The following is a 123,744-nucleotide window of genomic DNA, read 5'->3' as shown; positions in this document are numbered from 1 at the left end:
CTGTGGTTATCTTAAAGGGCTTTATGAAATAATGTCAAGTAAAGGACCACCTTTAAGCATAGCAGCCGTTCTGTGCACAAATGTACCTTTGACCATAGAAATTTTTGGCATTAGAGTTATGTATAATCATTTAGTAGGGCTATTATGTATGTTTAATGATCACCTGCAATGCCATGAGAAATGTCCAATAATGGTCACCGCTTAAAACCATTAAGGAAAGATAAAGTATGTGTATAAAATTCCTCCTTGGGCTGACTCTAGGTAAGAAAACGAAGCCCACTAGATTTAAGGTTAAAGTGAATGTGTGAATCTTTCCTACATATTCCAGTAAAGCTGTGACACCAAGTACATAATTTGTTGGTTATTAAGTTATGTATTTGTGCTAAAGTACTCTAACAACAAATTATACCTGAACTTGAGTCTAAGCAATAAATCTGTCTAATGCTGCCACACAGTTAATTGCTACTGTAATCACTCTAGCTTCAGCAATGCTCTAGCAACAGGACATTGCCATGTAGGAAACACAGATTCATTTCCAAGCTTTAAGCAGAAGGCAATACGTGGACCATATAGGATTTTCCAATCTGCATCTGTCCAGAATAGATATGATTAAGTACATTTTTGTTTAGCTATTGATTTATTCACCTGGTTTCCTCAAATGTCAGATATATGTATGTTTTTTGTCCAAGAAAAATAGGGCTGTTTGGAGTATTGATCGTAGCAGTGGAGTCTGCAATACAGCTCAGTAAAAGGTTCAGTGCACATTTTAAGACATTGCACTGTTCTTTTATAAACCTGCACGTTGTTTGGATGTAGAGGTAAAAATCTGCTGCCAGGATTATATTATAATCTTTATTATTTTATTTTTAATCTAGAAAAAAAGTCTTTTCAGGTTGAACTATCAGCGTGCAGTAATGTCTCCTTAAACCTGCTCAGAATTTACAAATTTTATATGTAGTACTGTAAAAGGACGGGAAATGCCATTACTGAATTCAGTATTTTTTCCTTTTGTTGTATCCTACTTACAGAATCATAGAATGGTTTGGGTTGGAAGGGACCTTAAAGATCATCTAGGTCCAACCCCCCTGCCATGGGCAGGGACACCTTCCACTAGACCAGGTTGCTCAAAGCCCCATCCAACCTGGCCTTGAACACTTGCAGAGATGGGGCATCCACACCTTCTCTGGCAACTGTTCCAGTGTCTCACCACCCTCACAGTGAACACTAGCAGCTTAGTCTTTTAATAAATACATATGTTTTTACATATGTGTCTGTATGGAGAGAAAAAATCACACATAAGCAGTAACTGAAGTGCAATAACTGTGGTAGTAGTTACAAGTTCAAATACAAAATGTAATTGTATGGGTGCATATATGTATACTCTACAAGGGCTTTTCCCTGGAGAATTTTTGCCTTCCCTGAGAACTTACAGTGGCAAAACCTTCCAGATGATATCTTTCCCAACTGGCAAAATATTTCCTGATAATAAGAAACAAATATTGCTTGTCGAGTCTCTTTGGATTTGTGATTTTCACAGACTCTAGCAGTTCTGGACTTCTTTTTCTCCAAATCAGCAAATCCTTCCCACCTCTGTGCAGTTCCACCTCTGGGTTTTGCTGATGTCTTTACCTTTCAAGAACTCCTTTGCCCTTCTTTGATTTCTTTTTGGTTCCACACTTTCTTCAGATTTAATCTGGGCTCTTGTTTTCCTTATTCTCTGTTCATACCATACTCCACTGGGACCTCCCCTGAATCGGATCATTACAGTCTTCTTTCTCTCATGTTAAGTAGAGAGATTTAACATGGAAATCTCCTGTACAGTTAATTGAAACATTCAAGCTAGGTGATATTCATCTGTCAAGTTTTGAATGGGAGGGATGTACCATGGAAATGCCTATTTATCTTTTACTGACTATAAAAAGTACATAAGTAGAAGATCAGATTTAGACATTTAAAGCGGGATTGAGATGAATTCCATTTTATGAGACTTCTCTGTTGCCAGTGAAGTCAAAGACAAACTCTGATTAATTTCAGTACTGAAAGATAAGGCCCAGAAATTTTTTGTCCTGGTAACAATGGTACCTGAGGTGATGGATAAGGAATGCCATCTTTTCTAGCTCAGCAGCTACCTCAGAACACAAGTGACCATTACTTATTACTGTCTGAAAGTAGTTTGGTAGTTTCTGAAAAATAAGAAATCCACATGGCTCTTAATCTGTATTCTCAGAGATGACTTCATGATATGTGTCACACTCTGAACTGTCCCAGAGACTATATTACTCTCTCTCTTCTGGAGAGGAGACTCTTGGAGCTCAATCTACGGTAGAAGAAGTGTATCAAAGAGATGCTTTAAGGAGCAGATCAGCTGTGAACTGGAGGTACCTATGTGGGGAACAAGACTTCAGGAACAGACTCCTCAGGATCCCAGATGAAAGTTAGAGCTTAACGTATTCACACTAAGAATGAGATTAAAAACATGCAAGCAAATAAATAGGGAGAGTAATAAAGATCCAGTATCCAGACTTGAAAAGTGGCAATACTGGTAATGTCTAAATTGAGACAGCATGCTTTCCTAAAAAACTGCTGTAGTTCACAGAAGAATTGAGCCCAGAAATTGTGATGAGCTCTATATACAGAAAGTCAGAGTAAATTATCACAGTGCTTTCTTCTGACTTTACAAACTATGGGATAAGTTCTTCAAACAGAAAGCTGGTCTATATTGACAAGGTAAAAGAAGTGGTTTGCACTGTCACCATCCTGCAGAAGTCTTTTCTTCTGAACTCTGGATAACAGTTTCACAGTCACAACAGTTTGCTCAGAATAGAGCCTGAAATAATGTTTAGAAGAAAATGTGAATTGTGACAGAAAACAAAAGACTGGCTTCATCAGCTGCTATTAACTTGGCATAGGTCCACTGAAGTCAGTGAAATTATATTGATTTACACAAGGAGAAATTCTGATCTATGAACATTTGCAGCTAAGACTGAAACACACTAAGACACTATCCTTTTCCCCTAGAACTCCAGATTAAACCAGGACTCTAGGACATCAGAATTTCTTTTTCAGCAGGACAGGATGTGTAATATTCTGAAAGATACTATAGAAATGTGATATCACCAGAACTTCGGCTGATCTTACCTGAAAAGCATAAAAATACTATTCAGAAACTTCTGACAGATAATTTGTATTTTGTATGTTGGATACACTACAATAACTATTATATTTTGCAGGCTAATTCTGTAGTGCACGTTTAGTCTTTTTACATTTCATTCGCTGTCACAAGTGATCAAATGACAGATAAAAAATTTACTTGATAATAATTGAGTATGTCATCTGCTTTCAAAGGCTCACAGTTCCAAAGCTGAGAAAGACTGAAAGAGCAGAAATGTATAGTGTTACTTTATACTTTATCTTTCAGGTAGCTAAATATTGTGACTAAAAGTCAGATTAGACAGTTACATCTGTACCATGTTTTACAGAAGTGGAAAGATAAGTCACGGGCATTGACAAAGCTTTCTTCAGTACAGACTATTGATATAAATGCTTTAGTAGATCTGCTTATAATTTTTCATGCTGTCTCCTCTTTTGGCACTGAACTATATGAAATTTACAAAAGCAACACCTGCAGCTCTCTAAATCACAACCGTTTTGAAAGTTGATGTCTACATATAACATTTTCACATTCAATCATCATAAATACATCAACAGTTATGTGACTTATGGTGAATCCCTGAGGACGTATGCTTGAGAAAAGATTTTCTTTGCTTCAAGATGTCTTTCTTTCTGAAGAACCTGTCATACCAGCCAGGCTTTCAAAATCTGCACTATAAACACTATGGTGTAGTGCTGAGCAACTTCCTGCAAGTTAGGAAATGCTTTCAACTCCTATTGATCTTTTAGGAATCAAAGGAAGTTGACTATTTACAGGAAGAACTGAGACTTTTAAAGAATCAAGTGCAAGTTAATTCTATTAGTTTACAGATTTGTAGTTACTTTTAGGTACAGTTTGACATTTTCTATTTTTTCTTCTTGACATAAAAATATACTTAACTGGCAAACACCTACTGTCACTTCCTTTAAGATTCCCACACCAGCTATCAACTTCTTCTGTTGCTGTTGATGTCATCTCCAGTGTTAGAGGACAAAATGTTTTGGAGAAACTTAAGTGTAGAAAGCTTTTAGTTTTAAGCATTAAATGTGCAGTTCCATGACTTTCAGCAGATAATTTGCCTCCCTTATGTATATAAACATATTAATGCTGTGAGCTCTTTATATTTTTCCTAAATCATAGCAGCCAAATATCTGAACGGCTGATTCAGTTGAGGACTTTTTCTCTAAACAATCAGCCTAATTCCAGGCTGTTGACTGCTCAATGATCTGTTGAAAGATCCAGTAGCATTTGGCACATAGATATTGTTTACAGCATATCCTTTATTCTTTCTGGCACATAACAGAGCCTTCTGCTTCCTCCTGCTTCCCTGATCATCACCTTACAGTGACTAGGGAAGTAAAAGAATATAATTAAAGGGCGTGTAGGTATCCCCAGGTAACATTAGAAAATCACATGGCAGTACTGTCCAGCTTTGTGCTTAGCATATTTAGCAGAGAGATGAGTCCTGTGCTTTTTTGACATAGATATCACTACAATTCTTTGTGATGGGCCTTCACGTTTGATGACATTGCAAAATCCAAAAGCTTTCAGTCAGAGTGGGATGATTCAACCTTGAAATAAAATGCAATCTGTGAGAATAATTAAACAGTAGGGTGCCTTAACAAGGAAGTGGTAGATCATTATAATTTAGTTTTTTTTAAAAGTAGGAGTTAGTATCTTTTTTACAAAATAGGCATTAATCATCTGGAAGAAATTTACAGCCTGTGTGCTGAGGTTATGGGCTGGAGACATTGCAGTTCCTTTTGGTCTCAGGAACTATGGATCTGTGAAGCGTTTCCCTTCTTCGTGGGTCATGGCATAGTGAGCAGAATTGTGTCCGTAGTCCTTGCTTTGCTCATGGTACTTGCAGTTCTGTATTAGGCCAACGTCTGTCATTAAATCTCATCTCTCAGGACTTCAGATGATTTCCTGAATTGATTAGGAAGTTTTCTCTTCCTTGCCCCCTCACTTGCCTGGGCAGAACTGAACAGATGTACTTTTTTTTATCTTTTCCTCCACCAAAACCATCAAAAGTGAGATGCTGGATTGCACGGACTGCTGGTTAGAGAGGGTGAAGGTTTCAGACTGGCTGGCTGGGATGTCTTGTTCACGACCCAGCTTTGGGCCTAGGAAGAGAGATCAGTCAGGCTCGGACTGTAAGGTGACGTATGTGTTTATGTCAGAAGGGAGGGGTCGGGGGCTTATGCTTACAGTTGGGTGGGGGAGTGGAGTAGATTCTGGCTGTAGATCGGCTGGTTCCAGTGATATCACTAGTGATGTCACTATAAAACATTTTGATACATAACATGATAAAAAGAGAATGTTTGTTTCCTATTTACCTCCTACTGAAAAGAAGCTTGTGACTTGACCGTAAAGACCTTCCCAACTACCACATTTCTCGAAAGCTTGCGCTGAATATGAGGGTTATATTGTCATGCAAATTGAACTAGACAGTAAAGATCTCATAAAACTATGCAAGTTTAATTCCAGCCTAAAAAACTTTTTATTTATTAATATCAGATTTTGAGATTTTAGGAGAAGCATAAGGAACTCTGTCTTGTGTCAGCAGTTCTTTCTGTGTTCAATTCCAAAGTCTTTCTCCACCTTGTATCCTGGATATAATATCTAATATTACATCTATGGACGTTCTTATCAATTCAGTCCTGTGTATTCCAGAGGCCAAGTTCATAACCTTTCTTTTTTTTCCCCCAAGGTTTTATATTTATAATGCAAAGATATATATTGCACTTTTTTGCAGTGTTGCAAGAAGTGAAGGAGGGAAGATACTCTTACCCCCTTCTCCTTCAGTCTAATAACTTGCATGAGCAGGTGCTACTCAGCATGAGCAGGGACTACAGGAGCAATCTCACAAAGGTGAGATGGGCATGAAATTCTGTTTTGAAACTGGACCTACATGGAAGCTCACAGTCAGAGGTGGGGGTATTTAAAATAGTATGTTCCTGATGGCTTCAGATTTGGAGTTCTGGTTTTGGATCTTTTTCCAGTGGAGATAAGCATGATTATGCACCCCAGCAGTTCGAATAATCTCTAGTTACATTTGGATTCACTGCTATGTATGTTTCATACTTCCTCTCATATAAAATATTAGGGATTAGCTCTCTTCACCTCCATCTATGTAGTTGGTTTTTTTTCCTATAAAATTCAGTACCAAGAAAAAATTCAATGCTTTTATACTCACAGAAAACCAGTCATGCAAAGCATTCGTTTATGAAAAGAGAGATGGTTACACTCAGTCAATACTAATACAATTACCTACTTGAACAAGCTCAGCTACTTTATGCGTTACCTAATTCTGCCTCTTTAGATTCTTGCTGTTTTTTCTGTAAGGTTCTTTTTCTGTATTTTCTTGTTCTTGTGTTTTCAAGAACCACCACTAGCTAGAAATGTAGAAGTACACACTGTTGTCATGGAAAACCTGACTTACCTATACAGATATCTTACCATCATTGTAAACAAAAAACAGATGCAAGATCTGCAAACTGTATTTACAGCTCTGAGACACAGTAGTCTATTTGGTAGAGTTGGCTGGGAAATATTTTTTTCAGTCTGTGAAAATCTTGAAATAAACTCTTCTTATTCCCAACAGGACAGAAGTTTTCCTTATTCCAAGTGGGACAAAAGCTTTTTTTGAGGGGCAGGGAGATGAATGGGATCAGAATTGTCTCTGTCAAATTGTTAAATAAAAATAAATTCATTTTAGATGAGTTCCTGTGTTTTACCTTAATCTGTTCCAAATATTTTGTTTCAATTTAAACTTCTTTTATATGAGCTTTGTCACTAAATGGCAAACAGTATTGAATTTAAAAATCAACATTTCTCATTTGGAGAATACTGAAAGAGGAAGATTTTCACTATTTCCTAATAGAAACTGCTTCGAAATTGATAATTTCACATAAACCCCCCCACTTCTGTAGAAACGGCACTTGCCAAAAAAAATTGTTTAGATTAAAAAGTGTGACTGGTTTAGTTTATCACTGATTCTCAAAGGTGAAGACTGATGGTTTGGAGTGAGTAATTTCTGTCACCCTCTGAAATCAATGGGAATCTTCTACTAATTTCTGAAGATTGAATGAATCATTTTTGCTAAGTGTTATGTGTCAAGATCATTAAAAAAAAATCCCAACAACTGGAAATAGGTTTCTGTTCATCTTAGAGACCTACTGAAGCTTGCCATATCCTGACTTTGTTGCCCAGCAATGTAATGGGAGCTGATTTAAATGATTGAACAACCCTCTGTGTATCCAAGGAGCATGTAGCTGCCTGATTCTTCTCCTTTAGTTGTAGTTAGAGGAAGTTACTCCACTGCACTACACTTGTGCGGTTGCATCTGATACTACAAAAATGTGGATTACTCTGGAGTGTTGCACTGATCACAGTTTGAAGTCACTTCAGAAGGCACCAGAATCCCATTGTGATCCACATTGGAGAAACAAGTGGTAAAGATGCTCCTTTACCGCAGCAGTTCGTCTCTGAGTAGTGTTACGACCAAATTTAAGGCTGTATCATTGTGCATTGCCTGCCTAGCATTCATCTTAAATTTTCAATCACATACTTAGTAAATTAAACCTGTTATACTCCTTGGAGAACGGACAAGAAACCCTATCCCCTCTCCAGATGCCTACCTTAATCACCAAGTTACAAGCCCTACTCTCTCAGGTCCCTGTGAATATTAATTATTCTACGCAGAATGGAACAGCTTCAGCAAAGGTGGCCAAGCGAGACATTCAGAGTGCTCTATAGCTTGAACATTATGGCACTTTCATGGGAAAACAAGCTCAAACCTTTAAGGTGAAAGAAGTAACTGGGGCACTTGTGTCCTGGGCTGCATTCAAACTCAGATCCTTATCAGCGAGCTGTTAGGTAAAACACTTATCAGGAGCATCCAGCAGGCACAGCAGAGCTTAGCCTTGAACCTAATCTAAGCAGCCTCCTAGCAGTACACTAGTCACAAGACCACTGTTGATACTAATATGCTTTCCTCTGGTGTTAATCCTTATTTAGAAATAAACACTGCAGTATTTTTTTTTCACGCAGAAGGAATGAGGGTAGAGCATCCCTAACGCTTGCTGTGTCACGAGGGGAGGAATGCGAAGCGGTAGCTCTTTAGGAAAGCATACTGCTGGAAATCTACATCGGCTCAATCACTCTGCAGCTCACAACTGTGAAATGGCCTGTTTTGTCGAGCTTGTCATCAATGTGCATCATTCAGTTGACAACACAGAAAGCTGGGGTTGGCTCACGCACAGCAATTTCCAGTTGACGAGTTCGTTCAATTGATACATTCACTTTGGGAAATAAAGTAAGAATATTCTCAGTTTGAGCGAGGCTACACTGCATTAATATCTCCCTCATCAAAAAGAGAGATGATGCCTGCGTACAAGACAAGGCATGATTAGCAGGAGGGAGAAGAAAGAGAGGCAATATATCTTTTGGAGGGAATTGTTTCATTCATTTTTCCTCGATCTTTTTAAGGAGAGTTTGTTTCCTTTATTGGACATATATCCCATTCGAAGCCAATGGCAATCTGTGCTTCCACCCTTTCCCCTTTTCCCACATACACTGCATACACTGCACAGCTATGAGTGTAACTTAACAGTTGTGCACAGACTGTATTTCTTCTCCAAAGAGGAGGCATTACTTTGTAAATATAGCATTAAAGACTCAGGAATTAATGACTGTCTCTGATAGTCAAAGTGGTGCAGGAGGGGACCGATCCTTGTAAGGTCACAGGGTACCGAGGGCAAATGTAATCTTAAAAGAGCTGCAAAAGAATAGGAGTTTTGGATCAGATAGCTAGCAGTCAGCTTCACTCCACTGCTTGGATTCTGGTGCCTTCTGGAGCAAAGCAGGTTGTTTTCTGAAGTTGCATGATATAGCATTAATAAGAGCAATCTGTGGTTCAGCACTGCTCTTCTAGGCAGTACTTCATCATTTTTTGGTGCAGAGAAAGAAGGAGCTCTTGGCTTTTTTTAAAAAACATGGCATGCACAGGAGGAATTCCTCATGTATTATGTAGTCAGTTGCTGCTAGTTTTTTCTGCCACTGGCATTCAGTCTCCTTCGTTATTGCTACATTTGCCACAGGTCTAAGTGTATAATAACAATACAGTACATGTTAGCAAAAAGATCAGAGTGGCCTCTTGCTGTATAACTTGCTGCTATAGCTGCTGCAAGAACCATTTTCTATTTCTGTTTCTGCTTGGAGGAGAATCTTTCCTGAAAACCTTTAAATAAATTAAATATTCCCAGTGTGCACCATTTAGTGTCAAACTTTCCTATTTTAAGATGATTTTTCTCCTTCTACTTTTGTACAGAGTATGTGTCATCGGTAGCCTTATAATCCTGCAGTGTTAATCAAACCATCCAAACCGTGGGCTTATTTTGTTTCTAGTGTAGATACCAATTCTTAATTACCCCAGTATTGTTTTAACTACCTCAGCACATCCTTATCTGTTTTGCTGCACTTCATTTCATATTACACATTTCCAGTTGGAGACTTGACAGGAGGCAGAAGCAATCAAACTATATTGTCTGGCATAACAGCGGGGGAACTGCCATGTCTCTCATGCAAAAGATTAATAATAGACTGTGTGCCGTCTTTGTAAAACAAAAACATGTCTCGCTTAAACGGCTTAAAAGTTACACCCTGTGTGATGCTGTCAGTGTGGGCCCAATGTCAGGCATCTAAAGGAGTTTTAATCTTTGAAGAATAGGCTTTTTTTCCTTGTAAATCACACTATAAGTTCCTGCTGCTGATCTCAGGGCAAGATGCTTACATTAGACTGTTGCTGCAGATAGGAAGGGACAAACTGTTGCTGGGCAGAAAATGAGTGTGGAAAGCCACAAATACCTTAGATGGAGAGGGAATAGCCTGCTATTGCCAGGCGAGGGAGCTGTTTAGGTGCAAGCTTGAGTTTTAGATCCAGACATTATCTCTGGAATATAAGGAGCCTGATTGCATTACTGCTGCCCTAAAATACCTGTGAGAGCCAGGCACTTAATTGCTAGGTCCGACAACAGCTTGGAAAAACCTACATAGGTGCTCTCTCCCTCTTTGCTGTGTTTGATCTGAGGAGGTAGGGATATGTCCAGAACTATTAACTGGTAAAAATAGGAGGAATAGCAAGATTTAAGAAAAGGCAGCAAAAGTTTATCTGGGAGTCTTACAGAGCTGTTAAGAAAGACTTCAGATATACATGAAGTCACTCTAGGGACTGATTTTCAATCCAGGAGTATAACTACTCCATATCGCATTTTCTGTGATCTATCTTGTCCTAAATATCTGAATTAAAGGTAATGCAGCACAGAAACACTGGATTTTACTAATCTCAACAGAGTACAGAGAAATGGCTAAACATAAAAAAATTTGCAGGTGGTGGGGAGGAGGCGAATAGAAAGTCCTGGCGATATGCTTGCAGGGAATGTATAATCTTCATAGAAAATTCAAAGCCTGTCTGCTTGGCATGGATCCTAGCTGTGTAGTGGTTTGTTTAGTGATGATGGAAAGCTCACTCTACATTAATTCCTAATGGATTATTGCAAAATGTTCTGTAATGATGACGTGCCTGAGCTGTTAATTGATTATCAAATGCCTTAAGAGCTTTATGAAAAGCATGTGATACAATTATTATTGGATCATGCCGCTCATTAACTTTAAAGAAGATAAATGTGCTGTAATTCCAACTGGCCCGTAAATCTCTTTTGTTTGGAAGTAGATTCATGTCACCCTCCTTTTCTCTGTAATATTAATGTCTGCTGCTTGTTTGAATGGAAATATGTACAGGGAGATTAAGGGCCTGAACCAATCTGACTGAAGTCAACTGGAGTTGTTCCCGTTGACTACAGAAGGAGTTGGAGCAGTCCTTGTTTGGTTTGTTCAAGTCCCCAAAAAAAGGTCCGTGGCAGAGACACAAAGGTTTGTGGCACAGCAGCCACAAAACTCTCTGAAGAGAGGGGACGTGAAAATTCTTGTTTCTGAACTGGGAGCATTACTTTATCCTAGAAGTGTTTCAGACTCCTAGCAATCTTTTGTTATCAAAATAAATCTTGCATAAATGGTGAGGTATACGAGATTGGGACCACATTTTCAGTGATAAAGCTGTGCACGTTCATTTGGCCACTACTGCAGTACTTGTGCAAACTAGCGTCTTACAGCACTTTACATTGTGTTTTGTAAGGAACTCATAAGGTAAACCCTGTGAGTAAGCTCACCTTGGCAGTATGCATTTTCCACTGTTCCTGGTCTGTGCTTTTGAAAGCTGCAAGGACAACTAAGGGAGTGCAGTTCTGAAGGAATCAAAAGCCTATCTTGGTTAAGCACTGGCCTGATCCTGTCATATCCCAGATTGACTTGCTGTTTTATATTATGACAAGCCTCTGCTAGAAAGCAAGCTTAACAGGAGGCTGAATGCTTTAAATGTGGGTGAATGTAACCCTGGGGTGAGTTACTCACGTTGCAGATCTGGTGATACACCAACCCTGACAAAGAATAGTCTCTCACCCTGTGGCTCTGTGACCAGTGTGAGGGAGAAGGCAGAGAAGGGACAGAGTGGGATGGGGACGCATCCCCCCCCACATAAGACTAATCCAGAGATCCATATGTCAATCATAGATTTTCCCGAGAGAGAATGTATCTCATTATCTGTAGCTCAGCTTTTACCATCTAAACCCCATTGTGTTTTACTAGTGTAATTAATTAAAAATGAAAGTGAATATGCTTTACCTTAAATAAGCAAACATCAGCCAATGAAACAGAATTCACCTTCATGACTACTTGGTAATACAGTTCAAGAACCAGGAAATCCATAGGCTTTCTAATTTATTGTATGAGAAGGTTGTTACTACTGTTTACAAAGGAAAAGTTTTCCACACAAAATCTGTTAGACTTGCCAGCATCTCGCATGCATTCAAGTGCTGCCATGTGAGACAGATAAAAATCCCACCTGATGATAAGCTGTATTGGGAAAGAGGCATCTCTGACAGAGAAAGAAAAGCAGCACTCGTGGATAATGGAAATAATGAAACAGTGATAAGTATTTTTCAAATTCCCTTTGCAAATTGAGGTTTTGAATATTAATTATTAGTGAATATTTTGGCAACATAACAGTGATGGTTACTTAAACACTACTATAAATAATCAATCCATATTTTTTAAAATGCTGCCTTTGATATTTGAGATTAGTAGGGTTTTCTCAACCTCTGATTCTCATCTCTGCAAATTTTTGGAAAGGGACTACAATCTCTAGAGTTCTGTTAAAATCTGAATGGATTTAATTTTCTGGCTCAAAGTTGGTCTTGCAAAGACTTTTACATAATTGGTCTTCTTGTACACTTACCTTTGGAAGGAGTTTAATGTGCAAAATAATTTTGGGAGAAATAAATGTTTTATTTCCTGTTTAGATTTTCAGATTTTAAATATTTAAATATTTTAAATTTTCAGAAGAATATCAAACCCCATTGGAATATTAGTTTTAATTTCAGCAGACCAGATTCCATCTGAATTTGCATCTGTGGAGTGTCAGTGATATCACTGAACTGGTTCATGACATTTGGCCTCCATGTTGGTTTCTGACCCAGAAAGCGGTTTTTCAGTCTGCAGAACTGATATTATTTCATCTGGAATACTCAAGATTTAGTTACAGTTACCTTCTAACTTGATTTCAAGAAGGAATTTGAATTCTTAGGGTACCGCTCAGCCATGGTAAGGGGACACTGGCCAGTGCAGTCAGTGCCCATTCAACGTGTAAGGGCCACTCAGAGCGAGGAGATTAATGAGTGGGACTTAACCTTGTTTTGGGTGGGTCTTAGGCATGAAGCTCAATCCTGGTCCTCTGTGAAAGGCTGAATTTCAGCTCTAGTTCCCAGATTTGCAGTGACTATATTATAACTGACAGCTAAGAGTTTTTATAATGGATACATGAGAAATAATTTAACTAGGAGACGTGACAATTGTACTTGCAGGTGTTTTCAAGTCATGCTGCTTCAGAAATAATGCTGTTGCTACCACTTACTTGTGAATGAACACATATCTTGCCAAAGATTTTCTGGTTTTTTTTCAGAAATAGTGTAGACCCCTAATTTCTGCAGAGCACTCTGTCTAGAGAAGTCAGCAGACTCCCACTTTACTCCAGACCTCAAATGCTGACAGGTACCACAAGGGCTCTGGAATAACTGTAAGTGGAAAGTGAATTCTGGGTATTCGTATGTAAATTGAAATAACTGATGTCCCATTGTGCTTTTGCTTTCAAAAAAGAAGAGGAAAAAAAAAAGAAGAAAAACCCCAAACATAATGAAGTATTTGCATATAAAAAGGCTTTTAACTTACATTCTTTGCTCATTGGCAATCTTTGGAAGGCCATTATTCTTTGCTGCTATTAAATTTACCCAGAAAAACTTTCACATTTCTGGGCAAGTAGTTGTTCATAAAAAATAATTTATCATTGTTCATTTATTTCCATAGGATGCAGACCTTTCTAGACACAGGGCAATTATTTCTAGACACAAGTGGGAGAACAATATCAGGTTCTGTGGTGGTGTGGGTTTTTTTAAATTATCCTAGCTAAAGGTTTCAAGATGCTATTTCAGTAGAAAGTCTTCTTATAACAGCAAAGGAAATGTGAATGTCTTCAGTTTCTAATCCTGAGTGTGCAGCTTTGTGACTAGATAACCATGAGCAAATGGCTTATTCTTTTGAGGACTAACGTTAGTCTTATTTCCACTGGCCTAAATCTGGAATAACTCCACAGAAGTCAGTGGAGTTACAATGCTAATCTGATGTTGTTTCCTCATCTGTAAAAGAGGTTAATGACATTCTCGTCTCTCGGGGGATATGGCAAGGATATTTCGTTAATGTTGACTCTTCACTGTGTAAAATGCTAATACATTGTCATTGTTAGTGCAAAATTTGTACTGTACAGGTGAAAGAAACAGTTAACACACAAGGTACTCGTGCATAACCCAGTCTGCTAAAGACAAATGATAATATATTGGCTTTCATTATAGCACCTCAAGCAATTTTCCCATGACTACTTTCATTAGGGAAGGAAGACTGGTCTATTCTATTAGGAAAGCAACCAGATGCATGTAAATAAATTAACACCAAAAGATTAGTAAGTGTAAAATGTGCATATGTCCTCCATAATGCTGCTTGTTTGTGTACAGGTCAAAAGAGAGCACTATAAGTTTAAAATAAGCAGCTTTGATTCTGCTAAGTAATTTGTTGTTATATATACACTGAGAGAGAATAAAATATACACAGACAAAATGGTGGACACATACATAATTATTGCCAGAAGTGAACTGGTTGCTTTCAGGCAATCCTTTTAACATTTTTCTGTCTCCCTATTTCTGTATATAAATGAGAAACATCTTAGAATCATAGAATCATAGAATCATTAAGGTTGGAAAAGACCTCTAAGATCATCGAGTCCAACCGTCAACCCAACACTACCATGCCCACTAAACCATGTCCCTAAGCGCCTCATCTACACGTCTTTTAAATACCTCCAGGGTTGGTGACTCAACCACTTCCCTGGGCAGCCTGTTCCAAGGCCTAACCGCTCTTTCAGTAAAGAAATTTCTCCTAATTTCTAAACCTCCAATTGCGCAACTCGAGGCCATTTCCTCTCGTCCTATCGCTTGTTACTTGGCAGCAGAGACCAACACCCACCTCACTACAACCTCCTTTCAGGTAGTTGTAGAGCGTGATGAGGTCGCCCCTCAGCCTCTTCTTCTCCAAACTAAACAGTCCCTGTTCCCTTAGCCGCTCCTCAGAAGACTTGTGCTCCAGGCCCTTCACCAGCTTCGTTGCCCTCCTCTGGACACGCTCCAGCACCTCAATGTCCTTCTTGTAGTGAGGGGCCCAAAACTGAACACAGTATTCGAGGTGTGGCCTCACCAGTGCCGAGTACAGGGGCACGATCACCTCCTTACTCCTGCTGGCCACACTATTTCTGATACAGGCCAGGATGCCCTTGGCCTTCTTGGCCACCTGGACACACTGCCGGCTCATGTTCAGCCAGCTGTCAGCCAGCACCCCCAGGTCCTTTTCCTCCGGGCAGCTTTCCAGCCACTCTTCCCCAAGCCTGTAGCGTTGCCTGGGGTTGTTGTGGCCGAAGTGCAGGACCCGGCACTTGGCCTTGTTGAACCTCATACAGTTGGCCTCGGCCCATCGATCCAGCCTGTCCAGGTCCCTCTGCAGAGCCTTCCTACCCTCGAGCAGATCAACACTCCCGACCAGCTTGGTGTCGTCTGCAAACTTACTGAGAGAGCACTCGATCCCCTCGTCCAGATCGTTGATAAAGATATTGAACAGGACCGGCCCCAGTACTGAGCCCTGGGGAACACCATGCGTGACCGGCCGCCAACTGGATTTAACTCCGTTGACCACAACTCTCTGGGCTCGGCCGTCCAGCCAGTTTTTTACTCAGCGAAGAGTGCACCTGTCTAAGCCGTGAGCTGCCAGCTTCTCTAGGAGAATGCTGTGGGAGACAGTGTCAAAGGCCTTACTGAAGTCCAGGTAGACCACATCCACAGCCTTTCCCTCATCCACGAGGCGGGTCACCTGGTCATAGAAGGAGATCAGGTTGGTCAAGTAGGACCTGCCTTCCATGAACCCATGCTGGCTGGGCCTGATCCCCTGCTTGTCCCGCACATGGCTCGTGAGCGCCCTCAAAACGAACCGCTCCATGATCTTCCCCGGCACCGAGGTCAGGCTGACCGGCCTGTAGTTCCCTGGATCCTCCTTCCAGACCTTCTTGTAGATGGGCGTCACATTGGCAAGCCTCCAGTCGTCCGGGACTTCCCCAGTTAACCAGGACTGCTGGTAAATGATGGAGAGTGGCTCGGCAAGCTCCTCCGCCAGCTCCCTCCATACCCTCGGGTGGATCCCCTCTGGCCCCATGGACTTGTGAGCGTCCAGGTGGCATAGCAGGTCGTTAACTGCTTCCTCTTGGATTATGGGGGGTTTATCCTGCTCGCCGTCCCTGTCTTCCAGCTCAGGGGGCTGAGTGGCCTGAGGATAACTGCTCTGACTATTAAAGACTGAGGCAAAGAAGGCGTTGAGTACCTCAGCCTTATCCTCGTCCTTGGTGGCAACGTTCCCCCCCCCCCGCATCCAATAAAGGATGGAGATTCTCCTTGGCTCTCTTTTTGTCATTAATATATTTGTAAAAACATTTTTTGTTGTCTCTCACGACAGTGGCCAGGTTGAGTTCTAGCTGGGCTTTTGCCTTTCTAACTTCCTCTCTGCACGACCTAAGGAGATCCCTGTACTCTTCCTGAGTTGCCTGCCCCTTCTTCCAAAGGTGATAAACTCTCCTTTTTTTCCTGAGTCCCAGCCAGAGCTCCCCATTCAGCCAGGCCGGTCGTCTTCCCCACCCGTTCTTCTTACGGCACATGGGGACAGCCCGCTCCTGCGCCTTTAAGACTTCCTTCTTGAAGAACATCCAGCCTTCCTGGACCCCTTTGCCCTTCAGGACTGTCTCCCAAGGGACCCTCTCGACCAGTGTCCTGAGCAGGCCAAAGTCCACCCTCCGGAAGTCCATGGTAGCGGTTTTGCTGGCCCCCCTCCTTACTTCACCAAGTATCGAGAATTCTGTCATTTCATGGTTGCTAAGCCCAAGCCGGCCTCCAACCACCACATCTCCCACCAGTCTTTCTCTGTTTGGAACAGCAGGTTAAGCGAGGCACCTCCCCTGGTGGGCTCGCTTACCAGCTGTGCCAGGAAGTTCTCTTCCACACACTCCAGGAACCTCCTCAGCTGTTTCCTCTCTGCCGTGTGGTATTTCCAGCAGACATCTGGAAGGTTCAAGTCCCCCACGAGAACAAGGGCTAGCGACTGGGAGACTTCTGCCAGCCTCTGGTAGAATATTTCGTCTGCCTCCTCGTCCTGGCTAGGTGGTCTATAACAGACTCCCAGCAGGACATCTGCCTTGTTGGCCTTCCCCCTCATCCTTACCCACAAGCACTCGACCTCATCATCACTACCATTGAGCTCTAGACAGTCGAAGCACTCCCTAACATACAGGGCTACCGCACCGCTTCTCCTTCCTCGCCTGTCCCTTCTGAAGACCTTATAGCCACCCATTGCAGCACTCCAATCGTGAGACTCATCCCACCATGTTTCCGTGATGGCGACTAAGTCATAGCTACCTCGCTGCACAGTGGCTTCCAGCTCCTGCTGTTTGCCTCCTATGCTGCGTGCATTGGTGTAGATGCACTTGAGCTAGGCCACCGATTTCTCCCCCAAGAAGTCTTTGTAAGAAGTAGCAAGGATACCAGGCATGAAAGCCTTGGTATATGTTTATCCAATGCAAACAGGAATGTAACTGTTTAATTCTTAATAATTCAGAACTAGCAATTTATGAAGTGATCATGGCCTGGGACACTGTCACAAAGCAAGTATGGGCAAGTAAAACTGTAATAACAATAATTTCCACTCCTGTTCTGAAGTTCATGCTGGTTGTTCTCAGTGCATTTTTCAAAAATGGGTGTATTATTCCCATTTTGCAGCTGTGGAAAGTGATCCCATAGGATACTATGGCCTAAACGAATCAGCCAGTGAATGAGGTGGGAGGAAGCCATGCAGCCGAGTGCAGGGAAGAGAAGGGTGGGAGTGGGGCTGCCATTTCCAGCAGCAGCCATCCCACTAAGCTGCTCCCATCCCTGCTCTTGCAGTTGGAAAGAGAACCTTAGCCTGCCAGCTCCCATCATCTATCCACTGACATTAGATGAAAGGTAGAAGACAGAAAGGTACCACATAAAATAGCATCAGCTTGTTAGAGAACCGTTCCTTGTGAATGATTGTCTCAAGTGTTTGGATCTCCTTTTTTTTTTTCCCAAATACCACTCTTCTCAACCAACTGACATTCTGCATTGCATCTTCAACTAACAACTTACCAGTCTGCTTTGCTATCCCCTCTGCAAGTGCTGCAGTGACCAGGAGGCCAAATGACATCCTTCCTCTGTGTTGTTTTCCATGCTGTGATCTTTCCAGGGGTTCAGCTATGATCTCTTGAATCAGGTCCATAGTACACAGCTTTCCAGCGTGGCTCAGCTCAGGTTTGTGTAGCTTGCAAGGTCTAGTGAATTCAGACAGTAATGGCTGAAGCTTCCTTCTGTCCTAGCCAGCATGACTGTGTCCAGTGAGATATTTTTTCCAGAGAAAAACATTGTTGAACCAGTTCTGTATTAACCAAGGATGTTTTTACACTGAACTCTTGAGCTGGCAGTGTAGCTAGAGTAGCTTGGGCGCCCGCTGCCAAGTATTTACGCAGGACTTCAAGCTGTCTTGTCCAATTCATGCTATGATAGCTACATTGCTACTGGTCCTCAGTCATCATGCTACTTAGCTTGGTTTTATTAACATGATACAAGAATATGCTAGACTTATTTTTGTTGCCAAAACATTTGCAAGAAAAAACAAAGATACTACAACAATCATTGGAAATTACACACTGGGCAAACATTTTATTTCCAAAATTAGGCTTTTGTATATTCATGTGCTAAAAGGAAAAGCAGCAACAGTATTTCCTAGAGAGTTTTAATTTAGGAAAGAAATTAATCAAGTAACTTTTTCTGTAGCCTCTATAAATTAGCAATAGCACTGGTTTGGCCAACTTGTCCTGAAAATGAGCTCATTAAATCTAATTGGACACACTGCATAGCAAAGAATCATATGATAAAACTATTAATTTTATGTCCAATTAGAAAAATACTCTGTGGTGTTCAGCACTGATTCCAGTGGTGGATGTCTGCCAAGATACATTTAAGTAAAGTGTACACGTGGATTAGATTAACACGTTTTGAGATAGAATCAGCCCTGACAACAGGGAAGTCATCTATTAGAAGCAATAACTCAAAGATCACAGCAAAATTGCTTGTTAAAATAAATCATAAACTCGGGAAAATATCAATGTTTGTTAAAATTTATTATCTCTGATTTAAATAGATGGCTGAGTAGAAGAAATGAGGATTTTCTTAAGATCTTGTAACCTGACCATAGTGAATCAAAATGAATGAACACATGCCTTGCAAATAGAAAATAGGGCTCATATCCTCCTCTACAGTCAAAAGCAAAGGGAAAACGCACACTTAAATGATGCGAGAATAAGATCCAGAGTGCCTATTTATGCACTTCTTACAAGCATCACAAAGTCTGGTCACAGCAGGCTGAATCAAAGAACTGAAATTACGCATGTAAGGTCCATATTCTCAAAGCAAAAAATTAGACTCTTCCCAGGGTAGCCCAGAATGCCACACAAGGGCTTGGTGGCCGGCCAGTATAAAATCCTGAGGATAACATGTGTCTGAGCACTTCTCTTTTCCTGGACTTTGGAGCTTCTGCCCACTCAGGATACACAGCACAGAGCCTTCCCCTCACTGTAGTGGCCTAACCGAGCATGGCTCATTCTTCCTAGAGGAATGTAATGGATGAAGGACAAGCCTAAACTGGGGTCTCAACTCCCTCATTAGCTTTGAATGTTCATCTCATGATTACCTAATGTAAAATGCATTGATAGTTCAGAGCACAGCAGAGAAGAATTCAATGTTTGCTTGGAGGTCCCCTCACCTTTCTCTCCATGCCTACAGAGCCTGGCACCGCCCTGTCTGTTTTCTTTCCAGTTTCATTCCTGGATGCAGAGCCCAGATGGCACAAGGCGTGCCCCAAAGAGACCTTCCTAGCCTGAGACAGGGCATTTGCAGGCTAAGGATCAACCCCAAATCTCCAATGCGCTGAGTAACTGGTTTGACCACTAAGCAACAGCACTGAAAAAGCAGCAGTAGTATCACTTTTAAATAGGGTAACTTGGCTGTCATGCTTTACACTGAAAAAACCACAGTCCTTGTGTGATATATAGATAAGTTTATAGCTCACCTAGTCATTCCTGGTTGCGTCACGGTAGACTTCTGTTTTCACAGAGTAGGCACCTACTTTCACAGTAGAGCAAAGAACAGAAGTCTCATTTGAAGCATTGAGAGAGCTTCTAAGTCAAGTAGGAGCATGCCATCTCCAAGAGTAGGTTTTCTGAGGAACACAGGATTTTGAAAATTAATTTCTTAACTTCTTCCCAACTTCTTGTCTCTAGGCACTGAAGGAATGTCTCTAGAACTCCTCTTGACTGCAAGGCATAGGATGTCCTAACAGCCCAGGATTTATTTTGCACAGACACTCAGAGTGTTGGCTAAAAAGAAATAACTTCTTGAGATCTTGCCACTGGGAAATGCTCGCACGGTAAATTAGACCTATCAAACAGGACCGTTGTCAAGATGGCAATGGGAATTGCCATTGCAAGAGGTCCTTGCAACGGCATCTTAACTGGATCATGTGATCCAGCTTCTTAAACCACTGTTCTGCTTAATTCTTATATAATCTAACTGGCCTGTGATGCTATATGACCACTACAGCACGTATATAATTCATTCCCACAGATTATCTTAATCGCCATACAAAACATCTCCTAACTGTCGTAAGTATGTACAAAGGTCCTATGTGACTGTTTTTGCATATGTAGGAACAGTTTCTACTGCCTGTCTATGTAAGTTTGGTCAATTCTGCAGCAAGAACCATGTAAGGGAATCTCTTGACCAGATTTTCCACCCAGAACGTTAATAAACACACTCAAGCTTATAAATTGATATAGGGACAGCAGGAGCTGTCTGAGGAAATCTCTAGAACTGTCCTAAATTCCTTTCCCGGAGAGCTTTTGTGAAAGTCAAATTTTTAATTGTAAAGGTGGCTGGAAGTCCAATCAATCGCTTTGTCTCAATTGTTTCAAATCAATCTAAATCATCAATGCAGATGACTAGCTGGGGAGCTCCTAGACCACCCAGGGAATTAATGACTTAAGGGCTCGGGGTGTGCATACAGGTATAGCCCTGATACCCAGCTATAGCACAGTTGCAATTAAAGGACAAACTTAAGTTTCATACTTACAACTTCAGCTCCGTAAGTCTTGCGACATTTCGTTGGCTCAGTGCCCACTCTGTATGGTCAGATACTCTTCAATATGCTTCAATATGCTTCTCAAATGCCTTCCTTCTCTGGATCAGGATTTTTCAGAACAAAACCTCTTATTAAATCTTTAGTAAGGAAACAGAGTATTTTAGAATAGAGATTAAAATACCATATCCAGTATGGAAGCTAGCAAACAAACAAGAAACTTATGTTTTCAATAAATCTAGATATTTGTGCATCTCCCATCACTACAGTATCTGAATGAGTCATTGCCTTTATGTATCATTAGTATTAACCTCATTTTATACTTGGGTAGCTGAGGCTGAGGTTTTTTGAGTCCCAGCCAGTGCCTTCCACTAGCTCAGGCATCTGTTCTTACTTGGTTATTGTTTTTTCTACTAATGTTGGTTTTACAGATAAGAAAAGAGAAGTGAAAAAGAAAATCGAGAACATAAATGTCTAATTCTGTCTCCTTCATTCTTAAACCACTTTTCATTTACATGGAATGAAATTTAACTTTTAGCAGAGGGCTGAGCAATAGACCTAAGCACACTGACAAGCACTGATTGGCCTTGTGTGCATAGAATTTAACCTTGGTCAATCTTTTTCATCCAAACAATATCACTGTCTGGCACTGATTCGTGCCTAGCTATTCGTTGCTACCTGCAGTGGAATGAGGTGCCTGACCAGCCAACCCAGCCTGCGTCAGAGGAAGCTAACAGATAATGTGCAATAGTGTTCGTGTTTACTCTGCATCACAGAAAATCCATTTGTCAAATATTAATTGAATTCTCCAACATTTGGCATATTTGCATAACTATTATGAAATGGAGCATTATCTCCCTTGGTATTATACCCATTTGCCTTAGATGGTGTCTCTTTGATCCATTAATCATGTTTCCTGTATCCTCCCACAGAAGCTTAATTGCTCACATCCTGCAGAACCCACTCACAAAGAAAGAAATTAGCTGTATGTAAATCTAAGGTTATTACCTTAGCTCTATAAATGTAAAACAATTAAATTATCCTCTAAAAAGGACAGTGATAAAATTCCAGATGAGCATTGATCACCCAAGGAAGCAGACTGAGGCAATTTTATTGGGCCAGTGGGAAAAAAATGTTTTTGCTTTACCAAGGATGTTACTGGGGCAAATGATAACTGCTGTCCATGTCTTTCTCTACTACCGCTGCTGTCCCCTTTACTGACTTTAGTATTGCTTTAATCTCTGAAACAAAGGGCCAGATTGAATAGATGCTTCCGATTTTAGGGCTGATGTAGGCTCATACTGCTGGGTACATCACCTAGGCATTACTGGAACCTCAAGGTATGATCTAAGGATGTGAGCACACCAGTAGGGAACCACTTAAAGTCAAAGGTGCAGCTATCTAGCACTACCTTATAGGAAATACTGAGAAAAGGAATATGTCTTGAATTTCACCTCTCAGACCTGTAGGGATATACTTTTCAGAACATACATCTTTAGCCTTAAACCTCTACTAAATATAGGAACCCACATTTTCAAAAAAAAGCTGCGCAAAGCTCTTTTTTTTTTCCTCAACAGGAGCAGGCAGTAGGAACTGCATCGACTTAACAGCAGTTTGGTGGTCACAGTACTTGTGGAGGAAGTGGGAAAGATTCAATGTTTTTTCATACAAGTCAGAGTCAGCTCCCACAAGGATGTTCTAACCACCAGGCATAGCTTTTTCTAGGAAGATGGGATCATCTGCCTCTTCCTGTGAAGCCATGCTGCTGTGCAAAACGTAATTCACTATTAATTTGGCCATAGAGAGAGTGAGCAGATGACTCTAAACAGGCTGTTCAGACAAAAACATGGAAAACAGGAGGTCTGGGCTCCAATTGCCTCTTCTCTCCAATCACAAAAGAAAATAGTAGCGTGTTTTGTGCAGAACCCTGTGCAGTTGTGTTGTGTTAAGTACACTAGATGTTGACCTGTATTAAAAAAAATGTAATTCCTGAGTCTTGTTCAGGTTTAGATTTTGAGCCATTCAGTCCTGTCAACGTTAGAACAGTTTGAGCATGTAAAGGTCAGCAAATCTAGAAGCTCAGGGATCTTTAGGATTAAAAAATGCTAACTTCTTGTAGACTTTAGTAGCTTAGCAAGGCTTTTCAGGATCAGTATTCTGGGATTTAGTTCCATTTATCAGCTCAATCCCAAAGAGACTAAGCCAAGATCACGTGCACAAAAACCTGTAGTCTCGCAGAAAACTGAAGCTCAGGCTCCAGTTTACCAGACTAGAATCTAAGTCATTAATCAACTTCCCTTCCACATTTTCTTCTCTCAGACTTGATTCTAAATTTACCACTTTGCAATCACTAAAGACCCTTTGTTCTTTCATCCCTGCTTGGTTTCTATAATATTTAGCAAAATTATGACAGAAAATGTCTCCATGTCTGTAGAGAAATTGGTTTCTGTTAAAAAGAGTAAAATGGGAGCAATAAGAACCAGTATATCACTGCTTTCTTCTCAACACAAGTTTGTTCACTCTGCAGCTTTTTCCAAGTTCCTCCTCTTGGTGCAAATTCATTCTCACTCTTTGTAAATTTTTCTTCACCATCCGTTCCTTTTGTAAGGTTCTCTTTGAAACGCATTTCCTCCATAAAGCCTTTTAATGACTCCACCTATGTAATCAGTTTCTTTCTACTAAAGAAAACGTCAAAGCTAATTTGTGGTAGAAGTGTAATCTGGTATATCACAGGTCTGTCTGATCATATAGTTTGTTTGATTTAGACTGTGAAGGTCTTGATCAAACCAGGATCCACTCTTTTACACTGTGGACATTTTGCTGGTATTTCATAAACAATATTAAGGTATTATAATAGATATCCAAGGATAATGACATGTACTTTCCTGAGAGGAGCCCTGCATTCTGTATCTTAATGCAAACTGTTTAACAAGAGTACTTTGCAGTTTTGAGACTGTATGAACTGGAGGATTAGAAACCTTTGTAAAACCACATCCTGTTAGTTCCTGGCAGTCATGATAATTAGGTGTCAGGTGCTAAAAGAGATAAAACAGCATGGGAGAAGTAATCACAGATCAAAACAAAATGAACCATAGGGAAACATTTAAGACCATATGATAATGTGGTATGTGACATTGAGGAATACTGAATGCAGAGAAAGGCCAATTGAAACTGAGAGTAGTTCTCATTTCATGCAGATACTTCAGTAATCAGCAAGGAGACAAGAAACAGAAAACTGCATTACTGTCTAACGAGGTGTTAGAAGACTCGCACGGGGGGTTTAGTGTCTGAAAATGACATTTTCTTTAAAGCTCTTCCTTCAGAGGTTTTCAAGGAGAATACTTAATTCTTGCAGGGTGCCAAGTCCTGCACAAGGGTGAGCTGTCAGGTGGTTGTACTGTTCCATTACTGGATCTCAGAAAACCTATAAAACCAGTGCTTCCCTGCTGAAGATGCAGAAAAGCCTGTAAGGTCATTCTTCCCCTGTGAGAGTGAGAGACATGAGTGGCCAGTTAAGAATTTTTAATGAAGAAAGGAGCAAGTGCTCCTGCGTGGCAGTAAGAGGTAGAGGTTGCATATGCTGGTCTACTCGACCTGCCTACGAGACAGGGAATCTGTTCTCTCAGGGCACATGAAGGCAACTCCAGTCTCGCTAATCTTATATCCAGACTTAACAGTCCCACAGAGCACACCAAGGCAACGTGCCTGTGCCAACATCTCTTGCAGTCGTTCATCTGCTGATGGAATAAACATTCTCTGTGACAGGGAATTATGGACAGCCCCACTCTCCAAAGCCATTTTCTGGGACAGCAGAAGGCCTGTACTGTGATTTGAGCTTCTGACCGCGCGCTGCAGGCCACCACCTCAGCAGCGGACTTCACAGTCACACAACCTCTCTTCAAACACATGAAATGAAAATGATTTCTTTTAAATCTATGTTTTCATGTAGATTCACACTGCAAGACATTTTTTACGTATGGAAAGCATTCTGTTCCTGAAAATAAAATCAGATTTTCCTCCAGCTGTCTTGGGAATTTGTAGATAACTCCTCCAAGTATCATTCTTTTCCCTCAGGAGAAATGTGACCAGAAACTGAAGCACAGGGGAGCCATTATCTCCAGTTTTATATATGCCTGGCTAGATGCACCCATATTGCTGCATCACTATTCACCTTCTATAAAAGGAACACCATTTACTTCACAAGGGGAAAGAATTAATGCAGACCTGTAATACTGTGATTCTAACAGGTGTAGTAAAAGCAGAACACATTACAGTATTAAAATGACTGTTTGCTAAATCCCTGTTTTTCAGTATATGTATGTAAATTAAGTGGTAGCAGAAATAATTCTGCCATACATATTGACTAGAAAACACCCTTTAAACAAAATTCTTACTCAGCACGTGTAGGTTTCATAATATCCCTTTTTTCTAATAGTATAATTGAGGAGCATATATTTGACCTCTTTCACATTTTGTAACCAGAGGATTCTAAAATCTATAATCTCAATTACTTTCTTAATAGACTGTCTTCAATTTTTTTTTTACCTGTTGACCTGCAGGATAAAGCTATTTAGAAGAGATGTTATTGTGGTGAGCACTGCCATAATGAAAATGTTGAAGGACAAAAAAATCCAATAAGGAGACTGGAAAACATATTTGGAAGCACACTGCTCACATTTAATTTATTCAGTATGCATACTGTGAAACGTCTGGGTGTCTTTAATGTACAATCAGGAGTTAACTTGGTACCAGCTATTACAGTCAGCGGTTTGCAGCAAGTTGCAAGCACTTCACAGAAAGCAAATTATCTCCCTAACTGATCCCATAGCACAGGAGTCTGTGAATAAGTTGTTTAGCAATAAAATGCAAAAGGCAGGGAAGAAAGCATATTCAGCTGCTCTGTTACCTCTTCTTTCTATGCTCATGTCTTTTGTTTTGCAATCCTGTATTTTTTTAGTGTATTTCCTGTGCGGCCATGCATCCACATGCATCAAACCGCGAAGTTTTACCAAGTAATCTCAGCTCCTGGTTTCAGTCCTGTAGGGCACAATATGAGGGGTTACTATGACAGTTAGCTCCTAGTACAAAATTGTTTTTTCTTTTTTCTAGAAGAAACTGCTGTAGAAAGTAGCTGTATTTTGCAGTCACGTTTCAGCGCAAGACAACCGATTATGTCTTTTGTGCCTGATTGGTTGTAAGTCACAAGCATTTCTTCCATCCTTGCAGCAGCAGCTTAGAGCCTGGGAACATACCCAATGCAAAGAAACAGTCTAGCACAGCCTCTCTTGCTTCATCCGTATGTGCAGCAGAATTGTTTCTCTCAACATGAATAACAAGTTTTTGCTCAGTTTTATGTTCCTCATAAATCAAGGATATTAGATGACTCCACTTTCAAATCCAAACTGCTGCAAGTCTCACACATATGATAAATCGTCCCTTTTAGAAAGAAAACAAAAACATAAGGATGAAAGCAAAGAAGCAAATAAGTATTGCATCAGACTTACAAGGAGCAGACATTAGTTAAAAAAGCAGTTTATAAAAGAAAGATCAGCGCTAGTTTTGAGGTTGAGGTAGCAGCACAGATCCATTGTAGAAGCAACTCAGCCAGCCGCACGCAAGCCTAGAAGACAGGCAGAGCAGCACTGCAAGTCCAGGGGTACTGTCATAGTCCGAATTTACTCCTTCTGCTCATACAGTGCATCCAAACACAGCGTTGAACAAGGAAGTTACATAGAGGTAAAACTAGTGAGGTAAAACTAGCAGCGCTGAGCTTTCTTCTGCTCCCTCACCATGCCTAGTTCAGCCGATACCCCTCCCACACGAGCTCTAGCACTTGGAAACCCTGGCTGAGGCCTGCTGATGTAGTGCCGTGAGAAAGCCGTAGTGATAAACCCCTTCAAAAGCATTCTGAGATTGCCTGATCAAGCGGGCAAAGCATTAACCCCATCTAAACCAGTCCTTGGGAAGGGACTGACTGGGAACAGAGAACCCAACAGGGAAGGGAGGGGAAGGAGTAAACACCTCCCTTTGCCCCGGCGCCCATTTTATATTCGCCGCGTTCGGCCTCACCGGCCAGTCACAGCTTTCCTCAGTTCCCATTGGTCACCAGAAGGCAGGGGCGGAGTGAATCATACTGGGAGGCGGGGAAGGGTGGCCCGGTGGCGCGTGCGCGCTGCGTTGGGCGAGGTGTCGGCAAGCGGCGCGGAGGAGCACTCCGCATGCGCAGAAGACGAGTCCCGCCGTGGAGCTTGGTTTCCCGCTGCGCCCGCAGTCATTGGCCGCTGGGGTGAGCGTCAGAGGTGACGCAGCAGGAGGAGGCAGCAGTTGGCGGTCGGCGGCGGCCGGGAGGGCCGAGTCGGCGGCGGGAGAAGCGGCGGGTAGGTGTAGGCAGCCCCGCCGTGGGGTCGCTCCCTTCGCCTTCCCCCTCGCCTTCCTGCGCGGGGCCGCGGCCGCTCGGAGGCGGCGGCGTTCTCGCCTGGGGCTGGGCAGGGCCTGCTTTCCTTTCTCCTCCCTCCGTATTGTCCCTCCTCAGCTCGGGCTGGTCGAGCTGCGGCGGCCGCGGCCCCGGTGGCGGCTCCCGGTGACTGACGGGGCGCGGCCCGAGCGGGCCCGGGGCCTCCTGGGCAGAGCTGGCTGGCGGTGGGGCTCTCCTTGGGGGCCTGCGTGTGCTCCTGCGTGCTCCGTCCTCCTCACTGCCCCCGAGCAGCCGAGCCCCCCGCCTCGGGTCTGAGCCCCCGGCCGGTGCGCTTTTACCTCTGCTGCTTCTCCTTCCGGCTCTGGAGGAGTGCTGTTTGCTAGCTGTCCTGGGCAGGATAGTGACAGGCGTTAACGTTGCTTACAGGAACCTCTGTGGTGCAGGGTTCCCGGGGATGGCTGGCTTAGTTTTCACTGTCGTGTATTTACTGATTTGCTTTGTACTGCAAGTGAACCTGTGCAAATGTTGACCACTTTGCTGTGGCGTTTGCGTCATCTGCTTTTGCTCTTATCCTTTAAGTGTTAGATCTATCTAGACTTTATATTGTTCATCCTCTAAATTTTCCTTTCTCTGGGGGTGGGAGGGAATGTACTCATTTGCTTCTTAATTATCTGTATTGATAAACTTCTGTTTTGTGCCTCATCAGCTGAACAAGGGAAGGATAGCAGGAACCACAATATTCTGTCCCTATTTATCCTGTAATGAATTTGGGATTCATTGGCTTAATAATCCTGTCTCAAAAGTATCTTATGCATAATTTTTTCGTTTTTATACCTCTCCTGATTTCTTTACAGTGTTTTTTTTTCCTTTTTTATTTATGATACTGAAAATAAATCTTTCCAGGTGTAACATGTTGGTTAAATTGTTAGTGCTATGAGGATTGTTCACTAGTAAGAAGCTTTTGATTTTTAGAACTAAGCAGTAACTTTTGAAAGTCTTCGTTGGTTTGTTTTGGGAGAATATTTTCAGGGATACAAATACTTAAAGATCAAATAAAGATTGGCAGGGGCAGTTTTGGTCTAGGCTGCATATCAGGCTGAAGAAGTCTTTTTTGCTGTGCAGATGAGAATGATAATTGCGAGGAAAATGGGAAACAATCTGTAGAACCAGCAGATCCTAGTTCCACAGTAAAATCAACAGGTTAACATCATTTGAAATGGCTGCTTAAGAAAACTCGAATAAAAAATTGTCAGTGAGCAATTTTAGTGTTCTAGTGAAACGCTTGGCATGCAGACCGTTGTCGGAGTTTTACAGTCTTCGAGGCAGAAAACCTTGGACTGCAGTCAAAAATGTTAACAAACTCTGTATCTTATCTCTTATAATTGTTATGAGAATATTTCAGTACAGATGACCTAAGTGACCAGTCTGCTTTACTGTGTGATGTGGTTTTCAGTAGTTTTTTTTAATTTTTCTTCCCAGGAGTGGAATGGTGTTCACTACTGACTTTGCAGATGTGCCTGTCTGGTCCACAGTGTAGAATGTGAATGTAATGGTGTTGCAGAGTTTGCTACATAACATAATAGTTCAAAAGCAGTACATTTTGTGACAAAGACAGTGCCAATGTTGTGGAGTAAAATTGGAACAGCTGTGAACAGTTGTAGTTCACACTCCTAGATACCATGATAGATTTGTAAGATTATGGCAATATTTGCTTTTTATAGCTGGTTTACCTATATCATTCATGCACAATTTCTGTTTCTCGTGTTGTTCTCACAGAAGTTGATTAATCAGCATTTCCAAAGATGAAGAGGAAAGTTGCAAAAGTTGGGAAATTGAGGCTTAGTCCTAATGAAGAAACCATGCTTTTGAAAGAAGAATATGAAAGAAGAAGAAAACTGAGGCTACAGCAAGTATGCCTGTATTTTTGCATATTGTGTATTTCATTTAACGATGTAACAAATAATTTAGGAAAAATAGCTGAAAAAATTATTTCATGTAAACTAAATTTCAGGGTCATAATATTGTGTATTAGGTTTGTATTTAGCTTGTGAATTATTTTCTTTTTCTCATGTTTACTTACTACTAAGTGCATATTTTGCTTGTTATACCTTCTCTGTTTGTTAGATTCACTTTGGCCTCTATTCCAGAATCTCTTCTTCCCTACTGGCTTCCTGGTATCTACCGTTTTTATTTGGCCAGGAACATGCAGTTGTCTCTGTCCTGCTGATGTGTCACTTGTGTAAGGATTCAAACCTCTTTCAGTGTTCCAGGTGTTTTCACAGTGATCTTGCAGAAGAAATAAGACAACTACTGCTAATATAGAACTTCACAGCTTTCCACTAGTCGAACTGAATTGCTACAGTCAGAGAATCATAGAATGTTTTGGGTGGGATCTTAAAGGTCATCTAGGTCCAACGCCCCTGCCCTGAGCAGGGACACCTTCCACATTACCAGGTTGCTCAAAGCCCCATCCAACCTGGCCTTGAACACTTCCAGGGGTGGGGCATCCACAACTTCTCTGGGCAACCTGTTCCAGTGCCTCACCACCCTCATGGCTCTAAATGCTTTAAGTACTGCTCCTTTTAGAATGTCTATTATGTTCTTCAGAACATGTCCATTGATCATCTCATCTTTCTTCCATTTCTGTTCTGCTTTCCTGCTGTTAGAACACAGGGCTATTTCTCCATTTCTCTTCTTACTCTTTTCTTAGCCTTCCTCTGCTTTTTCCTACACAAAGCAGGACACGTCTTTCACATCTTCAAAAAATGCACATCTTCAAGACATTTACTCTGTACTAATCTTTCACCCCTCTTGGGCTTTTTTCTTGATATGTTTTTCTCTTTAACGAAGAGAGTTTTACTGGTAATGTGGAAAACAAAAACTTAATAAACAGACTTTAATTTATCAGTATAGTTGCTGACTTTCTTCAAACCATGTTGCATTGTAATAGGAGTCTTTAATAAATTATTGTGTTGTATTTTCGGGGGGAAGGATATTCCAAACAGTTTTTGCGTTTTGTTTGTCAGTGGTATGTTGCTGTTTGGACTTTAACTGAAACATTTAACTAAGATTAAATTTATTATTTTAAATAATAATTTTGGAAAAAGGTGACAGCAATTTTAAAGTATTTTCTGGACAGATTGTTAATGGCATAGTAGATGAGATGGAAAGCTGAAAGGAGGGTAGAGCATATTGTGGAAAGGCTGCAAAAATATTGTGCTTTTTTAAGTTGCTGACAAAACATAAATGCTGTTTCTACAGGTTAGAGAGCAACAGAAGTATATCGCCTTGCAGATAAGAGAGAAAGTAAAGCAGAGGAGAGAAGAACAACTACATCAATTAGAGGAGGCACTGAGAGCTGAATGGCAGAAAGCACAGGATCAAAAGATGAAAGCCTTAGAAAAATTGTATTTATCAAGCTTAAGAGCGATTGGTGAGGGTCACCGACAAGCCAAGGAGAACGTAAGTAAAACAGCTTAATATTGTTGTCAGAGAAATTCTTGATGTTATAGAAATACTAAGATTGCTGTTTGATTTTTAGTATTCTTGGTCATGCAGTTCTAATACCTAAAACGACAGTTTTTAAGAATGGAAACTTCTTAGAAATGTTTATGTACTTATTGGCAAATATCTTTCCACAAGACCAGGATTAAATGGTCTGGCAGGCCCATCTGCTCAGGCTTTTGCTGTGCAAACTCTTCAAGTTATTTTGTTTATGTTAGATTGTATGCATATATGATGGCGTATGTTGCACTTGACTAAATTGCACATGGTGAATCTTGTCTCAAGAATGCCAGTAATATAGTATCTTTTTTTCTCTACCATGTAATAGTATCTTTTCTATGGTTAAGAAAATACACTTAACTTTTTTTCTGCAGTGCTCAAGTGACATGGAAAGTCTTGGTAAGGGCTACAGAGGCCTTTGTTTAGACTGCAAACTGGTGTCACTTCTTAATTCTGCACCTATAAACTAGTTTCTCTTTCTTTAAAATCCTGTAACTTGCGTAGGCTCTCTTTGAAATATCATTGATGTGGTTGGATAGAAAATTCCCACAGATGTGACTCTGAACCAGGTTTATAGAAATCAGCGGTGCCGCAGATTTCTTGCACGAATTTTGCAGACGACCTTACTGCCTGAATTAGTCAGGCTTTTTAACCCAAGTAAAATAGCATTATACTTTTCCATATCTCAGTGTCTCTAAATCAACTTCTTTGTAGTCCTTTCCGATGCTAGGATGGATGAGTTTGTGGAAAACTGTGGTACCAATGCCATAGGAACAGAGAATTAATCATAAAGAAATGTTTCTGTTGATACACGATTGTTGTAATTAATGACTGAAGGGTAGTAACATGCTTTCTCTGTACAGTTTAGTCAGCATTTGCTAAAATGTGTAAGTATATTTATATTACCCTCTTTATCAAAGAGACGTAGAGAGAAGCTGGTTTCCACATCAATATTTGATTACATTGGCTGACGAATGTGGTAGAGAAGAAGAGAATAAAGAAGATGGCAGAGAAGAAAAGTTAACTTGAAATACCACACTGATAGTATGAGAAGTGAGTAAAATCCTGTATTAAGCGCTTGCAATATTTTTTTGTTAAGGAACCTGACTTAGAAGCTCTCGCAAAGCAAGCAGAGGAAAGGAAACAAAGAGCAGAGAAGAGACACAGGAAAGCCCTGAAAGAGCAGAAGTACCAAAAAGAAAAATTACTTCGTGAGCAAGCCCGGTATGCAATAGTTATCTAGTTTTATTAAGCATGGAATGCATTTTACAATGTCACAAGGCGAAAGGCAAAAATCTTGACGCTTCTTGCTTGGAGCTTTTTTAATCTTGAAATTTTATGGGTTAGAGAATTAATGCTCATGGACAAAGCTTGTAGATTTTGATAAGAACAGTAGTTTTAAAACCAAGACAAAAATGTCAAGTATGCAAGCTGGCCTTATAGACTCTCAATGAGTGGGGGCCTTTCATCTCTGTATCGCTATTCTCAGTCTAGATAGTTGGCTGACAGCTATTCAGTGACAAATGAAATGAAATGTTCTCAGGCCAGTTCCTGATGGAGAGTTATACACTTGAAAAAAGGACCTATTGCATTTGTCACGGTCTTCCTTCTTAGCGTGGGGGTTTTTGTTTGTTTGGTTGGTTGGTTTTTTTTGTTTGGTTTGGGTTTTTTGTGTGGTTTTTTTGTTTTTTTTTGTTTTTTTTTTTTTTTTAAGCAGATGGGACGAAACTTAGGCTGGCATGAAAAATGAGCTGTGTACTCTTGGGAATAGTTGTGCTTGAGTAGAGCTGAGACCTATTGATTAAATACTTAGTTTTGTCCACACTTGAGCAATTAAGATATGTTGAAGTGATGCAGTGCTTTCTGGAAACTTGAAGTGAAAAGCAGGGATTTTGCTTTGTTCTTTAGAAGCTTGTGTGTGTTAACATTTTTGCATTGCTTCAAGAAATTAATTTTCCAGTGCTGCCTTCCAGCATAAGTTCTGTTGACTTTTCAGTGTGCTTGCCCATCCCTATCTCCCAAGCATTCAATTCAGGTTCATCTGAATCTGTTTGTTTTTAGGTTTGCCTTTTATTTTGCACAGTGCTGTCATTGTTGCTTGAATAATTTTCCTTCTCTTCTCTTTTGTGGTGTTTTTTGTGTGTGGGGGGGTGGGTTGGTTTGTTTGTTTTTGTTTTTTCCCCAAGACGAACAAATGCACGTAAACATGCTCTGGAAGTGGAAAGGCAAAGAGCAGCCAAAGTTGCAAGCCTGCCACCTCCTCCACCACATCCTCTTGAGGTATGTATCTATGATGCAATAGTGATCACAACTTCAGGGTACCATGTAATATAATGATTTATTTATTGGTCTGACTCCACACAATAGGATATCCCTGATTGCTATTTGCATACTGTAAGGAGAGTGGTTCAGCAAAAATCAAGAAAATTAATGCATTATGTATTAGCAAACTTCTTACTACTAAGCTTTGGTAGTTGTTTATTTCTGATCTCTTGTTATGTGTGGATTTTACTTCTTGTCATCTGAGATCTTATTTTTGTGGTTAATGTTACTTTTAAACTTTATCATGATCTCATTTCCATGTAATAGCCACAGTGGTATGAAACTCTACAACGATCTTTCTCAGCATGTACATTCCCACCTCAGCCTTCTGTCGTAATGATGCAGTAGTAGCATTTTGTCTAGTTCTGTAATAAAGATAGCTCTACCTTTTTAGCTGTGGAGTGGTGGTTGTTTTTTTTCTCCAATTTCTTTGTTTCTTATAGAGAATACTAAATGTAGGGTAAGCTGTTTAATTTCGATAGGAAACCAGTACCTAAAGCTATTGGGGAGGGTAGTAGATAAGAACCGTATTTTCAGTTCTATGGTGTCCCCTTTTTAGGGGGCAACTTTGTACCTCCTTCATGCTGCTTTGATTTCAGAGAGACTGCATAGGTATAGAAGTTACTGTAAGATTGCAGATCTGAACTGCAGGAAGAACATTATGTGCATTTTTACTTTGGAGTTAACCTTTAGTAAATTTAATTTAATGTAACTTCATTAACATGGAGTTTAAGTTGCCTTATGTGGTGTTGTGCCCTTTCAGACCATCAGGTTTGGGGATATTCAGACCACTGACAAGAAGAGAAAGGATTAAGGTATACTAGTCCCTCTCAGAGCCAGTGAAGTTATCAAAGCTTTTCCCAACTACATCCAGCACGTTATGTGTAGGTTAGTGTGTTGGATGATAGGGGTTTGGTACTGACGTATGTGGAAAAACTGAGTAAGGTTTGACCCTCAGTTTTCAAAATGATTAGAAGGAGGAGTGCCTATATCCTTTCATTTGTATCTGTTAGTACATGCTTCTCTGTAGGTTTCCTTGCTGGCTGCCCAAGGGTTTTCTTATTGTGGAAGTTGGATATGAGTGAGGATTAAAGCAAGTGTTGTAAGGGAATAGTAAAGTTTGGGGTTCTTTCAGGTGAAGTATATGCAATATTGGAATTTTGAACAAATGGAATAAGGTCCTGTTCAGGTAGATTCAAACATTCTTTCATGCTGCTGTTCTCCTCTACGTTGTTCCATGTGACATGTTGCGGAAGGAGTGAGAGAGATGCACTTCACTCGTAAGAGAAGCAGCAATATGTTTATTGATATAAACCAGCAATTTAACAAAGTTTAACAGTAAATGCGACAGTGGTTTAACAAGATTCGATGGCAAGGTACACTTGTTTATTTACTGCATAGAGGAGGGGGTCAGACAAAACGGGAGACCTTCCCATTGGGTCATGAGGTTCAGAAAGGACCCCCTTGCTTTCTAAACTCCTTCCCTTAGAGGAGTCTAGGTGCGGCTGAATCCAAACTTAGTCCCGGACTTGGTCAATAATTTATGTCTAAAGGATTATATATGCACAATTAATCCTTTATATCACTTAGCTAAGATTTCAAAGTTTCAGCGTGCTTATTCCTGATTCACTTACTGAGTGTCTGATGCAATAAGGTTTCTCTTAGCCTCGAGGAGTAACTTGAGAGGGGTCCTTACTCAAAGGGAGATCCTGGTGTGTAACCCACTGCCATGCAAGAGAGCTCAAAAGGCTCGCTGTTTATGTGGGTAAGATGATTTACTCATAGTCATATTTACGTACTGACTGCAGATGTTAGTTTCTTCCAAATTTGGCTTGAGTCAGACATGGACCAGCATTGTGGTTAGGTGGATGCATTGCCATAAATTAGCCCTTGGCTATTGTGGTGTTATCTGTTGTTATCCGTCTCCCCTGAATCCACTTATCCACTTTGAGCTGGATGCATCCATCACAACCAGACGCATCCATTGCGACTGCCACTGGGGGTTATCGCTTGAGCAGGGTTACGGGAGAAGGTCAGGTTCGGGGAGGGGAGCACGCCCTCACATGTGCTCCTGGTGTATCTGCTGTAGAGCAGATGAAGGCTGTGTCAGTTAAAACTTTGACTCTTCATTTCCTGGTCTTCAGATGCTTGTGTTGCGCAGTTTGGTGTTGTTGGGAAAGCATGAGGTGCTGCAGCATTGCTTTTTAGTAACTTTTGCAATTTAGGATGTGTTTTATGTCGCTTTCTGTTAAAAAAAAAAAGTTTCTAATTGGTGACTGAAAGTCAGCTGCAGTTATCATCTACAAATGTGCATATTATAACAGTACTATATAATACTTTTCATCCAGCCTCAGTAATGCCTATCTCTTTCCATTTTACAAATGCAGACTTTATTACTTATTCTTTAGTCTTTTTTTCACCAGGGCAAGCAAGAAGACTTTGTTCAGGTTTCCCCAGGTTCTGGTACAATTGCATTTGCGATTGTGTTGGGTGACAGGTCTGGGTCAGTACCCTGTTTAAGTATTGCAGAATCATAACTTCCTTTCCTGAAATTCTGCAATTTAATGCAAGTCCACCCATGAACAAATGTCCTTTACTCTTTCAGCAAACATGATTTTAGCTGGTTTTAGCAGAGTTTGCAAACATTTAGATTTTCTACAACACGTGGGTTTTCTTTCTTTTAAGAAGTTCATGCTCTGATAATGGCAAATTGAGTCAACAATTCTGCAGACCTGTTGGATTTTTGTTGAGGAAAGAGATTGCATTGCGTTGTTTAAATGTAGCGTGTCAATTTGATCCATGTAAAGGCTAGCTGACTTTGAGCCTTTTTCCTAGTCTTCATATCTGTATGGATTTTAATCCTTTTGTCATAGGCCTCTGTTGCTGGGAGGGCACAGGGTGAAGAATAAAGTTATTTTCTTGGAAGAGTAACTGGGTGCCATGTACTGCATGGGGTAAATGCTAAGTAAATGAAAGATTGGAGATGGTTAGAGCTGTGACTTATTCCTAGTTCTGTAGAGAGGGAGAAAACGAAAGATGTTAACTGTCAATTTCAGGGGGAAAAAATCTGGGGCTTTGTCATGCAAATGCATTACTCAAAAGGCACTGAATTTGAATTGCTTAACTTTACTCTAGATCCTGTGAATTACAGCAAATTATAAGGTCATCTGCATAAGCACGCTTATTTTCTTGAATCAATTTACATAAAGAGCTTATTAAACATAACTGTAATCATAATCTAATGGTCTGTTGCAATAACAATTGAATAAAATTTCATAAAATGGAGCTAGGGCAGTGTTGTTCATTCCAGGATTACTTGGAATTATAAGAAATGTTTTCTGAAGATACTCTTATTATTGTTATTTTACCCAGTTACAAAATAAGTGTTTTTACTCTAGACATATTGTCATAATCAAGATTAATTCTCAGAAGGACAGCTTTTAGGAATTGACCTGAATTATTAGACCAGCTGTTAAGTTACTTAATTAAGTTAAACTTGTAAACACCATTTTATTGACAAGTGTCACAGAGTTCTTGTGAACTTAATTTTTTTTTTATATGATCTAGAAGATTTTTATGTAATGGAAATACAACCTAAAAATGTTACTGTACTCTTCTTGAGTATTCATAACATTTGTAGAGTTGGGTTTTTCTCATTTCATGTTACATTGCTGTTCCAGTTTTGCCAGATTTTAGTGTAGAATTATTTACTTTCTTAGGAAAAAAAAAAAAAAGGAGGGGGGAGTTACAAACCTCTTGGTGGAAGTACAGACGGATTCTTAACTGCAGTGGTTCCACCATGAAGTGTAATAATGTTACAAGTATTTTTTTCAACCTAAATTGCTTTTGACATTAATTGGAAAATTGCAGCCTCCAACATAATTCTCATATCTTCACAGCTTTTGAATAAAATTATGGAGAATTGATTGATTGAATGTAATTATTAATTACTGATTTGTTAGTTTTACTTTTTTTTTTAAATAATTCAGAAGACTGAGGTTTAATTATACATTCTGAAAGTAACACAGTATAGGTCCAGCAGTCGGTGATCGGGCTAACGAGGTTTAGGCATGGGACTTGTCTGTTTTCAGAGTTGCAATCAGTATCTACAAGTGTTTTTGTTAATGTTGATCTGTTACAATTACTATGATTTATTGATTAAGAAAGTTAGCAATTTTTAAACAACATTATGTTCAAATAAAAGTGAAATTCTTGATGGCGTGCTTTTATTTGGTCATACCTTTTTTGTTTTTTTTCTTCCTGCTAGAATAACAGACATTTGTTTAAGAACCATAAAATAAGTTACTGAAGTTCTGTTGGTAAGGCTAAAGCTAGTTGCATATCATGGGATTTTAATTTAAAGACTTCACTTTCTACAGTCTTTATAAAATACAAGAGAGAATCAATACTGAAATTCTGTATGGCTCATCTTACATAAAGATAAGTTTAAGATATTCCTGAGCCTTAATGCTGCTCTTTCTCTATGTGCCTTTGTTTACAGTCCTGTTAGTTTTAAACTGCTTGGGCTATGAACCTTGCTGTTTTAGTTAATATGGATAAGAATCCTTTTTTAGAAGAAAGTCTAGAGAAGAGGAAGCTGAGAGAAAATTAATGTAAGATGTGTTAGAAGTACAAAGGCAGGTCCTACAGAATACCGAGTTACCTAACCTCACTACTGAGAACGTTGGGCTGAGCCAAAGAAGAGGGAGGGTCTGGTCGCTCTGTTCCAACTTTTTCGGACAAGAGTTGAAATGTGGTAGTGTACCCAAAACTTTTCAAAAAAAAAAAATACTTTGTATTACATGAATAGACATTTTTCAGGGAAGTTACAGAAAATGCTTTTTTCTCTGGTTAACTAATAAATTGGACATAATGATTCTGAGTTTCGTAAAGAAAGTCTGTACTTGAGAAGTGTTATTTTGTGTTAGGTATAGTTATATTGTGGATCTGCCCTGCTTTGAGGTGAGTGTGACAGCTGTTCTAAGTGGGATTTGTATTAGTACATTAACCTCAAGTGCTTTTAAATTAAGGTAATGCTTTTGAAACATGAAGGTAGAGCTCTCTGATAAATGTCAATTTGCGTGGAGGAGTTTGCCTTAGGCTGTTAGATGCTCTCAGTTGTTAAACCCTCTAGATCTGCCTTGTGCTGATGCGATTCGTTAATTATTAAATTTATATAAAGTTTTAAACAACAATATTTTCACGAGAGAATTTGGGGGTGTGGCTTTCTTTTAATACTAATTTAAGCATACAGATCACTTATGTTCTGTTTAGTTGCTTTGCTAGAGATACTGTTCTCCAATACAGCTGTACGTTTCTTCCTAGAATTTTGAAGTGAAAAAGACTCCTGCAGTGAAGCCCTACAGTGCTGACAACTTTTCTGTTACACGTTATCATATTTCTGAACCTTATGTGGACAGAGAAGTGGATGGAGAGCAGGTGATTAACTCCAAGTGTTTGTGATACATGCTTCCATATATCTTTCTTTATATTGCATACAGCGTTTGGATATCAGCAATTCAGTTTTCTAGAACTTGTTTAAAAATATGAACTTGTATAAAGCAGCCATTACACTTAGTAATCAGAATCTTAGATGGGGGAACTTGTACGGCCTGTTATGTGCTCAGTCACTTGCGGTATCACACCTGCCAGTCCCACGTGAGCAGAGCTCTGTAAGGAGGTGAGTTCACAAGGCCGACATAACATTAGGACACCCAAATCTTCTGCTTTGTGGCTTCTGCTAAATTAATAGTTGCAGTTGCCCTGCTTTTTTCTCTTCCCCTCTTTAGCTGTGTACTCCCAGTCTTTACCTCGTATTTGTGTTCATCTGTTCATGCAGTCAACAGTGTCAGCTTGCCAAAATGGCAGAAATCTAATTTGGGAAAAAGAATGATGAATAGAGTTTTGCCAAATGGGAAAGTTTACTCAAGTTTACAGTATGCTTGGACAAAGGGCAAAGTCAGATCAGAAGAAGGGGGGGACCTGGAAAAGTGAGATATGGAGCAAGAGCTTAGCTTTTAGAGGTGATTTTTGAATTAAGGTAGTGCTATTGAAAAGTGAACCAAACAATAGTTCGGTTTATCGGTGATGTGAGACCATAATCTAAGTTCCTGTTCTGGATCAGCCTCTTTTAGACTAGAAAAGCTCTCGATAAATTTGTTTTTGTGAATATTTTCTTCAGTGTATTCACAAAATTTTCATTCACGAAGTTTTAGGTTTTCTTAACATTTGAAGGACTAGGCCTAAACAATAAGAGAAGATACTGTAGTTTGCTCAGCTTTGTAATGGAAAATTCCAAAATGTTAATCTTTGTAGCCTTGCTTATGTGTAATGATTTTTAAATTTTTTTTTACTTAAGTATTTTTTAATTTTCATGTGTTATTTTTCTATTTAAAAATTATTTTTAAAAAAAATTTCTTACTTAAAAATTGCAGATTGTTTCTGGTTTCCCAAATGAGAATGAAAACATTTCTGGATTCTCCCACCCCTTGTTTAAAATGAAACCATGAGGATAGAAGTAGTCAACCTGTAATATCGACTGTATTATTCTTTTTGCCTTGTATTGTAGGAAAAATAACCACTCTGCTATAACAAATAAATCAAATGATCAAAACAAATATCAAATGATAACAAATAAAAACAAATGATTGTTCCTAGTATGTCTTGAAATTAGAACACTTTGACACCTACACTTATGGAATATGTAAATAAGCACATTTTTTTTTTCCAAAGGTAAAAAACTCATTTGGTCCTGCTTGCAACCAAGAATTATAAACCTTTAAGGATGCTTATGGCATTGTATGCCTTTTTTTTTAAGTGCTTTTGCTACAGAATTATTCATTTATTTATTGTTACATATGCTTTAAACTACCACAAAGAACTTCGTGGGCTAAACTATTGATTGACTGTCAGCCAGATGTTCGGTTAGCTGCTGCTGAAGAAGGGAAGCGTTTGGAGGAACTACACAGAGAGGCAGAGAGGGAGAGAAGAGAGCAGCTTGAAAAGGCACATCTCAGAGGAAGTCATGCCTTGAAGAAGGTCCATTTGGCTCAGGTAGGCAAAGTAGTTGTGCCTGGTTTTAATGTCAAAATGACCAGTGGTAAGTAAGTTGTAGGTGGCTGATTAGTAAAGGAATTATAGTACAGGAGGAAAATTGATGGGCTAAATGGAGTTTTCAGAATGCATTAAAAACCATCAAACTCTGTTTGCTTATTTTGGTTATCTGGAAGGAGGGAGAATGAAAGCACACAGATTAAGACCAACCTTTAGAAGAACGTCCTTTAATTTTTGTTATCTTAATGTTTGACCAGCTATTAACCAATTGGTAACAATTGAGGTAAACTTTTTTAATAGATGATGAGCTTTGCTTTTGCATATCAGCTTTAGTTGGAGTTGGTTATTCTGTGCTTCAGGGGAAAAATTAGTTTATTATTAAGAAGGCAACAGTTTATTTTTTCTTTTTGGAAAACTTTTCAAAGTTTTTACTTAAAGACTGACGTTCTGTTAGCATATAAGTCTGGAAATACTGAAATTGTTTCCTTTAAGAAGTAAAAACTGAACTATTGAAAAAGGTCTTTGTACCTAGAGGTATGCTCTGAAATTTGTTTTATTGTCCATTACCTTCACAAGTATTTTTGGAGGCTAGAAATAGCAAAAGCTTCCTATTTTTTAGTTGAGATATGATTGGCCCTGAATGAGTAACCTAACTGAAATGGGGAACTGTGGAAATATTACTGATGCTCCTTAAGTTAACGGGAAAAAAAACCAACCAAACTTCAAAAAAAACTTTTTAAAAACAGCTTTCATACATAATTTTAGTGTGCCAAGAGTATTTAGTATACGTCTTAAAAAGTAGCAATTGCTGAAGTACATGCTAACAAAAGTAACTTGCCAAAGGAAGTACTCATTTACCTTATAAAACAGAAGATTTAATTCTGTTGAGGAAAGTTGGCCTACAGGTGTACAGTCTGATCCTTTATTTAACATTAGATCTTCTAGGTAGCATTGATGACTACTGTGTTTAAAGATCAGATCCAGCCTTCTCCCAAGGAAGCACCTTCTCCCTAGAATAAAATTAACTTTAAACATTAAGGATGAAACAAACTTCATGGTAACCAAATGGACTGTTTATCAGTCCTGACATGGCTGTCTGAATGTGAAGACTGTTTGTTATCACTTCTTTATACTTGAAGGACAGGGAGAGGCTACTCAAAGAACTGGAGCAAATGCAGAATATGGATCGGATGCGCAGAAGACAGCTTGTAGCGCAGATGCCACCTCAACTTTTTGTGCCTGCATACAAACGCATGGAAATAAAAGAAGAATGGCAGAGAGAATTGGAGTTTGCATTTGAAGATATGTACAGTGAAGACAGGAGTAAGTAATTTGTTGGAGGTTGCTGATCTGGAACCCAGTAGAGGAGAGGCTGCTGCAGCTGCCTGTTCCCAGGTCCAGTCGGTAGCAAGGCTGTGTGTGTATTCACAGTTGGCACACACACGAGCAGGCTTTCAGTACACATACACACAGGCCAACACAGAAAACACAGCACTCGCATTAAACACAAACAGCACAAATGATCTCATCCTGTTCACTGCTCTGGCTGATCAGGATGAAGGCCTGTTAGTGGGATATACATCTGTATATACAGTATGGATCCCTCCAGCAGTTGGTCTTAGACACTCAAGTCTACCCAGTAGCTGTCCCCTGCATCCCAGGTCTCCACCCGACACACTATGGATCCCCCAGTAACAGGTCTTAGACACCCAGTCTATCCAGTAATTCATCCTGGACCCTGTAGCCTTCCAGTTACCTCGCATGTCCACGTATGCAGTGGTATGCTCAAGTAGGTGCTATGGATCACTCAGTAAGTGGCTTTAGACACGCACTCTACCTAGCAGCTGGCCCTTGATAATTAGTCTCCCCAGTTGCTACCTCCTGGGCATGTGAACCCCCAAGGCCTGTTGCTACACAGGCCCAGTTGGGTATGTGAGCGTACGCACAGGCATGTAGACGCTATGGATCCCTGCAGTAACTGACCTGAAATCCTCAGTCTACCCAGTAGCTGACCCTGGATCCTCTTGTCTCCAATAGTCTCTGAGACACATGCATGTGTGCCAGCAGGTTTCTTAGTTGACCCTGACACCCCACGCTCTGCCCTGTAGGATCTCCCAATCCCTCCACTAGCCAACTCGCAGATCTCCTGGCCTTTCCAGTATCCAGCCCAGTGTTATGGCTGATTGACACCTAGCTCCTAAGCCTCTAATCGTTCTTGCTGGCTAGTCTGGCTTGCGATTTGCTAGCCACTGCATGCTGATACTCATACCCTCATAATATGCACTCATTCTGGTCTCTGCAGTTGTTGGCAGTGCTGTGGATACAGGTGCCCATGTGACTTTTGGTCCCCGCTCCAGTTGCTGGCTCTTATATATCCATACATACACATGCATACAAAATAGAGTGTTCCTCACCTAGGAAAACAGCTAGAAATGGAATTTAGTGAGAAGACAGGACAGACTGTCAGGCACAGTGCATGGCCAGACAAGTGTACTGACTGGCCCCTTTTATCCCCTTATTCTTATATTTTTTCTTCACACTTGTTCCTCCCCAAACTAACTTGATCCTTTCCTTTCCCTGCCTTTGGTTCCTCCCCCAAATATCTATAATAAGCGTACAATCTCAAGATGATCTTCCATGTGTCCCACGCCCCTTGTAGGCAGTACCCCCCTCAGTTGGTAAGGTGGTTGTGGGGGAAGTCCTGTTGACTAGTCTTCTAGCATTTTGCACCTGGACCATGTGATCAATCACTCTCCTGTGACAGCTCTGTGAGCAGCCAGGTCAGGGTGTGTCTTTTCCCTGATGAAGTTATTGGGATCCTCCTGCATGTAATTGTTCCTGTGTGCTGCTTTTTGTGTAAAGATGAGCCTTTTATCACATAAGCTATGTCTTTCAAAATAAAAGTTTACTCTGGTGGAAAACCCTGTAGAATTTCTGAATTAATAGATGGCTAATGATCTAAACAATTTTGAATCTTCTATTTTGGGAAAAAAAAATAGTTGGATTAAATCTGTTGTGAAACAAGTTACTGATATTTGAACTTCTTAGGGTTTTGTATGATGAGTGTAGTCTTGTAATGTTGTTTGCTTTTTATTCCAATTGTTGTTTTATGTGGTTGTGTTCTTTTAATCAGAAATGAAAGGAGACCTGATTTTGCAGTTTGAGCCACAACCTTTTCCAGCCCCTTCTGATAGATCTCAAGATAATGATCTTGATATCTCTTTGGAGCAAGAATCTGCTTGTGACACTCAACCAGAATCTGCTTGTGATACTCGACAAGAATCGGGACAGATGATAGAAGAGGAGGTGCCCACTGAATCAGAAAGTAAAGCTGTTAAACTTTAGCTTTTAAAACTTAGCTTAAACTTTTTGGTTTTATAGTAGAAGAGAAGAGTTTTTAGTTTAATATATCAAATAAATTAACTTTAGTATTAACTAAAATGTCTTAAGTACTAAAATTCCTTGATGCCTGTGAAGTATTTCAGTATCAAGTGGTTTATGATGTTTATCATGGATGATAATACTCTAATGATTATGAATTTAAAAATGAAAATGTGACTTCTTTTTCTGATATACTTCAGTTCATTATTATACTGAGAATAATTTTTAATTGTTCTAAGAACTACATTGTTAGTAGCCATAATAAGTCCTGTATAATTAGTGTAAACTATGGGATGATGCTGGTATGTGAACTTAAAATATTTTTCATTTTGTGTTTTGAAATATTTCAAAGTTAAAGCTTGACTTTCTATGAAAGTCTACTTACTGTGTCCCCTTTATGTTCAATTGATGATTGAGTTGCTCCATGTTGTGAGTAGGCTGCAACAGTTGCGTGTGTGTGTATTCTTTGCTTGTGGCATGTACAGGATAATGTGAACAAGAAGTGTGTTAGTGAACTTTGCTGCTTGGCCAAGCATTTCTGCCAGATCCCTTTGCTGGCATAATCCAGTTTTTGGTCTGTGATGCATTGGGTTGCCAGTGCTAATATAAAGCAGGCAGGATAGTACTGCTTATTTCTGCAACAGTACAGTCTACGAGTAGTCTGACTGTGAAACACTACAACTAGCCTAGTCCTCCTTTTATAACGTGCAGAGACAAATTACTGCTTTTCTCTTGCAGGTAAGAGAAAATATTGTTAAGCTTTTAAAATTTGGTAATATACCTGAGCTATTTGTCCAACTGTGTAACCAATTTAAAAAAAAAAGTTTTTTTTGTTTTTATGATGTGAGGATATTCATTACCCAAAACTCTTAACAGTATATATTTTTTATAGATCACGAAGAAGCAAAAACTCGCCAACCTCAGTCAAAACTTGCCTTAAAGAAATTGCTGAACAAGATTAGAAGCCAAAAAGAGGAGTGGACATCAAAAAGTGAGAAAGAGATTCAAAGTGAAATTGAGACTATTGAATCAGGCACAATTGCTAGTGACGAGAGACCATTATGTGATTCCGAACTTAACTATGAGCAACAGAAAAATACAGTATGTGAAGCCAAAGGTATGTAATACATACTTGCATCAAAATTTGTTGTGTAGGAGCAAAAAGACTTGGAAGGGTGGACCGTAACAAAACTGTTCAATGAATTTGCCTTGGTGGTGTTCTGTCATATTGCCAGAAAGTACAATTCTCCTATCTTTGCCCACAGTGCATTATCGATTTGTTGAAACCACAAATAGGAGAGGTTTTGCTCTTACGTCCAACTTGCCCATTAAGATCTTGTGGAGGAAAGATGTCCAAAATACCTTTGTATCTTTTAAATCTCACCCAAATTGTTGTCATGCTTGGTGTTGCCATACTTTAATAAGTGTTTGTCTCCAGGAGTGGAATTCTCAGTGCAAAATTGGGCATTGAAGTTCTGTACCTGTTGAACTGGAAAAGCCAGATGCTTCAGAAATTCACAGCTAGAAATGCACAAGACAAGCATGAGCTGATGTGTCTGAAATAATGTGGGTTTTTTCTGCTTCTGGGCACCATTCTGAAAAGCCTCTTTGTAAAACTGGAATTTATAGCAATTAGATGTTCCATTTTGTTTGGTAGCCAGATCATTTTGGGGTTACTTCCCTTTTCTATCCTTTGTGCTCTTTTGGTTATGCTAGTGCTGAAGTTGGTGAACTTGCATGCTAAGTGGGATTTCTGAAGTCTATTAAAGTAATTAAGTTGTGGCGGGTTGTGGGTGTTTTTTTTTTGCTTTCATAGGGTGCTTAGTTTTTTTCAAATGAGATTAAGCGATATAGTTCAATCATGTACATGGATACACCAGCATAATTCCTGGGGACTGGAGAGTGCAGCATGAGTGAAAACGTGCCTCTGGGGAAAATGTGCTGCTATTTGAAGCTGATAGTACAGGATGAAGACATGCTTTTTGTGCAATAGCCGAATGTTAGATCATTTGCCCAGAGAGTGCCAGTTTTATACCCTCTTTGTTCCGAGAGGTTAATGTGTGGCTCTTTATTCCTCAGGATGATCTTGCTATTAGGCTACCAAGGAATCTGGGTGGAAGCAATCTTCAGGCCTGTTGGAGCTGACCCATTACTGTATATTCAAGAACAACACATAATAAAGGGCCATTAAAGGCTTAAATGATACAAAAAAATGATTTTCCAGCTTATGGAGACAGGCAGAGTAGTGGGACAGAGACGGTAATCTTTTCAAGAGCAGCCTATGCATTTTGTTTAGAGAGGTTGTGAAACTGTAAAGCAAGATGTAAAGAAGATCCAAGGCCCTTTCTGACTGCAATTACAGTTAAATAACATGTATATTTTAGACTCTGTGGAAATCTTGGAAAATACAGTTGCAGCTGAAAATTCAGTTCTAATCCATCCTCAAGAACAAGCAGCTAAACTTAGAATGCAAGAGGAGAGACAAAAATGGGTAAGTGGGTGTGTATACTTATTCCTATCTCAGTTGTGGTGTAAAAAAAAGTGGTTTACAGAAGACTTTAAAATGCTTCAGGTTATATAGCAGCTATAGATCCTTTTAACATGCTTGTGACACTTAAACTTCTTCTGTAACATTTTCTGTACTTAACCTCTGTGTATTAACTTTTTAAAAATTACTAAACTCTAGCTGGAAGTTAGAACAGAGTGGAAAAACCCAGTTTCTTAAAATCTAACAAGTGCTATAGGAGAGAGATGCCATCCTATGATTAAATGAGAATCACAGTTGTAGATTAATACCTTTGCTTTAGGGAGGATGTAGTCAACAATACACAACTGAAAACTTTACTAACCCTGTGTAATAACATAGCAAGGTCTGTGAGACTGTGTTTAGTGACTGGAAAAGCTTACAAACCTTGAGGGGTTTTGGTTTTGTTTTTTTTAATTAACTAGGAAACAAATGGAGAAAGTCTTTTGTGGCTATGGGAATGCTACATTTATTATATTTAGAAAATAATAACTTTTTGTATTATTTCATTACATGTATTGTGTATATGTTTCATTATATTTTCATTTTTGTTGTATCCTTAGAGACCTACCAGCTATTATATGGTGATTTATCAATTTAAAAAAAAAAAGAAAGTTGAAATTGGGGTCTTAGTGCAGCCTTAAATTGTAGAGTTAAAGTTCAGAAATTCAGGAAACAAAAATTTGACAAAATAGTACTGTTTTAGGGGAAAAAATAAAAGCAGCAGATCCTCTGTGAAAGTGTGGTTACTTTCTTTAAGGTGCATTTTCTCCCACTTTGCACCTGCCTAGGTGTATATATTGCTATATCCACATTAACTGTTCTCAGGTCTAGCTTTGTCTTGGGTTGCTCTTCCTGACATCCCCATTCAGACTGTCTCATTAAAGGCTGTTGTCAACTCTATCTTTGCTAGTACTTTGAAATTTTTCTTCATTTCCATTCCAAAAGTATATATGCTGTTGCTGCATGTGGATCTAAGTGAATTTGTAGCTGATAAGTACATGGAAAGAGAATAAAAATAAACAAACCACTTCAGAGATTTATGGAGTGCTCTTAAAGTGGTTATACATTAGCTATTTCAGAAGTTCTGCAAGGCCTGAATTAACATTTAAATGTGTTGAACTCATGATGAAAAGCTCTATAAAATGTAAAGTAGATTTCTGAATTCAATTTAAGAAAAGGACTTCTTTTGCAGTTTCTGGAAAATTATAATGTATCTTGAATGGTTAGATTCTGATTTTATCCATTCTATTAATTTGAGAACAGATAATAGTGCCATAGTAAATGGATTCAGGGACTATTAGACATATCTAGCCAGTAAAATAAAATTATTCTTGTAAACTTTGGAACTATTTGTAAAGGCCTCTTAAAATTTGCAAATGCCTGTCACAAGCAATAAAATTTCTGCTGTAAGTTGGAGTAAAGTTTTGTGTGTGGTGGTGTGTGTGAGGGGTCTTTGATTTCTTTGTCATTCAGTTCTGGAGATGCACCCTAATTTTTCTTCTCAATAGAACAAGCAAATAGAGCAACAGAAACAGGAACAGCTGGCCTTGCTTAAACAAATTGAAGAAGAGAAAGCACGTTTGGAGGCTGATTTTCTGAAGATCCAAATGCAAACCTGTTTGGAGGAGGCTAAGAAAAAAAAAGAGGAGGAGGAGCAAGATCAGCTGGTACAAAGCCACAGTGTTCCTTCTACAGATAAACAGAATAAAGTGGAATATGAGGTGAAGAACTGTAGAAAACTGTGTGTAGTTTTTTAATTAACCTTATTATAAAAATCAAGAGCACCATTTGTTAATTTTCAATTATATCAATCAAGACAATCAATCAATTTTTATTTCTTAGGCTATGAATCAGAAGTTCATACATACAAAAGCTTCCTTTTGTCTGATATAGAAGCTTGTATTTCACACGATATCACTGGACTTTGAATATTGGATTGTCTTTGCATAGTCCCAGGGACAGCATGTCTGTTTAAAATACCTGTTAGTAAAATCTGAGTAGAGTCATGTACATGTATCCTTTTTCAAGAAGAAAAAAAAATCTTAGGGGGAAAAAAGACAAAAAACTCCACCTCTGCGGTTTTGTCTGTCTAAATCTCAAACAGCTGCTTAAAGGAGAAGAATTTATTGAGGATGTTGAAGGAAAGTAATCTTTTTAAAAATTTTGAATCATTTGCACAACCTGTACTCCTCTGAGAATCTGATTGCCTTGAAAATGCAGCTCTGTTGGATCATTGCTTCCCGAGTTTGCTACTGGGTATGTTTACCGCTTTGAGCTAAGCTGCTGTAAGCACCATTGACTTTGACGGTGTGTGCTCGACTTGCTAAGAGAGACTGTAGCTGTAGGCCATCTGTTCCAAAAACTGCTTTAGCTGCACTGCCTCAGGCTGAAATCTCACAGACTTCAAAGGGTGGTACAGAGTGGCTTCTGTAAACTTAGGAGACAGAACATACAGCTTAAGGTTGTTGCTTTAATAGTTTTCTGTGAGTTATTTGTATATGTGCACTTAAAATTATTTTATTTTGATTAGACTGGAAATACTACTGTACCAGAAACCAGGAGTTCTAGAGAAGACAGCCATTTACAGATTATTCGTAATTATCAACAACGCCTTCTGCAGCAAAATAGGTAAATTCCTGTATGAATTGGAAGTATGAGTTGCCTGTTTCAAAATAATTTGAATTGCTTTGATTATTGAAATTGATGTTTATCTTTGCACCACTCTGGAAAGGTTCATGTTTTCGTTCTGTTCAGGCTGCACAAACAGACCATTGAAGAAGCTAGAAAGCGTCTACAGGAGTATCAGAATAAATTGAAGCAAAGATACTTGTCTACTTCTGCAACACCTCCGAGCTCTGTGGAAACAAAATCAATTGATTTAAAGCCTGTCTCAGAACCACTTCTACAGAGGCAAGGAGTGCAACCAACACAATACCAGTCATCTGAACAAGTTCATGCACAAGAGCATGCTTTGTCGCTACCTGTGTTTTCAGGAACATTGTGTATGGTGGAAAAACCATCTTCACAGAAACATGAAGAGCAAATGCATAACGTTTGTCCTGGCAGACATGTGCAGTTTTTAGAAGCATCGAAATCTAAATATGGAGGGTTTCGCTTGCCATGTGGCTGTCCCTCACAGGAACAAGTGGGAATGTTGGAAACCTCCAATAATCACATCACAGAACCGTCTCAGTTCCAATTACCTTTAGGGTTAGTCATGAAAGATGTCACTGCAGTAAGAACACAACCAGAAGCACGTGTACCACATGTTAGGTTTGTTTTGCCTGCAGAAGATTCGTCTGAGCCTTCAGAAACAGTGCACTTTAAAGAGTCATCTCAGAAGATGTCTAACCATCAAACAGAGACAGAAGCTGGAAAAGAGCCTTCACTTAAGACACCCCTCATGCCAGCAACAAAGGGATCTCATATAGTTCAGGCAGCCTCAGTTGATTCTTTGGTGTATCGGCAGGGATCTGCAGAGAGCACCATCAAAACAAGCTTTGAACAACCCCTCAATCTTTCTGAACCTGTGACTTTATCTCATGAAGAATCTAAGGCCCAGGGTGTTGAGGAATTCTTGATACCAAAAACGGGGGCTGCGTCTTTGTTAAATTATTCTGGTATACTGAATTTAAGGGGCAAAGTGTTGGCCTCATCAGAAAGCATCCAAGCTCAGCAAAAGTATTTGAAAGAATTGCAAGAGCAGCTAGATGCACAAAGAGAAGCTCTTCTTTCTAGACAGAAAATACAAGAACAACTACTTTTACAAAAGCAAGATAAATTGAAGGAACAGATGCAGAGACATCAAGAGGCTTTGAAAGGATTTCTGAAGAAGCAGGTAAATAATTTATTTTATAAATGCTTTGCATGGTGAGTCATCTAGTAGGCGATCAAACTTAAGAATGAATGCTACTAATTAGCAAAGTATCCCATGGAGTGTTGATAGTTTTAGCTGATTTACCATAATGAAAATTTTAATTAGGACTTGTGATTTGTAATCAGTAGTTCTCTTTTGTAAGCCTCAAGAGTGCCATTTTGTTCAGTCTAACAGAAATAGTATGGACTTGTGTGTATGGTCTCTGAACATAAGGCCTATTGAAATAGTTATGTTGTCTGAAATATCTAGGCAGGTATAGTTTTCTTCAGCTCTAGAAATGCAGCTATATGTGTAAAACAGCTCTTGTATTAAAAATGCTGAAGCAGTACCTCAAAGGGTATCAAAAGCATTTTGAATAGATTATTTTTTAAAGTTTGTCTTATGTGTACATGTTAGGAAATTGGTTTTACAGCTGCACCCTTGACTTGTAATTTTGCTTGTTTCTGGGTAACAGAAGAAAAATCCAAGTTTATTTTTGAGTTTCTAAAGAAGCTGCTTTTGCCCTCCTTCTCTTTTTTTTTTTTTTTTTTTTTTGAACAGAAGCCATCTTAGAAAAATAACTGTTGCCTACAGTCCCTGTCTCTTGCTTTTGCAGTCTCCTGAATTCAGGAACTGGAAAACTAAAAGCAGGAATCGTTCCTGTTAAAAATAGAGTATTCTAATCTAACAAAGGCCTTGAAAATGTAAATAATTATGTTTTAGCATATTAGGATTATAGAGCTGAATAAAATACCTATACGTCCAAATGTTTTTATAGGCTAAGCAAATCTGTCCAGTATCTTGTATACTTGAACTACTTTCTCGAAGTGCTTAATATTGTCCTGCATGGAATACACACACAAGAAAATGCTGGTTTGATAAATGAGTATAAATATAATCTTATATACAGTTGCTTCCCCCCCCCCCCACCTTCTAAGGTGAGACATACCTGCACAAATGAAGAAATGACAGAGGCACAAAAGCCTGACTGGATTAATAGGACTGACTTTTTCCAAGTCTCAGAAAACTACCAGCAAGAGAATTGTGGCAGGAGTAAATTTCACAGATGTGAAATGATTTCACAGTGCATTGGTCCAGCTGAGCAAACTGGTAAGCCTGTATAATATTTTTCATTATAATTTTTCTCATTTTGCAGCTGAGATAGAGTTCTGTTCCATCTCCCCAAGTTAATTATATATATATATATTATTGCAACATGCAGAACTTTGTTTTACAGAACAGTCTGAGAAAGTTCTATGTAGAGAACAGAAATGGAGATCTTCCAAACCACCTGTGGCAAAAGTCAAGTTAGGGCTTGATTTGGAACAACATGAACTTAGTGCTATACCAGAGGTAGACACACCGAAGAGTTACAACATTTCTTTTGCAGGTAAAATATATATATATGTGGATAGAAAATATATAATAAATGTTGCTGTTCCTGAGAAATACAGATTGGAGGAAATTAATCTTTTCTGAAGAGTCTTTGAAATGATTGATTATGAAATAATAGCTGATACTGTTGCCTTTTTTTTAAGATATAATTTATATACTAGCAAAGTGAGTTATACTTGAGAAAAGCTTATCCTGTCAGTGTCTGTCTAGAAAAACATAATTGAAACAAAAATTCACCAAGAAAAGAAGATTCCCCGTAGTTCCATGACTTAAGTTCCCTGTTGATTTTTCTGTTGGGTGGGGTCTGTGTTAAGAGACAATTGTACAATAATTGTAAAGAGAACCATCAGAGTTGATGGAAGGTGTTTAAAGGTTTAGCTTTTGAGCATATCAAGGAGGTGAGTGTGAAATCTTTTAAATAAGGAGTTAGTATCAAGTTTCTAGACCATGTAGACCAAGTTTTTAGACCATCTTTTTGGTTTTTTTCAATTATAAAATGCGCTTTGTAAAAAATTTCAGAGGTTCATTTTGATTCATCTTGGCATTTTTCTTGAGCAAAATAATGAAATAATGAAACAGCTGATATGGGACATTTTTTAATTAAAGAAAAGTAATTAATGCTAGTCAGCATCAGTTTATGCAGAATAATTCTCGTTGGACCAATTTGCTATCTTGATTAGACAACAAGTTTTGTTGGTGAAAGTTTTGATTGGAGAATATATTTATATTCTGAAAAGCACTTGACTTAGTCTTACACATCTTAATTTACAAAAAAAAAAAAAGATTAGAAACCAAAATACATATCAAAAAAGTTTTATGAAATATTATCCAGTGGAATTCTAGAGTAGGGAATACTCATTTGCTGTGTAATCCCATTATGATCCACATGTGACTTATTCCTATATTATCTAATCATTGGTCATGGTAGGTAGTAAAAAGTTGGACTTGTGTTTTCTATTGGGTTGGGTGGCCAAAAAGGGCTGTTGTGTGGGACGGGTTGGGGAGAAAAGAAATCTTTAAGCCAGAGCAGAGAAGTTACATTGCCTCTGGATTTGGAAAAATTACTGAAAGTTTTGGTGGATTTGCTATGTGGAAAGATTTGTTTGAATCTTTTTGGAAGAAATATTTTAGTTGAGTTAGGAATTATTTTTTGAGACATCTATGACGTGCATAATCTTTGAACCCGTATAATCCATAAACTGTGTAATACAAAGGTTTTTATTGACCTGATCTGGCTAACTTTATTAAAATGGAGTACTGTATGAAGTCAGCAGGTTATTTCTGTAGAACAGAATGTGCATCAGTGTTTTTCATGAAGTGCAAAACACTGCATTTCTATACCTAAACTGATTACAAATGTTTTAAATTCAGATAAAACAGATTCTGGTGGAGAATCTTCTCCCATTTCGACCATTGGGGCGTTTGCAAATGTGAAACATTATAGTCATGCTCTCCATGAAGAAGGCAGGTTACCTTCGCGCATAACAAACTACAAGGAACAAATCTCTAATGGAAGTCCAAGGCAAAGTAAACAGTCAAGTAGATTATTACAAGATTTGATGATGACTGCTGAAAATTCATACGATTCAGGTGAGGAAATCCTCTTCCTTCAAGCAATTATGTGAATACCATTTAGCACTGCTAATTTTACTGCTATTTATTTGTAGCATATGACCTGACTTGCTAAAGAACATGCAGTGCTATTTAGATATTGTTTAATTTTAAGTGTAAAAAAGAGTGCTTCAATAAGCATGCGTCTCAGAATGACTGAGTTTTTATCTTTTTTCTTTTTTTGGTGATCCATTACCATTCTAGTAACAAAAGTCCACACTGCAGTAAACTTCATTGCTGATCAACAGTTTCTCATCCAAGGCATGTGCTTTGTATCTGTACCTTGTAGAATTGTCTGTAAAGAAATTTCTTTTGTACTACCTCATTGTCCTGCCCTTACCAGCAGGGTAAGTCCCATGCATGCATAGGGAGCAAACTGCTGTAGAAGCCGCAGGTGCGCCTTCCTCCTGAGGGGGGTATCTTCTGCCCAGACTGGGGGGTGTTCAGGTTTGCAGCTTCACCAGGTGGGAATCTGTTTCGAGCAGACCAAGTGGTATGCCTGATTCAGTGTGCCAGTGATTCCTTGTATCAACACAACGGAAATTAATGCTTAAAGAGAACTCTGGAGTGTTAACATGCTAATATAGATGTCCACTGAAAGATCAGTGTATATAAGAAATTGCTTTAAAATACAGTTGAGACAAAAAATAGAAGGCTGAGCGTTACCCTTAGCTCAAAGAAACAGTTTTGAAAGAATCAACTGTTAGTTGTGACAGAAATAAAAATAGTGCAATTATGTAAGGATTACTTTAATTCTGATCTTTTCTGTTCATTCGTGAAGAGCTTTTATTAGAGGATGGATTGTGTCCATATGTGACAAAGTTAGTCCAATTCCATAAATTAAACCAAGTTGTTTTGGTTATCAAAAAAAAAGTTGTTTTTGTTATAAAGTGGTTTTGATATGAAATATCTTAGTGTAGTGTCTTTTTACACTAGTATTACATATGAACAGTGCAATGGTTTATATAAGAGGATTAGGAAACTTCATGTGAACATCTATATTTAGTTAAAAAAAAACCAAACCAAAACAAAGCTTTCTGTCATTATGTATTTAATTGTCCACTTGAGCAGTTCAACGACCAAAACTGTCAACAGTATCTTTGTAATTCGAAGGCTGTGAAGCACGCTGTGGCACTTTCGGTAACTAGTGCAGGATCTTCAGCGAGAAAATCTACAGTCCGTGTTAAATATAAAGTTTCTGAAGGGGAAATTTAAGGTGCATTTTAAGTTGTTGCTTATGATAGTAGCTTTCTTTTTTTTTTTTTAATTGAATTATTGGGTTTTTTAAAATTTTTTTGTTTGCTACTTGATTCTAACCAAAACATGTTTGCAGTTTTCCCATGTTTTCAAGATGTAATTGTGTCTTTAAAGGTGAGAGCAAATGAGTGCTTTGTACGTGTGTTCTTTGACCTTATTCTTTGAAGTTATGTTCTTGGTGGTTTGTACCTTTGATCAAATAATATAAAGCTTTACAACTTGAGTTGTACTGCTTTCGTGATTACAGAACCACTAGATGTGCACAAATCCTATTAATCACTGCTCAAACGCTTTTTCAAAATAAAGCATTTTAGATAAAAAGGTAAAAGTATACAGGTTCTTAATAAGATAAACTTGGTAAATTGGCTTGGATACTTTATCAACAAAGGTGACTTGTCCTTGGGTAGCAGGCAATTTTTTTTTTTTAATTTCTATAGTTAGCTGTATTTCTTTCTTCCAATTATTACAAGAAGAAAAATAACTTTAACCCTCTCAAATTTAGAAGCAAACATGTCTGAACATAAAACAGGTCTTAAGGACTGCTTCTGGTTAATGGAGGATGAATCCCTATGTTCAGTATTGAGTGGTTACAAGTGCTACACAAACTGATCAGCTGGTTGGCAGGCAGAGAGGACAGGTAACTCTTAAAAGTGATGTTGCAGTAAGTGCCACCAGTGAGGCTAAGATTCGGATTGCTCTTTCTTACCATGCCACTGATATATGACAAGATGAGTTAGGAACTTTGGACACTCAATATTTCTTCTTCCCACTCCAATTTGATTAAAATGGGCTAATAGAATGCAAATTGTTAATATGGAATTGCAGAGTAACCCTACAGATGAGACAGGCGGTTTGGTGGCATAAACCTCATTTCCTTAGGAAGTCAGCCTGAAAATAGTGACTAGATTGGATGCATATGTCTCTTTCACAGTTCTCCTTCATTACATGTCAACAGGCTTGTCTCTCTTTATTCATCTTCATCTTTAATGGTCCTCTCGAGCAGCATTCCAGATGTGATTATCTTCATGTATTGCTACCTTATACAGAGATGTTATTCCAAGCATGATTATTTTTTGTGTGATCCAAGCTAACCTAAGATTTCAATTTATTTTTAGTAATCCCAAATATTTCTCTATAATTCATTATTGTGACAGATTGTCTTATCCATCACTGTTTTAGCCAAACTAGCGTGGAGTACAACTTTTTTTTGTTTGTCTACATGGTTGGATTTGGACTAATACTTGCTTTTATATTGTCTTCACTCAGTAATTTGTCATTCAGTCTTTTGTTTTCAAATTGCAGCCTAAAATAATTGCTGCTATTTTACTGCAATTTGTGTTGGGGGAAAAAATGCATTCTGGATATTACAACCTCAATTTTTAAATACAAATTCTTTGTAACAGTGTGGTGGTTAGGAGGTTAAAACATGAAAGTCCCATGTCAATGTCAGGAAGCTGAGAGGAACAAGAAAACCTTGCACTATTATTTTGGAAGGAGGAGAGAAGAATAAAAACCTCTCCTTTATGAGTCACCAAATAAGTTTTTTTTTTAATGTAACAAAATCACAAAATATGAGCATGTTGTATTTTTAATTAAATAATTTGGTTTATAGCATGAAATTGCTACTGTTCATCCCTTGTATTAATATCACAAGAACAACGCAGGTTATTACAGTATAGTAATGAAACATTTGTAGCATAGCTCTCCATAGAATTTATATACAAAGGAGTATTAAATGCTTGAATCTCATCTCGTATGTATCCTAAATTACCTGTCACGCTGATATCCTTTAGAAAATAAAATAATTTCAGAAAAATATTTAATCTTGATGTAAAAGATTTGGGGAAATAGAGAATTCTTTGGTAGCTTGTTCCAGCATTTAATTTTTTATCGAATTATAAAATAAATGGTCTGTTTCCATTTCTGAATGTCTGACAGCCATTTGGAGCCACTGCTTCTTGTTACTACTTCCTTTGAGTTCAGAAATCTTTTGAACTGTGCTTTTTTTCTCCTATGGAGATACTTAAATACTAAGAGATTATATGATTGCAGTTTTCATGCTGATTGAAGGAATTTTCTTCAAGGCCTTGCTCATTTTCAGGGTCCTCTGTCTCCTATGTTCTGCTCCAAAGAAGAAGAGCAGACTTCTGCAGTGTATCTAGACTCAGTCGCACTATTGCCACATTCCACCAAGGGAGCTTGTTGCCACCTTGGTCTACTCAAACCTTAGAAGTTGTCTTTCCTGTGAACCTGAAGAGCTCTGTCATGTACTTGTGGAAAAGGGATCAGAAGCCAGTGTTCAGTGCTCTTACATTTATAATTTTATCTATATTGGAACAGTGTTGTTTAACAGACCCGGCTTTGCAGAAGGTTGAGGTAATTTTTACTGTTGCCGTGCTACTACATTTCTTTACCGTTCTTCCACTCTTCATATTATTTGCAAACTCTGTTGCCAACAGCTCTGTTCGGTTGCTGATCAAAATGTCATAACATTTCCCAGAAAGTCAGGCATAGCATTTCTCAATTTTAGCGACAATAAACTGCATTTCAGTCTGCAGGAAATTTGAAGAGAAGCAAGTGCATTGCAAGTGAAAGTACTGGAGCCTTTGAGTTAACATTATTCCAAGACTGGAGAGACAAGCTAAATTTGTATAGGCACAGGAAAAAAGAAGGAAGGATGCTATTGGCCCAGGTGGCCAAGAAGGCCAACAGCATCCTGACTTCAGAAATAGTGTGGCCAGCAGGAGCAGGGAGGTGATCGTGCCCCTATACTCGGCACTGGTGAGGCCGCACCTCGAATACTGTGTTCAGTTTTGGGCCCCTCACTGCAAGAAGGACATGGAGGTGCTGGAGCGTGTCCAGAGGAGGGCAACGAAGCTGGTGAAGGGCCTGGAGCACAAGTCTTCTGAGGAGCGGCTGAGGGAACTGGGGTTGTTTAGTCTGGAGAAGAGGAGGCTGAGGGGAGACCTCATCGCGCTCTACAACTACCTGAAAGGAGGTTGTAGTGAGGGGGGTGTTGGTCTCTTCTCCCAAGTAACAAGCGATAGGACGAGAGGAAATGGCCTCAATTTGTGCCAGGGGAGGTTTAGATTGGATATTAGGAAAAATTTCTTCACTAAAAGGGTTGTCAAGCCTTGGAACAGGCTGCCCAGGGAAGTGGTTGAGTCACCATCCCTGGAGGTGTTTAAAAAATGTGTAGATGTGGTGGTTAGGGACATGGTTTAGTGGTGGACTTGGCAGTGCTAGGTTAACGGTTTGACTTGATGATCTTAAAGGTCTTTTCCAATCTAAACGATTCTATGATTCTATGAAATGATCAGGATCAAGCCTGCTAGAAGTTTCTGGAGAATTTGTGAGTGTGGGGGGAAAGAAGCCATTTGAGAATTTCTTTACCCTTTATTTTGAGATCACTCAGTTAGCATTTAATGTAATAACATGTTAACTTATTCTGAATTAATTTACTTTCTCTTTTAATCCAAATATATTTTAGATGTATTTCATTTCATGTCTTGACTTTCTCTTCTAAGAGTAGGGGATGATAGTGGCTATAGGAAACCTTAGATCCTCCCCCCACCCCCCCTCCCCAGGAGTGAGTTTCAAAACGTTTCATATTGATTGAGATACATAAGTATCACGTCATATAGATACTTTACTGGTGTTGCCTCACAGAAGAAACCTCTCCCCTCTTTTTTTGTAGAGTGGGAAAAATGGAACAACTGGACTCCACCTTCCAGAAATTTAGTTTCAGTTTATACAAGGTACAAACTAGTGTTAGGACTCACAAAATGTTACGAGATCTGCCTACGTATAGAGCCTTATAAATGCTGGGGATTTGAAATGTCTCTGTCACTAGCAGCCCTTGTAGAATTGGGAGAAAACGTACCTACTTCACTTCTACTGTTTAATTTTAGTTTGATGTTTAGCACTTCTTTCTTGAAAATTATTATTGGAAATGAGAATACTTAATTTAGAGTTTTTTGTTGGCAATTAATTTACAATCTTAGAATTGTCAAACTTTGAAGATGCTTGTCATCACATTACAGAAATTGCATTTTTCTGGTGCTGCTATGGTACTTCTTTTACACAGATACTGATCTTATTTTTATGTGTAAGAGCATTATGGCAAAGGTGATTCAGTTCTGTGGTAGCAGTCATGCTATAGTTAAGTAATTCAGTGTTTCTGATTTCTCTGATGTGCTTGGAATGTCTGCTTTTCTTTGTAATCATTGTAACGGTAGAAGGCAAAAGATTCCCAGTTAAATGATTATAGTCACACTAGCAAAGCCATGTTTCATTCTGCAAAGCCAAACCATGAATTTCTATCTCTTCCTGCATGCTCTGCAGAGAGCAGTCATGCTAGTTAGACATTTTAGGAAGCTGGTCAAGGAGAACCACTGGTTGCCAATTAAATCGGTGGTGCAGTGGAGCAGAAAGTATGTTGTCGGTGAAAAGAAAGTGGTAAGGATGGGCAAAATCAGTGCCCTAATAGTGGGGACAGCAGCAGTAGAGTATCACTGCCATCTGATGTTCAAAAAAAAAATTGCTAACTATGAACTCAAGAAGTTGCTTTCTATTCCTTATTGCTTCTATTATATTTGTGTTCAGCCCGTTCCCAGGATTCTCAAGTGGCTCAAGATTCACCAGTTCTTGCTGCTGAAATTGGAGAGGGAGTTACAACGCATTCTGGACCATCATTCAGACTTGATAATACGGTTAGTCATATCAAAATAACCATATAACATAACTTACTCTTTATTTTGTGATTAAATCTTTCTATCTCATATTGGGAGGCTAAGACTGGGTGCGGTATTCTAGATGCAGTAGTATAACAAGCACCAAGTAAAGAGAGGTAATCACTGCGATGGATCTACTGGCTATATTCCTGTTCATACAGCGTAGGATGCTGTTGCCTCTCTTCGCTGCCAGGACACCCCGTGGGCTTACACTCAGCTCGCTGTCTGCCGAGACTCCTGGGTCCTTTTTCACAGGCTGCTCCCCAGCTTGGACTGGTGTATGGGGTTCTTCCTTCCCAGGCGCTGGACTTTGCATTTGTTCTTGCTGTGTTTCATAACATTGCTGTAGGGCTAGGCTCATGAGATCCTTCTAGATGTCAGCCCTGCCATTTAGTGTATCGGATGGTCCTCCCAGCTTAGTGTTATCTGCAGTATGGTTTCGTCTCCTCTGGGTCATTGCCAAAGGTGTTAAAGAGGACAGGTCCTAGGACGGAGCCCTGTCATGCTCCATTTGTTTCCCACCTCCAGATAGAGTGTAACCCTTTAATCGCTGTCCTCTGAGCCTGATTATCCAGGCAGTTTTTTTACCCATCTCGTCATCCATCCATCCAGGTTGTGACATCTAAACTGGGATACAAGAATGTTGTGAGACAGTGTTAAAAGCCTTGCCAAAATCAACACCAATGATATCCCCTGCTTTTCCCTCACCCAAAGATCCCATTGTTTTGTCAGGAGATAAAAACAGTATTTAAAAAATGCTATGTATAACGTATATTTGTATATGTGTGTATAGCATTATTTTTAAATATGTGTATGTTAAATATGTTTATATAATGTAATGTATAACGAAAAATGTAGGGCAACAGTTTCTTAGATTTTTGTATTTTATCTTCTTAGTGCACATTTTAATTCAGAGGTTGGGAAGCAATGTTCACATCTAATTCTTCAAAATTTGGAAGTACAAGAACCTGCCTTCTCTGTTTTGTGACTTTGTAGAGCTTACTGCAAAATTAAGGAAGATAATATTTTAGATTATTTTGTATATTTTTCGTTTAATTTTGTAGAATTAAATTTTTAACTCGGTCTCCTGTATGCAAAAGGCTTAGTCTTGCAAATACTTATAAAATTCCTGAGTTTTTCATGTATTGCATATATGTTCCTCTGAGATCTACAATTCTACTGAAGTGGGTCTGTGATGAGAAATAGCCAAATCTGATGACCAGAAGATAAAATAATCTTCCAGGTGTCGTGATTTGTATGCAGTTCTGAGAAGCTTTATAATAGTATGTGTGCGTGCGTGCGCATGTGCGTGTGTGTGTGGAGGGGAGGGGGCTGTTGGGGAGGGGTGTGTCTGGGACGGTGGGTGTGACTGTTTTTTACTGAGCAATGATGAATCTGTATTTGCCTGAGTGCAAAACATGAGGGCTTCTACACTTGAACTGAGCTCAGAATAAGATGTGTGGATTTAAAGCTTTAATTATGGACATCCAAATACATGGTAATAGGTATGTTATTTTATCTTAGGAAGTACTTTCTAAAGTAGTATCCACGAACTTAGGTTCTGAGGGTTTCATGCAAGGAATACCCTGTGACTTATCTTCAACAATTTCCACTGGAAGCTTTTTGACTAGTGAAACGTTGGATGTGAGCCCTGTTGACACTGGTAAGTGTTTGGTTTTTGTTGTTTTTCGTGTAAAAGGAAAATTGTGCATTCTCTTTATTTTATAACAGAATGGGTCTAACTCACTGGACATGAATTCTTCTGAAATAGGCTACTGGGGAACTTCACTTACGAATGAATTATATGTCTTAGAGTAGAGAGGAACTACAATATTTCGTTATGTGCTCATGATTTTTTTACTTTTGTAATAATTTAACACAACACATGAGCTTTGGCAAAGGCTGTTTTGAGTTTTACTAAGCAACTGTAACGCTAGCAGTTTTGAAGTGGCAAATTTAAAAAAAAGGATCCCTGAATGATACACTGATAAAAGTTTTTAAATCAATATCATAGATTGTTATAGAGCTATGATTGTTGTCTTGCTGTGAAGAGAATTGTTCCAATATTCTTGTCATCATAGTAATGCTTAATAACTTATTTGTGAAAATGTCACTTGAATGCCATATTGACTTTTAATAGTTTTCTGGGAAACGTGTGTTCATATCCTTTTTTGCTTGCAGTCTGCCTCTTGATCTTAAGTTAGTTTTTCATAAAATTAAAAATCATTCCTTTATAATAAATATGTAGTTGCTCCTTTATATGCTGACATTATCACTTGTGAACATGCGAAGTGAGTTTGAAAGTGATTAGATAGTGACCCATGGATTTATTTACTTTAAGGCTTAATATTGTGTTAATCTGATGCATACCTGATCTCATCAACAACCATATGCGTATATGAGTTATTCCATGTTTATAAATCAATTTTTGAAGACTACAATTTTTGAGCCGCTGAAATCTCAGGCTGTATTTTAACCCTAATGTTCTAAACTTGTAAGTGTTGTTTTGAGTAATAAACTTCATCACTCATGTGGCAAATCTGTGGTTTATTGAAGTAAAAAACCTAAGGCAAATTCTAAGATCATTTGTTTGTAGCTGTTCTTTTCTATTGTTTTTTAGTTGTGGAATCAAAATACCAAAGGTTTTGGTTACTCAGCTACACGAATAAATTTTTCAAGTCTAGCTGTGTCTTAGAATGACCTTTTCTGATAGCTTTGTGCAATTCTGCTGTAAGCGTATAGACAAAGAGGGGTTGGTGCGCTAACTAGGAACACTGTTTTAGTTTCCTTGATTCCCTCAGATTTCTTGTGTTGGTATTAGGCAATTTCTGTTTAAGCATGAATAAAACTACTGCCTGATGTCATAAAGATACTCAAGATCATATTAAAGGATTGACACATTTATGTGCGATAGGAAGTAAAAATATGCTAGCTAGCATAAAATAACAGTATTAATTCTTTTCTGATTTTATTGTTTCAATATTTCCTAAATCTACATACTCTAAAAGTGCTAAGCTGTACTGACTACTACCTAATTAGATATTATCAACTTGAATTTGTGGAAATTTGTGGTAAGATTTGGGGGAGCAAAACCCCAAACAGGAGACAATTAAAGAAACAAACCCCCAGAGTTCTTTATGAATATTTCAGGATATTAAGCAGTGTCTTTTCAGATCACTTCATGTAAGTGGTTTATATTCAAAACTGTGAACATCTAGCTTACTATTTCAGGATTGTCTTCTGATAGTACGGAAGATCGAATTTTGAGAGAAACAGCAAGCCGCCCTTGGAACTCCTCGCTGCTTTTTACCTTGCAGCGGAGGCAAGAGAATTTGTCTGGAGCATCTGAAACTCAGTTGCTTGAAGGAGAGATGTACCTTTATAAAGGAAGTCAGATACAGCACATCTTGGGGAAATGTACTGGAGACTTGAACTCTTACTTGGAGGACAATACACGTTTCCAAGGTATTTGCCATTTTAAAGCATTTTTGTGCTGCACTCTCATCGTACAGAATGAGGAGGAGTTCACTCAGTGTTATGTGTTAGTCTGTATCATTTATATTCAGCTTACATTTTAAAGTCAGTAAGGATTTTACATGCGAGAACTTCGATGCTTCGATGTTTTCACGCTTTGCTTTATGTATATGTCCACATAGCATAGTGTAGTGGTCTGATCAGATATCAGTCTTATCATAGCCTAGTTCTGCGCAGCTTCCTGCTACCATGGCTAGATTGATTGTTATCGCTTGTTTATGCACAATTGTCTCTTCAGGAAGGTAGATACAATAATATATAATACTTTATTATTCATGTAGGGTCACGTAGTTGATGAAACACTGATTAACAGACTGGTGGGAGTTTGGTGCTCTCTAGAAAAATGTAATGATTCGAAAATAAGAACATCTCTATTAGCTATCATGAAGATAATGCTAGTATTTTAATTTGAACCACTTCCTCCTGGAATATTTGAAAACCTAGAATCATAGAATTATAGATTAATCTAGACCAGGAAGGACTTCTAGTTATGTGATCCAAATTCTCCTTCCTGCTCGCAGCAAGAGCCAACTTAGACCAGGTTGCTTAAGGCCTTCTCCAGGAAAGTTCCGAGTATCTTCAAGGACAGAGATTCCACATGCCCTTGGGCAACATTTTAACAACTTTCTTCTTTTCTTCTCTTTTTTTTTTTTTTTTTAGTTGTATCCAACCAGAATTTCCTGTGTTCTGTCTTGTGTCCATTATTCTTTTCCTTTCACTGAGCATGTCCAAGAAGACTGACTGCATCTTCTCTATACTGTCTCTTAGCAGTAGACAGCAGAGATTTCTGTGCCCCTTCCCAAACACCACCAAGCCTTTTCTTAAGATTGAACAAACTCATTTTTTTAGTTTCTCTTTGAACATCATGTGCTTCATCCTTCCTTTAATCATCCTTGTGGCTCTTCATTGAACTTGCTTCACTGTGTCACTGTGTGTTTTGTAGTGGGAAGCCCACACTACTTCTGATGCAGCCTCACAAGTGCTGAACCAGAGAGTTTATGGACTTAATCTTTTAATTTAAAAAAAAAAAATTGCATCAGTGTAGCACTTTCTTGCTGCTTTTTGTACCTGCATTGTATCAGAGTGAAAGAATTGGATGTTGTAAAGATTTTTCTTTTTGAAACAAGCTAGTGTTTGTATACCTGCAGAATTCTATATACTTTATTTACTGCATATAGAAGCAAAGTGTGATATGTCCGTTGTTTTTCTGAGGGGAGTTGGTTTTGGGTGGGTGGTTTTTGTTTGTTTTTAAAATAACCTCTTTTCTTATAGCTCTAGCAGCTGAAATTGATTTTCCTGAAATAGAGAGACATTTTCCAAACTTCCATCACCAGCTCTTTCAGCCTTTGGAACCGAGTCTTGACTTTGATACTTCATCGTCCTGTGCTCAATACAGAATTTCACAAGACAGTAGAGAATTTGGCAAGGTACTACAGAAAAACTCTGATGGAGGAATACTTTGGCTTAAGATTTCTGTAAGATTTAAATGTATAATCCCTATAGTGTTTTCTGTTTAGGAGAAACAATAATAATCTTTGATATACTTAGAACTGGAAGCGTTTTTGCTGGTTGTAGCAGAAATGTGATCCAAAAATCAAATATTACCTTTAACTTTTTATCCTTCATATTTCTGAAATCAAGATTTTTTTTTTTTCTGCCACTAGACTTCAAAATTTTCAACAAAAAGTCAAGATGTGTCTACGTTTCTAGAAGTGGGAAACTCCAGTTTGAATATACAAAGAAGCAGTCTGCCTTCTAGTCTTGAAACAAACGGGCCAAACAACATTACATCAGAAGAAGAGTCTGTTAAAGAAAATGCTACTCTAGGTATGTACAGTATAATCAGATCGACCTATTGCCAATATGTAAATACCAACTCTTAAGGTGGATTTGCTGTGTTGGAACTGGGAAGGAACTCTTCGCTTCTCTATCAGCCCTTCTTTGAAATGTCTTAACTCTGCTGCTGCTCTCTCACGCGTTGTCTTCTCCACCACCCTTAGTGGGTAGAACTCCTAAATTTTGTGAAGTTCTTTATTTCCTCAGCAGTTAGGACCTTAATACAAAAGCAGACCTGCATCTTCATGTCACTGTAATGGATATTATGTTACTTATTACGTGCAGTAATTATGATGTTAGTGAAGAAATACCAACTCTGGTTGAAACTGTCAGTTTAAGTACTTTTCCAAATACTTGTTCATGCATATCCATCATTTTGTAAGTTTGAGGAAATTAAGTTCCATAAATTGATTAAAATTTTCTGAGGTATATGTGTTAGAATCTCTCTGATCTTACTTGTTTTTCTTTTATACATTGTGTCCTTGAAGAAACCATTTAATTTTCTTTTTCCACTGTTAAGTCACACTAACGGTCATTATGTACTGCACACTGTGATATTTGGTCTGATTATATAATTGCTTTATTTATCTGCAAAATGAAGGCAGGGAAGAGAGAGGAAGGAATAAACTTTTAGATTGCAATGTAGTAATTAATTTAGTAGGTTAAAAGTTTATGATTCTACAGCAGCATTAAGTTAACTGCAGCTCATAGTAGGAAAACTATTTTTTAATGTTTTGCAGTTGAATTCAAATTAACTTGATATTTCATGTATTCTAAAGAAAAGAACCAATCTGAAATTCCACATGCAGCAGGTAGTAATTAAATATTTCTGAAGCTCTTATTTACCAAGAATCAGGCGTTTCAGCATTTTAAGGTGCTTCAACAGAAAGCTGAACAGTAACAGAAAACAGCACAATATTCTAAGTCATAGATATATTTATAATGTAAATGTTCCTGGTCAGTTATCTTTGTTATTTGCATATATATATCTCTAAGTTTTGGAAACACACACTATTTATCTTTAAAGCTGCAAGCGACTATTCTGTGTCTATTATACTCCTCTCTTTCTTTAGCTGGCAGATGCTGGTAAAAAAAAAAAGAAGAGGCTTACACTTTGAGACTACCTGTGGTCACAGCAAATAGGATTTAGGAAACTCCCTTCTAACTTCAAAACATTCTATTTCTAAATTGCTTATAGAAACAATCTTTGTGCTTTAAATGTAACTGCAGTATCTCCCCATCTCTGAAGTGTATTTATAATCCCAAACCAAATATTCTTGTGCTTTAAAGGGGGAGGGGGGGATAACATAAGCAACAGACTAAGCAAGTAGAAACTATTTTGGGTTGTCAGTTCAAGGCAGACTGCTATGAAAGTCCATCATCTGGAGAATTTTCTAGTAATGGCTGATGTTGCAGTGTAATTCCTCCCTTCCCGTTAACAGCTATTCATCAGGACACAATATTCTTTATACATGTAAAACTAGATATTTTGTATGTGTCAAAGAATGAAAAAAAATCTTTACATGAAACCTTTAAAGGTTTATGTGATATATTTGTGTAAAAAGCCTATTGATAGCATGATAGCTGGAGTTAGTGTAACTGATTTTAGCAAACTTAGGTCAGAGACATGTTGAAAAAAAATTTTTTTTCAACAACCCTGTTGTTTGTTTAGCATATGCCGTACTGCTGAAATGCCTCCCCAGTAATTAAGATGCTGATATCCGATCTTTCTCTTTTCCCAGCCTCTTCTGGAAAAAAAAAAGTATATCTTGATTTGTATGTGTAGACCCTAAAGGAAAGATAATTTAGGGTGCAATATTGTAACTTGTAAGAACAGCAATCAGTGTTCCAATTTGGATGTTTTCTTCTATTTTGAAGAGTTTTGGCCCAAGTAATGGCATTTTGGATTATTTTCTTCCTGTTTTAGAGACTTTGTTGGAGGCCCAAAAGGGACTCAAAGGACTTCTGTTTACAGACTATAAATTGTAAAATGCATTGACTTTCAATATAGTTATGTCAGCACCATCATGAAGTCTGTCCCTAAACATATTCTAAGAAGCAACAAAAAGTGGTGTTTCTTGAAGTTGTTTTGTGTACAGTGGAGGAATCATTTTATGTAATGTTCATGGTATTACGTTTGAAGAAACATAAACAGACTTTTTTAAACAAAATGGTTTTTCCTATTTACTGGACTACTTATAATACATTACTGAAAAGTCTCATTATGGAGGAACTTTTTAAAGTTGAAATTCTGTTCCATTAGCTAGAATTTTGACTCTTGGTAATTTTTGAAACAGGATCTGGAGAATCTTTTCACCCACTGCAATTAGAATCTACTCTGAGTGATCACTGTCAGAATGCTGATCAGCCAGGAGACCTTAATGCTGTGTTACAGAGATCTTTTGAACAAACCCCTGGAATTAAAAAATGGGGCAATGAGAACTGTATTTCATCTGCCAGAGAATACGAAGAACTGGCAAGAAATATGGAATGTATTAATCTCCAGTGTTCAGTGGAAGATCTGCGAAATGAAAGTCTGAATCCACTGGAAGAGCAAAAATCATTTTACCAGCTAAATACCACACCAGTTACAGTGGATGAAACTTTCCCTCAACACTTGTTAAAAGAGACTGTCTCTTTTGAAAAATTACCTGTGGAGGCATTTGATAAGAAGTACATGAAGCTTCCTGAAAAATCAGTTCATGTACCTGAAGCAAATAAAGCTGTGGCACTGGATTCTCAGTGTAATACAAATATAAAGGAGCCAGATGAAGGCTTTCCAGAAATACAAAAATCTTCAAGGGTTCCCAGAGAAACCAACTTGGAAGACTCAGACATCCATTTACAGATGGATGTTGTTACACAACAGAATGGTTCTCTCCTGGAAAGACATGAAAAACATTGTAATTCTCTGCCCAGAACCTCATGTCATATTCCAATCTGGGTGAGTAAAACAGATTTCCAAACTCAGTAATTTGCCCAGGCTTTTTTGTTGGGGTTTTTTTGTTGTTGCACCAAGTTGTTTTAGACCTTTAATATCTGAAAGCTTGGCAAATGTTGATTTTTACAATTCTAGCTTAAGACTTGCATGCTTCCTGGACTTCTGCCCTACTACTTCTTTCAGATCATAGCACTGAAATAATTAGCAGTAGCTAAAATGAGCTGGAGTTCCCATGATTGTTGGAGGAGCTATAGCATCTCTATTGCATCTCCCTCTCTCAGCATCAGTATTACATGGCACGGTTACATAACTGAACAGCCCCTATCCCCATTTAGAAGCCTGAAGGAGGTAAATAATTTAACCAAAGCATAAGCAAACTTAAGGAAATAGCTTTGTAACTTTAAAAAAAAAAAGTTTGCCCTAGAACTAAGTAATTAAAATTTGGGGGGAGTGGAGGAGAGGTGGAGTTTTTGTTACTGCTTGGTTGCTTTGGGTTATTTGTTGAGGGTTTTTTAACACAGGTATATAAAATACTTTGCATTGGACTTAGGTTCCAGGGTTTGGATACATCAAAAGCTCAGGCAAAGTGCTCTTTCTGTATTTCATTTATTGCTTGGGGGCAGATTTTCTTCTACATGTTAAATGAACCTCCTCTTTCTGACAAGATCACAGCTGTTGCTATTGCTGGAAATAGTGATTTTTTTATTTTTCTTTTTTTTACACTGATGTCTTTTATAATGTATTTTCTAGGATACTGAGTCAGGCTGTGGTATTATGGAAGAACCTGAACTCACTCTGATAAGTTCAAATGACATCAGTATTGCAGAATCAGACATTGAACATACTAACCAAGAGAAAATTAAGGAGGATAAAATCAGTAACCCGGCATGTGTGGATCAGTCTGAATTTAATGTTTTTACTGAGGTGAGTCTTTATTATCTAATGTAATTCTGATTTTAACTTAGTCTTAATCATAATAAGGAGAGGCTCCACTGTAGCAGTTAATCCACTGTTGCAAAACGGAAGAATGTTAGGGTTATCCGAGCTTAGTAATTGCTTGGATCATCTTGGTTTGATGTTATGTTTTCTGGACCGATCTAATAGATCTTAAATTTGGGCTGTTCTTTAAAATCTTCTTGTCATATTGGTGTAGATATGAGAAACAGAACTATCTTGCTGGTGTTTGCAAGACTAAATTGTATCCCGTTAGTTGGAGACTTGAATGAGAGGACAAAACAAAAGCTACAAACTAAACGGAAAAAAAGGAAAAATCCCTTACCTAGTGGATGGAGCTACACCAGGTCCACACAGCAGTTTGAGGTTTATGGAGAAAATATGATCAGGTCGTCATACTGCCATGCTTAATTTGCCTTTGGTATGCTTTTTGCTGTTTGCTTCTATAAAACAAAGGCCATAAATTGTAGAGGGACTGGTTTGTAATGAGGGAATAGTTTGGGTGCTGAAGCAGTAACGTAGAACCAAGTAATATGTGTCTGTTAGATGAACAGATCAGATGAAATCATGTTTCAATTACAGGAGGCACCTAGAGAAGATCCTAAAAGTGCCTAAGGATGGGTCTTTATAAAGTAATTGAAAAGCGGGTAAGGTGGAGGTTGGCAGCTGGAGGCTGTACTTCTGCAGTGGGTGTTGCCTTTCAGCTGAGAATGGGGGAAAGAGAGACAGCAGTAAGAGTGGTGGGGGAGAGCTGGAGAGAACAGGCAGAAAGAAAAATACATCTGTTGAGATGAAACTATGCAGCCCTGTATTAAGAACAAGCAATTGAAATCTGGTGGGCAAAGGGTCTTTAATGGATTTTAGAAAGTAGCTTTTTAATACTTACTAACAAGATCCATTTCTGATGTTTTTCTTGTTTGCTATAAAGACACAAGAGTATGTCTTTCATTTCCATTGTGTCTATGCTAGTGGTACAGTACTACCACTTCACTCAAATTTGTGGTATATTTTAAGCAATTCCAGTCACTGATTCATTTTGAAACAGGAGAGAGAATTTTTACCGCTAGCTCCAGATGCAGATTATTCGGTGTTCGTAAGGCCTGACAGCTCTTCCAAAGCCCAGAATCCCAATGACAGTCACTTTCCATCGCATCAGAGTGCAGGTAATTATGTCTAACTTCAATATACTGAAGTTGAGATAGAGAAAGTCTGCCTTTATAGTATTAAAATCATCAATAAAATACACCTCTTCTTCGAAAAACATAGAACTGTTTTTACTTAGGCAAGTGCATCTTGCTGTCCAGGCTTGGTTTGTAGCACATTTGACCCAGGTTTAATATGTGTCTTATTGACAAGGAAGTATTGACTTGTCTCTTCCTATGCCAGGCTATCTTTCATGAAAGTTCATATTATCTACAATACACTGTTTTTTGTGTGTTGTAACTACTTCATTTTGAAAAATTCTGTGGTGTTTTGTGGTTTGTTGTCATACAGTTTATGCATCTTCATTTGTTTTCTTATTTCCTCTTAGTCCCCAAGCTCCGTAGCCAAAGAATGTCTTTTTTTCTATTGTGATGATAGCATGCATCAGTAAAATACTGAAATGATTTTTGTACAAGATGAACAGCAGTAACATGAAAGACAGGAATTGACAGAACTTAACTGTGTTAGAGACTTCTCAGGTCTTTGATATGTTTTGATGTCTCAAGATGCTTTCAATGCAGTGTTTATCACAGTATTTGTCATGCAGACCTGCTTAGTTAGATTCCATAGGTCTGAATTGCTTCTTGTTTTGCAAGATTACTCATCATTCACAGTGTCATTCTCCTAATACAATTTACAAAAGTAGCCAAGCTCAGCATTTTAGGAGGAATACACTGAAATGCATGACTTATTAGAGGTGGTATTGCTCATCCCTAAAAGTGAGAAATGTTCAGAATTTTCATTCTCTTTCACAGTGATGCTGCTGGAGTTTGCAGCTACACCAGGAAGTCTGCAAGAATCTTTTTTAAAAAGAAAGAAGAACTTCGTCCAGAAATCTCTGAAAAGAGTAGAAGAAATAAAAAAGAGAGAGAGAGAAAATGAAAAGCCAGAAGCCAGACAGTTTCAAAGAGGAAAGTCTGAGAAGTTAAGCAGGCAAAAGGAGTCTTTTCTTATCTCTGGTAGGTTTATCTGGGGACAAGACATAGCATTAGGTATGCTTTTAGTTGCTGTTTTATATCGAAGAGCAGATTTCACATTTGTTGCATCTTTGCTATTGCAGACTGGGGTATTCTTTGTTTTCTCAGGGATGTGGGGAGCTTTTTTCCCCACTGTCTGGCTACCTCTTCAGAGTTGTAAGAGCCCTTATGGGTCCTCTTCATATTTTCACAATCTGCCCACTTGTCTGTAGTCATAAGGTGTCTCTGCAAATAATAGTTGTTTATCAAAGAACAACCATATTAAGTGAACTGATTCATCTCTAATGTCTGTTAATGGGGTGTTGGAAGTTGGCTGTTAAGAAGCATGGCTGGCTTAAAGTACAGGCAGCAGCCCCATGAGTGAGACTGTGAAGATTTATTTTTAACACAAGACGTCACCTCCATTGGTCCATTCTGCTAGCTTATATCTTTTTTTATAATGTCATTTAGAAAACTTTGAAAACCTTTCATGTTTTTGAGTTAGCTGACTAGAGATTTAAATTTATGACGTTTGGTGCTTTTTTAGGGAAAACAGGTGCAGTGGCCAATCAGCTGAAGAAAGTAGGAGAAGTGAAAGTGTCTTCTCCAGAGGACAGGAAGTCTGGAGAAATTGAAATGCACCAGTGTACTTCAAGGTATTGCACGAACACAAGTGGGAGAAGTTTGGATTAAAAAACAGCAGCAGTTCATCTGTGTCTTGTGAAAACCACTGGTCAGTCAGAGCAGTTTGTGATCTTCCAGTTGGACCCAATGCTGCTTAACACAAAACAGCTGGGAGGGAAAAGCCAAGTGTGTTTGATACAGGTACCTGGTGGGAAGTTCCCTGGCACAGCTGGCAGTAAGAAACATGACTGGCAGCCTGCTCAGTCCATAGTGCTCAGGCAGCTGTGCCAGTTCATGCATGAAACTAGATTACATTCGAAGCGAAGTTCACAGTTGCACTTGGGCACTTATTAATGGTAACATGCAGCAAGTACAACCTCTGAACAGGGTGTCTGTTAGATGCAGGCGAAGAGGAATTTGAAGTGATTCTAGATTACTGGAGAGCTGAGTCAAAATTTCCTTTCTTAATTTCTAGCAATTGAGACAGTATAAACCCTTAAGCTTGTTAACTTATTCCAGATTCCAGCTTTGCCACTTTCTTCCTGACAAGACACAATTTTTTTCTGACTCTTTTGACAGACTTTATAATCAACTTGCGGAAGTAAAAATTAGAAAGGAAGAAAAAACAAGGCAAGAAACTTATGCTAAAAACAGAGAAAAGGCGAAGGAGTTTCAAAAGGTAATAGTCTGCTACAATGTTGTCCTACCTGGTTAGTTCTCTTGATTTCACTGAGCTTCTAATCAGACTAATTGAGATGTAGTTCTGTGGTGTGACTGCCACTCAAACGGAGACCATCCAGCCTGGATTTTAAGTGATGCTATTGGTATGCCCCACTTAAGAATTTCCTTGTCAACACTATGGCTGAGCTAGAATTTTCTCTAAAAAGCGTGTGTGCCTTGGGTTGAATTTTTCTGGTGACTTGAGGTTGAGCAAGAGACCCCAGCTGCTAGAAAGTCTACTTGATAAAAGAATAGTAGGGGTTTTTGTTAGTCCAAACTTGACTGGATTTCCATTACAAGGCAGTTTTTTTTGGGGGGGTGGCTTTGTTGGCTACTCTAGGTAGCTTAAGATTCTGCCTAGCTGAGCACACCTGAACTAAATTTGCAAGAACCCTGTCTGGGCTTGCCTCTGGTTTCTCTAGAATAGGGGCTTGAACAAGAGGACTCGAGTTGTTAATTCTCCCTGTCCCCTGCCGAGCCTCATAAGGGGCCCTTCCAGACAACTGGAAGGAAGGAAATGCTTGATGATCCTGACAGGCCAAGACAGCTGCTGGGGACTCCAGCCCCAAATCCTGCCTTTAGCACTGACCATCTCAACTTTTTTGTGGTGGAATAAATTGCTACTCTTTTTGTTTTGTTTTACAGATTCCATAATTAACAGAAAATAAGAGAAATAAGCATACCTTCCCCCTGAAATCTGTGGGCTTTTTGAAGCAGTAGCAGTAACTGAACCCATTGTCCAGACTTGCCCTGTCCATACCTGAGTGGTACCTCTGTTGTGTCCACCTTCTTATGCTGCTTTTAGTATAGTCACTTAAGCTACACTTCTTGTAGTCTTATGGTTTGTTTTATTTGCAGAAAATGCTGGAAAAACTACGAGCCAAGAAGACTTGGAAAGCACCATGACTTGCAGAAGACTTTGAGCACAAGGAACACTACTGTATTGGTACAATCCAAAAGACCACTGAATAATGCAGACTTCATTAAGTTAATTGTGGAGCCATTAGGAATCGTCAGCTTTAGGCTGTAGGAAAACCATAAGTAAACAAAATCTGTGTAGTACCTTAATGGTTTACTGAGATCACTACAGAAGCAGTGCTTTAAACTACTGCTTTAAACGTGGCTTGTCTCCAATGGACTAGACTGATGCTGTGAAAAGCTTTTCTTGATGTGCAGTAGTGTTTGAAAGGGAGATCGTACTAACTTTTGTAATATACCTGTATAAAACATTTTCAAATAAAGTTTTTTTAAGACAACTTGAATCCTCAGGAAGCAAGACATTAATGTCTTCTGTAAAGTTGAAATTTTAATCTGTTCTTTGCACTCTGATTTAAGATTAGGAAGTGTGGGTTTCTGCAGTCAAGAGGTGCATCTTAAGGCACCTGAAGTAGGAAGGGAGTAAAAACCTTGTACTGTTACTACTTCCAAATGTAGTTCTTCTGTCAAAGTTTCCTGAGCTCCAAGTCAGAGCTAAGTAATTACAGCATCAGGACAAATTCAAAGCTCAACTTTTGCTATAAAGGTGTATTTATCAGCAGGTGGAATAGCCAGGGCAATTTCCTTAGATCTGGTCCTGTTTAAAATACAGCAGAGAAAAGTCTTAGCTTATTTTTCATGAGCTTTTCACTGATTTTTTCCAGTCCCTGGTGCAGTTGCAGGTACTGCAGTAGCTAAAGCAATTTTTTACACCCTCTCCAAGTAGAGAGCATAAAACAAAACCAGCTTGTCATTTGATGGAGGCTTTTCACAATGCAAAGATTAGAGGTATAGTATGTATAGTCTCTCTCACTTCACCCTTGTGGTTCTGCAAGGGCTGCTCAGGCTCTTGCACATGAATGTTCTTGTTCCTTTCTCGCAGTATCATCAGAAGGGAAGAGACCAAGACTGACTACACTTTGCTACCAGCCAGCCACAGGTGATCAGCTGCCATGGCTTGCTCACCCCTCCTTTGCTTACAGTACAGCAACAGGAAATAACGCCAGGCTGCAGCTTTCAGACATCAGCTTTATTTAAATGCTGTGACATTCTGTACAGAATAATGACCTCTCCAGAGCTGTAGTACAGCAGAGTTCAGTGACAGGGAAGTGAGGGGAAACAGCTGATAAGGCCCCTTCCAGTCAAATTACAACTTGATACACTCAGCTTAGTAAGCTCTTCTGCCACACCATCCTAAGGACAAAACAGACAAGCTGCAAGTGAAAGGCAGAGGCTCCCTGTGTTTCTGAACTGGTTTCCAAATAACATGCAGTAATTCAATTTACAAAGCAGTAAGGGAAGTTAGAATAATTGTAATGATTATTGCAACAATTTAGAATTAAACAAACACTCCAGAGAAGGTTCTTTCTCTCTTTGGAAGAGCTGTGTGGTTCTTCACAGCAGACTTGCAGCAACAGCACCAGGACCTGAGAGAGGAAAAGCATCTATTAGCACTTTTACACAAAAGAAAAGCCACTTGAACTCTGTAGTCTTCCTCAACTCTGAAGCAATTAATTTCAGGACACGGTGCTGGTATAAAAGCAGCAATGCAGGAAACATGTTCATACATCCCTTGCTAAACTGTTAAGGGGCAAAAGCATGACTTCCAATGCCAGCTCCTGCATATCCTAATTTTCTGTTTCCTCTAACTACTCACAGTGCCTGTAGCATACTCTGTATTTCTTTCCTCCCTCACCCCATTGTTCCAGGATTATCCACGCTAAGACTTCCATGCAGCTCTAGGAATACATCATATTGCCAAGGGAAAAGGAAGCAGCAATTAAGTTACAAGACTGCTCCCACCTCAACTGTATGAACCTGTTGTTCTCCAACTTCACATGCTGCAAGTCAGCTGGTTTCAGAATGAAACTGAGTAGCCTCTTCCCTATGCTCGCACCTCAGAACACCTGAGGGCAGTAGATAAACATCCTTTTTCATTCCATAAGGCGTATCTCCTCATAAATAGACCATAGCACACACCAAGTGTCCACGGCATCCTGCAGAGGATTTCAATATGCGGTCACCGCGTTAAGAGCTGCTGGTTTTTCAGCCATGCAAACCCTCTTTGAAGTGACCTTGAACTTCTTCCTTAGTACCAGCAATTTTGCTGAGCACTCTTACCTTCAGACTTGCTTTGGTGGCACTCAGGTGGTGTTTCTCACCCCTCTGACAGGCAGTGACTTGGCAGCAGACACTACGGGTCGAAGAGTCAGGTTTGGTTAGTATAAGTGGAGAGTTACAACGAACTGAAGTTGGATGTAAACTGCACAGAGCAGCCTTTTGTCTCTTCCCTTTTTGCTTCTGTGTGCACAACCGCCACCCTCTCAACAGTCCAAGTTAAAAAGGTTTAACCAGAACTGTTGTTCCTCTGTAGCTTAAGTGTTGGGGGTGCCCAAGGATATGGCCACGTGACTGTATCTCAGCAGGGACTTGCTCTCATCTCAACAGCAGAAGGGAGCACTGTCTCTCTGACCTACACTAAAGCTTTATTCCCAGCAGACTTGGTGCCACATAACGTGGCAATTCAAGAGTCTCAGGGACTTGCTTTACGGTCATGTCCACAGCTCACCAGAAACAACAACATCCTAGCAGCCTTGGTAATGACCAGGTACTCTCACTGCTGTTACCACCAACTTAAATCTGGGACTTAAAATCAATATTCAAGTTGCCCATCCTTTCTTGTTAAGGACCAATCAATCATGCCAATATGTAAGCCAAGTTGTGTACCAACAAGCCTAAAATCTGTTAAAAGCTCCAGGTACAGAGGAATTCCTCACAAGCAGTATCAGTCTTTGCTTCAGAAACTAGTACTACAAATTACTGCACAGCTCTGTGACACCCATTTAAAATATATATATACACAGAAGAATAACTTGCAGATAAGCAACCTGCCCAGATACTGCCAAAATCTGGGGTGATCACTGCCCAGCAATCTCTGCTACTAGACAACCATTTCTAGACTGTTCTAGAACCATTTACTGAGGTTTCAATGTTCTAGAGTCATACCAAGTTACCACACACACTGTAAAGTAGCATGAAACCATCTGAACTGACAAGTAACTCAGTGCTTACCTGTCAAACAGGTTATCTTCCACAGCCAATCCTTCTAACACAGCAAAATTCACATTGTTCTGTATTCCAAAGCACCTGTTTAAAAAAAAAAGAAAAAGAAACTGAATGCACTTGCCAAGCTCCAGAGGCCAGTATCCAGTTCTCACACTGGAACAGGAAAACAGAAAGCAAGCACACCCAAATCCTCCAAGAGGACAAAGACTGTATCAGCAAAAATACCAGGTTTAACAGACACAGCAGAACGAAAACCAACGATGCCAAACGCTGAACTCCTGTAGCACTGTTTTTTGAACACCCCATCAGGAGAACGCTGCTGGGTGCAGATACCATACAGTGCAACAACTGCAGTAGTTCTTCATCCACAACTGCTCATTTTAACATTCAAGCTTTTCGTATGCACCAGTCAGTACTAGTGATAAGCTAAATTGATGTACTCCTCCTTTCACAAAAGCTGCCATGCAACTAGGAGGGAAAACAGACTCCGTGAATTTCACCTAATAGGAACAGCAGCTTCAGAATTCTTTTAAGTTTTTAGGTACTCCTACCATGAAGGATTTGTACTTCGTCCAGGATATTTTGCTTGTTTTACTTTAAACTCTGCATTCTATAGAACAGAAGCCAGGAATTTTAATGGTATAGTAGTAACCCGACTGAGCTGCTCAGAGATTAACTCTTTAAACCCAAACTTGCAGACATAAAACCCAATATTGCTGCTCAGTGTGAAACTATCAAGCATTTACTTGACACAGAACAATGCAGCACGTTTACGAAGTCACTCCAAGTTCAGACAGACACCAGTGCTGTCTCTTACCTACAGCCACCAACACAAGAAATAAAAAAATCATTCCTTCGTGATCAAAGGGGGAATAGGTTGTTTCAAGCCATCCAGAAAACTCAAACCACAAGAAACAGTGTTAGAAATCAGGTACCTACACAAAAACCTGGCTGAAGTAGTTCAGCCCATGCAATTCAATACATTAGTTACACTTGAGGTCACGGAACATACCATCTTTGGACTCTTACCAAGCTTTTCCACTTGAATAATTTTTCCATTTGTATCAAAAGCGTAAGTCAGTACCTAAAGAAGAACATAATGCATTGTTACAGTTCCTAGGATGCTACATCTGCAGAGACTTGTCTTGTAGTTTTATCCCACAGAGCTAACAGGTAGTTCAATGGGTAAAGCGAAACCACAAGTTTATTCTGTGAGGCATTTCCAACGACACGAACCTACAGAGGAGATCCTATCGGGATAGACCTCAACATTTCTGGTAATTAACACAATAGTTAAAAATCAAGCAGACGGGAAAGGTGTATCTCATACAGATCCCACTACGTTCCTTTTTAACTTGCATCCAGACATTTGGGGGAAGGAGGAAGGTAAATGATACTTCATCTTCCCCAAATGTTAGTGTAAATCCTTCACAGTAGCAACAGTTTTAATGTTAAAAGTTAATGTTACCTGAAAGGCAAACAAAGGGAATTAACTGTAAAATGGTACTCAAACAGAATCTTCCCTACAACTTTCCTGCTAGGTGTTAACTTACTAGTAGAAGTAAAACTATCAGTTTAAGCAGTTAAGCTGATCACCTCCTTTTTGACTGAGAAATTTGTATGAGTGTTCTTTGGACAAATCAAAGTTAAAATAAATTCTTCACTTAACAGAGTGAATGCTACATTAAAATACAGTAACAAAGTGTGGAAACAAGTCCCTGAAACCCTCCACAAGTCAGTAAGCTTGATTTGATACAGACTTCCAGCCACTGAAAGCCAGAGCCCTTCAATCATTAAGGAATATGCAGAACCTCAGATGTCATACTAACCCTAGAAGGGGCTTCAGATTTCTGTGAAACGGCATCCTGCATTTCTTCTCTCATTTTCTCTGATTACACACCGCCTGAAAAAGCAAGATAAGGTTACAAACTGACATATGTGTGCATACAAACCAGCAGAACCTCAAGCAGTACTTACTACTTAAGTTGTTCTAACCACCATAGGCATTCCTGAGAGCCTCTATTTGGAATCACACTTAAAGCTACTATAATGTCTGAATACTATCCTATTTAATTTAACAGCTCTTCTTAATACTCAGATGCCCAGAAAAAAGTGACATGAAAAGGACACTCGTGTAATAGATTTGTTCAGAAAGGCTGTTCTCACTCACTCTCTTCAGAGCAGTTGAACATTTTGCCAATCATCACAACAATTTTCTCACAGCATTCTCAAAAGTTTGGGGGAAGATAAGCTCTTATGTTTTCTAAAGCAACACTGCATCTTCTCAGTAAGAAAAAACAGCAATATAACCAGCTCACCAAGTTAAAGACAGCTAACCTACAACAGGCAAGCGTTAAAAAACAATCACACTAACTTACCAAGATGCTAGTTCAGACTGGACTATCACGCCGACTTCCTAAAAAGTAAATTGTTGCAACTGAGTAATAGTTCCAAGTTTCTTCAGCATTTTAGTCATTTATTAAGACTCAGGCACTTTTATAATGAATATGAAGCAGGCAGACTGTAGTCCAGTTATGCTGTCTGAATCCTAATGCTAAACCAAAGCATTTCTTTTAAAATCAGAGCCATGGCCCAGTCTATCACACAACTGTCAACAAAATCTATCTACAATTTAAGAAATCGGAGAACTATGGCACAGAAGATACAACTAAGGGAGTTAGACCTAACAGTCAGCTGGTACTGTGATGTAAAGAACACACATATAAGATACCATTTTAAGAAAGCTTACAAATATGCTGTAATAAGCCATCTAAAAGAATGCAGCACTGCACGTATTTTTCCTCTGCCTGCTAATTCTACTTCCTTTAGTAGGCAGGATGCAGGATTCAAAAATATCAAAACAAGCTAATCCTTGGGATTTTACAGTAGCTGCATTTTGAACTATGTTTGCATAATTGTCCCACTAAGTAAACCTGTTACAGGTCTCATTGTCACCACTGCAATTAACTTTACAGTGAGGAAAGCATAACCTGTTACTCTTCTAGCCACGTTTTTCATTTCAGACACACAGTGAGTTGTGTCTATTTGCTGAATAACGAGGCATAACAAATTAACTCTTCACAATGTCCACAGAATAGCTTCTGTTTTTGAAGCCTAGCCAGTTAACTTTACAAGAAACATGTCGCTAGCTGCCATCTGGTACTTGGATTTGCGTTTCAAAACAAAATATTGCTTCTTTGGAAAAAGGCAACCAAAAAGCTAAAGACTCGAACTTTTATGATCCTCATCCAACTACCTCCACCCAGGGAAAAAACCCTATTTCCTCAATACTTACCCTTCAGTAGAGGCTTTCCACTGTGTTCCAGACATCACAGGAATGCCCCTTTAAGAAGAAATATTTTGGAACGAAGTCATCGATTTAACTATATTTTTATCTCATAACAGTTCAGCAGTTCCTCAATGTTGTATTTGACAAGCTCCCCAGTAAGAAACTTTCAATCTACTTGTTTCAACAGAAATACCAAGTTTAACCAGCACATCTGCATGAAAACCAACGATGCCAGCTGCTGAAATACTGTAGCACTGCTTTTTGAACACCCCATCAGGAAGATACTGCTGGGTGCAGATACCATACAGTGCACAAATTAGTCGGATTACTTGCTATGGAAATGGTACTTGTCTGAAGAAATCTAATCCTCTTAAGCCGAAGTGCAGCAGAAAAACTTACGTCTTTCGCCAACACGTTCCACAAAAGTCCACTGAAGTAATGGATTTGTACATCAGAAGGACAGCAAACAGCCATCAGAATTCAAGCACTCCAAAAAAGTTCCAAGACCTTGTTCCAACTGCTGCAGCACTGGTGCATTCAGCTGCGAAGTCTGGAAAGAAATCGATATAACTGAACTACACTTCTGCAAATCTGGAAACATAAAGCTCATGCCCTAGATTCATCAGTATTAGAATGAATTGCTTTTTGAATACATGCAAATATTGTCCCTTCATATAAGTAACACAACTAATATGTTCATCAGCTGTGGGTTGCAAAAGAAGGGTTTTTTCTAAGCACTAGGTTCCAGGTTTTTGTCTACAGCAACAGACAAAAACTGAACACGTGCTGGAACAGACTGAATGCATCAGCTTTCATTTTTCCACTATTTTTGAAACAGCATTTGAAGCTATTTCTCAGTTTACTATATACTTACCGTTAATAACTGTCACCTTCCACTATTGTGTTTTCTATTTTTAGAGACAGGTATCATTTGGACTAAAGTAACTGTGGCAAGAAGTTCAGTATCAGATATGCTGTCGTAAGAGCAATTTATCCTGTGTCAAACCAATATGTCATCTAGGCCAGTACTCTTGTCCTGGTTTCAGCTGGGATAGAGTTAATTTTCTTCATAGTAGCTGACATAGTGCTGTGTTTTGGATTTAGTATGAGAACAATGTTGATAGCAACAACTAAAACATCAGTGTGTTAAGTAGTGTTTTCCCTAGTCAAGCACTTTTCAGCTTCCATGCTCTGCCAGGTGCACAAGAAGCTGGGAGGGAGCATAGCCAAGGACAGCTGACCCAACTGGCCAACAGGGTATTCCATACCATGTGACGTCACATAAAGTCACACGCTCAGTATATAAAGCTGGGGTAAGAAGAAGGAAGGGGGGGGACGTTCGGAGTGATGGCGTTTGTCTTCCCAAGTCACCGTTACGTGTGATGGAGCCCTGCTTTCCTGGAGATGGCTGAACACCTGCCTGCCGATGGGAAGTAGGGAAGGAATTCCTGGTTTTGCCTTGCTTGCGCTTGCGGCTTTTGCTTTCCCTATTAAACTGTCTTTATCTCAACACACGAGTTTTCTCACTTTTACCCTTCTGATTCTCTCCCCCATCCCACCTGGGGGAGTGAGCGAGCGGCTGCGTGGTGCTTAGTTGCTGGCTGGGGTTAAACCACGACATACCATTAGTACAGCAACGGCCAAATAAGATGGCCACTTAAGTATGTTCTTGTAAGATTTTATTACTTGCCCAGCTTTAGCTCAAGGCTTCCCATGTTAAAGATGTTTTCCTGTCCAGTAATCTTACATAGCGTTTTCTTCCATGCTATTTCCTAAACTCTCCTGAAGCCACAAACTTGGTAACATCCTGCAGCAAGGAGTTTCACAGCTTTAGCAATACATACGTGCAAGACTACCAGCTTCTTTCTGCTGTCCTCCCTGTTCTTGCATGGGACATACATTAAGATGAAATTTTACCACAGGGAAGCGATCAGAAGCTGCAGCTGTATGACACACCCCAGTACAGAAAGTGTGGGTGGGGCACCACCAGGAGACTAAGTGTACAGCAGTTCTCCAACATCTTCAGCAGAGAAGTTCCCAGGTAGTGTCCAAACCAAACCACATAGATTAAGTTGCCCTGCAGCATTCAACATCAGGTGAAACCGAAGTATTTCTATATATAACTTCTAACAAAAACTGCATTTAATATACAGGTATGCAAGAACCCAAAGTTTCAGTTTTCTTTCAAGCAGAGCCTACAGGCTCTATCATTTTGGTCAGTCTTACAAAAGAGATGTTGCACTGAACTCAATACTTTGGAAGCTTCACGAAGAAGTTGCACAGCTATGAAACGCTAATGTATTCATACTTGAACTAAAGAATACTGTTTTTCTAAAACGTTTTGTGAAGCAAAGCAAAAAGCCACCTGAAGAAAATAGGAACTGCAAACCAAGTTACAGCTTACCTTGCACATCAAGAAAATAGAGCAGTACTTCATCTTCCAAAAGCAACATAAACTAGAAGAAAAAAAGTAAAGTGATAAGAACTATCAGATATGGTCAAATAACTGAAGACTCCTAAAGACAAAAACAAGGTTTCAGCAATCAATTTAACAGTTGTAATAAGCTTGATTTTCATGTGAATTTATTCAGTTCTAATCAGAATTGAAATTTAGTTCATTTCTGAGTCACTCAGCAGTTGAACAGAAAAATTCATCACATGAACTGCAGAATGAGCGAGACTCCACATACCACCTCGCTATGCCTTACCAAGCAAGAACCCCACTCCTAGATCCAGGATGAGTCTTTCAAGCCATAGAGTATTTCTCAGGTAGATGCCTAAAAGAGTCACATTTAGCCATTAATTTTGGACCGGTATTAAATGTGATCTTCAACTAATGAAGAGTAATTTTTGCAGTCTTACTTCCTCTACAGCTACCAAGTTGCAATTGGGAAACCCCAAACTTCCTTAACAATGATTTGGGATCTTAATTTAAGCATGTAAGGAATGCAACTTGCTCTCATTACACATAGCACCTATTGTAAATCTCAGATTGCCAATTACATTTTGAAGGAAATTAAACCAGTGGATCTTAAGTCTTTTTCTGACAACATCCCTGTTCAGCACAGACTACTTTTACCTGCTGAACAGCTGTTGGTTTTTAGAGTAGTTGAGTGAGGCAGATCACCCTTTGGTTATTTACATCTTATTGATTCACAGGTAAACTCTTCAAACAATTTTTTATTTCTACTGCTACCAAGACAGCCTTGTCATCTAGGAGTTAGCCACATTCAGACCACTTCTAAACATTCACTAGTCATGTTTCAAACTGTCTAAAACACCTCCGAAAAAGGTATTTGCAATTGGGACAATGCTTGTTTAAGTACTGACATTATAAAGAGCTTTCATCTTCTGCTTAGCCACGTTCACATCAGACCCCATTCTGGACAGAGGAGGGCAAGAGGGGAAAAAATCTTTTAATCTAAGATTCACTATGCTGCTACAGTTATTTTTAAGATAACTTGTAACTTCAGATTATTGTATTAAATTTAGGAGCAAAGAATTAGTTTTCTGAAAAGTTATTCCATATAGAATGACAACCTTAATCATACAAATTGATTTTATCATCTCTTGAATGCATTAACCATATTTTGCAATAGACTTTTGTCTAAGTTGACTAATCACCTTTGCATTTTTACTGTTGGCACAACGATTTGCATTAAGCTTCAATTCCATCTTCAACACTTGCTCAGCTCTCGAAGTATTTCAAAGCATAACCTGCATTTCCTTAAGATACAGAAAAATAATCCCTCAAGTACCGCTCACAAAAAAGTCAGCTATGAAAGAGAAAGGGGTCCAAACTGCCCGTCGTAACATGAGCATGTGTATGTATGTATGCAAATGCATACGCTTTTCTATACTGTGCTGCTGCTATGTTACAATATTTGGAACTTGTTTTCCTATTTTTAATTACATAAATTCTATGATCCATTGGTTAACAGAAGTCAAGTTGCAGAAGCTAGCATTTCAGCAAGATTATCAGCCACTGAATCAAGGATATTACACACGATACAGGACAGCACAGAAGACACTTAAAAGCTTAGCAAAAAGTCAGATTATACTTGTTTTGTAATCGTCTCAGACACAAGCCCAATATAACTCACCTTAAACCAAATCTGAGTAGGTTGCTTGGTTGACAGCTCGACGCTGACTTCAGACCAGTGTTTTAAACGAAGTAGGCCATGAAAAAGGTATCTGAAGAGTGACCACGGCCTCCTCATTTGTTAGTTCTCTATTCACTGAGGTGAACCTTGCAGAAGGTTGGAGTTCTCAGCAGCACAGTCTTCTTCCTCTACTTCTATCACTTCAGTTGATTTCGCACATTTCATTTCTGGCTTTGATTTTTTCTTACTGGGAATTTTGCTGCTTATAATGAAAGAGCTGTTCTCCTAAGAAAATGGAACACAGGAGTATTCACAAGTCTAGTTTTGAGATACTTAAAAGGTCAGATTTTGGTAGTAACTTTGCAAACTTTAAGAACTCTTCAGAGAACTCCAGAATTCCTACACATTCCAGCGGACTCTCAAAGCAACTTCCTTCTGCATTACACATCAGAATTCACAGGTATCATACAGTTAACTCTGGATCTAAGCTCAAGAACTAAGTACTCAAAACGTTATTTACCAATTCTTTAACCTCAGAAGAGAAAGAAGGTTAGAAAGTTTCTGAAGTTAAGGAATATTTACTCACCACTACTCTGGCATCAAGGTCTTCCTGATTATCAGAATTCAAGCTGTCATCATCATCACTGAAATATAAAAATTCAAATCAAGCTCTGTACTTTTATAGTAGCCTGAAATGTGTAAACTGTTTTCCTACTACAACCCCTGCTTTCTCTTAATGTGTTTGGAAGTGCTACAGCTTGTAGGTGTAAGATGAGGTTGTTCTCAAATGATAGTTTCTCACAGCAGAATTACATCCTAACTAGCAACACTGGCAGGACAGAAGCGGTGCTTAGCAGCAGAACAAAGATTTAGTAGTAGATATCAATAGTAGTATTGAGATATTTAGGATTACACTGGCAAACACGCTGGAATGTCAGCAAGTTACAAAGTAAGCAGAATACAATCAAGATAAGAGGATAGGCCTCAGCTAACAGGAGTACATACCTGTCTTTCTGATACTACAGCTGAAAAATACTCTCTACAGCCATGAAACACAAGTATGAAATTCAATTCCATTATTGTCCACGGGTTTTTCTCTCAGGATAGAAAGAACTCCCCAGAAAGAGATATGAAGTTGAAACTATGGTTTCAACAAGTGGCACCAGGAGGACTGGTTCCAAAATCTAGATCTTCTTGTACTCATTTTATATAAAGAATTGAGTGTCTGGATGAGCTGGCTTGCATTTATTCTACAGAACTTTTTTTTCTTCTGCTCTTTTGTAAGAGAGCAAAATAATTATTGTTACTCATTTTACAGGCTCACCCTAATACTTCAACTGACATAAATTAGCAGTTAAAGTGATTACTAAAGTGAACAGTAGCTGAAAGACTGCTTTGTACCTTTACACTGTCTTTTAGGCTTTCTAGTTTTAAGGTGCTGAGTATATTTACAACATTAAGTATTCTTGCTGATTTACTGATCCCTTTATTGCAAGTTAACTGTTTGACCTAAGAAAGACCTAAGATGATACTTCAATGCTTAATAAAGTAAAAAAGAAATTAAACAAATATTCTTTAGTCTTTGCTATAAAACGCTCCACTTCTTTATTTGGGATAACTATAGAGGAATTAATTTCAGGAAATACCTTTTTTTAAAGCATTTCTACCATGTCATTTTAATGAGACAGTATAAATCACCACTTGAAACAATAATCAGACTTTAGATTAAAAATATCTCATTCTATAAGAAGTTCCAAGTCACATTAACAAGCACAGAATCCCAAGTGGCTAAGTGTTTTGTCCCCCAAATAAACAACGCTTTCATAAGTAGATATTCACATTTAGATTACACAGTGTTAATACAGGCTAAAAGGACAGCATAGGAACGGAACTCGGTATACCTACAACTCTCTCACAAAATCACATGCTACTACAAGCAACTGTACTACCTCCTGAATTCCTCAACTGTAACAGTAGCAGATTGTACTGGTCTGGCTGGGATGGAGTTAGCTTTCTTCACAGCAGCCTGTATGGTGCCGTTCTGGATTTGCGACTAAAGCAGTGTTGATGCCCTCCCCACTCCAGCAAACAGGCTAGGGGTAACCAAGAGCTGGGGGGCTGGGGTGGGGTGTCATGCATCTACCTGTATACACACAAACTTACATTGTAGTTAAGAACAAAAAAGCAAGTTTTATACCACCTAAAAATACAAAGACGAACTTACTTCATCTCCTGGATAGGGGAAATGGGGCCTTCATCATCTAAATATTTGTGTTTCCGTACTGCCAGACATTCTCTTTCTAAGTCTTCACTAGCTTGAAGGGCTTTTAAAGCCTTTTTGAGATGTTCTTCATATTTAAGCACTTCAATGTACTGGAAATATCCCTTTGCAGCTGCTTGCTAAAGAAAAATGCATCAGATGAGATCTTAAAAATATCACTATAAAGCAAAGAAATAAAGCATTTATTGTATAAATATTTATTTATAAATTTATAAATACAAATTGTATAAATATTTACTGTAATATTAAATTAACACATGTATTTTAGCTGTGTTTGCCTTAAAGGCACTAAACTACCACCACCAAGTGTCCTGGTTAACAAAAAAACCAAAACCACCACCAGATTTGTTACACTGTAGCACATCAGGTAGAAACACAACATACCTAATTTACATTCACTATTTTTAGACTAAATACAAAAATAAGATATTTATCCCACAAAACAGACGACTCACCTCATAGCCAAGAACCATCTTTAAGGGAATGTGTTTCTTTCCGTAATGTTTTTCAACAAAAGGGAATTGAAAACCTCTATCTAGAAGCCTTCTCTTTTGCTCTTGTGGTGAAGCTGTTAGTGGTGGCCTCCCTATAGGCATCTGTGTGCTCTCATACTTTTTCTTCTTCTTCCCTGAACCACCCTTATATCTTCGGTGTGCAGCAGCCTTAAACTTCTTTCCCCTGAAGTGATAGGCAAAAATGGCTTTCAAATTGAGTTTTGACTTCTGCTTTTTGCCCATTTCTGATGATTTCACTGGACTTTGAGGAGACAGAGAAGAATCTGAACTTTCATTATCAGGCACTCCTGCAATAGATTCTGCTTGTTGCCTTGAAGGTTGAGATCTCTTTTTTTGCTTTGAAGGTGCAGCGGAACACTTAGGATGATATTCACTGCCACTAGCAGCAGAGAGATTGCTGAAGAAGAAACCATGTTTACTTTCAGAAGGATGTATACTTTTATGATGTATCACACAGGTTGTGTACATGAACTAGAAATAAAAACTCACATTTCTGCATCACTGCTGTCCAGGAAAACCTCAGCTGAAGCAGCTGATGATTTACATATGCTGTTAAGGTCATCTGAAGACTCCTCAGGAGCAGCATTTTTCTGCCTTGAACGTGAACATTCCATTAGTGTACTTGTTTCACAGGCATGTACCTTATATGGTTCTTTCTGACGACTGCATATCAGCTCTTGGGCATCAGGGTAATCGGAGCCAGAAGCCTGGGATTCATCTGTATCAGTCATGTCTCAGTTGGCCCTAAAAATCAATGACATGTTAATCAGGTAACAAAGCCTTCCACCACTCCGCCTAACAGAGTAAACTTACAAGAACAATCTGTGAGCAAACTTCAACATAGATTTTCCTATGAACCACAAGCAAACGTATTAAACTTCAGAGTAACAGTTAAGTTGCAACCACTTATCTCAAGATATTCATCACATAATTTAGGTCAGAAGGTATTTTTACAGGTCTTTTGGTCTAACTCCTGCTGAAAGCAAGGCTAACTTCAGAGTTGCATCAGACTGTTCAGAAACTTGTAGAGATGAGTTCTGAAGGTTTTAACCTTCTCCCTACTAGGAATAAGTTTTCCCTTAAATAAGCACACATACGTGTGGCCAACAGCTTCTTACACTTGTAAGGATACTGCAGTTTTAAGTCATACACAAACACTCACTTCACTGTGGTCTACAAGCTTTTTAAACTAATCTAAGACAGTGTCATCATCAGAAGCAATGCCATCTTCCCTCTGTTCTTTTACTAGCTACACGTAAAGCCTCCTGCTCTAACAATCTATCAACCCTTTGTTCACTGGTTATCAATCGACATGGAGACTAGCCCCACAAACAAAATGTTAATTTTCAGTTGAATCTGCAAGACAACCCAATCCATCCCTTCAGCTGCCCTGAAGGGACTGAAACACACAGCAGAGGAACCTGTCCTTCCTATGTAACAGCCTCGAGTTATTTTACCTGCTTGTTAGTCATTTACCGTATCTGTCAGTCATTCACTGTAGATCTGTATCTTTGTGATTTTACTGTGCTTTTTACAGTTTCACAAACCCATCACCATACCCATTAATATTTCAAATGTAGTTACACACAATTTAGCATCTGAAGACACTAAAGCAGAACTCATCTAATGCTCTTAGATAACCTGCTATTGTCTGGGTAAGTGTTTCATGTTTCAGAGTACAGATTACAGCACAGATTCAGGAAGGCGGCTTCCCAAAAGCGTGGACAAAGGTATGCAACAGCAAACTGAGAAGTCCAAAAATACAGTAGACACATATAGACTAGCAGTAAAGAATAATAATAGCAGGCCAGAACAAATGGCTGTAGAACATGAACAGCCATGACTGCTCACAATATTAAGTTCCATTTCTTCTCTAACCATGCACCTACAGTGACTGCGAAGTTATTCTCAGAACAAAGAGGAAAAAAATATCACAAATCTGCTGCAGCCATACATCAGTGATTGATTTTTAAGCAGTTTACATTTTTAAGCATTTACATCATTTTTTGCATCATCTAACTGTTCAAGGCAGAACCCACTGCATTTTCAAAATGAAAGTATTTCATTCCAAAATGGCATTAAATGCAGGCTTAGACGTACGCTAGACCTTAAACTCACCCTAATGCACCTGAAATAGCACACGGAGGCCCAATCTGCCCTTCGCCGTGAGGAAAGGCAATTTGTGACATCTATGCATCTATGCCCTGGAGGAACTGCGGGCACACCGCTAACATCGGTTTACCCAAAGCCTGACAAACACAACGCCAAGAAACAGAACAACCTATCAAAGCAGGAACAGATGCAACAACGGCACCCTAACTGTACAGACTGTGGCTGGTACTTACAGTTAGCAGCTCGGCATCATTCACCGCCTCTACTGCAGCTCTATTCTGAACAGCTGGCCACACGGATCCCTTACGGAAGAAAAACAACCAACATGTAACTGGCCGATTATTTCACACAAGCTTCTCTTCTCCCAAAAGAGTCATCAATTACTTCGCCAACATTTACCTCAGGTTGAAAGGCGCTGGACACACCGCTCGCCCCCCCTCGCCGAGCGCGGCTGCCAGCCAGCGCACTGGAGCCGGCGCCACGGCAGACATTTTGTACCTGGGCACCCACCACGTTACCACAGGTCGGGGACACCCCACCGGCACCGCTCCCGAGGAGGCCCTCACTAATGGCCGCCACACAGCCCGCTCCTGAGGATAACCCCCGCCGGGGCAGTCCGCCAGCCTGCCCTGGGCCCTTCCCCGCAGACGGGCTCACCGGCGGAGGCGACGGGCGAGCGGGCACCACTCGATACCGCCGCAACTCTTCCCCCTCACCCGGGTCCCTCGCTCCCGCCGCCCCAGCGCCGCGGATGGCGGCGGATGCTGAGCGCGCCCGCACGCACCTCCTCCTCTCCCCGCGCATCGCCGCCACAAAGGGCGCAAAATGGCCGCCCCAGAGCTTAAATAGCGCCGGGCGCTCGCGAGAGGCGCGCGGGCTGACGGGTGGGAGGGAGAGTCCCGCCGTGCGGCGCCGCCATGCTGGGGGTGGCGGTGCGGGCGGTCCCTAGGACCGGCCCGCGGCGGGGGCGGGCAGTACCGCCGCGCAGCCCGGACGGCGGGGCAGGTACGTGCGGTCAGGCGCTAGCGGTGGCTGGGTGCGGGGCCAGGGATCGTCCGCCAGCGCTTCTGCAGGCTCGGGCAGTACGGGGCAGCTCCCGGCTGCCTCCCCCTTCAGCCGCTCCCCGCCTCGCCCGGAGGGTCTGGGCTCCCCTTCAGGGCGCAGTTCCCGCGCTTCCCGCTCAGTGTGAGACTCCGAGGAGCTGCTCGTTGCACCGGTCGGCCTCTCGAAACTGCTGTCCTGCCTCTCCTTCCCTCTGCCGCCCAGTCTTCCCCGAGCTGGCGGCTCCAGACTGAATAATCCCTTCTTTCCTCTCGCAGCCATGCCAAGCGCAGTGTCAGCTTTAGTGTTTCTTTGCTCCAGCGCTCTTTGCTGCCTTTGACTGCCTGGATGCTCTCCCTAAGGACCCCGGTCTCGCCTGGCCCACCTGTTCTTGCCCTGCCACGACCCATTCCTTCCCCAAATCCCAGCTGCTCAAGCAGATGCCTCTGCTGTCCTGCAGCCTTCCTCTGCCACGTATGGGATCTCCTTACATCGCCCCAGTTGAGGAATACAACCTCTGTGGATGCATCTGTGGATGTTTTGCTCTTGGTGTCATCGCTAAACTTCTCTGCTCTCACTGACTGCCATCTTCAATTTTTCCCTGATATTTCTTTCCCTCCCACCTTGACTCATCTCTAGCCTGCCTATAAGCTCTCCTTTCTGGCTTCCACCCTCCAAACTAGTTTTAATTCAGGTTTTGATACTAGACAACCACCCATTAATATCATGGTTCCCATTTCGTCTGCGTTCTCCTGCCTTGACTACTCTCTCTGATGTTTTCTTCCTGCTTCAAAAAGATAGACTTTTAAAGTCTTTTTAAAGTCTGCACCATCCCAGATCTAATAATCTTATCGTCCCTTTAGCATTTGTGTTATTTCTTTGAAAGTCTTCTGTAGTAATTCGATGTCACTCCACCCCTCCATAACGAATCTTAATTGTCTGTTGTTGTCTCCTTTCAGGTTCTCCCTCTCCCACACCACACAAACCCCTGTGAATGCTCTTCTTGCAGTGGTGACTCACGGATCTACTTCTCTTTTGTGTCCTTCCCGGTAAGGACTACTGTCTAGCAATCAGATCTGGTTTATTATGCTACATCGAGCTTTTCCCACAGTCTTTCACTCCTTTCTTGATTGCGGGGAGCTGACTACTGTCCTTTAAACAGCAGGTGATGGTCTAGCTGCTATATCTGAGCCTACTTATTTGAAGTGTGTCCAAGTCTTGCCTCTGCCTTTTGCACAACAGCAGTTCTCGCCTGTCTTCTCAGGCTGTTTCAGGACTTTTTCAACCAGTGTCTTGAGTGCTGGCACAGCCTCCTTCCGGACATGGCAGAAGGTTCTTGAGGGGATGAGGATCATCTAAAACAATGCTGCCAAAGCCATCTTCTCTCTTTCTCTGACTAATTACTCCCTTTCTTGTGTTCGGTGCACACTTAAAGTCTTGGGGTATGATTCACTCCATCTGACAGTAGGCTTCTACCAGAGGCACCAAATCCAGCCTGTTACTTTCTCCTCCACAGCCAGAGGAGGGAGGGAGTCACCTGTGGAGATGGATAAGACCAACTAACATGAGAATTACTATACACAGGTAGCTGTCTTTCTCCCTTTCTCTACTGCTTGCTACAGCAGTAATTTGGGGTGGCTGAACTTTGAGCTCAAAGACTTCAGTTAGGTGATTGCTATGATCTCCCAACGCTTTATTTCTTTTTTCCGCCGGGTTTTTTTCCTTTATGCAGACTCAAGAGGCTGATGGTGTAAGGACAGTCATGATTTTTGACAATCCTAAAAGCTAGGATTTTTTTTAAATGGAAGCTAAAAGTATACCTAAACAGCTAGCTCACATCATGGTCCTTCCTAACAAAAGCTCTGTCAGGTCTGGGATTGTAATTAGGTTTTTGGCTTTTTCGTCCATGGCCTGAGATCTGGATAAGTGGGACCCATTTTTTTTTTCTGCTGTGTGCAGCAAGCATGTGCCTAAGGAGTTAATGATTGCTGTGGCTGATTTATAGGTAGTATATAATCAGCTGTTTCTGCCTTGAGCTAGTGGTTTGCCCTAGTAGCTGACTTTGCTGTTGCAAGGCTGACTGAAATATAGTTCATTTGTAAAGGTGTTCTTAAACTTATGTTCAAACAAAACTCTGTACCCATACAGAGCCTGATACTGCAGAACTTGCTGCTGCTGTTTTCTATTTTGCTGCTAGCCTGTTCCCCTCTGTAAGGGGAAACACGTGCCCAGAATCAACTGGAGACCATGTCACAGCTGAGGTTGAAAGTCCACCATAGCCAATGCTGGAAAAGTAAACATTAAGGTAGGGAAGACCTGAGGAGGCAGCTAATGTACTCAGAAAAGCCCAGTTTTCTTTCAAAAACAAATTGTGACTGCAGGGTTGTAAAGGACAGATAAATCTCCTGACCTGTCCCTTGAACTGGATTCAGCGTAGGATGTGTTTTGCCTACAGCCAACTGTAAGATTGAGGACTAGCATGTGTAATGCTCTGAACCAGCTATCTTCTTCCAAAGCGCATAAGAAAATTAACATTAATATTGAAGCTGTTAGTCTTTCCTTTGATAGCAGAACTATAATTCTACTGTTGTCTATGTATTCTTGAGTGAAACTGAAATATAAGTAACATATTGAAAACAGCCCGGTTTAATTGTTAAACTATTATCCTTGTTGACAGATCAGTCGCTCCTACAGCGTGGTATATTGTAATTTCTTACCTGAAGAAATCAGCACCAATTAGGAAATGGCCAAAGTCGAAAGGTTTGCTTTTCACGTTCCAAGTCTGGAGGAGCTTGCTGGGGGTAAGTCATGCAGCATGTAACTTTTTACAAACTTACAATATACTCTTCAAACTTATCTTAAAGCTCTTAGTAAAACCTTTCTACAGCTAGTACATGCAGAATGTTCCTGCTCTTAGCACCCAGAGATGTAAAGAAAAGCACTATTTTTCTATATGCTGTTATTTCCTTAAAGCAAACAATGACTCCTCCCCCAAACCCCAATGATATTTAAGCACACAAACAGGCTCTCAAACCCTTTAAAACTGTCTGCTGCATTTGCAGATTTGTGCATGGGTTGTGAAAGTTTGACAATTACAGACCAAACTTATTTACACATACAGGATCATCTGTCCTCCTCTACCCTCCAGCATTTCTTTCTTTTTCAGGACTGCTCAAAACACAGCTGATGCAGTATAGCATGGCAGGTCCTCTTGCTTGAACCTAGTTGGCTCCTCTTTTGGTGATTGCCTTAGAACCAGGCTGCAGGAAGCATTTAGTTTGTTTCTTTCCAAAGCCTTCACAAAATGTGCTCAGAATAACAGAACGGTTGAGGTTGGAAGGCACCTGGAGGTGATTTGGTCTAACCCATCTGCTTATGAGCTTCTTCCCTTGCCCTAGTAGAAAGGCATTATTCCTTCTGGCAGTCTGTCTCCTGCAGCAGATGTACTAAAGGATTTTTTTCTTTCAGGGAGGTCCTCAAGTTCAGTCTGCCACTCTCCCAAACCTGTGTCAGTTTGATATTTCCATGCTTTGAGAAAGCGTGGTCCCAGCAGTACCCCGGGTGGTTCTCAGTGCTTTTCTCACCTAGCAGCTGTCAGGCTGGGGCAATAGGCCAGAGCTGCTATAGACCTGTGGGCTCTGCAGAGAACAGCATGTACTTGCAGTAGAACAGCTTAAAACAGTAGCAGAAAAAATGAGTCACGAAGCAGAATTTTCCTTCCCCCCCCCCCCCGCCCCGCACCCGCCGTTTGTCCTGAGGACCTCCTATAAGCTGTGAATTTTGTTCCTATTCAGCTCTTGAGTATAATTTGAGGAGTGCCCTTTATTGTCCTTCTCCACTTAACAGAAAGCACTGAGTATTTAGAAACCTGCCAAATACCTTCTACAGACCCTTGTGGTCAACAGCTTGGTAAATCTGCTTCCAAGAAGTAAGGTACGGCTGAAATCCTGATTAGAGGAAACAGTCTCAGGAAAGTCTTCTGAGTAAACAAGGAACTGCCTGATTTGAGATCACAGACTAGTTTTTCTGCTCCTTAGTTTGAGACATCTGTCAAAGCAGACCCCCAGGCATAAAAGAACTTGGACCTTTTAACATGGTATTTGAAACAGTGTATGTGAAGGCAATCCCACACTCAATTAAGGTTTGGAAGTTGTTTCCAAACAGTGCACTTGTCTAAGTCAGAATCCTCCCTGTTGTTTGAGTGACTTTGCAGGTTCTGAGCCTAAAAACATTGATATGAAGCAAAACCAAAGGTTTAGATTTGGGGCTGTTCATTGTCATCAGCACCATTCATTATCTGTCTTGTACTGATAGTGGCACTTGCCAGAAAATCTCCACATGAATGTAAACATGACAGGCAATATCCTGTGACAGCAGAAGTTTCCAGATAGCAGAGACAGTTTGAGATTATAATCAAGCTCTTGCAAACAGTCTAGTTAATATATTTAAAGAACTGATTGTCACTTCAGCTAAAACTTACTTCCTCCTTTGCTCTTGCATGATACTTGACGGTGATAATAATTGTCTGCTCTTGTGAAGCAAAACCACTGCTGAATGTGGTTTAAGTTTACCCATGTTACTTCACATTGTATTTCAATTAAAAGGTTTTTAAAATTCTTAAAATGAATTAATGTGGTAGCTAACAATTATCTGAACAAGATTTTGCTCTTCTCTGAAGCTCTGACACAGAAAATAAGTGCCTACAGACAGTAACATTTAAATTAATGGAGTTACTTAGGGTAAGCATAAGTCCTTTAATGTATTTTTCTGAAATAAAGCCTAAACAAATCTATTTATTGTTGTTAGTAACTTGTCAAACTCTTGATTATTTTTCATTGTCAATAACTTTGCCATTATTCTTTATTATAGTTTTGCAGAAAGGGCTTAAAGAAAACTTTGCTGATGCTCAAGTCTCTGTTGTAGACTGTCCTGATCTGACTCAGGAACCCTTCAACTTTCCTGCTAAAGGTAACCTAGCATTCCTGATTTCCACTAAGACTTCTCCAGTTCTTTCTACCTGATCCTACTTCGTTTTGATCTTCTAAAGATCTTGGGAGAGCTTAAATTGTTTTTCAGCTAAAGAATATGCATGAGAGGAAAGCCAGATTTTGTTCCTGGATTTGCTTCCTAGTAGATGTATGAACAAGGGCAAGTCATTACCAAGTACTTGTTATAATTTTTTTTCTCAACCTATGGTTGCAATACTCACTTATTTCATAAGCTTTATTTAGTCTACTGAAAGGTTTTGAAATTAAGTTGTTATCTTCCAGATGGAGAAATTTTTTAGATCCATGCCAATCACTATCTGAACCTAAGGAGTTGCACTTCCATTCATTTTTAAATTCCTGCCATTCATGTATGTCGGTGAAGTGAAACTGTCTTATTCTGAGTGGGATTCATCTTCTTTGACATTAGCTGTCTGGAAGACAGACATGTCATCTGTGCTACTCATCTGAGTTTCTTCTGTCATCAATGTAGTGAAAGAAACACCTCCAGAAGGTGATTCATCCCATCTTACAATACATGTCCAAATAAATGGGATGAATTGTCCTGAGACTTGGGCATCCAGCTTTGCTGAAATTTTGCAAGTGGAGTCTCAGTGGGGGTATCCACTGTGTGGTGAGGGCATCTTACTGGAGAACTGGCAAATGGCAGGTGTTGCCCACTGTAATTTTTTTTGTGCTTAGAGAATGTTAATTTTACAACAGGTTGCCTAGCATTAAATCCTACTGTGAATCATTTTAGGCCTTACTGTCCTTGGACTTTGTAATAGTGCAACACTTTACCTAAGCATGCTAGGGAAATCATGTTTTCAAAGGGTTTTAGAAGTTTGAGGAACCAGTTCTTTGGTGCATGCTCATTTAAGATTATTAGGAAAAAGTATTTTACCAAGCTAACCGGCTGTATTCTTCCAGGAATCTGCGGAAAGCCTAGAATAGCAGATGTGGGAGGTGTCCCTTACCTCATACCTGTTGTACAGAAAGAAAAAGTGAGTTTCTTCTGTAGCTGTGGGATTCAATAAATTTGTCAAAAGAAAAGTAATATCTTGTTGAAATATAAACATATAAGGACTAATGGATACTATAAGATTCCATTTGTGAGAGAGACTTACTTTTCAGTGTTTTATGAGATTGATTCTGACGTGTGTTAAACATAGACTATGTCAGGAAATCTTACACATCGTAGCAAAAATTGCGTATCGTGGTTGATGGCTCATCTTCTCCTGCCCTCAAATACAAGATAGTTTTGGAAACATACCATCTGTGACAGGAGCCATGGAAGGAACTACTAAACAAGGGGCTTGTCTGCATGTTTATATATGGCTTGCTGTATGCCTCTGATTTCAAGTCACAGCCACGCTTCATTGTAAAAACTGGCTGTATTTGTATTTTCAGGCCAACATTGGATTCACGTTACTGTCCTTTTCCAAGAATGCATGCCTCCTTTCTGACAACTCACCCCATCTGTCTCTATATGATATTCCTTTCCATTTTTTATTTTACACAACTATAAATTTCAGTAAGAACAATAATTCAGTTTGGGGGTAAAATGGCAGACTTTACCTTCCAGAAAATAAATGGACATGTACCAAATTTGTTACTACCAAATGTTATGTTATTCAGAAACTGTGTTCAACCTAATTATCCAAAATACTAATGAGGGCGTTGTCAATTAAATGCATCCAGCGGTTACAGTGAACAGAATGACAATCCCAAACCAGAGCACAAAACCAAAATCAAAGGATTGTTTCTCTTTTCAGGTTTACGATCTAAATACAGTTGCAAAAGACATAGAGCTGCCTGGAGCTTTCATTCTTGGAGCTGGAGCTGCTTCATCCAAGATTCTTGGAGTAAATGCTGAGGTCAGTGAATAAGTGTGATGGTTCTGAATGAATTCATGGAATACATGAATTCATAATAGTAGAGCAGAGCTGGGAATTTCCCATTTACAACAAAATATTTAATAAACACCATTCATGCCAAAAACACATATAACACATTAGAAGGAATTCAGATGAGGGCCGTCCAATGAGGTGCATACTATTGAGATGATAAAGATTAACTTTTAACTTGTAATTCTCCAGGAAGCATGTGATTGCTTTGAAGCATGCAAGAAACATGATTTTTTGAAACTGATTGACAAAGACCTGACCAGAGCTTTTAATGACAAGATTTAGAAATGCTTGTCAAAGTTACTGGTAAATACCTTTGAAATACTTTCTGTCTTTTGCCCTCTTGGATGGCTTTGTTTTAACATCGTAAATTTTGAAGATGCTACACACAAAACGATCACCTGCGAGAGAGGCGGGAGACAAAAACTACTGCCTGTGGAGGCTTTTGTTAGTCAAAGTCTTTTCAAGCATAAACCTCTCGTCTTGCCATCTCCTTTTGACGCATATATTGGCAGATAAGATACTCCATCTCAGCATTAAATTTGGGCCACCGTAACAGTGGTTGTTACTGTACACTGAGAAAGTATTTCATAGAATTCCAGTATTTGCATGTAGGCCTCAGACCTCAATGGTTAGACTTTTTTCCCTTCTTTTTTTCTTTCTTTTTTTTTTTTTTTTTTTTAACACTAGCATTCATGTTCACATAACATTAAATTAACTGTCCAGAAAAAGTAAAACTGTTTTCTGGAGTTTTCAATTACATTACAATATTAGTGTATTTTTCTTAGCAGTACAGACCTCATCCTGAAAGACAGAGCTGTGTGACGAAGGGGATTATTTCTTGAGAGCATGGTCCAAAGCTTAAATTGTGTTTATGTGAGTTCCGTTCATTTGACTGACTCTTACGTGTTCTTACTGACTTACTTGACTCATTCTTACATGTTCTTTTTCTCAGCTTATCCCTATTGTTCAAACTAAGAGTGAAAAAAAGCCTGCTGTAAATGGGAGCTACATTGCTCAAATAAATCCTGCAGATAAAGGGTGCCTGCTTGAGAAGTACAGCAGTAAATATACGGACTGTGAGTTTGGGCTGTTGGCCAACCTTTATGCCAGTGAGGGCCAACCTGGTAAGGTACGTACTTGGATCAAAGGTGACTTTGCTTGTAGAGCTTTGTGGCTGAAGGGAAACTCATGTTTCAATGTTCTCGTATCAGTTTTCTGTGATAATAGTAAAGTAGTAATTGCATGAAAGAAATATCCAAACATAAGGAACTGATGGCAGTGAACGAGGGGAAGAATTGGTGGAGAGAGAGAGGCATTTGAATTTTTGAGGGATAAATATTAGTTTACTAAAACTTTTCCATCATAAATCATCCACCCAAATCCAGTCCAAATCAGCAGTGATTTAAGGTAATGGTTGTACAATGTACTTGTGTAAATCAGGTCTGGGCGCTTGTCTAGTTTTTTGTAGAAGTGCTTCCCCCACCGCAGCTAGCACAAAGAGGTGTTGGCAGAGCAGTCGAAAACCTGACTATTGCATGGAAACTGAGCAGTATTCTCTGTTTCCGAGAGTTTCTTTATAACAGAGTGGAAGCCAGCTGGTGGACAGAAAGGGGTTGCTTATATCATTGTCTCATGTATGAGTAAATGACTTGCTGCCCAGCACCCTTCACAGGCAAAGGTAGCGTTGAACAGAAAGTCAGGAAAGAGAGTTGGTCAGGTACTGGAAGGATGAAAGTGGAGCAGCACTTGCAGGGAAACTCACATGTTCAAAAAGTAATCTTGGGTTATAAGCTTGAGAGAATTTCAGAGCAGCTTCTGCAGACCTTTGCAGACTGTTGCAGTGGGAGACAGCAGTGACAAATTAACTTTATTCTCCAGGTCATTGAAGTGAAAGCCAATGGAAGAACTGGGGAACTTAACTTTGTGTCTTGTCTGAGACAAATTTTAGAGAAACACTATGGAGAAAAGCCAGTTGGGATGGGTGGTACATTTGTCATTCAGAAGGGGAAAGCAAAGATTCACATTATGGTAAGTTGTTCCCAATTCATGTAACTTGCTTCATCCTTCTGAAAACGGAAGCATAAATCAGGGTGTAACATCTTAGTGCCTTGACTTTGTTTTGTATTTTTAAATGTATGGATAAACTCTTAGGATAAGCAGTGTATTAAAGTAAGGAGTTGACATTACAAAACTGACGTTACAAAACTAGTAATGCTGTATTACTTGGCCTTAATACCGTCATCTTTTCTTTTGAAATCCATGGGAAGCTAAAGAACTGTAGAAATGTTGTAAAATAAATTGAAATGAAATACATGAACTGAGATGATACTTAAAGAAGCAATACACTTTTTAAAAATAACTGAGCTTCTAAAATTTACCAGGAGGAGAATCCTCACTTCAGTAGTTCTCCCACTACCTGTGCAATGAAAGAAGCAATATTCTGGTCACTTCTATTTCTGGCAGAAACACAGTAATGGGCACTAGTGAGCTGCTTTTAGGCCAGAAGGAATGTGAGCAGAATAATGGGGAGGGGAAATGTGAAGGAAAGTTGCTAGAGGAAAAGTATCTTGATACAAGAGTCTTCCTTTCACTTATAAAGTTTTTACTTTTGCTGTAGCCTCCAGAATTTTCTGCCTGTCCTCTGAATACCGATGAGGATGTGAATAACTGGCTCAAATTCTTTGAAATGAAGGCTCCACTGATTTGTCAGCCAGTAATAGTTTCCAGAGATCCAGTGAGTCTCTTTCTCATTTCTAAGTGTAAACTGAGACTTGTAATGAATTTTGTCTTGGATGTGATTTTCCTTTTAAGAACAGGAGTGTGTATATATTGTGTTAAACTCTTCCAGAGGTGGTGTAATGAAATAGAAGCTTCTCATTTCTGTCGCTGGTTTGAATTGAGGCTACGTCAATCTGTTCTAAAACCTAGTGGCTGTTCATAGTGGATTGAACTCAGTGGTTCAGTTGCAATTGTAAGTGTGCAAGTGTTTGTGTCCCAAACCCAACAGCATAGTTTGCATTCACTGCTGGCCACGCCAGGAGAAATGTCAAGAGCATGGAAGCTTGTTCAGCTGTATGTTCCTGTAGTTCACTTTCGTAAGAACTGTCTCTGCTAATGCTCTGTTGAAATATGTGAAGCATATTGCCAATGCAAATTAAAGTCTGCAAAGCCTCATGCTAGAAAGTTACCTAGCATCTTTCACAAGCACTAAATTCAACAGCAAACAATTCAGGATAAAAAACAATCTGGTTTCAAAAGCCATTAAGATATTCATCATTAGGAAGACTATTTATTTAAAAGTAACCAGGTAACCATAGATGAAAATGACTATTTTATAAATTACAATGCAGTCATAAGTAATATAAAAAACATTTTTTCTAGAGTTAAATGAGATATGCTATAGGCTTGGATATGTTCAAGGGTGTGACTTTATTCTGTCATCATGTGGCAGCCTTTGGCCTAAGGCTAAATTGTGGGCATCTTCCCAGAATCAACTGATGAGTACTTTGAAAATAGCCATCAACAGCTGCTCCATTCAGAACCAATGCAACTTGTGTAGTGGATGCAGCTGGGTTACTCCCATCTGTATCCACTGCAAGCTCAACAGCACTCGGCTAAGCCTATGGTTCTGGAAATGTTTGAGAGTCGTTACAGAGACAGCAGTAGAGCATTACTCATCAGTATCCTCCTGCAGCCCAGAAAACCAATCGTATCCTGGGCTACATCAAAAGAAGGGTGGCCAGCAGGTCAAGAGAGGTGATTCTCCCCCTCATGAGACCGCACCTGGAATGCTGCATCCAGCTCTGGGGCACCAAGAAAGACATGGACCTGTTGGAATGGGTCCAGAGGAGAGCCATGAAAATGGTCAGAGGTCTGGAACACCTCTCCTATGAAGAAAGGCTGAGAGAGCTGGGGTTGTTAGCCCAGAGAAGAGAAGGCTCTGGGGAGACCTTATAGCAGCCTTTCAATACTTAAAGGGGCTTATAAGAAAGAAGGGGAGAGACTTTTTACCAGGGCCTGTAGTGACGTGAGAAGGGGCAACGGTTTTCAATTGAAAGAGAGCAGATTTAGATTGGATATAAAAAGAAATTTTTTACGATGAGGGTGACGAGACAGTGGAACAGAGACAGTGCCCAGAGAAGCTGTGGGTCCCCCATCATTGGAGGTGCTCAAGGTCAGGTTGGATGGGGCTTTGAGCAACCTGATCTAGAATCATAGAATAGAATCACAGAATCATAGAATCATTAAGGTTGGAAAAGACCTCTAAGATCATCGAGTCCAACCATCAACCCAACACCACCATACCCACTACACCATGTCCCTAAGCGCCTCATCTACACGTCTTTTAAATACTTCCAGGGATGGTGACTCAACCACTTCCCTGGGCAGCCTGTTCCAAGGCCTGACCACTCTTAGAGTACAGAAATTTCTCCTAATGTCCATCTAGTTGAAGATGTCCCTGCCCACGGCAGGGGGGTTGGACTAGATCATCTTTAAAGGTCCCTTCCAACCCAAACCATTCCATGATTCTGTGATATATAAAACTGATGGGCGTGATCTCACGGTTTAGTATGCTAGTTGTTATTTTATTTGCTATTCTTCCCATTTTCATCTAAGCTGGCTCTCAGAACTGGAGTAGAGATTGTCCCTTTATCACATGGGTCTGTGGCATTCAGTGCAAAGGGGCTCTGATTTCCAGTAGGGGTTCCTTCGTGTGACTGCTTTATTTAATCCCAATGGAAAGAAAGAAAGGAAAAAAAAAAAAGGAAATCTCTGGGAGATTGACGCCAAAAGTTGGGGGCTGTCAGGGTTTCTAAATTCTTTTCTCTTTGATGTCCTATCGTAAAGCCTTGTACAGCTCCTCTTCTTTTGACTTATTAGTTTCACAAGCATCTTGCAAGTTTTCACCGCTTAATGGTTGGAGCGGGCTCTGAGATGCGTGGAAATACGCAGTATAAAGGAGAGACTATCCCAGGACTTTTAACCACAGTTAAAACCGTGTGCTCACGGGCCTTTCTCTGGTGACAGGGCTTTGATCTGCGCGTGGAGCACACCCACTGTTTCAGCCACCACGGGGAAGGAGGGCACTACCACCAGGACACCAGCCCCGACAGCGTGCAGTACCTGGGGTACCTCCTGCCCGCCGAGCTGCTCTTCCGCATCGACAGGCCCCAGGAGACGCACCTCGTCGGGAGGGACTGAACAGGGACCCTCTGGTGAAGGCGTAGCAATTTAATCTTTCTAAAACACAAATGCTGATTTTTGTAACGCTTTTAATTATGCACATTTATCAGAGTCAAGAATAAATACGGGAGCAGTGAACTGCCGACTTGTTAATTGTGTTAAAACGAGGAATTCAGGGTGTACGTGTAATTGAAATTGTTATGACTGAATTCAAATGGTAATTTCATTGCAATATTATTAATTGTGTACTTTTTGCTATTTGGTTGAGCTTCCTGCGTGATTGTAGCTGGTGATGGGGAACGAGAAGTGAATTTATGTTTAGAACGGGGAATTAAACCAACTTCCGGTCAAAAATAACGCTGTAAAAGAAAACTGCAGCAGCTCAGAGCTGCGTGGCCCCCTCTGAGGAGTAAACCCGGCTGGGGTTTGCCTGCGACGTGAGAGGGAGAAGGGAAGCGGCCGCGTACTGTAACCGCCCGTGGACACGACTCGCAGCAGCCCCGCGGCGGCCGGTATTGGTCGCGACCCTCCCCTCAGGCCCGACCGTTCCCTCAGGCGCGGCCGCCGCTCACAGGCCGGCTCCGCCCCCTCCCGAGCGTCCTCCGGAGACAGCCGAGCCCTCCCGGCGCTGGCCCCGCCCCCTCACCGGCCCGCCTCCGCCCAGCACCCGTAGTCGGCGCGGGGTTCTCGCGCACGCCCCGCAGCCGCGGTCGGAGGTCGCACCAAGATGGCGGGCGTGCCGGCGGTGCGCATCAGCATCGAGTCGGCGTGCGAGAAGCAGGTGCAGGAGGTGGGGCTGGATGGCAGCGAGACCTACCTCCAGCCGCTCTCCATGTCCCAGAACCTGGCGCGCCTGGCGCAGCGCATCGATTTCAGCCAGGGCTCCGGCTCCGAGGAGGACGAGCCGGGTTCGGCGGGCCGCGCCTGGGCCGAGCCGGGCGAGGCGGAGGATGAGGAAGGTGAGGAGCGGCGGGCCCGCGGCTCCCTGTCAGTCGGCCCGCGGCTGGGCCCAGAGCCTGAGCTCTCTCTGCGGGCTGCAGCTGACGGAGGCCTGCCGAGCTGTGGCGGTGCCCGGCCTGCGGCCCCACAGCCGCGTGGGCGTGGCTTGCCTTCCCGCGTGGATTCCCACGGGTGGCCGTGGATCAGGTCAGGACGTTCGTGACCGAGTCCCGGCAAATTACAGTGGCAGAGTAAAAAAGGATATATCCAGATAGCGTGCTGTTATGTTGTATTTCATGCTGTTATGATCTCTCTGTGGTTTAAGAATGAGCCTTACACTGTATCTTTTTACAGGCCTTTGTTTTCCCTTCTTTTGTTTTGTTTTTAGGGTTGGTAAAGTTTCAGCCATCCCTCTGGCCTTGGGATTCGGTGAGGAACAACTTAAGAAGTGCCTTGACCGAGATGTGTGTGTTGTATGACGTTCTTAGTATTGTCAAGGATAAAAAGTTCATGACGCTAGATCCAGTTGTGCAGGATCCCCTTCCTCCAAAACAGGTATATTGTGCCTAGTTGTGTAGTTTTTATGGCTTGACACTTAAGACTTTATTTCACTGGAATTTTTCATGTGTGATGCATACAAGATTTAGTAAAATGTTCCTTGTGAGGTGCTGGTACAGTGCTTTATGGGTCAGGGGAAGGCTGAGAATGGGAGGTGAGGCTGATTTCAAAGGCCTCTTTGCTGAAGCTGTACGTCAAAATGCTGCTTGTGACTACTCTAAACAAGTTACTGAACATCCAGCAAAACTAAGTTATCGATCACTGTCAATTAGTTCCACTAATAATAATTTTTGGAGAATTAAGATACAAGAAGTTTTTCTCTTCATTTGTTACTAGAATCCTCAGTTTCTACAGTTGATTTCAAAAAAGAAGTCATTAGCTGGAGCAGCTCAAATCCTGTTGAAAGGTGCAGAAAGATTATCCAAATCGGTTGCAGAAAACCAGGAAAATAAACGACAAAGAGACTTCAACTCTGAACTGTTAAGACTGAGACAACATTGGAAGCTGAGAAAAGTGGGAGACAAAATTCTTGGCGATCTGAGCTACAGAAGTGCAGGTAAACAGTACAGTCTTGTTTTTCTCAAGAATGGATGTTTATATTTTACAAATAATTTTTTGTAACTGGAAAATTCCATCTGTTGATGGAATATTTTTAATAACAAATAATATCAGATAATAAAATATTATTATAGTTACGAGACAATTATAAAAGGATGAAACTTGTTTTTTTTGTCAGGGAAAATATCCTGCCATCCTCAACCTAGAAAGTGATTTTAAAAGCTGACTGTGTAGGATTATAATAAAGATTCCTTTACAGAAGCAATTCTGCATTGACGATGTAGTTAATCAGTTGACAGGTAGACCTTGTAAATCTTTGGCTTTTATCTACATTTGGTCTGTCAAGCATTTCTAAAAGATTGAGGAGCATCTTGCATTTTTCTCTGAGTGAAGTCAGATTAATTATACCTATTATTCCTAGTCTTATGAGAAATGATACTGAGAATATGTATTATTTCATAGATTACAGTGAGAGAGGGTAACCAGCCCAGAGTTCTGGAGCCAATTATGGAGCGAAAAAGTGAATACAGAACCTCACCAAACTTAAGATATAGATACAAAGCAGGCATCTGAACTGGTTGTGTTGGGCTCCAGTTGTCATCATGGTCAAATTTAGGGTTATTAATCTTGTGTTCATGAAGAAGCTGTAGATGTAACCCAGGATATGTCTCTTCTTAGATGATTTGTCCTAAACTAGATGAACCGTGCCCTGCATGTAAAAGGGATGCAACTAGGACAGATGTGGGCATCTGCCTTTATCAGTCCCACCTAAATGACTGGCTGTATGGCTGGTTTTTACAGACTGAACACTGTCATAGTTTTAAGACTGCAAGCCAAACATCATCAGCATTCCTTTAAATCAATAGGGGTGTTGCACCTTAAGCTACTTGCTTGCATAACTTCGGGCAGTTAATTTTTTTGTCTTGTTTTAACCAAATACCTTTTTTTCTCCTTCCCTGCTTCTGTTGACACCATTTTGAAACACTGTTGGTTTTCTCCCATAACTATTAAATACTACTTGCTAACTTGCTGTAAAATATTGCACGTCACACACTGGAGGATTGAGATGCTGATGTGCTGAAATGAGCTTTCTAATTTACCTGCCTTTTTAAGAATTCATTAAAAAATTTGAGTCAAGCGCAACTATAGAGGTTTGGAGACTTAGACATACATATTCTTCCAAAATGGAGGTATGAGCTTCATTATTTGCAGAAGATGCTTTATAGTATGTCTGTCTTTGTCCTTCCTTAGGCTCCCTTTTTCTTCATCATGGCACATTTGAGGTGATAAAGAACACTGATATTGACTTGGATAAAAAGATACCTGAGGATTACTGTCCTTTGGATGTTCAAATTCCAAGTGATTTAGAAGGATCAGCCTATATAAAGGTTTGCTAGAGAAACTTTAATAATATAGTATGGGTTTTGTTTTGTTATTTGTATGCTTGCAACAAAGAACAAACATCAAATAATGTTCTCTTTTGCCTAGGTTTCTATTCAGAAACAAGCTCCAGACATTGGTGACCTTGGGACAGTCAATCTTTTTAAAAGACCCATGCCAAAATCAAAACCAGGTATAGCTAGCCAAATGTTGTTTTCTGAGCACATTCTCAAGAAATGGGTTTGCATCTAATGTTTATTTGAAAATTCTAGCTCGAAAGAAGAGTGAACAAGAATATTCTTATTTAAACTGAAATTTTCTGTGTAGGTGCTGCTTGGGCTTTGGAAAGATGATGCTTTCAAAGTGTACTCCTTCAGGCTTTCATATGTGTTCACTCAATTTCTGAAATAAAATTACTAGGATTGTATTTTAGGTATTCTGGAGCACCTTTCATTAGTCATTAAGAGTTTGAGCACATAACCAAAAGCAAAGCAAAGTACTGTGGCTCAACTGGACTAAAGGTCCGTTCACTCTTAACTGTGCCCAAAATGCATCATTTGTTTCTGTGGCTCGTATGTTTTCTCTGAATCTGAAAGTGTGCTGGCAGCATGTGCATTAATTACCAACAGCTCACCTGGCAGATAGTAGCTTGATTAATTTGATATGTGACAGTATCTGAAGGTGTAAACCTTTGGGATTAAAAATTCATCCTTAACTCTTTAGGATTAAAAAGAATTGGCAGGATTTTATGTCACGGTGATCTGTGACACAGATGCTTGTGCTGCCTTGAACATAGTCAGGACGTTGTATTAAGTAGAGTTTCATATGGTATTCAGGGTACAGTATAGAGCTTGTGTACTTACTCAGACCAGAATCTTCCAAGAATTTGGGGCCTATAAATCCTGTGAAAGCACATACATGAATTTAACATCATTTGGGGGTTTGTTGTAGAGTGAATTTAATAAAGCTAGAAGTATCATTGAAAGTAAATTGCAACTTAAGAGGCAGGGTTCATAAGCAGAGTTCACAAAAAGCCTCAGAATGTAATAGGCAGTTCCAGAAGGGAGGTGCAGTTCACAATATACATATATGTAAAATCGAAGTAAAATGCACTAGTGTTACCTTAAAGTGCTTCCTTAACTGAGATAAAATTCTGAAAATACTCAATTTGGATAGAAGATACTGACTGCCTTATTTTAGCAATTACTCATTGCTTCTGCACAGTATCTGGTATCTGAAGCTACCTGTGTAGCTTCTCTTTACTCTTTCCTTCTGCAAACGTTGATTTATATTTTTCAGGTTCTCCACACTGGCAGACAAAGTTGGAGACTGCACAGAATGTTCTTTTATGTAAAGAAATTTTTGCCCAGCTGTCACGAGAAGCTGTTCAAATTAAATCACAAATTCCTCACATTGTTGTGAAAAATCAGATAATCTCCCAGCCTTTCCCAGGTAGGAAACTTTTTAAGACTCTTGACCTACAATTATTTGCTTAAACATGAACTGAAATTCTGGGGCAGGGGAGTAATCTCCTTGTTTTTCAAAGGTTTTGAAAAACAGAATTTCCCAGAATTTGAATTTTGCTTGCTAATTATAGAAAAATTCAACTAATACACTTTAGTTTCTAATTTACTCATCTTTTATTGTGTGGATTTTGGATTGTTTTGCTTTGTGATTGTATTTTTTGTTAGTAGCATTAGTAGCACTTAAAGCTGTCAACTGTAACGCCATGTGCACATTGCAGTTTGGAGCTGTGCATAAGTCATTGCTCCTGGATTGCATGCAGGTGAAATTTAAGACTTGAGTTAATGAGTCTTCAGAAGAATGGAGGCTAATACTCTTCAATGAGGATAATTAAATAGCGTGAAGATGGCTCAGAGTCGGGTGATGAATCCTCTGTCCTTACAAGGAGTTCACAACTGATTGTATCACATGAAGAATATGTTTCTGGGTTGCTTAAAATTTAGAATCATAGAATCATTAAGGTTGGAAGAGACCTCTAAGATCATCGAGTTCAACCGTCAACCCAACACACCATGCCCACTACACCATGTCCCTAAGCGCCTCATCTACACGTCTTTTAAATACTTCCAGGGTTGGTGACTCAACCACTTCCCTGGGCAGCCTGTTCCATTTGTATGATGGTAAATCATTCCTTCTTTGGGGAAGGAATGGGGTCCTGGGGACTCTTCTTTTTGTGTGGGATTGAGTCATAGAAATTGGTGTGAAATGCACCTAGTGATTTATTAGTTGGCCTGTCAACACTTCAGTGAGTCCCAAGTCTTACTTGCCTTTGGTGTTCTGCTCTCTAACATCATTCTTTGATTTTTCTCTGATATGGTAAATACTGGTTGTAAAACTACTGACTATAAAACGTGAAGAAGAAGCAGTTCTCAGAAGCCTGCTTGAAAATTGTCAGTGTCCTCATTTATGTTTTTTTTTACTTGCTTGTACAGGTTTGCAGTTGTCTATTTCTCTGTGTCACTCTTCCAATGACAAAAAATCACAAAAGTCCGCTTCTGAAAAACAGAATCCAGAGGATCATCTCTATGTTCTGGAACATAATTTGCATCAACTTATCAGAGAGGTAATGCATTTATGGTCAAGTACTGAAGAGTTTTGGGGATTTTGTTCAGACTTCTGCATAGTGTGTGGCACTGTTGTAACAACGGTGTTCCACTAGAGGCCAGTCACATTCTATCCATTTGTGTAAGGCAACCTACGGTTCAGTTTTAGTATGTGCGGGTGGTTAGGGAGTTCTTTACTAAATAAAGAACGCTAGTAGTTCTTTACTTAACCTCAGGCCTGGCTGCTCACTTCAGAAAAGCAATGCAAGATTTTTCCAGTACGGCTCATCAGTCTCCCTTTTATCTTTGTGTTTAATTAGTGCTTGTCAAGTACTTGTCAAGTGAGTATCTGTTCAGACTCCCATGAAGAAAGAACAGTCAACTACCATAATAACTTCACTTCTTTTGAGCTCCACTGCTCTGCTTCAGTGTTTTAGATTTTTATATAATCTAGCAGAAGGACCTGGGGTAGAAAGTTGAGATTGCGTCTGTTCAGGAAAGGAGCACAATTTTAGATGTCTTAAGTAGTTGTGAAACCATGTTCCAGAGAGTGTTCATCTCCTTCGAGCATGGCTCTGCAAGTCATGCAGTCGTGGGGAATAGTCCAGTGTTTCTGAACTAGGTTTCATGGAGCCTTGGCTCAGTGCCCAGCTCTGTTGTGAATTTCCTTTCTTGACTTTGAACGGGTTGCTAAATCTTTTTGTACCTCAATTTTTTATCTCTAAAATCCTTCCTTTATTTTTGTTTGACCACTGTGACTGTCTCCAGAGATGTATACAAGGCAGACTTTTTAGTAGGAGCTACTGCCATACTACCAAATTTTTGTTAGCTAGCACCTTTTTTTAAAAATAACTTTCTATAAGGTTTGAAAGACCTGCATAAACATGGGAGGCAAAGTATGAGTGTAAAGCTGGCTTTAAAGTGCTGTTAAGTTTATAAAGTAAAAAAGTTGCACTTTTTCAAAGTATGTACACTTAAAAAGCCTGATGTGAAGCAGCATATTGTAGTATACATATTATTTCTTGAGGATACGTTATTTGGTCACTTCCTTTTATAACATCTGTTGTTTGTTGCAGTGTCACAAGCAAACCCTGAGTTCAACAGTGATGCCGCATCCAGCTAGCGCACCTTTTGGCCATAAGAGAATGAGACTTGCAGGACCCCAGGCTTTTGATAAAAATGATATCAGTTCTTTACAGTCGAATGAAGGACTTCTGGAAAAGATAATAAAGCAGGCAAAACATATCTTTTTGAGACGCAGGTAGGTCACAAGCTATTCTTGTTAAAGTTACAATAAAATGTATCATTATGTAGAATACAATTGATCTTTTTTCAGTGTTCTTAAAACTAGCTACTTCTTCCTTCACTGTTAAAATAGTCTTTATTTTTAAGTACTAAGAACCAATAACATATCATGAAATACGAGGAAACAACACTCGGCTAGTAAAAAAAGAAAAAAAAATCAGATTTCTTAGATCTCTGTGACAGTTAAGATGTAGGCTGCTGATAATTGTCCCTACTTTTCTTAACTGCATAAATCTTTTTATTTGCTGTGCAGTAGCTGATACTGAGTAATACCACTCTAATACTGCTGCAAAATGTATGTGAAATGTACAGAGTAAACAAGCATTGCTTCATTAGCACCAGAATGGTGCTGAAATAGAACTTTGATCCACATGGTTCTGTTAAATTTGCCTTTTTTTTTTCTGGTGTACCACAAAAAAAAAACCCAAATTAAAAACCTACTCACTTCCTTTAAACAAGATAACAGCACAAACTGTCTAGATTATTGTGTGTGTAATATGTCTTTGTCTTGTAGAACTGCACGAACCATTGACAGTCTGGCTAGTCGTATTGAGGATCCTCAGATTCAGGCCCACTGGTCCAATATAAATGATGTTTATGAATCCAGTGTTAAAGTTCTAATAACTTCTCAAGGATACGAACAGATATGCAAGTAAGTATGAAAATGCATGTATCTTTCTAGTTGTAGAAAAATGCAGCAGTGGCAGAGTGTATTCAAGTTGTGTTTTACAGGTTTAGATTCTCTTCAGACAGGCAAGTAAGAGCCCGTTATCTGTGTGCGAGTGTTTGTTTTTCTGAGTTGTGGGGGGAACAGCCACCCTAAGACAACTCTTCACCCACTTTACACTTGGTAAAGAATCTTGGTGAAGAAAGAATGAATCTTGGTGAAGAAAGAATGAATCTTGGTGAAGAATCAAAGTCGTTAACTAGCACAGTTTCCTTTCAAAGGAATTGAAGGTGAAAGTGGCCATTTAAGGGGGGATTTACTTTGGATAGAGATAGCTGAATATAAAGTATCTTTGTATCTGCTGGATTCTAAACTTCCAGTCTGGTCATGGAGAGCTAGTCAGTGCTCAGTTCTAGCTTGGTTGCTTAGGTACTGAAATGTGGAGCTCATGTAATTCATGCTATTAGTTATACACATTGTCATCGAAATAAGAGATTTCATGTTCCAGAAATGAATGTCTGCATGCTGACCAGCAGTGAATTAAACAGTCCTCTGGTTGTGTCCAGCGTGGAGCAGACTGCGGTCACTGGTGCAATTTGCAGTCTCAGTTCCAGAGTACGTACGCTCCGCAAGTCTTGGCTGTAGGATAGAACAGGCCTTGAGTACACACCATTTTCCCCTGCACCTCTGGAAGGAAACTTGGGCATGGTGGCAGGCAGGGAGCTGTGAGGCACCTCAGGAGGTTCCTTGTTCTAAACAAGCAGTGGACCAGGTCTGCGAACATGCCCCAGAATATGTCCCCTGCAGTATAGAGGGAGCTGTTGCGGTGAGTGATGAAACTGAAACGTTTGGAGTTGCTGTCGTATTCCATAGGCTTTTCACCATCCTCATCTTAGTGTTCTTGTCAATGAATGGGGGGGATTCTGTGTTCTTAGCTTCCTGTTTTCTTAAGTGTTGTAGTGCATTTTGAATAAATATGCATCTTGTCTTCGAAGATCCATTCAACTACAGCTGAACATTGGAGTTGAACAGATCAGAGTTGTGCATAGAGACGGAAGAGTTATTACATTGTCCCATCAAGAGCAAGAACTGCAGGATTTTCTTTTATCTCAGGTAGACTCATATACATCATTCTCCTCTTTCTTGTAGTGTTTGGGAAACAGAAGCAGTTAAAATCTCACCTTTATCTATGTAAAAAATGTTAGAAAACTCCAAATAAAGATAGTGAAAATAGAAAGGTGGATGACTGAATTTTTCAGTATATTTGTATAGTGACTTTAGCAATTGTTACTAAAATATAATGCCAGTTTTTACTAAGGTCAGTAGTAATAATAATTTTTTTCCCTCCCATTTAAGATATATTTCTTTATGTTACTCATTATGGGAGCACTAAGATTTTTGCTTACTTCAGAACAAGTCAGTGAGAGTCATAGCAGACAACAAGGTATTCACTATATGAAACTTACTGTAACCAAGTCCTATCTAGAGTAGAGATCTCAATGAGCCCACAGTTACTGTCATTTCAACGTTTTCGTTTGTTAATGTTCACTTTGCATCAGCCATTACTAAATCAGCTGATATTTGAATGAACTGTGTTTTCTTAATTGCTTAGAGCAAGCTGCTGGTTTTATTCAGAAGTGGCAGTCTCCCTACTATGCATTATAAATAGTCAAAATACAGGTCTTTAATAACAGTGGTTGGCCTGTTGCAGTTATACGAAACTCCACGACACGGAAAACAAGTTGAAACAGATTCTGCTGAGGGTATCTCTTTTTGGTTAAGTGTTTTCAGACTTGTTCACAGAGAACTGCTGAACAGTGCTAGATACTTCCTTGTTAGAAGTGTTAAGTCTTGATATTGAAAAACATTAGCATTTAAATTCTTAAGCTGTTAAAGCTCAATGCTTACACTTGAGCATTAATGGAGATAATCATGCATCTGAGAACCTCAAGTTTTTTTTTTCCCCCTAAATTTGCTATGATAATACTGTCACAGGTTTTATATATTTTACAGCAGAGGTCTCATTTCCATTCAAGGAAAGGATTATTTCAAAATCCTGTTTGTATCTTAAAGTAGTTCTTGAAACCTAAATAAAGGTTTTTGTAAATTGAAAGCAATACTTAAATAAAATGCATAAGCCCATATACCTATGAAAAATTCATCTAACTGCATCGTGTGCTTAATACGGTGGTATTCTCTGTCTGCAAAAGAACTAGTCTAAATTCAAATAACACAAAGCTCTACTAGCACTTACATAGCATATATGTTAAAAAAAAAGTTCCTCTGAAACTAGAGAACCGATAAGACAAAGTCACTTTTATAAATAACTACTGAACAGCAGAAGAAAAAAAACTTGGTAAAACCAATAAGCAATTCTTTCTGTGGTGTGCGAATATTGAACAGAAGACAAACCTCTTGTTATCTTTCAGATGTCACAGCACCAAGTACATGCAGTTCAGCAGCTTGCGAAAGTTATGGGATGGCATGTGCTGAGTTTCAGTAATCATGTTGGTCTGGGACCGGTGGAGAGTATTGGCAATGCATCAGCAATAACTGTAGCATCACCAAATGGAGACTATGCCATTTCAGGTAGTGTTTTCTATTGCAAATGTATGGAAAATCTTAAAATTCTTAAGCGAATTCTGCAGGCTTTGTAAGTCTCTTCCTGAGACAGTCTCTAGACTTTTATAGAATAATGTCAATTTATAGCAAAATATTCTAGAAACAATCTCTTTTGTGTATGGAATTGACACATAAATAGAATCAATACTTTGCCCGTAAACCACTTAATATATACCTGACTTAATTTACACAGGCTTGAAAATATTTCTCAGAATTAGCATAGGAAAAAATAGATTACAGAAACTATCAAGATCGTGAGAGAAGGGAACAAGTCAAACAACAGGATCACAACCCTGGACTTAACAAGAATGGAGTTTGGTCTCTTCAGGGATCTTCTTGGAAGAATCCTATGGGATAACCATCCTATGGGATGGAGAGAAGAGGGGTCCAAGAGAGCTGGTTGATTATTTTTTTCAAGGATCACCTCTTTCGAGCTTAAGAGTGGTCATTCCTATGTAATGGAATGCATTACCATTTGTTGTGCAAAGGTGACAGAAGATCTGTGTGGATGAACAGGGAGCTCATGACATAAAAAGGAAGTTGCAAGAGACTATAAGCAGGATCAGTTGACCTGGGAGGAAGATAGAGAGACTGTCCAAGAATGCATTGGTGGGGATAGGAAGGCTAAAGCCCATCTGGAGTTGAATCTGGTGAGGGATGTACAGGGCAACAAGAAGAGCTTCAACAGGTATGTCAGCAGCAAAAGGAAGACTAGGGAAAATGTGGGCCTGCTGTTAAATGGGGAGAGGACCTGGTGGCACAGGACATGGAGAAAGCCAAGATTCGATGCCTTCATTGCTTTGGTCTTAAGGCTGGTCTTCAGGTGTCCCAGGTCCCTGAGACCCATGAGAAATTTTGGAGCAAAGATGACTTACCCTCAGTAGCAGAGGATCGAGTTGGAGAACCTTTGAACAAACTAGACATACACAAGTTCACGGGACCAGGTGGGATGTATCCATGAGTGCTGAGGGAGCTGGTTGATGTCATTGTAAGGCCACTCTTGATCATCTTTGAAAGGTCATGGTGATCAGGAAGGGTTCCTGAGGACTGGAAGAAGGCAGATGTCACATTCTATATTCAAGAAGGAGAATCCGGGGAATTACAATCTGGTCAGCCTCATTGCAATTACTGGGAAGATGAGGCAAAAAAACAGTCCCAGAAGCAGTTTCCAAACATATTAAGAGGAAGGTGATGGGGAATAGTCAGCATTGATTTATGAAGGAGAAATTATGTTTAATCAGCTTGATAGTCATCTCTTTGTAGAAGTCTAGCTTGGTAGCTCAGGGGAAAGCTAAGTGTTATCTCCCTGACTGTTTATTTAAAAAACAAACACACACCACCACCACCCTCAACATCAAAACACAAAACCCCATCAAAGCCAATGGAACACCACCACCCCTCCACCAATCTTGCAGAATTTTGTGATTAAAAGCAACAGCTATCCTGAGTGACTTCATTCCTGTCCATTTGAGATAAATCCACTAAAAACACTGTCTTTTTGATCATGTTTTTCAACAGATTCCAAGGTAAGAATCGGCAAAAAAACCCATTTGCCCTTCGTGGCATCATTAGGGAAAAATAAATTCATTTGCAAGGTGTACATGTGGGGTTTTTTGTCAAATGTTTCTCTGGTTTGCTCTAACCAAAAACATGCAGTGCTAAAGCAACAAAATCATAGAGAAGTGGGAGAAAATTCAAAGAGAAAAACTTTTTTTTTAAAAAAAAAAAAAGGTAATTTCCCTTGTTTGCTTTCAGTATGCTTGGAATTGAGTAGGAGTAATGTATAGCATACACAAGGAAGAATATTTAATATGAGGAATTTCTACAGTGTAAAAATGCTCATAAAACTCTCTGTTCATCACAGTACGTAATGGTCCGGAAAGTGGCAGCAAAGTTATGGTTCAGTTTCCACGGAGTCAGTGCAAGGATCTCCCCAAAGGCGATGTACTGCAAGACAACAAGTGGAATCATCTTCGAGGGCCGTTCAAGGAAGTTCAGTGGAATAAAATGGAAGGGCGTAATTTTGTGTATAAAATGGAACTCCTCATGGCTGCCCTAACTCCATGCTAATAATCTGTCAGCCTCTCCGTGGGGGCTTTGAGTCATTGCTGTGCTGCGAACGATCACTGCCCATGCAGCAAAGGGAGCCTATGGGGCAATACAAGAAAGCAAAACCAAATTTATCTCCTGTACAGATATGTCCATTGTAGTCTTTGTAATAAAACTTTTTTCAATGACATACAAAATACAACTTTTTGAAAAAATTCCTTTCAGCTGTATCTTTGCAGATTGCTTTATCTAGAGTAACATAGCTGAGTAATTAATGTATTTTTCTTTTATAAAATTAAATTCAGTAGTCATCTGCTACATGAAAGGTGTCTGCTCAGAGTCATTTCCTTTCCCCTCATGCCCCTACTTTTTCTCAATAGATATTTCTGAAAGATGAAAATTACTAGAATTGAATTGTGCTATCAGTAAGCCTTTTGGTGGCTTGTGCCACAGGGAATGGCTATCCTTGTGGAAGCTAATGGACTCGTTTGATGAGAAGTGGGACAACAGAGGAGAAGCAGAGCTCCCTTGTCAAATATTAAGGCTAAACAAAACTAAGATTCAAGGAACAGTCTTCGCTGCGTGACGCTCTTGAGTTGGGGTTGGTTTGTGTTACCTGTACATTGATGTGGCTTCTGGGTGACCCATTTCTTTTTGAGGGATCTATTTACTTAGCGATTTGTTTAAGTTGAGAGCGTTAAGAAGTCACAGCTTGTGGCAAACTTCTTTTTTCTCTGATGCCTATAGATGAGCCTATGTGGTGTCAGTTACTTTGCTTGTGTTTTCTGTCCTTGTTTTTTGCAAGCATGTAGAGGAAAGAGTCTTACTCTGCTTGCAAAATTCTGACAACTTGAGTTTGTGGGTGACTTGTGTAAATTCATGTCTGGATAGAAGCAGGTAACTCTCAGGCAGTAGACCTTTTTTTTCCCTGCACTGGCACTGATTATCATGCAGGGAAACAATAATATCCTCCTGAAGATCAGCTCTTTTGAGTTCTTTTAAAATAAAAAAGAAACCACGTTTTTGTCTTTTTTGGTTGTAATTGTAGCCTTCTTGAAGCTTCTATTAAGGTGTTGCACAAAGCTTTTCTTTTGTTTAGTGATTGATTGCTAAAGATCTTTTTGAAACCTGTCTGTATGAACTGGTTCAGACTTAAATCCATGTTGTGTGTTATGAGGTGTGTGTATGTGTATATATATATATATGAGAACTTCTTGCACATAGAACATGTTTGAATTGAACAGCATACTTGTATGGTGACAGTTGTTATTTTGCTGTATTGTTGAGCAATAAAGAATAGTTGTAGGAAATATATATTAAGCAACTGCTTGTGGCAAGCTGCTGCTCAGTATGTATCCAAAGCAGCTATTGTACTTATGTTGGTGTTTGCCAGCGTGGAACATCTTGTTATTTCAGTTCCTTGAAGTACTTGCTTCTGTGCAGCTGAACTATAGAAGAGAAAGGGTTTTCCTTTCAGCTTCTGATGAGTTACCCAAGACAACTTATGAAAATGAAAAAATACTAGTTGAAAATAGTCTCTTGATCTTCTTGAAAGATGGATGAGTCTTATGCAGCACCTGTCATGCCAGGTCCAGTATTGCTTGGCTAGCAGACGCTCTATGATTACAGGCAGAGAGGGGTTTTGTTCCTTGTTGAACAGTTCAGCCAACAGCCTGATCCATCTGTCATGCATCCGATTATATGAGGCTGTTTTGACTCTTCGCAACACAACAAATCTTCTCTTACTAATAATTAGAAGATGAGCATATGAAACTTAAACGTATCTTTACACTTAACTGTTCTTAACCTAAATTGACAGGTCTGCATGTAGGGATAGCATGCAGTGATATTTCGTCAAATAAGCTCTTCGTTACCAAGTAATAGGATCACTGTGGAGCTATTAGGGTCTCACAGTCGCAGGATTTGTCCCCTTCTGAAAAGAAACAACGGATGCAAGAGGACTTCTTTTGTGTTGCAGAAGTGCAAGCACTGCACATTAGCAGTGAAGACATTTGTCAAGACTTTCAGGCCTAGCTGATAAAAAAAAAAATTAAAAAAAAAAGAATGATTAGGGACATGGAGAGTCTGTCTTTTAGTGTTGAATACACAGGGATTCCTAATTTTAATGGAAAACAGACTGATTAGGCTTCTTACAGAGGGACAGTCTTGAAATTCTTGGTAGTGCATCTTTGAACATGAAATGAAGACATAGTGGATGATTAAGACCTTTACAATTGATTGCCAAAGCAATCTTGTGAACTTGGACATCTCTTTAATTAAAGCTTAAGTGCAAAATGCCTTAATCCCTTTGATCACTTGGAATGCTCTAAATACTAAATTTGCTGCTGTTCTGCACGGTGTTTACAACTGGAGTAAGAATAGCTATTAATTTCTAAACTTCCACTTCAACAGTCTTGCCGTAGCAAAGACTTTTGATACTTCAGGCACCTCCAGCGTAGCAAGAAACTGCTACAGACAGCTTAGCCTCACATTTTGTATATCAAATATTATTGACATTAATAATGCATATTGACAAACATCAGTTTCAGAAAATGTGAATATTTTATAATTGACCTTACCTATGTAGAGTAAGCATGCTAAATTCTGGATAAAATTTGTGGGTGAGGAATTGTCTATAAGGAAGACAGTACATAGGCTAACTGTACTGGATATCCTCACTGAATATTATTTGAATCCCTGTTGTTCATCTAAGATATTACTACCTAAAAGCGAGGTTGGCACCAGCGTCAATAGCCAAGGATGGATGCCTGAAATTGCTGTATCTTTAGCCAAGCTGTAGAAGAACTGTGCTAGTTGGAAACTTCTTACTGCTGTTATAGTGCATCTTAAATTGACGAATTATAAATGGTCATTTCCTACTTTCATCCCAGCTTTCAGATATTGTAGTTTAAAAGTGTAAGTGATCTCTACAATTACAGCAATGCATTCAAATGGTCATTCATGTCTGTATACATTTCCTGACTTTTCCTTTGACGATTACAGGATTCAGGTCAATGTTAGCAGATAATAATGGTGTTATGTGTAAGCTGCACTCTTTGTCCCTTCTAAATAAGTCTGGCAGTGCACCTGCTATATACTCAGCTCAGCCTAATGCATAACTTCACATTCAAGTTCTAAGATTTAGGGATTAAAAAAGAGAATCTGGAACAGATAAACAGGAAAAAAACCCATTTAATAATGTTTTCCATATGCTATATGGATACTTTACAAAATACTTCAAGCTTGGTGATTAAAACAGACGCACTCACAACTTCTTCTGTGTCGTCAAAGCTTAATTCACTCAAAGATACAGAAGACTGGTAATATATACTTAAAGTGAAGAATTAGAACAAACTTACTTTGCCAAGCTGTGCTGTAGCTGGGATTTTTTTTTTATTTCTCACCTTTTTTGACCTCTTATCCTAGATGCAGGAAGAAGCAACCAGCTGAATCTGGTACCCGAATTTATCAGTGAGTGAGAGGCACGCTGTACTACAAATGGCCAGTTCAATCCGGGGATGACTTTTAAAACGTATTTTGTACAGGGTGCTTTGGGAAAAGCCTGTTTGCATTGTTATGCACTTGGTGAGAAATTTTTTTTGTTTTTCCATAGCTAACCCCTCATACGTCTGCACCTGAGTATCATAGTCCCTGACCAAAAGGCAAGCTCTGTCAGCCTGCGTTATAAAAGCCTTATGCGAACAAGTGAGCTAAAGTGTGAGAGAGGCAGCAGCAGCAGTTCAGCTCAAAAAGCCACGTGGCAATCTGCAGACACAGACTAGTCCACTCTTACATGTTCAAAGTTTATTTCACACTGCAAAATTCTTCTCTTTACAAAAGCAAAACAGGATAAGTCAGTTTAGTGCCTTCTCACTCACAAAAGCAAATGTTACTCTACCCAGAAGATCTGCAGGTGGAAAATGTAAGTGTGATATGCAGATTCAAGAAAACACTAGTTAGATCACTTCAAGTTTTCTTACAACATGGGAAAGCAAAGGTGGCTTCTCAACAAGAGCAATTTCAGAATTGTATTTGTAAATACTAAATTTCAAAGTAGTGCTGTTTTAACTTTTCTTCCCAGATAGACTATTCGTCGGTGGGCTAAGTTTGCAAAGGACTTGACATCTTTCACAATGAAATTGTTTAGTATTTTGCCACCCCACTGGTGTGATGTTGTCAGTATTTTATCTGACCCCTCTAATCATTATAGACAGCGTCCTCTTCAGTGCCTGTGTGTCGTTCCTTGTTCAACAACCTTTCCTAGTAATGTCATAAAATGTGTGTTAATAACCCGGGGCAGTGTAAACAATTGGAAACGTAAGTGGGGAACTTTGACCAGCTCGGCATTGTTTCAAAGTCAGTTTTGTCTCATGAAGAATTACAGTTTGTCTTCAGAGCTTCAGGAAATTCCTTACGCCCAAAAGTAGCAGCATAGGCACAATAAACAGGATTCAATCCTTGCAATTAATTTTTTAATGTAATACTGTAATTAGACATTAAATTTATTATGTTGAAGGATGCTAATGCCTGCTCTGTCTGTAATAGGAGACTTGCTGTAGCCAAAATACAGGTGTCCTTCAAGATCATGATCATTTCCTTTATGGGTTGATCTTAGAGGCTTGGTTGGTTGGTTGTTTTTAAGAGTGGTAGAGGCTGTAGATTTTATTAATTAGCCACAAAAATGTGTTCGTGCTCAGCATGAAAGCATACTCTTCTTTACTTTTACCTTGGCTAGCAGAGCTGAAATCTTAACAGGTCAAAACAGCTCCATCAGACACTGCTGCTTTCATGTCTAATTAGCTTTGCAAGTCAGGATGTTTCTGCAGTAGTCACAAACATTTTACCTTTTAGGTTTCTTCTTGCTTTCCTTGCCAGTACTTTCTCCTGAGGTAGAATTGTTATTTTTGTTATGAGACAGTCCTTGGCTAACACTCAATGGTTTCCAATTCAATCTCTTCAGTTGTACTTGCTGCAAATAAAAGGATATTATTATTGATTGGCAAATGGATTGGAAGGCCAGCGTTCCAAAATTAACAACGCTGTGTTAATAGCAAGACATTTTGAACTTTTTAATATTAGCTCAAGCTTACTCATCTATAATTAGGTTTTAAATACATCTTTTCAAAATATTTAACTGCATAAAGAGTCCCTCACAATCTTTAAAGTGACACTGGTTTCTTCCAATACAAGACTAAAGGCGCTATGAAGACTAAAGTCCATAGGGCCAGTCCTTATACCTCTTTTCATGACTTTTGAGAGGAGGGCTCTAAGGTGGAATCGGGGCAGAAGTTAGGTCCCTGCTTTGGATCATGTTCTAGGCAATGACAGAGCAAGTCTCCAGAACTGTGGTTTTCCTGAAGTCTGCCAAATAAGTGTATTTGATTCAGACTTTGTAAAACTCTGGCTTTAACTGGAGGAAGGAAAGGCTTTATCCAAACAAAAGCCTGTATATTCTGGCACGACACGAAAATTTTCAGTACCTACAGAAGCTTTTGAGCAGTGCGTGCACCATGAAAACAGCAGCAGCCCTTAGAGCTGTAGGTGAGCAGCAGAAAAGAAGAGACAGCTCAAGCCAAATTCATCTCTTCCCGTATCAGGTTTTGCAGAGTTGACACAAAGTCTGGGCCACAAGGCTTAGGATTCTTGAGTATCTGTGTTGGTCTAGTAAAATACTGATACTCAGGCTGCTTGTTGTAGTGTAACAGCTTAAGCAGTGCTTATTAGAGAAGGAATACAGACCTTTTACCTACAGGGCAAGAAACCACTAGTGGATCTGTACTTACAAAGAAGGGAGGTAAACGCCTGAAACGTTTTGAAGTGGTAAAAGAAACCTCCTGTTCCAAGGATGCGCCCAGAGCTTGAGCCCAGGCCCGTAACGTGGCACCTTGTCCTGCTGCCGAGGCTGTATGTCCCTGGCTGTGGCTTGGAAGTTTCTTCTCTAATATGTGAATGTTCCCTTCAGTGCAGCCCTTGATCTGCTTTTCATGACTGGTGTCTTTGGCACGTGTTAGGAGTCTGCTTTTGATACTACTCAGTGTTCGTTGAAATCCGCAACTGAATCAGATGTCAGGACAGATGAAAGGGGGGTTTGAGAGGAGAAGAAGAAGTGCAGTCCTCCATGAAGTGAGGTGGGAGCCACTCCCAAGGGCCACTTGTGTATTTTCTCCTAGGAGATACCCTTCTGGTGCAGACACTGAGGGTGTTGCTGATGCTCTTGACTTTCTCCTGCCCTCTGATGGGGGGTTATTGCAGCTCTGGCCTTTTCTCCCCAAGTTCTGCAGTTAGCAATGTTGGGAAGTGTTTTGTGGTTTCTGGTGTAAAATGTCTAAGGTAGATGTCCTGTGGATTGTTCTGCAACTAAATAGCTATTATTCAGTTGCCTCTGCTAGTAAAGAGTTGAACAGGATAACTGAACTGAGCCCTTCCAGCCTTGTTTCTCAGTGTCCCTGCTTAGCGCTTTTATCGCTCAAATCACAAGTGAATTTTAAGCTCAAAATTCAGACTTGAAAACCCTATACCTTGACTGCATTCTTAGAGAGATACCTGTTAGTTTGTGTGTCGTCTTCTTCCGGAATAGATGCAGAGATTTATTACACAGCCACATGAAGCAGACCAAAATGGCAGATACTGCAGCGAGAAATGCAAAGAGAACTGCTACAAAATGTAGATCTTCGTAGATAATCTCTGCAGGGAGGACAGACAAAAATATTATAAAATTGATTACGAGCAGATTAACATTTAAACACAGGGTGAAGCCAAGAACTCCCATCTAGTTTGTACCATAAACGTTGACTATGATGGTGCCATAGGTGTTGGTTCCATACTCCTCTGTTACAGTGATAAAATAGTAGCCGGCATCTCTCATGCCCACGTTCAGAAGCTGTATAGAGCCATTTTCAAAAGTAGTCACTCTGTCCTTGTACACCGTGGATATGTTGACATAATTCCCACTTTTCCACTCAACAATTTTGGTGGTGCCCCAGCTCGACACATGCTTCCACTCAATGGTGGCGACGCCTCTGCAAGAGTATTCAACGGAGAGCAAGATGTTTTGTGCCACTGTTGCGTTGATGTTGGGTTGTGGGACGACTAATGATACTACTCCGGGAGCTGAAAGACAAAGGAGGGCGATGAGTGAGGAGGTGACCAACTGTCCCGGGCAGGATGGGACCTCTGAGGGGTGATTTGTCCTACCTCTTTCAGCAGTCTGTTTTAAGAGAGGATGGATTATGCTCTGCAGTTATCTGTCTTTCTACTGACCATAAAAGGAACATACATAGACAATTAAAGACTAGATACACATTTTTAATTGGTAATAGTCGGGAGGAACATTTCCACCATACAGGACAAGTAATTGCATGTGTTTTAGTGTTTTGATACCAAGAGGAGAGAGTTTGGAAGAGTCTTTTTGGGGAAGGGAGCGTAACATTTTCTGAAAACGCTGAGCAATGCTTTTGTATTCATCAGTAACTGGCTTTTCTTTAAAATCCTGCATTTAAATGGAAAGTTTAATCGCTATGGCCAAGGTAACCTATTATATTAATGAATTACCATCCCCCAAAAGCAAAAACTTTAGCAGGCTTAAGTATGTGAAGACTTGGCAAGGACTTCATCATGTTTTCAGGATGCGTTATCAACGTTTGAGACAACAGCTTTGTAAAGGCAGCCAGTTATATGCCAGTGCAGATAAATTGCATGTAATTAAAGGTATCCACTTTCACACGGAGTCAGGGACTTCATGTTCCTGATGATTTCCAGGCAAAAATGCACGTGAAAGAGTATTTAATTCTCACCTAGTTCCTACTGATGTGATTATGGAGCTGTTCATAACACTGTGAAACTGAACCGACCATTTAGTTTAATGTGTAACTGCAATAATTTCTGCTTGCATGTGGGTATTTCTGCATGAAGATTTGGATGAACATCAAACATCCAAGTTTCAATTGGCATACTTTTTTTTTTTTTATAATTAGTGGCATGTTTGAGACACTTGGCTAGAGACTGAAATCCTGTTATCTACCCGCAAAAATCAAACCAGACAAAAGGCAGATAAAGCACAGAGTAAGCTTCACTGCTGAATGCCTTTTCCTGGTTTGGCTTGGAGCAGCTCACCTGCTCTCCTCTCATACTGTGGGAACAGCCTGACTGCCATAGCAGGACTGAAAAAATAATGCTGAGCTGTGAATGTCTCTAACCCAGCAGGGAGGGAGGACGAGACCCTCAGCTACGCTGAAGGAGTGCAAAGCACCCCTGGGGTGCTCCTGGAGGTTCTGCAGAGACTTCAGGGAAAAGAATGATTAAAAAAGGCAAAGAAAAAAAAATCTCCAAGGAAAAGAAATTCTTTTAAAAAATCTTATTAAAAAATAAGACACACACACCCCCCCCGCCATGGTCAGCAAAACCCCAGAGCAACCACAAATAGGGAGAGATGGGTAAATGAATTACAAGCCGACTCCACTCTATTTGCGATCTGTAGCAGAATTCAGAAACTCTGCTGGTCAACGTAAGTCAGGGAAGCTCGAGAAGCCAGTGTGATTCCCAAGTCCTTGCCTATAGGACCAGCACAGGAGAAAGCCCCAGCCTCTATGTATTTGTTAACCAGATGGGCTCTAGGCTTTTTCCAGGATAAGACTCCTGGGATTCCCCCTTCATGGATATCTTGTCATGTCCCTTGCAGGGACACCACGCTCTCTGGGTAGCCCGGCGCATCCTGAGCTAAGCTGTGGTCTGCCGTTCAGGCTGCGTGCAGGAGAGACTAACCAGAGCTGTGAAAAAGCTGGTTGTGCCAGCCAGAGAAACAGAACAGACGGGAACCTCTGATAATCGCTGCAAATTGTTCTAATTGTTTTCTGCTCCGTGTGTTTATTTAAAGGCCTTTTGCTCTGTTTCTGACTAGACAGGAGCTGAGCGTCTCACCACAGTGACCCTTTTGTTTTGATAAAGGCATGGTTTTGTTTTGAATATGTGATTGCAAGGTAAATGTAAAAAAAAAAAAAATCCTTCCATTAAATTATTTGCAAACGTGTTCTGTGCCTATCCAGCACACAAAGCCAAAAAAGGCAATGCAATAACCATTCAAAAATATTTTTAATATGCAGTCCGCCTAGATCACCTGAACTGGTCTAATCCAAACACAGCTGCATCAGCCTTGAGAGCAAACATCACACCCACCTGCAGCGCCCTGCGCAGGGCCACTGCGCTCTGCTGGTTGCAAAACCAGACCCTTCACGCCCAGTAAAACATGCACCGAGGAGAAGAGGGTACCGGTGCCGCTGGAAGTGCGGCGAGTTTGCTGTCCCTGGCACGCCGCTGCACTCCGAAGTATTCGCCTGGCCCAGAGTCAAAGCTGGAAGCGCGGCTCTGTCTACCAGACCTGGCCGTAGCCACGCAGCCGGGCCTGCAGCGTGCTGGGGAGGGGGTGCAAAAGGGCTGGCAGGAGCGAGGAGCCTCCACGCAGGAGCTCTAAAATGGGGGGGAGAGCTCTAAAATAGAGCTCTTAAACTCTGGGGACAGTTCCTCCACCCTTCGGTGTCCTGCTTGTGCGTCACCTTGATGATGAAGGAGACGGCGGGGCGTGTTCAAACCAAACCCACTGGTGGCACTGCCCACCCCAATTCCCAGGCGTGGGGGCCGGCTGCAGCCTCCTCTAGCCCTCGCTTGGACAGGACTGGCCGGCTCCCTGCCTGCAGCCCCGTCCCCACTCG

At 39.8% G+C, this 123,744-nt stretch overlaps 5 protein-coding genes and 9 non-coding genes across 33 annotated transcripts; 4 read left to right on the top strand and 10 right to left on the bottom strand.

Annotated features, from left to right (window-relative positions):
- The first annotated feature begins 27,326 nt into the window (after positions 1–27,326).
- Positions 27,327–73,904, top strand: CEP295 (centrosomal protein 295). 9 transcript variants are annotated; one of them, XM_075140137.1, is made up of 30 exons: positions 27,328–27,489; positions 29,304–29,437; positions 30,789–30,989; positions 32,131–32,255; positions 33,218–33,311; positions 38,679–38,792; positions 40,266–40,406; positions 41,546–41,729; positions 43,540–43,731; positions 44,680–44,904; positions 46,172–46,278; positions 47,823–48,035; positions 48,845–48,942; positions 49,069–50,152; positions 51,109–51,280; positions 51,408–51,560; positions 52,937–53,155; positions 59,039–59,145; positions 60,691–60,829; positions 62,398–62,631; positions 63,973–64,127; positions 64,365–64,527; positions 66,834–67,480; positions 68,228–68,401; positions 69,477–69,594; positions 70,390–70,593; positions 71,138–71,246; positions 71,794–71,893; positions 72,793–72,880; positions 73,793–73,904. In XM_075140137.1, exons 2-29 carry the CDS (start codon positions 29,330–29,332, stop codon positions 72,838–72,840), a joined length of 5,628 nt encoding a protein of 1,875 aa, XP_074996238.1. In that variant the 5' UTR covers positions 27,328–27,489; positions 29,304–29,329; the 3' UTR covers positions 72,841–72,880; positions 73,793–73,904. The 9 variants fall into 9 exon arrangements, 8 of the variants coding, with proteins under 8 accessions (XP_074996243.1, XP_074996238.1, XP_074996239.1 ...); XM_075140138.1 differs by lacking the exon at positions 73,793–73,904 and adding an exon at positions 73,575–73,677; XR_012672034.1 differs by lacking the exon at positions 73,793–73,904 and having other exon boundaries at positions 69,455–69,594; positions 72,793–73,196.
- LOC142078124 (small nucleolar RNA U2-19) lies at positions 60,354–60,437 on the top strand. The gene has a single exon (XR_012672134.1). It is a non-coding gene; the product is annotated as a small nucleolar RNA U2-19 (small nucleolar RNA).
- Positions 73,905–74,856: 952 nt separating the features above from the next.
- Positions 74,857–74,986, bottom strand: LOC142078118 (small nucleolar RNA SNORA25). The gene has a single exon (XR_012672128.1). It is a non-coding gene; the product is annotated as a small nucleolar RNA SNORA25 (small nucleolar RNA).
- Positions 74,987–76,180: 1,194 nt separating this feature from the next.
- Positions 76,181–76,319, bottom strand: LOC142078116 (small nucleolar RNA SNORA8). Its single transcript, XR_012672126.1, has one exon. It is a non-coding gene; the product is annotated as a small nucleolar RNA SNORA8 (small nucleolar RNA).
- Positions 76,320–77,113: 794 nt separating this feature from the next.
- Positions 77,114–77,245, bottom strand: LOC142078121 (small nucleolar RNA SNORA18). Its single transcript, XR_012672131.1, has one exon. It is a non-coding gene; the product is annotated as a small nucleolar RNA SNORA18 (small nucleolar RNA).
- On the bottom strand, positions 77,114–89,189 carry TAF1D (TATA-box binding protein associated factor, RNA polymerase I subunit D). 6 transcript variants are annotated; one of them, XR_012672037.1, is made up of 13 exons: positions 89,060–89,189; positions 88,509–88,577; positions 86,653–86,907; positions 86,104–86,560; positions 85,592–85,767; positions 83,954–84,011; positions 83,368–83,652; positions 81,973–82,041; positions 81,669–81,720; positions 79,664–79,814; positions 79,271–79,318; positions 78,354–78,391; positions 77,114–77,878 (listed from the first exon to the last, which is right to left on the bottom strand). XR_012672037.1 is itself a non-coding variant. In XM_075140155.1 (7 exons), the coding sequence occupies exons 3-7, from the start codon at positions 86,892–86,894 to the stop codon at positions 83,500–83,502; spliced, it is 1,086 nt and encodes a 361-aa protein (XP_074996256.1). In that variant the 5' UTR covers positions 86,895–86,907; positions 88,509–88,577; positions 89,060–89,189; the 3' UTR covers positions 83,303–83,499. The 6 variants fall into 6 exon arrangements, 1 of the variants encoding a protein (XP_074996256.1); XR_012672036.1 differs by lacking the exon at positions 81,973–82,041 and having other exon boundaries at positions 88,675–89,186; XR_012672035.1 differs by lacking the exon at positions 81,973–82,041 and having other exon boundaries at positions 89,060–89,186.
- On the bottom strand, positions 78,117–78,189 carry LOC142078115 (small nucleolar RNA Z40). The gene has a single exon (XR_012672125.1). It is a non-coding gene; the product is annotated as a small nucleolar RNA Z40 (small nucleolar RNA).
- Positions 78,907–79,038, bottom strand: LOC142078119 (small nucleolar RNA SNORA1). Its single transcript, XR_012672129.1, has one exon. It is a non-coding gene; the product is annotated as a small nucleolar RNA SNORA1 (small nucleolar RNA).
- LOC142078117 (small nucleolar RNA SNORA8) lies at positions 79,438–79,576 on the bottom strand. The gene has a single exon (XR_012672127.1). It is a non-coding gene; the product is annotated as a small nucleolar RNA SNORA8 (small nucleolar RNA).
- LOC142078125 (small nucleolar RNA SNORA40) lies at positions 79,926–80,052 on the bottom strand. Its single transcript, XR_012672135.1, has one exon. It is a non-coding gene; the product is annotated as a small nucleolar RNA SNORA40 (small nucleolar RNA).
- On the bottom strand, positions 81,857–81,928 carry LOC142078132 (small nucleolar RNA SNORD5). Its single transcript, XR_012672141.1, has one exon. It is a non-coding gene; the product is annotated as a small nucleolar RNA SNORD5 (small nucleolar RNA).
- C1H11orf54 (chromosome 1 C11orf54 homolog) lies at positions 89,166–101,533 on the top strand. Of its 7 annotated transcripts, XM_075140160.1 has the most exons (12): positions 89,193–89,280; positions 90,276–90,365; positions 90,833–90,900; positions 91,465–91,621; positions 91,994–92,117; positions 94,186–94,284; positions 95,232–95,305; positions 96,077–96,178; positions 97,164–97,340; positions 98,090–98,239; positions 98,829–98,945; positions 101,240–101,533. In XM_075140160.1, exons 5-12 carry the CDS (start codon positions 92,060–92,062, stop codon positions 101,411–101,413), a joined length of 951 nt encoding a protein of 316 aa, XP_074996261.1. In that variant the 5' UTR covers positions 89,193–89,280; positions 90,276–90,365; positions 90,833–90,900; positions 91,465–91,621; positions 91,994–92,059; the 3' UTR covers positions 101,414–101,533. The 7 variants fall into 7 exon arrangements, with proteins under 7 accessions (XP_074996264.1, XP_074996258.1, XP_074996261.1 ...); XM_075140161.1 differs by lacking the exon at positions 90,833–90,900; XM_075140162.1 differs by lacking the exon at positions 91,465–91,621.
- A 508-nt stretch (positions 101,534–102,041) lies between these two features.
- On the top strand, positions 102,042–115,068 carry MED17 (mediator complex subunit 17). Its single transcript, XM_075140154.1, has 12 exons — positions 102,042–102,354; positions 102,723–102,889; positions 103,229–103,448; positions 104,702–104,838; positions 104,939–105,023; positions 106,130–106,282; positions 107,287–107,417; positions 108,474–108,658; positions 109,217–109,354; positions 110,365–110,482; positions 111,799–111,958; positions 113,856–115,068. The coding sequence occupies exons 1-12, from the start codon at positions 102,123–102,125 to the stop codon at positions 114,059–114,061; spliced, it is 1,932 nt and encodes a 643-aa protein (XP_074996255.1). The 5' UTR covers positions 102,042–102,122; the 3' UTR covers positions 114,062–115,068.
- Positions 115,069–118,965: 3,897 nt separating this feature from the next.
- Positions 118,966–122,192, bottom strand: VSTM5 (V-set and transmembrane domain containing 5). The gene is made up of 4 exons (XM_075143647.1): positions 122,153–122,192; positions 120,821–121,150; positions 120,584–120,724; positions 118,966–119,009 (listed from the first exon to the last, which is right to left on the bottom strand). The coding sequence occupies exons 1-4, from the start codon at positions 122,190–122,192 to the stop codon at positions 118,966–118,968; spliced, it is 555 nt and encodes a 184-aa protein (XP_074999748.1).
- Between the last annotated feature and the right edge of the window lie 1,552 nt (positions 122,193–123,744).

Source organism: Calonectris borealis, chromosome 1 (assembly GCF_964195595.1).
Source record: "Calonectris borealis chromosome 1, bCalBor7.hap1.2, whole genome shotgun sequence".
In the NCBI taxonomy this organism is placed as follows: domain Eukaryota; kingdom Metazoa; phylum Chordata; class Aves; order Procellariiformes; family Procellariidae; genus Calonectris; species Calonectris borealis.
The sequence above is the reverse complement of the archived record's forward strand: the minus strand, read 5'-3'. Positions and strand labels throughout refer to the sequence as shown.

What these genes read in the sequence shown, in the direction of transcription:
- CEP295 (XM_075140137.1), top strand. Translation starts at nt 29,330, where the DNA reads ATGAAGAGGAAAGTTGCAAAAGTTGGGAAATTGAGGCTTAGTCCTAAT. An exon ending in AAGAGGAGAGACAAAAATGG is followed by an intron (nt 46,279 to 47,822) that starts GTAAGTGGGTGT and finishes TCTTCTCAATAG; the next exon opens with AACAAGCAAATAGAGCAACA. An exon ending in ATGCACCAGTGTACTTCAAG is followed by an intron (nt 71,247 to 71,793) that starts GTATTGCACGAA and finishes CTCTTTTGACAG; the next exon opens with ACTTTATAATCAACTTGCGG.
- TAF1D (XM_075140155.1), bottom strand. Translation starts at nt 86,894, where the DNA reads ATGACTGATACAGATGAATCCCAGGCTTCTGGCTCCGATTACCCTGAT. An exon ending in GACAGCAGTGATGCAGAAAT is followed by an intron (nt 86,561 to 86,652) that starts GTGAGTTTTTAT and finishes TTTCTTCTTCAG; the next exon opens with CAATCTCTCTGCTGCTAGTG. An exon ending in AGATGGTTCTTGGCTATGAG is followed by an intron (nt 85,768 to 86,103) that starts GTGAGTCGTCTG and finishes ATTTTTCTTTAG; the next exon opens with CAAGCAGCTGCAAAGGGATA.
- C1H11orf54 (XM_075140163.1), top strand. Translation starts at nt 92,060, where the DNA reads ATGGCCAAAGTCGAAAGGTTTGCTTTTCACGTTCCAAGTCTGGAGGAG. An exon ending in GTGAGGGCCAACCTGGTAAG is followed by an intron (nt 97,341 to 98,089) that starts GTACGTACTTGG and finishes TTTATTCTCCAG; the next exon opens with GTCATTGAAGTGAAAGCCAA. An exon ending in TAATAGTTTCCAGAGATCCA is followed by an intron (nt 98,946 to 101,239) that starts GTGAGTCTCTTT and finishes CTCTGGTGACAG; the next exon opens with GGCTTTGATCTGCGCGTGGA.
- MED17 (XM_075140154.1), top strand. Translation starts at nt 102,123, where the DNA reads ATGGCGGGCGTGCCGGCGGTGCGCATCAGCATCGAGTCGGCGTGCGAG. An exon ending in AATCTCCCAGCCTTTCCCAG is followed by an intron (nt 106,283 to 107,286) that starts GTAGGAAACTTT and finishes TTGCTTGTACAG; the next exon opens with GTTTGCAGTTGTCTATTTCT. An exon ending in AGGATTTTCTTTTATCTCAG is followed by an intron (nt 110,483 to 111,798) that starts GTAGACTCATAT and finishes GTTATCTTTCAG; the next exon opens with ATGTCACAGCACCAAGTACA.
- VSTM5 (XM_075143647.1), bottom strand. Translation starts at nt 122,192, where the DNA reads ATGGCAGTCAGGCTGTTCCCACAGTATGAGAGGAGAGCAG. An exon ending in ACAGTATGAGAGGAGAGCAG is followed by an intron (nt 121,151 to 122,152) that starts GTGAGCTGCTCC and finishes TTTGTCTTTCAG; the next exon opens with CTCCCGGAGTAGTATCATTA. An exon ending in GACGACACACAAACTAACAG is followed by an intron (nt 119,010 to 120,583) that starts GTATCTCTCTAA and finishes TTTTATTTGCAG; the next exon opens with CAAGTACAACTGAAGAGATT.